Source organism: Marmota monax, unplaced genomic scaffold, assembly GCF_021218885.2.
Source record: "Marmota monax isolate L192 unplaced genomic scaffold, Marmota_monax_Labrador192_F-V1.1 WCK01_AAM20220418_F8-fsc00196, whole genome shotgun sequence".
NCBI lineage: Eukaryota > Metazoa > Chordata > Mammalia > Rodentia > Sciuridae > Marmota > Marmota monax.
This window is the reverse complement of record NW_026694390.1, coordinates 2,567,620-2,711,798: the sequence shown is the minus strand read 5'-3', so window position 1 is coordinate 2,711,798 and position 144,179 is coordinate 2,567,620. Positions and strand designations below refer to the sequence as shown.

Sequence of the window (144,179 nt, the reverse complement as noted above, 5' to 3'; positions counted from 1 at the left end):
GATTTCTAGAAGTGAAGTCTGAGTTTCTAGTTAAATCTGAAGGTATGGCTGCCCGTTCCAGCTGTCCTGGAGAAATGTGGGCAGAAATACTGTACACCAGCTAAACGGGGTGTCCCAAGAGGCCTAGGCCTTGCTGTTAGACTGGAAGGTCAACATTAACTTAATACATCCAAAAGGCAGGAGGTGCAGATGGTTGGGCACAAGGAGAGACCAGGATTCTGTACCACCCAGCACAGCCTTGTTCTACAGCCCTTGAGGATTAGTCTACTATTTGTGGTATCTTGGGACCTGATTTCACTAGCGTGGGCTTCTTATTTAGTCCAGATGTGCCTTAGACACTTGCTCTTGCCAGGTGCTGTCTATACTGGGTAATGGGACACAATCTACCTGCCCTTGGGAGACCTCAGGGAGATAGGAGAGGAGTTCAAGGAAGACAGGATAAGGGCTTACAGAATTCAGTCATGAAATACAAAATGTAGCTGGGGGGCCAGATGACAAGAGGGATCACCTTCCCCAGGCCAAAAAAAAAAAAAAAAAAAAAAAAACTCATAGAAGAGGAAGCCTTTGAACCTGGCCTTGAACAATAAGGAGCATTTGGGATGGAATACGGGTATGTGAAGTGCCAGAGAGTTTGTGTTCCTCAAATCCATACAGGAACAAAGCTGATCATTGGAGGTGGCTTTATGGTATGTGCCAATGAGTTTCTACAGGAAAAATTCCTGGAGATGGAGTGTGGGACAAAGGATGTGTGCATTTCTCACTGTAGTAGACATTGCGGTTGCCTCCACTGAGCACCTCTGGGTTCTTTAGCGAGAGATCTCTTAGCACTCTCCACCTTTTGCATCAGCATCTGCTTTCTGCTCAGAGGTGAGGATGGGATGCTCATCCCTTTCACAAGGGAGAAGTGCCAAGCATGGTGCCCAGCCTACAGGAAGTGCTTAGAAGATGCTTGCTGTCCTTATTCTCCCTTTCTGATACCCAGGACCAAGTAGGCTGCCCTCACCTGTGTCCTGCCACACCTCCAGAGCTAGAGCACTATCTCCTCCTCCAGCTGGATGCTCCTAAGGAGAAGGGTAATTTGCATCTGCTGATCCACAAAAACTGATTCGGTGCCAGGCTTAAAGGAGGGCTCAGGGAGAGTTTGTTGTGTGATTGCTAGATAGTAAGATGGTGTGGACTGTCTATCCCCCTCTTCCCATGAAGTGGGACCAAATTATCTCCAAATGCTAGTCCACCAAAACCCCACCCTGACAGGTGGTATGCCCCATTTGCTGCATGGAAAGATGGACATACTCATAATACAGAAAACAAGACTCAGAGAGGATAGGTGGCATGTCCTACTGTCTAAACACAGGAGAGATGAAGCTAGCACTAAACTCAGTTCTGCAACCTTGACTCCATCTTGGGTTGGGCAGAATCCATGGACATGTGTTTTTGATTAGCTAAATGTGGCTGGGGACAGGGGGTCCCTGAGGTGAACAGGCTGTGTGACCTCAGGGAGCCACAGAGGTGAGTCTCTTTTCCATCCTCTCAGGAGCTCATCCATGGAAAGTTCTCTCACAGTCCTGCGGGTAAGCCTGTACCACCCCACGCTGGGCACTGCCGCCTTCATCAATGTCCCACTGGAGTTGCAGCATGACACCAGCCCACTGCTGATTGGCCGGGGACATGACACCCACCTCCAACTGCAGGTGCCCCACCTTTCCCGCCGACACCTGTCCCTGGAGCCCTACCTGGAGCCCGGCAGCACTCTGCTGGCCTTCTGCCTCAAGAACCTGAGTCGCAAGAGCTGTGTGTGGGTCAACGGGTTGCTGCTGAGGTTCCTGGAGCAGGTCCCCCTGAGTGTCACCAACAGGATCTCCTTTTCCAATATCCAGATGACTATCCACATAGAGAGAGGCACCTCCCTTGAGGCCTTTGTTTGCTGCTTCCATATGAGCCCCTCACCCCTGATTTACAGACCCAAGGCCGAGGAGACAGATGAATGGGAAAGCATCCCCCAGGGGCAGCCCCTCCTGGGTTCAGAGGAGCGAACTCCAGTTCACCTGGGGTTCTCTACATCCCCTCCCAGACTTGGAACAGCCCACTGCAGTCAAGCCCTGGAGGAGGAACAGAAATATAGCTCTAGAGGGAGCTGCCAGACACTGCTCTCTGCTAGCCCTGCTGCTGAGAGCAAGGCTTGCTGAAACAGGGCTTGAAATATTTGAGCTACATCATGCAAAGTTGACATGGAAGGTTGACATTTGAGGCATGCTGACTGCCTCACTTATAATGAACCAATTCTGCAAACACTGAGCAGCCAGGGGGTGGAGAAGCGCCCTCAGTGGCTAGAAGTAATGGGAACTTCATATACTTTTAGAGGCCCTGAGGGGTTCTGGGGAGACTCTCTCAGCATTTCCCCACATTCCCCGCCTTGTCTGACTAGGAGTTACTTTATGTTGCTCATTTCGCACACTGCATAAGAGGAGGAGTTTGAGGTTGCAGCAAGAATGCACGGACACATGTAGCAATTACGTTTGTGGTAGCTTGGGGTTACCTTCAGCTTTCAAATACCCACAGGCACTCAGGGCTTAGGGAAGCCTGGGTTTAATAAACTGCAAGTATTTCATTAAGCTGGCATACCCAATAGGATTCTCTGATCCCCATATGGGCCACGTGATCGCCACGTTGTCATGCGGAGGTGGGGGTGGGAAACCTAGAAGAGGTGTAAGAGGAAATTGGAAAGGTAGAGGCTCACATTTCTGGAAAGATGCAGGCAGAGCTCAGTACTTCCAGGATGGGAGCCAGGAGCTGGGACTGCCTGGAAATCCATTGTCACCACTGTTACCATGGCCTTCCTCATCCTCACACTCTCCCATTCTCTGTTACTTCTGGATCAAAGCTTTGGCCAAACCAAGAGCAAAAAAAGGTCTTCAGAAAAAGGTGTTTTCCCAGAGCAAATGGGCTCTTTCAGGACTAATTCTGCAAGTGGGGATGTTGTGTTAGAATTCAGTTCAGAAGTTATTATACTCAGATGTATCATTTATCAGTGGGCAGAGGCAGTCTTTCCAAAAAAGGGATTGATAAGGATCTGGGCAGGCCAAGGATGGGAGAATGCCTCCGTGAACTGGGGGTGCAGCATGCTGGCAGCCACTTGCCACGCTATCCTGGGAGTGTGGACTAGAATCAGTGTCCATCCATGTAATACAGGGTGGGACCTACAAACTCAGATGGTCACCATGGTCCAGGGTATCCAAGATGCTGTACCCACTGTGACGTGTGTCTGTGGGGCTCTATAACCACCTCTGACTTTTGCCATTTCCCATCAAAGAAAGACCCTTTTGCACCCATGGCAGGCCATAGGAGGTTCAACTCTGCTCCCAGACCCTCAGCCTCTTCCCTCTGGGGAAGTTAGCACTGGTCAAGACCCAGCCATGCCTTTGCTTGGGAAGCTTTCCCTCCGCTTGGAAATTAGAGCCACAAGGCAGAGGAGAGCACGGTCTGCAGGGAGGGGACTGATCCATGCTGTGAACAACCCCTTGGGACTGTTCTTCTCTCGTTTATTCAACTTTCATCAAGCACTCCTCCCCTTTTGCCAGATGTGTACAAAGCCCCAGGAACTAGCATTGAACAAGGCTGACAGTCTCCGCTTCCACAGGCTCAGGAAGACTATAGGTTACTTACATGGGTTCAGGAGCTAGTGACTTCGTTATTTGATCACCACTGTTGATTGGTGCTCTAGTATTTTCTCTCTCCTCCAGCTGGACATATTATTAAGTGACTTCGTCTACTATGGACTCACTACTCTGCTGGGTGCGGTGTATATTGCTTTATCCAACCTCACAGCATTCCAGATAGGTGATGAATTGTATTAACCACATTTTACAAGTGAGGAGACTGAGGCTTGCAAAGGTTAATTATCTTGCCCAACCCTACACCATTTACGAAATGCATGATCTTGGGAAAGTGACTTAGACTGTTTTTGCCTATATTTTTCCCTCTTGAAAATAACATGCAAAGTGCTCTGTGCCATGCCTGGTACACAGTAGGCATTCATAAGGGTCAGCCACTGTCATGGGACCTGAGAGAAGGAACTCAATAGGTATAAAGTTGAGGGCTCACTGCAAACCTGCAGCTTAGGAAGATGTGAACCCTGGCAGGGTGGCTCCCAGAACCCAAAGGTTTATTGCTTTCTGTGATTCCCTGATGGAGGGTTTGGTTTTAGCTCTGGACCTTTGAGTAGTCAGGAGGGAATTTTGACCTGTTTTTGCACCAAAAGGCCCAATAGCCAGGGTTTACAGAACAAGAAACACCTTGTTGGGGCTGGCAAGAAATGGCCACGCATAGTTTGATCTGATGGAGCCCATTGTTTGGAACTGCTGATTCTAAAGGCAGCAATGATCCCTCACAGACTGAAATGAAGCCCAAATGATGCATTACGGAGCACCTCCCACCTAGGGAAACAGAGGTCACATCTAGAGATTAGACATGAGCATCAAAGACAGAAGACAGCAAGCTGGTGGGAGCACTGTGGGTCCCCAGGTGCAGCTTCCTGACCCCTTGGAGAACTTTGAGACAAGCTGCTGCCACCGAGAGCCCCTCTCCAGGGCCTCAGTGAAGGTTCTCTTCCCTCTAGAAAGGAGCAAACCTACCCTCCTGCAGTTCTCCAAGATAGGGCAGCCCACCTCCTCCATGGCAGACTCTGTGACTTGGGTCTTTGGAATGAAGAGTCTATGAGCCCCTTGGGGACCCAGGATGCACTGAACAACAGGCTGAAGAATCGCAGTCCAGACACAGGATGGGCGGGAACCAGGAAACATCTGGTTTGCTGTTTCAGACTCTACCAACTCACGAAATCTCCCCAGGAAACTCACATTTTGCTTTTTACTAAGTTTTCAGGACAGCAAAATTCTGCTCATCCTAGGCTCCACTTTTCTTGAATAGATCCATGACACCCAACCCCACTCTCCTCACAGCTGGAATTTCCAGACCAGCTTCAGGCCCTTGGGCTATACACTTGACACCATTTCCCTTGCGGCACAGGCAGCCTGAGCAGGGGATGAGTCCCTCCCAACCATCCCCTCTGTTTTCTCCCACATACAGGGTGGCTTGGTAGCCCAGGAGTATGCAGCTCATCAGCCCCCTACTCAGGGGCACACACACCCATGTGAACACCATGGTGTGTCTGAGCTGGAGCTCTGTGGTCAGACTACTCCTGGGTTAGAATTCATGCCGCCCACTTACTAGTTCTGTGATCTTTGACAAGTGCCCGAATCTCCCTGAGATGGAGTTTATTCTAGAAAATGAGGACAATAGCAGTACCTCCCCTCTTAGGGCCATCACAGAGGTCAAATGAAGTTCCACATGTAAAGCATCTAGTGCAGTCTGCGGCACACAGTAGGTGCTCAAGAGAGTCAGATATCATTGGCTAGTCCAGTGGGACGAACTGAACTCAAGTAGACACAGGGACTAGTTCACAGGTGCACACACAAGAGCATACATCTGCTAAAAAGAGCTACATCAATGACAGTCATATAGACCCCAGAGCATTACAATTCTCTCTGAGGCAATATTGGGAAATTTAGAAGTCATCCTGCATGTAATTTAAGGCACCTTAACCTTCACACTCCTCTGCTTTTCCAAGAATGGGAATCTTCCCAATCCATCTGCTGACTTGCAGAATCCATGCAGGGCAACGTGTCAATGGAAACACACTTGCCCCCACACAGCCACAGAGCAGGGCCCCAAAGCCCAAGGCAGTGCCATGAGGAAGTAATGGCAGGCACATCAGATGATCCAGTTTTGCTGCAGCCTAGGGAAAGGAAGCCTGTGGCTGATCAGGGCCGTCCTATGTGGGGCATCAGCACACTAAGGCTACATATTCCACATTTGTCTTTCTAGTAAGACCTCAAGCTCCTTACAGACAAAGACCACTGTTGTTGGAGCTGGAAAAAAGGCAGATGGACAGACAGATAGGGCATTGGTGGTCAAGGCAGCCATTCAGGGTGCTGAGGCCTGAGCCTGGCTTCTTAGGCCAGGTGCTGGCAGGTGAGGTCCACAGTGCAGGGAAACCAGTCACCAGCATGAGAGAGAAGATTGTGGAGCCTGGGCTGACAGTGGAGGCAGCTGGGACTCAGTGGGGCAGCCCAGAACCTCCAAATAGGGCAGAACAAGGAGGTGCCTCCTTCTCATTCCTGAGCCTCTGTAGCTACAACTCAAGAGGAACCTGAGGTTTGGGGGTTCTTTGTGGTGACTGCTGAGAAGGTTGATGGATTCGACAAGGCACCATGTCAAGGAAAGTGAGAGATAGCTCTCAGCCAGTACTGCCAGTCCCCAACAGAGGCACATAGGAGACAGACAGCCCCAGGAGATTCTAGGAGGGGCCCTGAGCAGTAGCAGTCAGGAACAGGCCTAACTGCATTGAGTCAAGCCTGTTGCCCACCAAACATCCACAGGATCTGTTCTGAGTCCTCTCCCTGACCCTTGTGCAGTGGGGGCCACCCCATGCAGACCCTCTTCCCCAAACTCAACAAGCAACACAGCCTTGTTATACTCTCATTTTCCATCTGCACACACCAGAACTGTTAAAGAGATTCCCTGAGACCCTAGGAGACCAGAATGTAACCCTGCTGGAGGCATCTGCATCTTCTTAAAAAAAAAAAGGTCGGAGAGGGCAATGCTTAAACTGAAAGAGCATGTTTCATAGAAGAAAGAGCGGCATTAAAGGTTTCCAAGCAGGTCACCGGAGGACAAGGTCTGGTGGTGGCTGATATCACCATAGTCCATGTGGTCATCTGTCCCCTCCCTCCAGCATGGCTTCCCTCTGTCAGCTCTACCTACGTCCCACTCACTGTCATCCCAGGACCGCAGCCCATCCAAGATTAGAAGGAAAGAGTAAAAGTCTAGCACCTCAAACTGTAGGAGGAGATGCCGTGTCTAATGAACTCGGTTTGTGTTGTGGGACTGTGATTCCTCTTACCTTTAACGTGAACTCACAGGAGGATTAAAGTGAAATAAAACCTACCATTTGAGTTACATTCTCAGCTGATTGGAAACATGCATTACCTCCGCGTGACCGGGCTGTGAGAAGGGAAGTTATTATCTTTCTTTAGAGTTTGTAAACTCTTTATGGCTGGAGCAGCTTTAATCCTGCTGGGGGAAAAAATGAAGCAGGAATAAATTGCTCCCATTTACCTTTGTTTTCCAATCACACGCTCCAGTGGGAACAAAAAATCCTAAGTGGACAGCCAGGTGATCCCCGACAGAAGAGTTTAATTATTTTCTTCTTTCAGGCACATGAGTTGAAAGGGGTTTAAAGTGACATTTGGCAAGGGGGCTTATGCCACAAAAATGTGCACTCTGGTGAGGATGCCAGCACCCCCAGGGTTGTTACTAGGTCCTCTCCCTTTTCTTTCCAGAGGAGAATGGCCTCTATACCCACAATGCCCACTTCTCAATGGGGTACTTGTCACAAAGCACCCTGCTCTGGACATTTGGGAACAACCAGGAAGAAGCCAGAGAAAGCACAGATCTGAATCAAAATCAAATCAATGTGGATATGAGGGACAGAACTGTGGGGCCTGGGACTCTGGAGAAGCAGCAGATTTTGCTCCTCCAAGGTTATTTCTCTGATCCTGTGTTGCTTAACAACACAGAGTTTATGTGTATCAGGTATGGGCAAAGCCATCAGGGAACCCCCTGGCTCTAGCTCTCTAACAGCTGGAAGAAGGTCTGGCTGAGATGTCTGCCTTGCTTTCCTTTAAGGACAGGGGTACTGTGGGAGACTGCAGAATAAAGCAGAGTCAGGGGCTGTTGGAGGAAGAGATCAGCCAGACAGGCAGACCTGGTGTTTCTAATTGCTATGAGGAGCCAGAACATCATGATGTCACTCTTCCCAAGAGCCTGCTGCAGATGTGCTGGGAACATGGGCCCTGTTAAGTTACCTTGTTTAGGAGATGTATCATAAGGATCTAGTCAGGAAAACAAAAACCAGTCTAAGTATGCGGGGTGTGGGGTGTGGGGGGGAATTATTTCAGGAAATTGGGTACACACGTGGCAGAATTCCTGAGAAGCCAAATAGGAGTTGTAATTGAGGGATTATTGTGAGTAGGAAGTTACTGTCACTACTGGCTACAACCCCTGGAGCTGGAGGGGCAACCACGAGAGGTGGTGTAAGCAGAACCAGAGTAAACGTTATCCAGGCAAAACTGGGATGGCCAGAACTGCCCTGGACAGCCGGTTCCCTTCCCCTGCTGCCATGCAAGCGGGGACCTCAGAGAGAGGCTTCCCATGGCAGACTAGAGCCACAGAGGAGAGGTAGCCGCCCACAACTGACTCAGGTGACTCCATCTGAGATTCTGGGTAAGAGGGAGAAACACCCTGGCTTCTCTCCTTTTCTGGTCACTTTTCTCCCTCCAATGCTTCCCATTGGCTGAAACTAGAAAAAAGGCCCTCCCACCAGGGCCTCCCATTGGCTGACGCTAGCTAGACCAGCTGGCACGCTGAGGCAGGCCGCCAGAGAGAGGAGGGAGGTAGAACCCTGATCGAGCAGAGGAGGGGAAAAAAAAAAGCGATGGGTTTAAAGACAGTCAAATGCCAGCGTGAGCCAGTTAATATGTCCATGTCACTGCCCCTCAGCCTTGCCTGGGGCCCCGGGATGGGCACCAGATAGGAAGAGACAGAGGGGCCACAGTGCTCAGGGGGGCCCCTTAAGGGGATGAGCAAAAATAGACTACCCCTCCATCACCATCCTCAACTTAAGTGACCCTCAGCCTCTGTAAGAAAGGAAAGAGGAAGGCAAAGAGACAGGTTCAGCATGGGGAAACACAGAGGAGTGCCAGGTGTGGCCTGGATTGGCCTTCACACATCCCCTTCCACCTTCTCCCAGAGAGGAGCCCTCTCAGTCCCAGATCTAAGCCAGTATTGGAACATTCAGATGGGATCTATCCATGCCCAAAGGTCCTTTCCTCAGCAGGAGCCCACACAGTGAGTACCCACTGTGTACTCTGTGCTGTGCCTGGCCGGTTTCAGACCCAAAATGCTGGAACCTCCCACTTAGGGGAAGGGTGCCCACACCACTCAGCAGAGCCCTGTCTGTACCTTGCCAGGCTCCTGGTACCCAGCAGGTCCTCAGCAAGGGTCTGTTGACTGATGACAGGAGACTGAAATGGGGGGAAGAGTTTGGGTGGGCTGAGAGCAAGCATCCAGGGACAGGGCTTTGAGAAGAACCATTACCATTACCCGGTGGAACTATTACTGCCTGCCGGAAGAGGTTAGACTCAGCCACTCCTTGCACTCCACAAATACTCTTGAGTCAAATTGGCAGGAAAATTAGTTTTATTCAAATCCAGCTTTGAAGGAAGATAACTGCTTTGCCCTGGTTTGATCAAACTGCATACAAGTTCATTTTTCCTTTTTTTTCTTTTTTCTTTTTCCTATTTCTTAAGTGAGTGGGTAGATGAACCTAGCCAGCCCAAGATCCAGGCAGGGTTCCTGGGTTAGGCGGCCAGTAACACAACCTCAATCAAAATAAAATAAATCGAAATAAAGCTGCTGGTGAAAAGGCTAAATGCACTTTGAACAACCAAGTGCTCTGGGTGGAAAGAGGAAGAGTAAGTGGTTCCACTTAGCAAATAGAATCATCGTGCATACAGGACCTTGAACCCAGGAGCCAGTGGCAAATTCCAGCAGAACCTGCGGAGCCCCACATCCTTGATTCCTCTGCTATCAACCAGCAGCTTTCCTGTTTCCAGATGGGTCCTGTCTCCTTGGTATAGCATGACCACCCAGCCTGTCACCGCTCAGAAACATGCACACAAGGTCCAGAGCTCCCAAACTTGGGGATCTGCCCGGGAGTATTGGAAGCAGGCAGACTGGAGGCTGGAGGCTTCCAGAACCAGCGCTGGGCCTCATTACTGAGGAACACATGGTCCCCTGTGGACACTCATTGGAGGCTAAGGGGGGAAGCGAGCAATCAGAGGGCTGTCTTTCAGTTTTACGTTCCTCTTCCCCTGGGTCTGTAGGGTCTGTGGTTGCTGTGCAGATTTCAAGTTGAAACATCACAAAGCTTTATGTGGTCTGACTTCTCCTTCCCTACTCCATCCCCCAAAAGACACACACACACACACACACACACACACCTGTGTGCCTGCCTCTGGGCTCTGTCAAGTCTAGGTAAAGTGTTGGCTAGAAAACCACAGGGTAATTATGAGCTGTGAGTTTTGCTCCGCAGTTAAAAAAAGAGAGAGAGAGAGAAAACACTTCTACTTGAGATTCTCAGCATGCTTTCCAAACCAGAGCAAATGTTTTGGCTCAGCTCGGGGGAAAACAGAAGCAGAAGCGAGACCCCAATAGAGGAATGGTGGAGGCCTTTCTGAGGAGGCTAGAATATTCCTATAAAGGAACATCATTACCTTCACCACCAGCTCCTGGGAAAGTTGAGACATTCAGGCCTGATGAATGAGTAAGTGGAAGGAAGGAAGGAAGGAAGGAAGGAAGGAAGGAAGGAAGGAAGGAAGGAAGGAAGGAAGGAACTGTGTTGAGAGGAAGACATCTGACATGGCCAAGGCTTGGAGAATGTCCCCAAAACTCTGAACACCTCATTTTCCCAGTCTCTACAATCAGTTGATACCAGTAAATGTCTGTGGAGCAGAAAATCTGATGGTAGCACTTGCCAATTCTTGTGGTATTATTTCTCCCACTGTGATCAATTTCAAGATAACGGTCTTGATGACATTGCTGAATAGTTGGGGAAAGATGCACAGAAGCCTACCATCCTGTGGCTTTTCCCCTTCCAGGCGCAGTAGACACAAATAACCTCCAGAGTACAGAGCAGTGAGTTTTGATGATTTACTCTGTATTGAACATAACTTATTAAGCTGCAATTTAATTTTAATAATTTAACTAGAAATGTAATTTCTTAATGAGTCATTATAACTTAATTATTGGATAATTAAATTACACTTTAACCATTTAACAATCGGCCCTGATAAGACAGTTTCAGCACACCACGGTATGGAAAAAATTCCAGTCCCTTGATCCAAGTGCTGGCTACATCAAGAAAATAACCAATGTGAAAATGCCTGGAAACAAAGATGGTATCTACCTGGAAGCCTCGGGGTGGGGGTCAGTGTGGGCATTCAAGACACTCATACACTATTTTGTTATTTAAAAGTGCCTTCCTTTGTATTTATCAAATTAGATATTCAAAATAACCTTCAGAGGAGCTTAAACCCTTCCATGTGGTAGATGAGGAAACTAGAGAGAGGAAGTGTGCCCAAACCCACTACCCACTCAGCTGATGAACAGTACAGGCAGCATCTGACTTGCTCAGTCCTGGCTCTGCCCCCTGCCCCTCCATCATGTGGTTGGTGAGGGGCAGCCATGGCCAGCTCTGCCTGAGCTTGGCTTGTAGAGCCTCACTGTCGAGGTCCACTTAACAGATATCAACAGATGTGATTCACAATTGGAACCGTTCTGCCCAGGCCCTGGAATCAACCCTCTGGCTTCAAATGTGGCCCAACAGTGAATATTAGGCAAGAGGCCACACTCACCTCTCTCCTGGAACCTTTCTCAGAGCCGTGACAGGTTGTGTGGCACTGAGTGGCTGCCTTTGCTCTCACAAGGGTGGAGAGAGACATAGCTCTCTGAGCCCTACCCCTTCTCTGCTTTTTTCATACAAGATGGTTGTATCTCTAATAAACAGATCAGTGGCAGGGCAGAGAGGCTTTCTAGTAAATTCTCTGCATTATATAGTCAAACCCTAAGGCTTCCTGGACTCCACGGGCAGGGCAGTGCCTGGGCCAGAGGGCCAGACGAGCCTTCCCCCCTCCCCAAACCTGGAGCTAGACCCCAGCGTTAGACCCCAGACAGGATCAGGACCCCTGCTTGAGGCTGGGATCTCAGACCCTCAACTACATGTGTTTAGAAACCAGTCTCTACAAAACCCACCAGTGCAGAGTGAACCCTTCTCCAAGCTCACACCTTCTCCCAGTTAGCTACTACCCTCAGATTTCTGGGTAGGAGACATCCCATCACCCAGGCACATCCCCTCCATCCTTCGTCATTTCAAATATTCTGGCATGTAGGTTCAGTATGCTTGGCTCTCTTAAACATCACGCTTTATGGCCTTTTGCAGTGTAATTTTGTTGCTGTCCTGCCATTCAATTTGAATTAAATATCAAACAGATGTGAGTCATTTTTTGCTCTTTTTTAAAGAAAAAGTTTAATATTAGGGAGCATGCCCTCCTATAAGATCAGGAAAGCCATTCGGAGAAATAAGCCCCTTCAAATTAAAAAAGAATCACATTGGTTAACATTAAGATGCTTTCAAGTGATACATTTCGAAGTGCTAAGGGAAGGTGTTTCCAGAAAGCCATAAAGCGGCCAGGAGAAAGGAGAGGAAGATATACGGCCCAAGGCTGATGGGGAAATTGGAGCCCCAAGAAGGGGCAACCCCACCTGGGAGGAAGTTCTGAGCTTGGAGATGAGGTTCACAGATGATGTTGGGGGAGGCCATCTTCCTTGACGGCCTGAGGGGGGCCTACTCTCTGCAGCCTGTGTGGTCAGGCCGGGAAGGGAAGCAGGAGGAGCGCCATGCTGCTCAGAGAGCCAGGCTGTGTACCACTTCCCACTCTCAGGAGCTTACACCAGCTTGGCCCATCTCCCTCAACCAGCTTTCCCTGGGTGACTTTGTCTGTCTGGACATGCTAAATGGCTTAGTCCTCTTGTTCCTACCATGGTCTCTTGGATGAGGGTGGGGGTAGCCTTGTGCTGGTCATGGGAGAATGCAGAGAAAGTTGTGGCTCCTCTTCACACCCAAGAACGTGCATGAACTTGCCCCAAACCTCAGGGGATTCTGGTCTCCTGGTTTAGACATCCCTTCTCCCTGCCACCCAAGGCGGCCAAGCAAAGAGCGTGTCCTTGCCAAGAGAGTGAGTGCACAGAGCCCAGGAGCCCAAGTTTACCAAGTACCCACATGTTCAGAGCCACGCAGGACTCTGTGTGAGCCAGAGTTGCTGGTCAATCTCCAAACTCCCCTCTCCTCTTGGCAACAGTCATACCTGGAGCTCAGCATTATTGGACCTGCCGCCATTCGTGGCTGCAAGCCAGGGCTTCTCCAGTGCCGGCTCAGCCTAAAGTGTTTCCATGTGGTCTTTTGACTCACTGCACCTAAAGGCAGCTCTCCAACTACAGTCGCTGACTACAAATGGCATTTCCATGTGGCAGGGCAGGGGTCCAGAAGGCCTCTGATTCCAGCTGGTTCTGGACATCCTGGACACTGAGACAATGCTCTGCACACTCATGGTTTGCCTCTGGGGAACAACATACAAATACCCAGAGACCCTGCTCCTTGGGGAGTGTCAGGTCCTGCTGATGAGAAACAGAACCAACACTTCCTAGAATTCCAGACAAAAGAGAAGTTTGAGTGGAGGGATTTAGAGCCAAGAGAAGCCTAGATGGTGGAGTCAAACAGCTACAGATGGAATCCCAGCTCCACCATTTACTAGTTTCAGGACCTTGGGCCAGAGATCAACCTCTCCCAGGCTCTGTTGCTTCTGGCTATAAAACAGAAGTGTCACCCAACTTACAGGATGTTGGGGAAGATGGAATGGAGTGCATGGGAAGCACTCAACACACTGCTGGACTGACACTGAGGCCCCAGTGTTTGGAAGTTATCTTTTTGTCACACTTCCCTCCATGGTAAAAGCTCCCAGTCTGATGGCACTTGCTAGGATGAGGGGAGGGAGGAGTGTTGGAAAGTGGATCAGAGCCAGGTTCTACTCCTCCCCCTAAGAATCATGGAACACCCACAAGAGGAGCTACAGTTGCAAAGGGAGGTGGATGTGCATTACTATCTTATAGCCCTGTCCTGGGGGAAGGAAGAAATGGGAGGGGAGAGGGAAGAAAGGGGCAGAAAGATCTGCAAGTGGTTTCAGAGGAGGAATTGAAAGTCATGAACCATTGCTGCCGTCCCAACCGTCCTTTTGCATCCTAGACAACTTGGTAACAATATACTCAGATTGTTTTGGAGAGCCTGGGGAGGGGTGCAGGAAGTGCAGCTAAGAAAGGGTGAGGCCTGGCTCCCACCCTCCAGGGACTCAGAACCACAGATTCTAGAAGGTTCTGTGCTCAGACTGGCAAATGCTGTTCTGGCCAGGCTAGGAAACCCTGGAGTTGGAGATAAAGCTGTGCTTTGGATGATGTTCAGGGAGAGGGACACCTGCTCTCTATGCCTCACTGCCCCCCCCACCAGCAGTGGGTGGGCAGCCAGCTGTTAGAGGTCTCAGTTTAGCTGCTCCACCTCTCAACCTGCACAATCCCACATGGTAGTCATTCATTTGTGCTCCACTGACAGCTAGAGGTCTTTTCTAAACAGGTTGCTTGATGCCCATGACAGTCATAAGAGCAATAAAAACACAGTTCTCTTCTCAAAGAACTGAAATGCTCAGCTGTTCTGAGCACATGGGTGCAACCCTTATCCCAGCCCCTCCTACTGGCCAAAGTCCAGCTACAGGGGCAAGAGAGGAGGTGATGCCCTGGGCTGGTAAAAGAAGCTGACTGTGGCATCTGCCAACCCCACATGTCCCCAACATTCCCAGCACACCAAACCTGTAACTTCATGTGGTGGCCACATTCATTCTGATGACTCTGCTTCCATGTCCCTGTGGGAAAAGGGCCTTTCTTCATCCCGGACTGATCTCACTGGGTCCTATTTTAGCAGGAACTTGATAGCTTAGGCATATTCATATATATCTCTGCTCTCATTTAATTTCAATTCTTATTATATACTGAACTATTGAGTGACTTAAAGATATTTAATATTTAAATACACAAAGATTACTTACATCCTCTTCAGCCCTTCTTGGGGAACATACTTTTTTTCACAGATGAAATCAGGACAGGCAGGCTTGTTTTCTCCAGTTATTTCCTGGACATTTTACCTGGATTCATCCCTATTGCGTTGATCTTACTGGTAATACACGATTACATCACAACACACCTTAGTCTCTAAGCAATTCCTGGGCGTCTTAATTGGCTATGATGGGGGGAGGGGTTGTGTTTAAAGTAGTACTCCAAGCTATTCATAAAATAATTTTTCCTCTGGAGAAATTCCCTGGGAATGTTTCCAGGCGCTGCATACCAGGTGAGAGCTATGTGTGGATTTTCTGAGTGCTAGTTGTAGATCGAGTGCCTGACATTTTACAGGTGTATCTCATTAACTCATGTGCCGGTCCTGCAGAGCTCTTTACTGCGGTGTCCATTTTATAGATGAGAAGACTGAGGAAGGTGGGGTGGAGTGGACATTGGCGTATCTCTGTGTGCCATTTCGCGGGATGCTCCTCCCCACAGGTGTGATCTGGGTTTCATAAGAGCTCCAGTGCCTTTCCCCAGTCCAGCAAAGGAGTCGTGGTGAAAATGCTCCTGTGACAGAAAGGAGATATTATGGATGAGAGGAATCTGCTTCTTCAGCCTCTGAAACAACCCCTGCAGATGACCATCTCAGACCAAGCCCAAGGCTACCCTTCTCAACCCCTCCAGGGACACTTTAAGTGAAACAGGGGTGCTGTTTGGATCTCTAAGCCCTTTGGAAGATGTGAAAATGGGGGCAGGTCAGCCACATGAAGTGCTGGCTACAACGTGTAAACACACCTCAGGGTGATGCTAATCTCCTAGGTCAGGCCCTGGTGCCACCAGCCGCCCACTGCAGGAACAGAGGCTGGGGTGGCCCTGGTGTGGTGCACCGTTTGATCTCTTATCAGTGGCAGGTGGTCACTGGGCTCCCAGGGCTAGGAAGGGAGCTATTTGTTGTCCCTCTGTCTACCTGGCAGTGGCCTGGGTGCCCTGTCCAGCCACCCCTGGATGCAAAGCAGCCATGGCAGCCAGGCTAGAGAGGGGCTCCGGGATCATGCAGGCATCCCTGGCCCCTGGTTGTGCCCCCGGCTGAGGTGCACAGGGCTAATCAGAAACACCTGTGTACATGGAATTTCCTGCCCCAGTTCAGCCTTCATTTCCTCTGCCAGTAAAAACCCAAGGCATGCAAAGGTGAAAGAAACCAGCCAGTCAATCACCCAGACGACGGCCACCAGGGCCGCAGAGACAGGACTTTCTAAATTAAATTTTAATTCCCACCCGATGGCCCGGCCGGCACGGCCATGATTCAAACCCTGCAACCGGTCACCATGGTCAGGCAGACCCCCACCCAGGTCCTTGCAGGAATTAACCTCACTCCCTGGCCAGTGGATGGTGGTGTCTGCCTTGGCCATCAGGTTGTAGAATGAGACCCAAAGAATGAAAGGGACCCCCTTTCTCTTCAGCTTCACTGTGCAGCTGCAAGGGCTGCCTGGCTGATTAGCTGCTCACTACTTCAGGCTGTTTGAATTATTAGGTGCTGGAGAGATCAGAGCCTGCCAGTGACTCGGGGACATTTAGCAAGACAACATCAAAGCCTGGGGACGGCCTGGGTCCAAACTGTAGGATAATGGTCAGAGCCTGAGGGTCTGGGCTCTGTCCTGGCCCAGCAGGTTTAGGTGAGGAGAGAATCATAAAAATGCCCCCTTTTCTCCCCCCCGCTCCCAGAACATTTTTCCAGAGATTCCTGAGGGCTAGGGGAAGTAGGGCTTGGAGCAAGGAGATATTTAGTGCCCATTTTATGATTGGGCAAACTGAAGCTTCATCTGAGAGAATGACCCGCCTGGCAATCTGGCTGGGAGCAAGTCACCAGACCAAGTTCCCTACTGGGGACTGTCGTGACCTCCATCCCCACCTCAGCCAAACAGGAGGGGCAGGGAGGTGACCTTGAGAGGCCAAGAACCAAAGCTTGGGCTCCCTTGGTCTTGGGCTCAAAGCCCAGCTGGTATCCTCTACAAGTTAATTTCTTCTAGTCTCAGGCGTGTGGTCCACAAAATGAAAAATAATGGTAGTCCCTCCATGCAAGGTTCTTCCAAGAAATGCATGTGCATGGGTGCTTTGTGGTGAGGAATGTGACAAGCTGGGGGACCAGATGAAGCAATCTTTAAGAGGAAGCTTCTACTTCTTGGCATGTCAGGTAGGGAAGATCCTCCCTTCAGGAGGATATGACCCCATTCTTGACACCCAAGGCCCCACTTCCCATTGAGCCTCATACCCAGTGTGCCTCATGGCAAGATGTTCAGGATCTTCCCCTCTCTATCCTGTGTGCACTCATGACAGCAAGTGAGCCAGGGTGGTTAGAGAAGCTCAAATCCTCCCTAGTCCTAAAATGCAATCAGGCAAGAGAATCTTCAGGGCAGTGATGGGGGCAGGAGGCTGCAGACCAGCTTCCTGGCAGGACTGTAGAATGCTCCCCAGGACGTGGAGCATGTCCCACACCTTTAAAATCCACTCTTTTTTTTCTTTAGTAGTGCCGCAGTCCGGCTGGCTGGGCAAAATAACCGGGGGGTGACGAACAACTGTGTGCATTGATACAGCAGGAGTGGAAGCCGTTTACTGCAGGACAGGAGCAGTATTTATACATTCCACACAGCTTATCTTATTAGCATAAACTAGATACATCAGTCAACCAATAAGGAATCTCCACACTTAATGGCTTGCTGGCTCCACCTCACAAACCACTCCCTCTGGCATTTTGCCAGGCACCATCCAGACTTGTTTACAGACTCTAACATTTCCCTGGCAAAATGCCAGGCGCCATCCTGACTTGTTTATAGACTCTAACATAGTAGTTTTTTATTTTAAAAATGATACGTGCCCACTGCACATAAGATCATAATGTGGATGACTTTCGCTAATAATGTCGAGCACAACAAGTCAGACACAAAAGAGTTTATATAAAGTTTTTAAAGCAACAGAATGTATGGTGTTTAAATCAGGAAATGGGTCCTGCTTCTTGGGAGTGGCAGTGACTGGAAGTTGACACTGGGGCTGAGTGTTCACCAGGGGCTCCGTTTCTCGATGTTGGGGCTGGCTACGAGGGTCCGTTCACCTAGTGAAAATCTACTGAGCTGTACACTCGTGATTTGTGCCCTTTCCTGTATGTATTCAATATTCATATTCAATGGTAAATTTCCTTAAATTAAGTTGTCAGATCCATAGCAACGTTAGGTGTACAAATAAACTACAAAGAAAATGTGTCTTTTTAAAGTAGGAAATTGGAAACACGTCGCTTATCCTACCATCCATATGAGGTTATTTCCTCCCCTCTTTTCCATTCATGATGTGTGTATTTGATAAATTTAATAATATTCTAGCATATAAATTATATATTCAACTTCTTCCCTAAAAGTTCTACTGTAAGCATTTTTGCATACCCCTTTAATGACTCCTGAAAAGCATCTTGATGACCCTATTATATGCTACTATATGGACATGTCATATTTTAACTAGGATGCTCAACCAGAATCAACTTTTCTCCTCCCTGGAGAGGGGGGCACTGCACAGTGTCTGGTGGGGAGAAGAGGAGGTTATTGACACCCATCAGGGACAGCCAGGCATGGGCTGCAACTTATTCACTTCCATTTCCCAAGGGCCTGGTCCAGATCTTGCAACTGGCCAATGTTCGGTAAAAATCAATGATCCTGCTTCTTGTCCTCTTTCTCTTCTGAAGAGGAGCAGTACTCACAGTTGAATTTCCTGGCTTTCTTTTCTGCACATTCCCCTGCATAGAATGTGTTAACTCAGTTTCTTAAAATGAGTCTGAGGGACTCAGGGGAAAAGTGTAAACTGATCTCAAAGAAGGCTTGAAGTGCCAGGCAGCAAGAGGACACAGCACAGACTTTCAAATATCAGCCCAGAAGATGTTTGTAATTGCTCAGGGCCATTCTGCTTTCTAGAAATCAGCCTATTCACTAGCAAGAAAAGACTTATTCCAAAAAAACTGCAAGAAACAATGTTGATTACTGGGCACAGGTCACTGAAAGTGAGACCATGTAGCCCTAATGGAGGAAGTACAAACCTGACCTGAGCACCAGAACTGTTGGAGTGAAGACAGCACGGTCACCTTCAAGGAGTGCTTAGAACCTAAAGCACCTCCTGCCTCTGGTATTTGCCAGACCTAGCAGAGGAGCCTAGCAGGGGAAATGCAGGCTGCCTTATAGGGGGTAGATGCTGCAGCAAGCTCCTCATCTCAGGGATACAGGCTTTATTGGAAAGTCCCTACTAGTCCTTTGATCCCAGACTCAGCAGGGATGAATGACTAGTGATCTGCCACTGGTAACCTCTCAACTACTCTGTCTAGACAAAGTTACGATTCTGGATATTTCATATAAGTGGAATCGTACAATATGTGGGCCTTTTGTGTCTGTCTTATTCCACTAAGTATAACCTTTTCAAGATTCATGTGTGTTGTAGTAGGCATCAGCACACTTCACTCCTTTTTTGTGGCTAAATGATATTCCATTGTGTGTTTACACCACAGTTTGTTACTCCATTTTTCTATCTATGGAATGTTGGGGTGTTTCCACTCTTTGGCCACATGAACCCCAGTGTAAAATTATTTGTTCAAGTGATTGCTTTTTTTTTTGTACTGGGGATTGAACCCAGAGACGTTTAACCACTGAGCCATATCCCTAGCCCTTTTTATTTTTTATTTTGAGACAGGTTCTAAGTTGCTATGGCCTTGCTAAGTTGCTGAGGCAGGCTTTGAATTTGCGATCTTCTACCTCAGCCTCCCCAACTGCTGGGATTACAGGCGTGCACTACCATGCCCAGCACTTTCACATTTTTAAACAGCAAAAATGAACTAAAATTACTGCATCTATGGTATCTCTCTGTCTATCTCCTTTAAGAAACACTACTATTTTTCACAGCAACTATACTTGCAATGCATGAGAATTCCAATTTCTCCGCATCCTCACTTATCCTTGTTATTTCCCCTTAAAAAAAAAAAAAGCATAGCCACCCTGGTAAGTATGCAGTGTTTCCTCATGATGTCTTTCTTCAGGTACTTCCCATACATACTAAAGTGGGAGGATTCTGCTGTGAATAAAGGAAACAGAGAGATATAGGATCTCAGGGTAAAGGAAGGGAATTCAATTTTTAATAACATATATCAATTGCACACCTTGATGGGATTCAGCCTGATGTTTCCATACATGCCTATGGCATGCATGCATCCAATCTGACCTCCTTTTTATCCACACTCCCTCCCCTCCCCCACACCCATGCCCTTCCCATTTCCTGTACCAATGTCTTAAAGTATTACCCATACCTTTTCTTTCCATTCAACTTTCAGGTCATCCTTCTCCACTTTCATGAGAAAGAACATGCCGTACTTGTCTTTCTGTGTCTAGCTTTAATATAACGTCCACCAGTGCCATTCATTCTGCTGCAAAGGGTTTTTTTTTCTTCTTTATGGCTAAATAATATCCCATTTTGTGTGTGTGTGTGTGTGTGTGCGCACTCGCGCGCCTGCCAAATTTTCTTTATCCATTCATCTGCTGACAGCACCTAGGCTGAGACCATATCTTAGCTACTGTGAATAGTGCTGCAATAATCATGGGAGTGCAGGTGTCTCTTTGGTTTACTGATTCAATTTATTATATATATATCCAGAAGTGGGATAGTTGGATCACATTGTAATTGTATTTTTAGTTTTTGTTCTCCATAATAGATGTACTAATTTATACTCTCACCAAGAGTGAATTAAGAGTTGCTTTTTCTCCACATCCTCACCAGTACTTGTTGTTGTTGTTTTTTGGATAACAGTTATCCTAACTGGGGTGAGATGACATCTCATTGTAGTTGTGATCTGCATTTATCTGAGGACTAATGATATTGAATATTTTTCATATATTTGTTGGCCATTTGTATTTCTTCTTTTGAGAAATAGCTACTCTGATTATTTGACATTTTTTAATTGCCTTACCCTGTTTTTTCCTTGTTAAGCATTTTGAGTTCCTTATGTATTCCAGATGTTAACTCTTTGTCAAGTGAATAGTTGACAAAAATGTTCTCCCATCCTGTAGTTTGTCTCTTCATTCTGTTATTCTGCTGTGCAAAAGTTTTTTGGTTTGATAGAGTCTTGTTCTTCTATTTCTGTCTTTGTTTCCTGTGCTTTTCAAGCACTATTCAAAAAACCATTCCCCAGACCAAGGTCTTAAAGTGTTACTCATATTTTTTCTTCTAGTAGTTTCAGAATTTCTGGTTTTACACCTAGGTCTCTGATCCCTCTTGAGTTGATTCTTGTTCAGGGTGAGAGAGGGGAGTCGGTTTGGAATTTCTGCGTGCAGATGTTCAATTTAAGGAAGGGAATTTTTGCCACCCTTCAAAGTCTAAATTTTCTTTCCTTTAAAAAAAGAAACCCATGGTTGCTAGAATTGAGTTCTGCAGCCCATTGAGAGCACTTTGCAGTCCTGAAGCAAATCTCAAGAGGGTTTGGAGATTGCCACACTTGGGCTTAGATATGAGGAGACTGCCAGGCAAGCCTGAGGGAGGTGGTGAGGGCCGCTGGTGCTGACCGAGCTGTGGAAGCCTGCAGCCAGGCCTTCCTCTCTGCTTATACTTTTGCCAGCGAAGGGGAATGAGTCTGAGCACCTCTCCAGGGCCTCAAAAGTTTATGAGTTGGCTTTGTAGGATAACCTTGCTTTTTTTGGATGAGTTATAATGAGAATGCACAGTGGGGAAAGTGCCAACTAGCTTTTTAATAAAAACTATGGGTCCAGGTGGCGAGAGTACTTCTCTGCCTTCTCACCAATAGGGTCTGCGGGCCAGGGCTCAAAGGGTGACATATCAGGCTTTGGGTCCATTTTGATAGACACTAAATCAGAAGACTTTTTTTGTATTCCAGAACTTTAGTTTCAGCTAATTCTGAATGAAAATCTCTCCAGAAGTAGGAGGATGCTCCTTGTGATCTTCCCTCGGCTGCTGCCCATCAGTTTTGGGGGTTCTAAGTGTCTGGGAAGGGTGTAGTGGGACCAAGAGCTGATCCTGAAGGCCCCATTGAAGCTGCCCACTCCCAAATGCCAAACACCGCCAGAGAAACCCTCTCTGCTCTAGGTATAATTGTTCTTATTCAGCCTACACTGGGACAATTAGCATAGCAGAGCTCTGTGGGTAAGAACACTCTCCATGGGACTTGTAAGAGCCATAGTCAAAGAGATCAAATAACCCCTGTGCTTTCAGTGCAACAGGCCTGCACTCCATCAGCAGGCTGTGCGTGCCCAGCCAGCCAGGACGTAACTTTGGTGCAGACAGCAGGGCAATGAGGCAAGCAATAAAAAGGCCTAATCTCTTAAGGCAACATGAATTGTTGGCGAGAACATAAGGGGAAAGCAACATTAGCCAAGGATCATTTTCTTCTTGTTATAGATGCCTGCTGACTGCTTGGAAAAACCAAAGTGGGAAAAAATCCTGCTAACACTGGTGGGCAGCAAGATGCAATTTATTAGGACTGGTTTCCCCAAATTTTAACAGCTAACCAGTCTTACTGTAATTATTAGTGAGCACTATTGACTGCGTGCTTCTTCTGCAATGAGTATTTTATATTTAATAACTTGCCTAATCCTCATGATCCGAAAAAATTAGCAGTATTATCACCCTATGTCATTCAGGTCCAGTGCAAAAAAAACAACAACAACAAAAAAAAAACAGAAGTCATTTGAGGTATTAGCAAAGGAAGATTTTTTTTTTTTTATAGGAAATTGAATGTTTACAAGGTTGTAGTAAGGGATGGAGGAGCATTTGCATAGGGTAACAATGAGCTCTGCAATGTACATATCACAAACCCTTATATTCAAGGACACATAGCTTGTATAGCTTAGAGACCTGAGATAGCAGGCAGCTGCTGTAGCTGCCACCATAGCTATGTCACAATTTCTCCCATCATCTTTCTTGATTCCCTCTAAACTCAGCACAACCAAAGCTCCCTGGCACAACCAAGCTCTCCAGCAAACTTCCAGGGAAAAGAAGGCCTTCCAAACCTCCCTCCAGAAAAATCAACAAATTTACTTTCAGCCAGAACTGTAGCTGCAAGGGAGTCTGGGAAGCTTCCCTGTGAAGGAGGGTAAGTTGAGAATAAGAATACCTCACATCTCACATTTCATTTGAGTCCAGAGACGTTAAGTCACTTGCTCAAGGTTGCAAAGTCAATAACGAAGCTATTACTTGAGCCCAGTTAACAGACTCTGAAGCCTGTTGCTTCCCTCTGCTTTCTATCACATTTAAGAGAAAAAGTACTCTACATATATTCCTTTTAGTTATAATTGTGTTTATTTATCATTAGATCTCAGATTCAACTGCAAAAAGATTACTCTGAATTTTAGAGATAATGACTCTGGCAATTGTGAGAAATGAATTGCTCCAGGATTAGGAAGGAGGTAAAGTGGAGCACGCTAAGAGAAGATAAATGGGACTGGTGTGGATTCAGTTGCAGAGCAAAGGTTCTTGTCTCCTTGCCACAAGCAGCCTGAAGCATGGAGCAACACGCCCAGCAAACACTAGCACTCAGGGCCAGACATCACGCCTGATCTGTTGGGTAGATAGTCCATTTCATCTCCATTTAAACTTATAAGACAGCCAGTTTTCTTCTTTAGATTTCATAGTCAAGGAGACTGAGTCTCAGAAAGATTAAATGATTTGCCCAAAGTCACACAGCCTGTCTGTTTTGGCAACTAAACCTTTCTCAGTTACAATCTGGAATTCTTAACGCCTGGCCATGTGTGTGCCTCCCTGGTCCCCTAAGGTCTGGCAGCATCTCACAGCACACAAAGAGCTAGATTCATCCAAAAAGGCTGATCACCAGCTACAGTATTCTGTGGAGCTGTCTCCAGCCGGCCTGGGGGCCACTTAGGGGCTGGGGTACCCCTCTACACAGCAATGTCTTCCAAGCCCATGATGCAGGACTCCTCACTGCACCCCTTCTATGGGGCCTGGGGAAAATTCTACAATCACATTGAGAATCTGTAGGGGTTTGCCAGTCCAATCTTCTCTTGCACAAATGGAAAAGCAGAGATTCCAGGAGAGGAAATAAATAGTTAATTGTGATGGTTGCAATAGAGGAGGCAGAATCCAGTCTTCTTTATCTCCTTGTCAACTTCAGAGCTAACATTTTAAAGAAGAGGCATTGGAGCCAGATGATGTGCTAGTAGTTTAAGGACCCTTGACACCAGCCCCTCTCTTCACAGAGAACTCCTCCACCCACCCCACCTGTGAGTAGCTCCGAGACAGGGCCAATGTGCTCTTTCTTGAGTTCCATGATATTGATTTGTCTGTAGTCTTTGTTCTCAGTGATTACTTTTTCACTTTTCTACATGTTATCTCAAGCTTCAATTTAAAAAAAAAACTTACTTAAAAATAATATTGGCTGATTAGAACTCCCTAGGAGCAGGAAAATATTCCAATTTTAATTAATAAATCTTCTTTTTAGTTTAAGGGGATGAAAAAAACTATAGCATCTAGTACTGCTGTTAACTCAGGGTTTAAGGAAACTGAGGAGATGAAAGATGATTTGAGGGCTCCTTGGCAAAAACCGAGACATTTCCTTTACTTTCCTTTCAGAAGGCAGAAACACACACACACACACACACACACACACACACACAAGACCTATGGCAGAGCCTCCGTAGCTGTATACAGACTGGTTATCTCTTCTTCCTGGATTACCAGCTAGACTACATTTCCCAGCCTCCCTTGGAGGTAAGTGCAGCCATATGAATGAATTCTGGACAATGGAATGCATAAATGGTGGAAGCAAATTCCAGCTTGATTTCTCTCATGTACAACCCCTGATCCCCTTTTCAAATCTGCTGGGAAGGTTCTCCGAGGCCTTAGTGGAAAGTGGGGGCTGTAAAATAAAAGGAGCCTGAGTTCCTTTGACATCATGTGGAGGAGAGCCATGTAGGAGAGTCACCTGACCAGGAAAACCTATGATGGGACATTGCACAAGCAAGAAATAAACTTTACTGTAGAAAGTATTTAAGTTCATAGCTTACTTGTTACAACAAGAACCTTTTTGAAAAAGGCAAATCCTATTCCCCAAATCACCCCCCGCCTTCTCAATTTAGAGGCAGCCCCAAAGCATGTTCAACAATCTGAGAAGTCATGGTGGCCTCTAGCCTATTACTTATTGACTCTTAAATCAGAAACTGCTCTAACAAGAACAATTCACCAGCTTCCCAGGGCATTAGGGCAGTGGATAAAGGGGAAAAGACTCATTTCTCATTATAATATGTGAGAGTCAGCAGCCTCCTGTCTTTTTAAAAATCATTCTGTCTCCTTCCTTGTCAACAAAAAGCTCAGGACAGCAGAATTCTGAACCCATTTAGTACAGAGGCTATCAGTTCTGTACCACCAGAGGGCAATAAGAGAATCATCACAAAAGGAAGAAATGGAGTGAACATTTGTGGAAAGGAACCGGAGACAGCCACCAGAATTGTGGAAAAAGACTGTGGTAATGGGAGTGGGTCAGTGAGGGAGCTCCTTTGACATCTGCCTCTCAGCTCCCGCTCCCTCACAGGCTAACTCTGCCTGTGTATTTTCTGCATATATGAAAACCCTGGCTGAAAGATCCAACTGCACAAGGCAAAGAAAAACTGTACCGGAACTACCTCCCACCAAGATGTCTAAATATGTAGCTCTGTTAGAAAACAACACCATGAAAAAAAAATAGAAACAAAAAGAGGGGGGGGGGGACAGAACCCACTTTATTCTCTGTTGGGCCTGGGGCCTGTAAGAACACAGTTTCTCCAGCATTATCTTGTGGTTTCCTACTAAAACCAAGGTTGTGTGTTCTGTTTCCTGGAATGGAGAGAAAGCTTTTTTTTTTTTCCCACACCAAGTCCCTAGCTGAAAATAACTAGAAAGGAAGGACAAAAATGTACCATTTAACCTTATGACAGCATCAAAGAGCAAGGAGTGGTAAAAGAAAGCTCTAGGAGAGAAGGGGAATCCAGAAATCTGAGTCCAGTAGCTGGCAGTCTTTTTGCCTTGAGATATTTATCAATTCAATTTTTTAACTGAAACATTGATCAAAAGCAGCAGCTGAGAGGTTGAGCAGAAGTTTTGACAATCTTTCACCTGGTTAATCTTCAAGATTTCCCAATCAGGAGAGGATTTAATAAGCAATGCAGGTTTTCCATTGAGATCCTTAGTATCTACAGCCCAAATATTAGAGAATTTTAATCCAGGTATCCTAGAAGACTTTTAAGGGAAAAGTTGGTGTCATGGGACCAGGAAATACAATTTCAGCGAAGCTGGAGTGAAGGAGAAAGGAGAGCAGAGCAGAGAGGGGAGGCTGCACACAAGGAATATATCAGTGCGCTTTTAACCAAGCACAGCTGATTGACCAGTTTCATGTGTCTCTACTAGCTACTGTGTCTCTGAACAGTCCTTCCAAGTTGTGTAAGTTGGGAATTCACCTGCCAGGAATTCCCATCTCTTGACCCCTGTGATTAAAGTTCATTCCAAAAAGTAAGCTCCCACATGTCTAAATTATCCCCAAATCCTTCCAGTAGTTCCAAGGCAGACACATCTCACACCCTTTACGTCACCCGGACATAGAAGTGGTAGAAGAAACCAGACACTTATGCGTCAGAATAACGCTGAGTTGAATGCCTTGAGCAGCATCCTTATGGATGAAGGGGACCAATAGCCCTAGAGAAGGTGAACTCACAGGATCAGAGAAAGAACACAAGAGATATCTCATACAATGAGTGGACCAGAAACAGACCAACACTAGCAAAGACAAGCTCCCAATATTGAATCATTTCAGCCTCTGATGAGATTATGAAGAGCTGTCCTGGGTAGAGAGAGAAGATGGGAGGGGAGGGAGGGGGGATGGTAGAGGATAGGAAAGGTAGCAGAATACAACAGTTACTAATAGGGCATTATGAAAAATGTGGATGTGTAACCGATGTGATTCTGCAATCTGTATTTGGGGTAAAATTGGGAGTTCATAACCAACTTGAATCTAATGTATGAAATATGATATGTCAAGAGCTTTATAATGTTTTGAACAACCAATAAAAAAAATTAAAAAAAAAAAAAAAAAAGAGCTGTCCTGGAAGGGCAAAGACTAAGATGAAGCCTGGTAAGGGACTTCCTTTAGGCACAAAATTGAAGGGGGTGCCCCCCCCCCAAAAAAAAACAGCAGTAATTAAGATAAATGATATAAAAGTGAAACATTTTTAAAAATTCAAATTAATGAAAATTACCCATGAGAGACATATCAAAATTTGGGGAAAATGGTGTTTTGATTGGAAACTAAAAGACTGCCCAGAGACGCGGTGCTTGACTCAGTAAAGTTGTTCCTCACAAAAAGAATGTGGTAACAGTTCTGTTGCTCTTACACCTGGGTAATGGGGTTAACCATGTAAGTATGGAATGGGTGAGAAATGGTAGAAGCCAGGTAATTCAATGTTGGAAGGAGAGTTACAGAGAAGCAAGGTTGAAGGCTGGAGTGAACCATGTGGTTTTAGATTAGTGTTAAGATATTAGTATGAATTCATGATTAGCTTACTCTAGATACAGATGGAGAGATTCAGAAATAATTATAGAGCTGAATATTTGGGGCATTATATACATATTTCTAGTTCCGTGTATTGAAAGAGACTATCAGCAATTATGGTCCAGTATTTTGGTCCAGTTTCAATGAAAACTCCCAGTGCCCAGATCTTGGTGTCTACTAAAAGTAATCAAGGATCCTGGGAGAACTGGCTGGTTCTGGAGCTGGGGCAGGGAAACACAAGATGAGCCTGCAGTTATGGATCAGTATTGGTTCCTCACTTGTCACAGCATGCCATACTGATGGGAACTGTTAACAACACAGGAAATTGGGTACAAGATATGTGGAACTCTCTTTGCAACTTCTCTGCAAATACAAAAATATTCTAACAATGTTTTTTTTATTTTAAAAACTGTAAGCAAGTAGGCCAATTCAAATGAATTTTCACCATTGAAAACAAAAGTAATTAATGTCCTCGAAAATTATGAACGTGTATTTAATACTATTTATAGTTAAATAATTTGCAAAATAATAAATATAAACACAATCATGTTGTATTACACATAATTAAAATATACAATAATAGCAGTAAGAAAGGGGGTAAAGGAATTAAGATTTTTTTAAAATCCTTGTATCATCTGAAAAATTGCAAAAATATTCACTTACATCAGATTTTTTCATGAATCAGAAATGTATATTCTGATCTCTAGGTTCATCACCAACAGAATGGTAATGGATTGTGGAACTGACAACATACAGAGAAGAAAAATCGAATAGTAAAAGTAACACAAAAGAGAGTAAGAAAGGAAATGGAGCATAAAAGAGACAAGGAAGATAGGAAAAAAACAATAAATCATAATGCTTAAACCTAAATATCAATTATAACATTAAATCTAAATGGCAAAAAAAAGGAACTTGGGTGTAGCTCAGTGGCCATTTGCCAAGCATGCTAGAGACCCTGGATTTAATCCCCCAGTATCAATCAATCAATAAATAAATAAATAACAAATGCACCAATTAAAATCTAAGTTAGACTAGATTTAGAAATAACAATAGCAACAACCAAATACAACCTTAAATACATTCTTTAATTATAAAGATACATAGTAAATAATGGGATGGGAAAACATTCAATTCAAACATTAATTAAAGCAAAGCTGGCATTTCTAAGGGGACTTCAAAGTATTACTAAAGATAAAGACCAATAATATATGTTAAAAGATCAATAAACCACAAACACATAAAAATTCCAAATTCATATGCACTTTATAACAGAAGCTCTAAGCATTAAAAGCAAAATTTGACAGAACTATAAAGGAAAGAGATGAGTCCACATCTATCATAGGAAGTTCTAATACCCTTCTCTCATTAACTGAAACACAAGCAGGGGAAAAAAACAATAAGGGTTTAGAAGATTTGAAGAATACGATAAAAAAAGTTGATCTAATTAACATACATGGAGTTCCACCTCCCAAAAGTGACAGAATGGGTATACATTCTTTTCAAGTGTACATGAACATTTGCCAAAATTGAACATATGTTGATGCATAAAGGGAATTTTAACAAATTTCAAAGAACTGAAATCATAAGGAAGATAATCTCAACCCACAATGGGATTAAACCAGAAATTCAAAAACAGTAAGATTACTGGAAAAATCTCAAATATTTGGAAATTAAGCAATATACTTTTAAGTAAATTATGGGTCAAATAAGAGATCATAATAGAAAGGAAAACTAACTAAATAATATAAAAAAATATACTAAGTCCTGTGGGATGCAGTAAACCTGAACTTGGAGGGAAATGGATACCCTGGAGCTTTTACAGGGAGGAAAAGGAAAGAGCTTATAGAAGTTAGAATTATAGCATGAAATTCAACTCAGAGAGTTCCACTTCCAGGTAGAAGAAGTTGTTTGTGGCAAAGCAATGCTCTTGCTAAAATAACTTAGAAACATCAGACAACTTACCAAAAGCGTCTATTCAAAAGTATCAAAGATCTGCAGAGGCATCAGAAGTTACAGGGAGTAAGATTCCATTGAGAGGGCAACCTTTCAGGGACAAGCTGAATATCTGCATCCATTCTCAGGGTAGTCATAAATACTGGACATAGGCCACAGTTTAAAAGTCTGGGCTAGGCCCTTGCAGACATGGCTTCCAGGAGCAGAGAACCCTGTGGACTGTTAGCAAATCACATGAAGTGACATAATTGTAGATTTGAGGGGCCTCAAACACATGGATGGTTTGATTCCTAAGACCTGAGATGAACTCTCAAACTGTCGAGTTAAGCAAGCTACTTAATCCAAACCCTTGGAAAAGCTGAGCATAACTTTCTACAGTCCTAACATGTTCACAGACAGAAACCTGCTTGAGAAGTGAGAAATGAGGAGTTAGAAGTTAAACCCCCCTGGGAGTGACAGGAATTGACACTGACAATCTCTCACCCCTTTCCTGGGAAGACTAGCAATCTGCACATACCTAGAAGCCAGAAGCCAGACTTGGCCTTGGCAGAAGGCTGCTGCTATGGGACTGAGAAAGCAGCCTACGGGTATTTGGGAGAACCTCAAATACATCTTTGTTCTCCCTTTCACAACTATTGCAAAACTCTGAAAGTACACAGGGTGAGAGGCTAAAAATTTAAGCAAAACACCTCTCAAAAAAGCAAACACAAAAGTTCCAATAGTCACTGGGTAATGAAAAGAAAAAAAGACATACTAATGTCTTAATTGACAATTCTGAAGGGCCACAACCTAGGAATAGGGGTAACCCAGAGGTAAAGTGTACTGAACTTAATGTGTGCTGTCACTATACCTGAGTGGTACAGGGGGTGAACTATAGCAAGTGCTATCAGTGCCCTGCTCAGACTCCTTTGGGCTACATCATTATAGTGCACAGTGACCTGACATTCAGCAGTTGGATGACTTTGCTTACCCTGCCCATGTATACAATAGGCCAGAAGGGACAAAGAATTCTGGTCTCCTGGAAATGGTGCTCAATCAATGATTGATGTGAGTTAGTGAATAAATACTTTGCTCCTTCATTCCTCAGTTGAGCCAATTCATAGAATATTTTCTACAATGGTTCCCAGACAGAGTACTCACAATGGTAACTTGTTTGACAGGGTACACTTTATGACAGTCTTTGCTTCTCTCTCTCAGTTCCCCACTCCATTACGGATGTCTTCTGAGATCACATTATAAGTAAATGAAATGCTCTAAAATCCTATTTCAGGGTACACTTCTGGAGGGACCCCCAGTAAAAAAACAGAAGATAGGATCAGTAAACTGTAAGACAGGTTAATAGAAAGTATCCAAGCTGAATCACAGAAAGATAAAGAGTGGTGGGGGGTGGGGGCGGGTGCAACAAGGATCAAGTACAAGAACACAGAAGAGTTCAAAGAGGGCGATGCACATGTACAGAGGGGAGAGGCAGACAGAGGGGGAAGAATTTTGAAAGAAATAATGACTAAGAATTTTACAAGCATTGCAAAAGCATCAAACCACAGACTCAAGAAACTCAGGCAAGATAAATACAAAATGACAAAAGCAAAAACAACAAAAGCCATCTAGGCACATTCTCATAAAACCATAGAAAGCAAAAGTCAAAGAGAAATCATCAAAGATGTAGAAAATAGACACATTCCCCTCCACCAGTAAGAATGAGAGAGGAATTATCAATAGAAATAAAAACCAATGGAATTTCATCTTTGATATGCTAAAAGAAAGTAATTGCCAACCAAGAATACTATTCTGCATGAAAATATTCTTCAAAAATAAATATGAAGGGTCTTGGTTTCTAGTCAAACTAACCCCCTTGCATATAACAATCTCTTAAGCCCAAACTTTAAAATAAAATTATCTGAAGGCACTGGAAAATGAATAAACCAAGCAGAAACTAGAGGGGAGTCTACCCTTGAAAGATGAGCTATAGTGAGGTTACTCAACCTATAGATGGGTGCACATAGCAAAAAGCCATAGCTCTACTGCCTTGCGTTGTTAGAGAACTGGGGTAGCCAATTGTATTAGTCCATTTATCCATTGCTATATCAAAATACCTAAGACTGGATAATGCATAAAGAAAAGAGGGCTATTAAGCTCACAGTTTTGGAGGTTCAAAGACATTGGCTCCATTTGGATAAGGACCTCAGTGCCAATAGTGTCACAAAGGCAGGGGTGCTTGCAGAGGGAAAGGTATTACAAATAGCAGACAATCTTTAAATAACTATTATAGACAAATTTAATAATGTGAAGAAGATGATTGACATATGAATGGAGAATCTCACTGGAGAAAAAATATAAAAAAGGCCAAATAAATATTTTAGGTCAATAACTTACACAAAAAAATCATTGGATAATGTGTAGATAGCAGAAATGATGATCAGCAAAATTCAAGATACAGTAACAGAATTTGTCCAATCTAAAAGAGAGAAATAAAATGAAGAAAATGAACAAAAGTTCAGAGACATGATTGTAGAATATCAAGTGCTCTTGTGGTTTAATGTACATATGAGATGAAACTGGAGTCCCCTCAAAAGACATTTTTTTTTTTTGCTTTTTTAAAAAAATTTCTTTTTAAATTTTATTTTATTTATTTATTTTTAATTTTTTTATTGGTTGTTCAAAACATTATAAAGCTCTTGACATATCATATTTCATACATTAGATTCAAGTTGGTTATGAACTCCCAATTTTACCCCAAATACAGACTGCAGAATCACGTCGGTTACACATCCACATTTTTACATAATGCCCTATTAGTAACTGTTGTATTCTGCTACCTTTCCTATCCTCTACCATCCCCCCTCCCTCCCCTCCCATCTTCTCTCTCTACTCCATCCACTGTAATTCATATCTCTCCTTGTTTATTTTCCCATTCCCCTCACAACCTCTTATATGTAATTTTGTATAACAATGAGGGTCAAAAGACATTTTTAATTGCTTAAATTAAAAAGGGGAAAATAACTAGGCAAGGAGGTGCATGTCTGTAATGCCAGCTACTTTGGAGGCAGAGGCATTAAGGCCAGCCTGGGAACTTAGAAAGTCCTTGTATCAAAGTAAAAGAATAAAAAAGTTCCAGGGTTTAGCTTAGTTGTAGAGCACTTGCCTAGCATGTGTCTGGCCCTGGGTGCAATACTCAGTACCACACACAGAAAAAAGGAAAGAAGGAAGGAATGGAGGGAGGGAGGGAGAACTTATAGTAAATGATCCAAGTTTCTACCTTAGACTTGGAAGAAAGACAACACTCAAAATAGAAAGAAGGAGGTAATAATATTTAGAATAAGAGATTAGAACAAGTAGAGAAAATTAACAAATCCAAAAGTTGAATCTTTGAAAAGTTTTATAACATGGATAAAAATTTTTAATGAGATAGGTGAAGAAATAAAGGGATGAGAAAGCAGAATGACCAATACCAAGAAGAAGAGAGGAAATATTACTACAGTTCCTACAGACATTCAAAGGGAAATAAAGGGAATGCTATGATTAACTTTATGCAAATAAATTTGATAACTTAGATGAAATGAACACATTTAAAAGGAAAAAAAAAATACCTTGTATCCAAACTTCTGTAGAGAGATAGGAAGTGCCTGGTGGTTCCCCAGGCTGGAGGGAGAGGGGAGTCTGAAGCTACTGTTTAACAGGCATAGATTTTCCATCTGGAGATGAGTAGTGGGGGTGGCAGCACAACAGTGTGTATGCACTTGTTGCCCCTAAAATGTACACTAAAACTCTTAAAATGATAATGTTTTCTACAGATGAAAAAATGGTTAAAAAAATTGACACAGACCAAGTTAAAAAATCTTATTACTCTGTATCTGTCAAAAAGATTGAATAGGTTATCAAAGCCCTATACACACACACAAACTTACCTCTAGATTGAGATGATTTCATTGGTGAATTCTATCAAAATTTAAGGAGAATGAAATGCAAATCCTATGTAAACTCTTTCAGAAAGTGGAGAAAGAAGGAGCACTTCCTCACTCATCTCTGAAGCCAAAATAATCTTTGATAACAAGACCAGACCAAAATATTATTAAAAAATAAAATACAACTATAAACCAATGTCTCTCATAACAATTGATGTTTCAAAAAACCCTTTGCAGAGGCATTTGCCAGAAAATAGATGGAACTGGAGAATATCATGCTAAGTGAAATAAGCCAGACTCAGAAAGTCAGGGGACAAATGTTTTCTCTCATATGCAAAAGCTGGAGCAAAGTAAGGGAAAATAGAGATGGAGTTGGATGTCATAATGATAGAGGGAAGATCAGTGGAGCAGAAGGAGATTGTGGGGTAGAGGGGGGGATTGGAAAGGGGAGGAAATGTTGAATGAATTTGACAAAATTACACTATGTGTGTATATAAATATACCACAGTGAAGTATACCTTTATGTGTACTTCTAAAGGACCAGTAGACTAGAGGAAAGAGGGAAGAGGGAGGGAAAGAGGAGGCACTAAGGACTGAAATGGAGCAAATTAAATTCCATGCATGGGTCAAAATGAACCCAACTACCTTGTGTAACTATAATGCACTAATAAAAGCATTTACAAAGTCCTTAGCATAATATTGATAAATCAAGCCTGGTAATATACATATAAAGGATAATACACCATAACAAAGTAGGACTACTAGGAATATAAGGGTGATTTCACATTCAACAGCACCTAATGAATTCCACCAGACTAACAGAATAAATGAGTAAAATCATTTGGTGATATCAATAAATACAGAAAAAGCTTTTGACTAACTGAACCCTGCTGTTATATAAAAATTCTCAGAAAATGTGGAATACAAAGAGCTTTAAGAAAAAGCCTAATCTAGCATCACATTAGATTTTTCCCTCTATAATCAGGTAAGCAAAAGAAAGTATATTCCCAGTAGAAAGAAAGAAAACTGTCCCTATTCTCAGATGACACTATTTTTTTACTTTAAAGAATTAAGAAATGTTGGGCTGGGATTGTGGCTCAGTCATAGAGTACTCGCCTAGCATGTGTGAGGCCCTGGGTTCAATCCTCAGCACCACATAAAAATAAATAAATAAATAAAAGATATTGTGTCCAACTACAACTAAAAAATAAATATTTAAAAAATAATTAAGAAATGTTAACTACAAAACTACTAAATGTGTTTAACAAGGTTTGGTATTAAAAAATTAGTACCTGGGCTGTAGTTGTAGTTCAAGGATACAGTGCTTGCCTAGCATGTGTGAGGCACTGGGTTCAGTGTTCAGCACTGCACATAAATAAATAAAATAAAGGTCCATTGACAACAAAAAAATATTTTAAAAAGTTAACATCCAAAATTCAATTGTATTTTATGTAGTAGCGAAAAATGTTGCAAAATTAAAACTGATTATATTAAAATAATATAAAAGAAACCTAAAATATACACAAATATATTTAATAAAAGATGTGCAAAACCTTTTCTGAAAACCATGAAACACTTCATTGAGATATAAAGACCTAGATAATATGTTATGATGTGTTAAAGGATTGATCAATTCAATCTTATTGATTTTTCTCAAATAGATCTTCAGTGCAATCCCAATAGCAGGCTGTTTTAAAAATAGAAATAATAGCTTATCCTAAAATGTACATGAAATGCAAAGAACCTAGAATAGCCAAAACAGTCTTGGAAAAAAAATTTTAAAGCTTAAGGGCTTGTATTACTTGACTTTAAGACTTAGTAAAAAGTTATAACTGAAATGGAGAAAATTAAATTCCATGGGCACAAAGTTTAATGTTGGTAAAAAGAGAGACAAATAGAGCAATGGAACTGAACAGAAAGCCCTGGGATAGAATTACATTTACATGGTTGGTTCATTTTCCATAAAAGTACCAAATCAAGCCAAAGGGGAAAGAGAAGTCTTTTTCATCAAATCGTGCTAGAACAACAGTATATCCATATAGGAGGACATGAAGACTGACTCTCCTGCCTCACTTTGCACACAAGATTTGATTTGTGATGGATCATAGATACAAATGTAAAAGTTATAAGTGTAAACATATTGAAAAAACATAGAAAAATATTATTATGACCTGGCACTAGGCAAAGATTTCTTAAACAAGAAGGATATAACAAGAAATCAAATTATTGATAAAATAAAATTTATCAAAATTAAAAATTTATGGTCATCAAAAGACACTTAAAGAAGCAGGCAAACCACAGACTGGAAGAAATATTTACAAGATACAAAACTAAGAAAGAACTAGTACACAGAATGCATAAAAAAATCCTACAACTACATAATAATTTGTCAGTTTTTTGTTTTATTTCAATTTAAACAGTAGAAATAGATTGTTACTCCACAGATTTATTGAAGTACAAATTACAGTCAATAAGTTCCCTCTCATATCTCTTGATTGATGATAGAGACAGAGACAGAGACAGAGAGATATCTAAAGAATACACCCAACTCCAAAAGACAAACCTTAAATATACCTAAAATGAACAAATAAAAAAATAAAACGTGCATTTTGGGAAACAAGAACCCAAAAACTTTTAACACAAAGGACTGACAAAGCCTAAAAGAGAGCTGAAGTAAAAATACTAATATTGGACCAAGTAGATTTTGAGAGACATTGTCAAAAATAAAAAAGGAAAATTTTATAACTATATACATCAATTCACCAGGATAATGTTACAGTCTTAATATTTATATGGTTAATAATGTATATATACACATATATATCCAACATTTATAAAGCCAAAATTTACATAACTAAAAGAGAACTAGACAAATTTATAGTCATAGTGGATTATAAATAGTCAACATTCTTTTTTTTCCCTCAAAATATATTCATTTTATTTTATTTTTTTTAAAGAGAGAGAGAGAATTTTTAATATTTATTTTTTAGTTTTCGGTGGACACAACATCTTTGTTTGTATGTGGTGCTGAGAATCAAACCCGGGCCGCACGCATGCCAGGTGAGTGCGCTACCGTTTGAGCCACATCCCCAGCCCTATTTTTTGTATTTTTGACATTTATTTATTCATTCATTTATTTGAGACTGGGGAATGGATCCAGAGGCCCTTTACTACTGAGCTACATTCCCAGTCTTTTTTATTTTTATTTTTTTCTATCAGGTATTCTTAATACCTGATAGAATAATTAGATTAAGAAATCAGTAAGGCACTGAAAATCTGAAAAATACAATTGATAAACTCATCCTAATTGACATATATAATATACTGTGCCCAAGGATGATAGAATTCATATGATTTTTCAAATGCCTAACAAATTTTAAGCAAAATAGTCCATAAGTTGAATCATAAAGAATTTTAACAAATTTAAAGTGTTTGCAATCATTTACACTATATTTTCTGAGTACAACAGAATTAGCTAGAAGTAAACAACAAAACTCCCAAGTACCTAACAATCAAACACATACTTCAAAAATTATGAGTTACAAATGAAACTACAACTGAAATGACAAAACATTATGAACTGAACAATAAGAAAAATGTCATGTGCCAAAATTTATACAACTAAGCCAGAGGAAAATTTATAGTTCTAAATGCTTATTAGAAAACAGGAAAAGTTTCAAATTGGTCATCGAAAAGCTTCCATTTTAATGAATTCTAAAAAGAACAGTAAGTTAAATCTGGTGAAAGTTGAAAAAAGGAAAGAACAAAGACAAGAACTGATCAAATAGATAACAAAATAAAAAAGGGAAAATTATAAAAGCCCAAAATAGGGTCCATGAAAAACTGATATACCCTAGAAATACCAACTGAGAAAAGAAAAACCCCAAAATATCAATATCGTGAATGAGAAAGGATGTGTCACATGAATGCTGTGTCAAAGGACAAAGATATTTTGAACAACTTTGTATTGACAAATTTAACAATTTAGAAAAAGTGGATGAATTATTAAAAAACATATGATTTATCCAACACTGACAGAAGACCAGAGATAATCAAGTCTGTCAAAGAATTTACTGTATCACTAAGAATCTTCCTGCAAAGAAAAAGCAAAACCAACTGTCATCACAAGAAATACATTTAAAAAACATGGGGAAAAAAATTAGCCATCTAATCTCTGACAGTGCACAGAACAGAGGAAAGACTTTCCAACTCTTCTTATGAGGTCAACATATAATCTTCATTGAATATCACACAGAAACATTACAAGAACAACACAGACCAGTCTTTTTCATGAATACACAAACAAAATACAATAAATTAAATCTACCAGATCATAATAAGGTGGAGTTTATTGCTTTTGGGTAATTCAGTTTGTTTACAGTAGTAGGGATTGTATCCAGAGACACTTTACCACGGAGCTACATCCCCAGCCCTTTTTATTTTTTATTTTGAGACAGGGTCTTGCTAAATTGCTTAGGGCCTCATACAATTGCTGAGGCTGGCTTTGAACTTGTGATCCTTCTGCCTCAGCCTCCCAAGTTGCTGGAATTACAGCCACAGCATCTGGGACCTGGCTTTACAATAGTGGTTTAACATTAATAAATTAATCAATGAAATTTGCTACATTAAAGAAAATATGTGACCATCTCAATTCAATACATGCAGAAAAAACAATAACAGATAGTCTTCTGACTTTACTTTAATTATATATGTCATTTATTTATTTTTGTGGTGCTGGGGATCCAACACAGGGCTGTGTTTATGCTAGGCAAATGCTCTGCCATTGAGCCACACCCCAGCCCACATCAGCTACTCTTGATTAAAAGGAAAAAAAAAAAAAAACCTTCACATTAAGAATAGAATAGACATTCTTTAATAAGGAGTATTTGTAAAACACAGTGAACATCATAGTTAATAGTGAAATATTGAAAGTTTTCTTAAATGAGATTAAGAACAAGATAAAGATGTCCACTATCATCATTTAACACTGTATGGAAGATTTTAGCCAGAACAAGTAAGTCAATTAAAATTAAATATTTCTAAGCAAAATTAAAATGCATGTAGAGAAATGGGAAAGGGGAAAGCTATAAAATGTCACAAGACATCCATGGGCGCTATGTGTGAGCTATGCATGTCTCGTAACCATATGAGGGGATATCTCTGGCATCGCATGCTGGTTGGGCTGCGCAATGCAAGTGTGCCTCTCCTCTCTCTCTCTGTCTGTGATCCCACGCAGCACCTGAGATAGATTTGACTTGCTAAGGTGTCAATCGATCTGCTACCACAAGACATCACTAAGCAAGACTCCACCTTTGAAACCTTATCCCCTTCCTTATTTGGTGAAGAACATTCTATTGAAACTCCTTTATTGGTCTCCCTATAAAAATAAAGAGATTCTGGATGCACGCTCTCTTGCCTTCCAGCGTGGAAGCTAACCCTTGAGGTCACAGAGCCATTGTATCCTCTGATATGAAAATTACTTCTGTGTCCTGTGCTTCCTCACCATTTTCTTAGTTTAATGTTGCAGCCTCTTTTGAACCGAGTTCATCTCAAGGCATGGGTTGCAGGCAAAAATAGAAATTTCATAGATCATAAAACACAGTGTCCTAAAGATGTCCATCTATTTGGGAGATGAATAGATCTAATTCTAGCCAAGAGTAGCCAAGGCAATCATGAAGAAGACAATCAAAATGGAAAAACTGTCACTACCAAATATCAGGACCTATTATAAAGAACATTATTAAGAACATGTATTACTGGCAAAAGAATAGAAAAATAAAACTATGGAATACAGTGATACTATGGAAAGAATTGTGTTCCTCCAAAATTCATATGTTGAAACTCTAAACTTCAGTGTGGTAGAATTTGAAGATGGAGCCTTTAGGAGGTAATAAGGTTTAGATGAGGTTATGAAGGGATGGCCCTCACCAGAGATCAGTGCCCTTATAAGAAGTGATGGCACAGAGCTTGTCCTCTCTCTCCATGTGAGGCTACAGTGGGAAAGTGGCTGTCTATAAACTAGAAAGAGTCCTGCCCAGAGATCTGATTGGCTAATACCTTGACCTTGAGCTTCTGAGGGTCCAGGAGTGTGAAAAAAAAAAAATCCCTCTTATAGTATTTTGTTATGACAGGCCAAGCAAACCAGGACAAGTAGAGTCTAGAAACAAACCCACAGATATTCAGGCACTTGACTGGGGCTAAGGTAACAGTGCAATAGGAAAAGAATAGTTTTTTAATTAACTGGTGCCAGAACAGTTAAGAAAAATTATTTCTTATCTTTATGTTGTATCATATTTTTGTATTTCAGATGTGTAACAAATTTAAATGTGAAAAATAAATTTCTTTTATTACTTTGTTCAAAATTGGTTTCCTTTTTTAATTGAGGTCTAACTTACATACAAAACTGCACAAATCTTAGAAGATTGATGACATTTTCTACATATCCAGAAGGGTCCTTCATGATCCCTTCCAGTTACCCCAAAGTAACCAATGTTCTGACTGTCAAACCAGGTAAATTTGTCTGTTTTTTCATTGCAGTCTAGAGACTCTCTGGCCCCTTGACCCTGAAAGACCATGAGAGATTCACTTCAGCTCTTTGAAGGTACTGAACTTAATTTGTTATTCTCCCACTTCATTCAGCTGCAAAATCTGGCAAACATCTTAAAACTTTTTGAGACTGGATGGTTTTTTGAGACAGAATGTCCTCCTTTAACAGTCCTGAGTATTTTGTTTTTCCTTTTAAAAACACTCTGCCTAACACACAATCTCAGAATTTAGCAAGCATTCCATGGGAAATCCAGACATGGAAGTCTCCAATCTATCCATGAGTCCTGTGCAGCCACCAGAACCCTTGCTGGATTCTTATTCCCCAGTAGAGTCCCTCTGCATGTGTTAGGTTCAAAGTTCAATCTGAGTACAAATCAACAAAAGCCTCTAGGAAAGAAAACTGCTAGTAATCATCAGCTCACACTCTCTACAACTGAAGTTTATATAGTACTTGTTGCTTAGAGAACTCTTTGATGTTGTTAGGTTGAGTATTGGGTTGCATCCCAGCAGCTTGGGAGGCTGAGGCAGGAGGATTTAAAATTCAAAGCCAGCCTCAGCAACTTAGCAAGACCCTAAGCAACTCAGTGAGACCCTATCTCTAAAATAAATACAAGAAAATGGCTTGTATGTGGGATACAAGGGGATGTGGCTCAGTGGTTAAGCACCCCTGGGTTTAATCCCCGGTACCAAAAAAAAAAAAAAAAAAAAAGAGTAAAAAGAGTATTGGGTTGCTATAACCTTCTTACCCTACCCAAAGATTGATGACTGATCAAGCTTTTAGGAGAAAGCAAAGAAACTTAGGATAGGCAAAATTTTTAAAAATAGGACAAAGAACATGCTAATCATACAGGAATTAAATGAATAAATTGGATACATAAAATTAGGAATTTCTAGGGCTGGGGATGTGGCTCAAGCAGTAGCGCACTCGCCTGATGCGTGTGGCCCGGGTTCGATCCTCAGCACCACATACAAACAAAGATATTGTGTCCGCCGAAAACTAAAAAATAAATATTAAAATTCTCTCTCTCTCGCTCTCTCTCTCTCTCTTTCTAAAAAAAAATTTAAAAAATAAAATAAAATTAGGAATTTCCATTTACCAACAGACACAATCAACCGATAAAAGAAATAAAAATAAATTTTAATAAATTAAGTAAATGGGTGACAAACAGTATTAATCAGTTTTCTGTTACTATAACAAATACCTGCCACAATCAACATACAAAGACAGAAGGTTTATTTTGGCTCACTGTTTTGTAGACATCAGTCCATGGTGATTTGGCCCCATTGCTTTTGGGCCTGTGGTAAGGCAGTGCATCATGGTGGGAAGCACAAAGCAGAGCAAAGCCATTTACTTCATGGATGGGATGAGAAAGAGTAAGATTACCCCCTTCAAAGGCATACCCCCCAATACCCAGGAGACCTCCTACTAGGCCCCACCTCTCAAAATCTCTACCACCTCCCAATAACACCACCTGGGAACTAAGTCTTCAACTCGAGCGCCCCTGAGGGACAGTCCAGATTCAAACTAGAGCACACACCTTGCTCATATACTGAAACACTCAACATTGTCCATTCCCCCCAAACTGATTTATTGTTTAAAGCAAAAATCCCAGCAAAGATTTTTGCACATTTTTGCACAAGTTTATTCTGACATTTATATGGAAAGTCATAGGACTGAAAATAGCTAACACAATCTTTACAAGAACCAAGCAAGAGAAACTACTCTGCTGATATTAAGGCTTAATACGTAGCTCCAGCAATTAAGGCGCTGATATTGGCAGAAAGATAGACACATGAATCAATAAAACAGGGTATAAAATGCAGAAATAGATTCACATCAATATGCCTGATTTCTGACAAAGGTGCCAAACCAATACAATGGAAGAAGGAGAGCCTTTTCAACAAATGGCACTCAGGCCACTGGATATACATTGGGAAAGAGAGAAAAGAAAAAGAGGAAGAAAAATTTTGAGCTAAACCTCACATTTCATAAAAAATTTACTTAAAATGGATCACAGACTTATAGGTATAACATTAAAATTAAAACCTTGTTTAAAAGTTTTTAATCTTTAGGATATAAGACTAGGAAAAGAGCTCTTACTGTACTCAAAAGCACAATCCATAAAAGGAAAAATTGATAAATCACACTTCTTCCATATGAACGAAATAAAAAGAGAAACTACATACTCAGATAAAATATTGGCAGACCACAAATCTGACAAAAAAAAGAACCAACCTGGTATTTAGAATATGGAAAAAGTCCTCAGAATTCACCAATAAAAACCAATTTGATTAGAAAATAGACAAAACACATGAACAGATATTTCACTGGATGGCAATATGCACATGACAGCTATTTAACATTATTGGCCATTAGGACAATGGTAATTAAAACCACAGTGACATATTGCTACACCTGTCAAAATGACTAAAATGAAAAATAGGGACAACACTAAGTAGTGATGAGGATGCAGAGAAACGATTGCTATTGCATTGCTGGTTGGAACATAAAAAAGTATGGCCACTTCAGAAAACAGTTTGGTAGTTTCTTATAAAACGAAATATGTTGCTACCATACCACCCAGCACTTGCAGTCTTGGTCACTAATCCCAGAGAAATAAAAACATGTGCACACAAAAACTTGGAGGAGAATGTTCATAGCAGCTTCATAATACACAAAAACTAGAATAATCTCAGATGTCCTTTACCAGGTGAATAGTTGTACAACCCATAGTCCATACATACCTTGAAGTACTACTCCACAATTAAAAGGAACAAACTATCGATGTTGACATTGATTGGATGAGTCTTTATGTAATTATGCCAAGTGAAAAAAGCCAGTCCCAAGAGGTTACATTCTGTATGTTTCTGTTTATGTGACACTTTAAATGTCAAAATTTTAGAAACAGAGGATAGATTAGGGATTTCCAGGGATTAGGGATGTGTTGAAAGGTGGGAGGAAAGTGGCTGTAGTTGCAAAGGGACATGAGACGTTCTTGCATTGATGGACCTCTTAGGTACCTCGACTATAGTGGTAGAAACAGGAACCCACACAGGTGATATCATTGGTATAAATTAACATACAAATGAACAGAATTAAATAGGGAAATCAGAATAACTGTTTTATACTGATATTGTACTATATTAATGGTCACTATATAACATCAATGATACAATATTGACACATAAATATATAGGAATATATATATATATGGGAATCTAACCCAGGGGTGCTCTTATACTGAGCTACATCCCCAGGCCTTTTTATATATATTTTTTTATTTTAGAGACAGGGTCTCCCCAAGTTACTGAGGGTCTCATTAAATTGCTGAGGCTGGCCTCAAACTTGTGATCCTCCAGTCTCAGTCTCCTGACTAGCTGGGATTACAGATATGTGCGATCACAGCTGGCTTGACATTGATTATTATGTTATTATGCCATAGTTTTACAAAATGTTACCATTATAGGGAAATGGAGAAAGTTACAAGGGATATTTCTTCACTCATTCTTATAATTGCATGTAATCTATGATCATCTAAATAAAAATTTCAAATAAAAAAATCAGACACATACACACATAAAGAAACAGAAGAGACAAAGGCCAGTCAAAGGGTGGGAGAAGATACCAGCAATATCTACAAAGAAACTGTATCTAGAATACAGTACTTTTTCAAAACAATAAGCAGAAGAAAAACCACCCAACCAAAAATACAGCAACAGTCTTGAAAAGGAATTCATAAAAGAGAATGTTCAAATGGCCAAAAAATATGTGAAAAGGTACTCAACCTCAATTTTATTGCTTCAAGAAGATAGAAATTAAAGCCACAATATGACAGTCTATATGCACCCCACCACAATGGCTAAAATGGAAAAGAGACAATATCAAATTTTGTGGATGATGCAAACTATGCTGCCAGTGGGAGCAGGAAATGGCAAGACTACTTTGCAACATTGGCAGAAACTCCTAAAGCTAAACATGTACGTGTTCTATGTATGCTGTGTGCTGTCCAGTTAGGTTCTACAGCACACTGTGCAACCTCAGAGGTATATAACAATAAACTTTTTTTTTCCTGCAAATATATGGGTCATCTGGCCTTTCTTCTGGTCTCGGCTGGGTATACATGCCCTCTTCCTGCCTTAGTCAACTAAGACTCAGCCAAGCAATGTTACTTATCTTGTTTGGATGCTCAGATTTCTAGGGCCTCTGCTGAGATTGCACCTCATGGAATCCCATCCTCCAACAGGCCAGCCTAGGTTTTGTGTCAGGCTAGTGAGGCATGTTTTTATGGTAATAATAAAGAAATTGGAGCAAGAGAGAGAGAACAGAAATGCAAATTCTCTTGAGGCCTGTACTCAGAACTGGCACGCCACACCTTCTATCATATTCCAGCAGCCAAAGCAGATCACAACTCCCAGATCCCAGCCCAGATTTCAGGAGTTGGGAACAGACTCTCCCTCTTGATGAAATGAACTGCTAAATTATGTTGCAAGGGCATTGGATAAAGTGTTGAAGAACTAAAGCCATTTTTGTGATCAACCAATAATATACTGTGACCCAGAAATTTCATTCCAACCAACATGTATATCCATACATTCTCAAAAGACATGTGCAAGAATGTCCATAGCAGTGATCTTTATAACAACCTCAAACTGGAAACTATCCAATGCCCACTAACAGAAAAAAAAACTGGGTTAATAAATTATGATTATATAGATATTTACATATATCAAAAGAATACAGTGGAATTAAGTTTTGAATAAACTAGCATCATATCGTATGTCATACCATGAATGAATCTCAGATATCAGGTAAGCCAAAGAGGCCAGACATAAAGGAGCATATATTGTATGGTTCCATTTAAGAAAAGTTCAAAACAGTTGAAATGAATCTATGGTGTTGGAAATCAGAATAATGTGTACTCTTAGGGACTAGAAACTGAAACGGGGCACAGAAGGGGAGCTTAAGGGATGCTGATAATGTTCTGTCTCTTGATCTAAGTGCAGTTTACACAGGTATATTCAACTTATGAACAATTCACATAGCTACTCAATTATGTCTTGTGCACTATTGGGCAAATGTGTGATACTTCAATAAAAAGTTGAAAGTTAGATTCCTCCCAGAAGAAGAAAGTGAATCATAAAGAAATGAACAGAAATTTGTGAATTAAGAAACAATAATGAAAGATGATCAACAAAGTTGGTTCTTGTTGGTAACACAAACAGTCAAGAAAAAAAATAGAAAATACATAAACTAAAATATCAGAAGTAAGCTAGATGTGGTGCATACCTGCAATCCCAGCAACTCTGGAGGCTGAATCAGTGGAGTCACAAGTTCATGTCCAGCCTCAGCAACTTAATGAAACTCTGTTTCAAAATAAAAAATAAAAAAGGCTAGGGATGTAGCTCAGTGGTAGAGTACCCCTGAGTTCAATCCCCAGAACTGGAAAAAAAATCAGGAATATAAGAATGAGGCATATTAAAACAAATTCTATGGACATTGAAGATGAAAATCATGTAGTATTAGTAATTAAATGTCAACAGCTTTGAAAAATCAGTTGAAATAATGAATTCCTAGGAAAACACTAAGCAAACTTTACACATGAGAAGAAACATGAATAGCATTTTCCTAAGAAATAGAATCTGTAATTAAAAATATTCCCACCAAGCAAAACTCTAGATGGTTCTTCTAGCAATTCCTATCAAGTTTACAAGAAATTAATAACAATCCAACACAAATTCTTTTGGGAAATTTAAAATGGGGGGGGCGAGTAAGAGTAATCCAAATTAAAATCACAGCAAGTTATTTCAATCAACAAACTGATTCTAAAGTTAATAAAGAGTAGCAAAAGTCCCAGAATGGCCAATACAATATGGAAGGAGAAAGAAGAACCAGGTTGAAGTGCTGGTACAATCCAGCTTCAAATCTTATTAGAAAGCTTTGTAATACAGTTGGTATTAGTGAAAGAATAGACAAGCAGATGAATGGAAGAGAACAGAGATGTCAGAAACAGGTCCACATAAATATAGTCAAATGCTCTTAGACAAAGGGACTAAAGCAATGAATGGAGAAAAGAAGGTATTCAGCAAATGGAGCTGGAACAACTGGATGTTCAACCCCAAATAATAATACTCTAGACACAGACCTTGTACCCCTTGTACCCTTCATAACAATTAAACCAAAATGAGACACAGACCTAAACGTAAAACAAACTAGAAAACTCCTAAAAGATAACAAGTAGAAAATCTAGATGACCTTGGGTTTAGTGATGACTTTTTAGAAACAGTACTAGAGATACTATCCGTGGGAGAAATAATTTATAAGCCAAACTTCATTATTATGCTAAGTGAAATAAGCCAGACCCAGACAGTCAAGGGTTGCATGCTTTCTCTGATATGCGGAAGCTAGTCTAAAATAAGGAAGAAAAAAAAGAAAAAGAACTCAAAGGAGGGGAGTTTCCATCAAGACAGAAGAAAGATCAGAGTAGAGGAAGGGGATTGATAGGGAGGGATGAGGAAAAGGATAAGTGAAGTGAATCTGACCTGAATTTCCTATGTACAATGAACTTCACCATTATATATATCCACAAGACATTACTAAAAAATGCTGTGGGTAAATAGCAGAAAGGTCAGAAGAGTAAAGGGAAGGGAACAGGGGGAGGGAGCAAGAGAGGGAAGGGGAAGTACTGGGGACTGAATTAGAGCACATTATATTTCATGCTATTATGTCAAAATGAATCCTAATGTTATGTATAAATAAAAAGAACCAATAAAAAACAAAAATAAAATCACTTTATATTTTCCTAAGAAAAAACAATTTTTTAATTAAAAATTTCTTTTCTGCAAAAGACATTATCAAGAGAATAAAATAAGCCATAGACCTGGAGAAAATATTTGCAAAAGAGGTTTCTAATAAAGGATTACAATCCAAAATAAACAAAAATTCTACAACTCAGCAATAAGAAACAAACAACTGGACTTAAAACACACACACAAATATATATATATGTGTGTGTGTGTGTGTGATATATGTTTTTTAAATATTTATTTTTTAGTTGTAGGTGGACACAATACCTTTATTTTATTTTATGCGGTGCTGATGATCGAACCCAGTGCCTCATGCATGCTAAGTGAGTGCTCTACCACTGAGCCACAACCCTAATCCTCATATATGTTTTATACTCTCTCTCTCTCTCTCTCTCTCTCTCTCTCACACACACACACACACACACACACACAAACACAAACACAAAGACCTTGACAGACACCCTACTAAATAAGATATTCAGGTCACAAATAAGCATATGAAAAGATGTTTCATTGTCATTTATGCAAACGCAAACTAAAACCAAAAGACACTACTACAAACCTATTAAAATAACCAAAATCCAAAACACTGACATTTGCCAGTGTCAAGAATGTGCACCAACAGGAAGTCTCATTCATTGCTAGTAAGAATGCAAAACAGTACAGCTGCTTTAGAAGACAATTTGACAGTTTATTACAAATTAGACTTACCCTTACCATATAATCCAGCAATTCTGCTCCTTGGTATTTCCCCCAAAGAATTGAAAACTTACACCCACACAAAAACTTGCAAACAGATGTTTGCTTGTTTGTTTATTTATTTGCAGTACTGGGGATTGAACCCAAGGACACTCTACCACTGAGCTACTTCCCCAGCCCTTTTCATATTTTATTTTTTAATTAAAAATTTTTGTAGTTATATACGGTCAGAGTGCCTTTATTTTATTTGTTTTTATATGATGCTAAGGATCCAACCCAGTGCCTCACACATGCTAGGCAAGCGCTCTGCCACTGAACTACAGTCCCAGCCCTTTGCATATTTTGAGATAGGATCACACTAAATTGCCCAGGCTGGTCTTGAAACTGCAGTCTCTTGCCCCAGCTTCCTTAATTGCTGTGATTACAGGAGCCCTGATTTCTTTTAGTGGGTGATAGTATTTAAAACCAAGATCAGGAGCTAGTTATATTTATTGCTACAAGTGTATTTCTCTTTTCTGGCCCTTTCAGCAAACAGAGTTAAAAAACTCTACATGTGTATACAATCATGTGTGTACATTTATATGTGTGTATATGTATGCTTGCATGTATATATAAACACATATCCACATACACACGTAGATGTTTACATATATACCTATTGTAGAAATCATGAGTCTACACCATTACCTTTAAAATTCATCTCTAGATGGTACTTGCTGGCCTTCCTCCATTCTATATTTTCAGGTCCCTTCTTCCACAGTGATAAACCTGGTTCCCAATAACGGCAATGCCCTTACTCATTTGCTGAAATCTGTAATACATCTAAAATTATTCAAAATTGATTAATCCATACTGCTACAAAAAACCCAAATCAATAAAAATCATTTAAGATTTGTTGGTAATTCTTCTCTGACCTTCATTCCTGTTACAGGTTGAAAGTACCAAATACTGGATTGATAAATTGCTTGGATTTTTCTTCTCTCCTCTTCAATGGGATTATGATATTTATTTGAAAGACAATTAGGTTCATTGGTTTTTAGTTCACTTTTCAATTTGGGAACTTTCTCCCCACCCTGTTATAGATGCAGTTTTAGTTATGAATATGGGAAACGAGAATGTACCTCCCAATGTGAAAAGTATGCAAAAACTATACTCAGGGGTATGTCACTTTCTCTTGTGTTTTTCTGATTCTCATTCCTTTCCGGGAACTATCATTTTCAATGTTTTATGGTTTGTTCCTCTTGTATTTTAGGCAGGTGTGTGTATGTTTTCTTACCTTTCTTTTTTACACAAAACGTGACATACCATATAAGCTCATTTGTTCTTTGTTCTTCTCACTTATCAATATCTCTGATGTGGGATTCACTCACATCAGTTTTTAGCAAACTCTATCATCCCCACAACACGTAGTATTCATTTTGTCTATGCATCATAGTTTATCCAACCAATTTCCTATTTTGTGTATTTAAGTAGTTGCCAATATTTTGAAAATATTGAAAAAAATTCAATATTTTACAATTATGAATAATGAGACATTGAATAATCTCATGCATATGTATTTTCAGGATAAATTCTAGAAGCTTATTTACTTGATTTAGGGTAAAGGCAAAGATAGTTTTATTAAATGTTGTCAAGTTTCTCTCCACAGAGTTGAAGAAGTTCATATTCTTACTAATAATGTATGAAAGACAGAGAGTGCCTGTTTCTTACACATTTGACAATAGGTGTAGTTTCAAGCTTTTGAACTTTCACCATTCTGGTAACTGAGAAATGGTTTCTAGGTGTGGTTTTATTTGCATTTCTCCTATGAGTGAAGTTCAACAGCTTTTCATATTTTAAGTTCCATATTATGTCTCTTCCTGTTAATTGTTCTTGTGTTTTGTGAATCTTTCAATAACATTTTAAAATCTTTTCCTCTCAGTTTTCAAAAACCTTTTTTTCACCAAATGTTACAGACTTCTTTGAACTGAATTCTGTCTCCCCAAAATTAATTGTTGAAACTCTAACTCCCAATGTGATTATATTTGGAAATGGGGCCTTTATGAGGAAATTAGGTTTAAATGAAATAATGAGGGTGGGGCCCTAATAGGTAGGATTAGTGTCCTTGCAAGAATAGACAGCAGAGGGCACTCTTGCTCCCCTCACTTGCACACCAGTGGAGGACAAAGCAGCAATTTACAAACCCAGAAGAGAGTCCAGGCCAGGAACTGAATTCTGTGGGACCTGATCTTGGGCTGTCCAGCTTCCAAAACTGTGAGAAAATTAATTTCTATTGTTTCTATGCACAGGTTATGATATTTTGTTATGGTAGCCAAGGCAGAATAAGACAGGGACATAATTTTTATCTGAGGTATATTTTGCCCATATTTTTTCCAATTTATCATTTTGACTTTTGAGTTTCCTTTTCCATGTAAAAATTTTGTTTTTGTTTTTAATGTAGTCAAGGGAGGAGTATTATAATAATCTTTTCAGATAATTGGAAATATCGTTTTGATTCCATACCAAAGCCTGACAAATGCCCAGTTCTTAAAGGTTAGCAGTTATGTAGAATCTAAAAACAGGTCACTTTGAGTGATCTTTTATCTTTGAGTGATCTTTTATCAAATCTTGCACTTTGAGTGATCTTTTATCTTTGCGTGATTTTGTGAAAACACATTCATCATATGGAAGTTATGTAGAACTTCCAAATGTTGACAGACTTAAATAACGCCAAAAATCATCTTAGTTAATATCATCACCTGTCTCATCAGAAATGTTTTTAGGTATTGGGAACTGGTTAAGTTCATGGTGGAAGACACAAGCTTTAACATTTTAAAATGTTGTTTCATTAAGAGCACTATTAATTCTTAAGTGAAGCTAAGTGTATGTATATGGAGGGGAGGGGTGGAAAAATCTTGACTGCTAATACACAGTTTGGGGACACTTCCTTGATTCTGCTAAGGTGCCAGCAGTTTACCTACTAGTGCTTTTGTATCATCAGTACAAACACCAACACAGTGAAAAAGGCAAATACTGCTTTCATATTATTATGAAAGTAGTTTCATAATAATAAGAAAGTGCTCTGTGGACCAGTGAGTAGCACTGCTCTATGGGTAGCCAGAGTCCTTTAACCTGAGCTCTAACCTCAGGGGGAAAAACATTTCAGTCTACCGAGGTCTTTACACATGAATAGAGGTGACAGAGCCCCTCCCCTCCTTCCCACCTGCACCCTGCAGGCCCCTTTGTTAATTCTCCTCAAGGGTAAGTAGTCACTTGCACTTCTTTTAAAGCAGGGCATTAAACTGCTTAACAAACATAGGAGTGGGTGGAGACTGCAGAAAATCAGTGACAATGTCATGTTGCCGCCAGTTGCAGATCAAAGAAAAAGAAACCATCTCTGAAGTCATCTGGGAAGGAATAGAGGGATTTGCTGCCCGAGAAGCCAAACATATCTGTTCTGTGGAATGGAGCAGTTTGTTAAGGGGACAGAGCCTGGTGAGAGAGAAATTCTAGAGGTTTGCCCGCAGCTTTTCTCCAGTGATCCTGCATTCTCCCTACACACAGGCACGCACACAAGCTTGCACCCACATGTGTTCTCCTCTTGGTTTGATAAGCACTCATCGAAAGTTTAGCAACTCACTGGGACTCCCGCCTTCCACACATAAGGTCAAGAGAAACCAAGGAAATGGGTGACATCTCCATGGTTTAACTCTCAAATCATGGAAGGTCTGAATACTCAGGGTTGGGCAGGAGTTGGTGGGGAAACCAGGAAAGTTTAGCCCTGCCCATGCGCCCAAATCATCCTGACATCATGGAGGGCCATTTGGTCACCAGTGTCAGAGCCTTTTAATGGCCATCTCTGATCCAGTAATCCTCCTAAAAACTTATCCTTAAGAGCCAGCCAGATGTGCACAGAATGTGTCCCTGAGGATGTTCATCAAGTCTTTATAATAGATTCAGAAACAGTCTGGGAGGAGGAGAGGAGGTAGGCAGAAGGAAGAGGCAATAAGAAGTTGTTTAAATAAATGGTGATCCAGCTCTGGGGATGTTGTTTGCAAACCAGGAGTGGTTTCCAAAACATGCTCTGTAGACCCCCAGAGGTCACTGAAACCCCTTCCTGGGGTTTGTGAAGTCAAATTATTCTCGTAAGACCACCAAGACATTATTTGACTTTTCACCATTGGTCTTTATTTGCATGAATGATGCAAGAGCAACAGAGTAAAATGCTGGTGACTTGGCACAAGTCAGCATTATCATCAGACTGTATTAATAAATAGTACTTTATTTTCAAGCACTCAGGGGAAAAAACAGTTTCAAAATGTTCTTGATGAAGCAATAAAAAGTATTAATTTAAAAAAATCTCTGACGCTTCAGGACCCATTTTAAAATATTTTATGTGACCAAGTGGGAAACACTTCTGCAATCCAACTAGGACAGGTGCCCTGAGGAAAAGCACTGGTATCACTGAGTTGTGAGCTGCCTTTCACAGAACACATTTTCTTTTCTTACTCTTCTTTTTTCTATCCAAGGCATTGAATCCAGGGGCACTTTACCACTGAGCTACATCCCCAGTCCTTTTTATTTAAATGTGAGACAAAGTCTAGCTAAATTGATGAGGCTGGCCTCAAACTTTTGATCCTCCTGCCTCAACCTCCAGAGTTGTTGGGATTACAGGTATAACAGAACACCATTACTACCTGATACAAAGACTGACAGTAGGGCAAAACACTGCTTTTGTGAGCCCATAAGTACTTTTGCCTTCATGGACTCCATCCTCTATAAGAAGATGGAATATTATATTTTATGACTGTATTGGTTTAAAGACAAATATATTAATTATATATAAAATATTTTCTTCAGTTAAAAAGAAGTAACCTTCATTTTCTTCTAATTTTAAAAGAAATCAAGGCTTTTCCACGGTCTCATAAAATCCTGTGGACCTCTGCATTATTCCTAAGGGAAAAGTTGGGCCTGGTTGACAAACTATGGTTGTTCAGACTTGAGGTGTGTCTGAACTTCAGGGCTTCATTCTCCACAAGGCACATTTTTAATATGTGATATTAATATTAATGTATTTGTATTTATGCTAATGCAGGTTTTTTTTTTTAAATAAAGGAGCCTGTGGAGGCAAAATTGCTTGCAGCCCACAAAAGTCTTCATGAAGTCCTGGGTACCTGTAAACATTTTCTTGAAAATGAATGAGTCTCTCACTTGAAGGAAAATCTCTGTGACCTTGTTGCCAATAACAAATTTAAGCTTTTAAGCAAAAATTGTAATTTTGGGAAGCTTGTGTCTGCCACTGAATTTGAAAACTTCCCAAGACTTAAAAACCTTCAGATGAGAGCAGCAACGATATTAATGAATGTGGCTTTCCAATCTTGTACAATGAACTGTGTTCATGTTTGGAAGGCTCACAAAACTCAATAAACCTATATTTTCCAAATGACCTATGCATGACATTTCTAAATCATGCATAGTTAAATGGTCCATTCACGACATAAGAAAGATCAATGGATTTGAATGTAACCGAGTTTAAGAAATTCACTGATTGGTTTCACTCTCTAAATTGTGATTAACCTTTAAGAAACTATTCTTGAATTTTGGTGTAGTACCTTGCAGAACTGAGGGTGACTGCCTAAGGAGTCTTGGCTCTGTCCTTTCCCTGGCACCACTTTCTTGGGGGAATCCTCACATATCCTTGATGCTTATTTTCAAGCATCATCATTTCTCCAGCTTCATCTGTTCTTTTCTCTTCCCTCCTTCCACTCCAACCTCACACCCTCTGTGCCTTAATGATTTTGGACAAGCTCCTGCCTCGGGTCTTTGCGCTTGCTGTTCTAGTGCTCGGAACACTTCTTACCGAGATAACCACATGGCTTGCACCATGAAGGGATTGCGATTCTTTCAGGGTTTTTGCTGGAATGTTATCTTCTCAGGAAAGCTGTCTCTTAAACTTAAAATCTGGCTCCTATTCCACACTCCCTATCACCCTCCCCTGCCTTGTTTTTCTCCACAGTATTGACGCCATATGACACGTCATCTCCTTTTCTATTGCCTTTCTTCTTCCGCTAGACTGCAACTTCAGGAGGGCAGGAATTTTTGCCTGTTCAGTCCACTCTTTCATTTCCAGCATCCAAACTCGTGCATGGCACAAAGTATGCCCTGAGTATTTAATTGAATGCATGAATGGTACATATCGCACACTGGTTTGCAAACTAGTGAAGCTTCAGAATGAGAGCAAGAGTTTACAACCGCTGCTATTCCAGTGAAGCCTGAGGGCTGGGTCGAGCCTTCAATTACCTCCATAATCCCCAGAGACAGCACATTAAACTTCACAGCAACTCTTAAGATTGCTATTCTTATTTATATTTAGTTCGAAGCCGGGTAGAGAGGTGGCTTCCCTCTCCATATTTTGGAGGGAGATAAATCTAAGGAAGGCCCCTATTGAAGCACCAGGCATGGGACACTAACGCATTGAGGGGCAAAATCTAATTTAGGTATAGGGGGAAGCTCCCTGCGCGATCCCTCCTCTTTCTGCTAGTCTACAGTTTTTTTTTTAAAAAAAAATGCGTGTGATAAAGATTCACTGTTGATATTAATGAATCCCAACTTGGAACCAATAGCCAAAGTTGGCTGAGTTGAAGTAGCTAACTCCTTCCACCCGAGTAAGTGAGCTTGACTTTGAAGAACCCCAGAGGAGCCGGGAGGCAGGTGCAGTAGTTATTTTGGGGTAGACAGACTAGGGTTTGAGGATGGCTTATATCTTAAGGCAGTGGAGGTGTGAGATCCGGGAAATTTGAATTGACTGGGGAAGAAAAAGTGATCGCTGATAACAACTGCGCCCCTCCGCCCCCGTCCCGGGTTGATGGGAAGGTTACTAGGTTGAGGCGGCGAAAGACTCGGGATGGGGGCCAGGCACATAGTAGGCGCTTACACCAGATGCAGAGTTTGAAATATGCTCCGGAGAAGCATATCAGGCTCTGGGGGCCTGACCCTTTCCAAGTCCTTACAAGGGCTTAGCTCCTCGAGCTCACGGTCCGAACCTTGCGTCCCTCGTGTGGACAGGACGCCTGGGGGCAGAGTCAGCCGCCGGGACCTGGGTGCAGCAGGGGACAGACCCGCTGACGTCCAGGGAGCCGAGCGCTGGACTGGGGTCAAGGCCGGGGCGCCGGGTGGCGCGGGGAGGGGTGGCCGGACGCGCGGGGACGGGATGGGATGTGACGAGCGGCGCGCTGTGCATTGTGGGAATCCCGGGGCCGCGGCGACTGGTTCCAGTTCACTCAGCAGCGGAGCCGGGCGGAGGGGGCGAGCGCGGGGCGCGCGGGCGGGAAGCGAGGAGGCGAGCGGGCGGGCCAGCGAGGAGTGCGGAGAGAAAAGGCGCGAGCGGCCGAGAGGGCTCAGGCCGGACACCCAGCTGCTGCCGCCGCCGCCGCCGAGCCGCCCCGTAAGTGCCGCGCGGGCCCCTCGCCACGCGCTGGGTCCCCGCCGCTCGGGTCGGGAAGCCGCGCACCTTCCAGCCGAGGTGCCTAGGAGCGGCCCGGCCTGGCGCGCAGCGGGGCGGCGCTCGGCTGGGCTTGGCTGCTGGGTTCCGTGCGGCCCACGCCAGGCCTCGCGCCGCCAGTCGCCCGCCCAGGCCCTGCCCGGGCCGCGCGGGAGTCCAGTCCCTTTGGTTTTGTTAAGAAAGGAAACCCGGAAACCAACTTCTCTTCGAAAGGCGTCCTCTCTCTGTTCCTGGGCGCTTTTGTGGGAAGGAAGACAGTTGATGCCCCTCCCCTGGCGACCCTGTCTGGGCTCTGCGCGGGCTGGGCCCGAGGACGCAGGAGGCCTGGTGGCGCTGGCTGGCTGGTCAGCCTGGGCCCGGGCGTCCGGGAGCTGTTGTGTGAGGAGTTGTACTTGGTCTGGCGCCCGCCGGCCCGGGAGTTGCCCGCCCAGGCACAATCAGTCGGGACCGAGCCCCAGGGGGCCTGGTGTAGCGGGCTGGCTCTGTATCTTTCTGCTTGAGGCTGCAGCGGGGGTTGGGGGATACTCGCGGGAATGAAGCCAAGCCTGGGGCGGGGGCAGGGGGCTGTCCAGGGATGCGTTGGAGAGGGGCCACGGGAACCCCCGCTGCTCGGAATGGACCTTTTGTTTGCTTTGTGGTCGGGAGGTTTTTTGTTTTTGTTTTAAAGGTAATTCGGGGAAGGCTGTAGACTGCCCCAGTGGAGAAGACCAGCAGGGAAGAGACTCTCTGGGGTGGGGTGGAGAGTGAGTGCGCAAGATGCTGCTGGCTTGCTGCTGGCTGTATCACCTGACAACAGGTGTGAGAGATGGTGCGCCCCACCCCCGCTCCTACAGGGACCACGGATCACTCAAATTGCTGGTCAGGAGATGACTTGAAATGCTCTTTTAGACAAGATGTTAGGGAAGATGCCGAATTTGAAAACGAACGACTTATGTACAAACAGCTGAGACAGACCTTGAATTCAACAATTACAGTTACCACGGAGTCCTTGTAAGATTTTAATGATCCAATAAACAGCACAGAAGACTAGACAATTAGAAGTGCCCTCTTGCTGACTTCCCTCTTTCCTAACACCTTTGTGGTTTGAGGTTTTTTCCGTTGTGGGGAAGTGTTTTGTTCTGGGGCTCCTGGCTCCAGGGAGTAGGAGTTTTAAGCAATTTTAGGTTTGAGTGGAAGACTCAAGTGGTAAATTAGGTAGAACCCACCTGTCACCTACTGTAGACCACCTTTAGGGTCCTGGTCTGCTGCCAGATTCATTATCACTTGAAATAGAAGTCTCATGCTCCCAACTGGAATTTATAAGCCTTGTATACAGTTGACCAAAGTTGGGCAGCAGCATCTCAGTTTTGTACAAGACACTCCGATAGGGATGACCATGTTTTAAACCTTTTTTTTCCCTTAAAAATAGCAAGAAAATTCTTAAGACTTAAAATTATTGACCCTTTTAATTTTACAAGGGGAAATTAGAGCCCTCTTGGTCTCTGTCCCTTCGTGTCACTTTGTTGTTCTTGTTAGTGCTCATCCCTAAATGAGGCATAAGGGGGATGTAAGTGGAAATCATTTGAGGCAGGGCTTAATTTAGGATGAGGCAAGGATAGCTCACATTTTCTTGAATTTTGAGAATTGTCTAGGACACTTCATATGTGACATTCTAATACACAACTTGGTCACTGACTTGAGTTTTAACAAATGGACCAGGCATAGGGAGTGGTATAGCTCAGTATGCCATTTCTTCTGGTCCTGGAGACAGTATGACTTCCATCCCCATCAGTAGGCTTTGGAGTACATGTGTTTGGGGACCTGCCTCTAATATTTTCAGAGCTAATCATGCGCCAACTCACAGATTTATTAAAATAAATAAAAGCACAAAGTGAAAACCCCTCAATGAAAAACCCAGCAAGAGTCTATATGGTGTTCATGAGAATTGCAACAACTCCAAGGGTTTGAAACAGGCTTTTCAGAGCCCCATTCCTAGAACATGGACTGGGAAGGGGTAGGAGGACACAGGGCCCATACCTGACTTAGAGTCCTCCTCCCATTCTATAGGTTAGAAGGATGCTGGGTCCTGCTTTGGTCCCAAAGAGTTCTATGACTTGTTTGAATGGGTCAGGACTGCCTGACAGGTATCTCGCAGTCTTTCAACAAACCTTTTTCCTGAGAATCAGTATTGATTCAGGGAATGGGGGCACAGACATAAACAAGAAATGCCCAGGCAGGCCCTACCCTTGAGAACTGACCTTAGGAAAAGACAGGCAAGTGGTTCTTAGGAGGTCAGTGTGAGAGGCCAGTGTAGCCCTCCAGAGGAACAGTTACCTAGCTAGGAACGAGCCTTTATCTGGCATGGAAAAGTCAAGTAGGAATTGACTGGGTAAAGAAGGGTAGATAGGGTCAGGTGGTTGAGGCTTGGGGAACCACATGAACAGATCTTAGAAGAAAATAAGAGAAGGGTGTAGGTAACTGCCAGAGGCTTAGTACAACTGAAGCCTCGAGTCAGGTGAGCGTAGTCATACAGCATCCTGATCTGAATAAGACTTTATTCCAAGTATCAGTAAGGAGCCACTGAAGGGTTCTGAGCAGGAGAGGGATGTGATCAGGTGTTCTTTCATTCTTGCTGGGAATACTTCCTCTGTTCAGCAAATGCTGAGTGGCTTGCAGATGCTAAGTTTGACCAAGGTCCCACCCTCTGAAGCTCACATTTTAACTTTTTTCTTGATGGCCTTCCCCTGGAATGGTTGTCATCTTAGAGTTTGGCACAACCTTCAAAAGGGGAAGAGGCAAGTTGCATTGTGAAGCAGGCAGAGTATGACTTGCCATTGAGTAGTGCCAGTCTCTTTGGTGCAGCTCAGAAAGTCACCATAGAGTAGGCTTGCAGAGATGAAATTTTAGTCCCCAACTGCTTCCTGCAAATTGCTTCCTGCTTGTGGTGAATGACACTTATGTTTGGGTTTTGCTTTTTCCCACCACTGAAACTTGACACACATGCTAGAACAAAATGCATGATTTAGGATTTATTTTTCTATCTCAGTGTTCTGTCTCTTCTGTTTGCAATTCCTCCCATTCACTGAGAGTAGACTGTAGGTTCTTTAATCGTCTGGCTCATTTTATGAGTTAGTGTTTAATGAATGAAGAGAGATGTTTTTTCCTGATTGGCTGGTATTACAAGAAAGATCTCTGTTGCAAGCCAATCAGAGTGCAGCTTGTGAACCCAAGGCTGTGAGTGATGGTTGTATAGTATGTACACATAGCAGCAGTGCCACTGTTAATCATTTGATGTAGTGGGAGTAAACAAAATAGAATACTGTAAACAGGATTGGTGTCCTCCCCTTCAGAATCAAGTGTCAGAGGTGTTCTTTCATGATTGGAGTTGATGGGAAATTGACAAGTGCATGTGGATACTGGAGCATTTATCCAGCTGCAGGGAATGGATGGGATAGTTCCCCCTTGAAAACAGTGATTTCAGTATGAATGGCTCAGAATCTCCATACTGGGGGCTAGAGCTAGGACTCTCTGCTGCAGCTACCCAGGAGTTGCAATCAATATTTCACTAAAGATCAATATACATGTGTTCATTGCTTAAATAATAAGAAACTTCACAATTAAGCATTCCAGTAGTTTCCTGAGTGCCCTGATTATTTAAGGGCTTTCTCTGCTGCACTTTCAGCAGGAGTCAGTGTCTTACAGGTGTGAGGAAGGTAAGCATTTTCCTCTAGTTTTTGTGACTGAGCCTGTCTAGTGGCAAGAGGAGTGGTTGCTGAAGCCTTAGAATTGTCAGAATTGTAAGCCTCTGTCTGACTTATGTCCCAGCTGTCAAGGCATTGGAGTGTTCCCTTCTTGGAAATCCCTTAGGTGGTTCCACAAACTCCCTGACTTTTAAGAGTGGGCTCCCACAGTGATTTGACCAAGTGTGTGGTCCCAGAGAAGGTTCCCAACTGCTGTCCCACTGGCCACAACTCTGAGTCCTTGGCCTTTGGAAATGCTGCCCTCTTTGTCAAAGGAACCTCATCTACTCTGTGCTGACTAATCAACTATTGTCCCGCCTGCATTGGAATGCTTACCAGGTAGCAGGCAGGGTGGCAGGTGCTGGACGATAGTTGTGAGCAGACTGCATTGGTTCATGTCACCAAGACTTCAATGATGATACAGTATACCTGTGCTAAGGATGGGGCCACTGGCTTGACGATTTATATATAAATTGGATGCAGAGTAGCAATCAGGTTGGAAGGAAGGACTAGAAAGTACCTTTACAGAATACTTTACATAAAATGGAGAAGAAAGAATATACTAAAGATGAGGGGTAAGCAGAGAGAGATTATAAGGCATTTTAAGCTGGGCTTGGGAGCATCAGCAGATATGTCCACTGGGAAAACTGGGAGTATTTAACCTAGGGAGCTCTGGTTGCTAAGCTACTCCAGAGCAAGCTGAATAGACTGAAGGATAGAGGTGAGAGTGAAGGTGATTTGTATGGAGTAAATAGTAGGAGCATATAGTAGGACTTACATGTCACCTTTATGCTTCTCTCATGCCCCTCCCAGTAGTAGAGGGCTTCTTGTTCTAAAGTCCATCCTGTCCATGGAATCCTTAATTTGCCCTGTTCTATGAGGGCAGACCACATTTTTCCCAGGCACATCTCAAGTTGTTGAGGAGCTAGTGACCAGACTAGCTTCTTATTCAAGTCTGGCTCATCTCTCCGTATAGCCCCTTTAACAGTTTATTTTCAGGTAAGCATTGAGTTTATACAAACAAGGTTTATTTATTGTGATTAATTCATAGTTGGAGAAATTTCAATGTATAGTAGTTTGGTTTTTGTTAGTATGACAAAATGTCTGAGGCAGGCCAATTTATAAAGAAACGAAGTTATTTTGGCTTATGTTTTTGGAGGTGTAAAGTTAAGGGCCCACATTTAGTGATGGCCTTCTTGCTGGCAGAGTCCTGGGGTAATGTAGAGCATCACATAGCATGAGACAGGGAGTGCACCTATGTATGTGTGTCTCTTCTAATCTCTTTCCTTCTAATAAAGCCAACAGGATTCAACCATGGGGATTCTATCCTAATGATCTTACTTAATACTAGTCATTTCCCCAAGGCTCCACCTCAAAACACTATAGTTGGATTAGGTTATCATCCTGTCACTCCTCAGAAGTGTGTGGGGGGGTTAAATATCAACACATGAAGCCTTGGGGGGGACTCAAACCATGTCTAAACCATAGCACTGAGATCCCTTCAGGATCAGTCTCAAGATCTTCATGTCTGAGGCTGATAACAGCAAAAGGTCAGTCAAGCTAATGTACAGCAATGACTGGCCGCAGGCTATCCCTGTCTTGAAAACATTCATGGCCCTCAACAGGTTGACTGAGTAAAGTGACATTTTTGTCAGTTTGACTAAATAGTATAATTGTATTGTGAGCATTTCGGTGCTCTGCCGAGAGGCTGAGTGCTTAGCAAGCCACTTTGTCTATCATGTGTCTGTTCTTCAGATCAGACTGTTGCAGACATGGGTCAAATAGGGATCGGCAAGCTTTGACTGATCACTTAGACCCTAGCTTCAGAGTCAGATTTCAAACTGGTTTATCATGTGACACAGAGATGAACCATCATCCCTGACCCTTTTTTTTTTTTCCTGAGCAAATAGTTAGAATCTATTTCCCAATCTCTCTTGGAATTAGATATAGCCACTGGGTGTGGTGGCACATACCTATAATTCCAGCAACTTGGAGGCTAAGACAGGAGGATCCCAAGTTAAAGGCCAGTTTCAGCAACTTAGGGAGACCCTATCTCAAAAATAAAAAGGGCTTGGGATGTAGCTCAGTGGTAGTGCACCCCTAGGTTCAATCTCTGCCATGTAACCAAGTTCTAGTTGATGAATGATTGTCAGTAGTGGTATGCTCCACTTTCAAACGTGGTCCTTAAAAACCTCCGTGTATTATCCTCCATGGTATTTTCCTTGGATTAGGCATTGAGATGTCAGAGTCAGAAGATGGAAGGGGTTTGGACTCACAAATCATTATGTGCAGGAGATGATGCACTAAGCAATCAAGGAAATCATTTTTTGAATTGTACTAGTTAGCATTCTGTTGCTATAATGAAAAATGTGAGCTAGTAACTTTACAAAGAAAAGAAGTTTAGCTTGGAGTTATAACTAAATAAACTTCTTTGTAAAGGTCATAGTCCTAGCATCATCATGGCAGATGGCATCACAGTGGTGGGAACATATGCAAGAGGGGGAAATCATGGTGATTAAGAAGCCAGAGAGTGATTCAGGGAAGGTGCCAGCAGTAACCTCCCACCAGGCCCCACCTCTTAAAGGTCCTACCACCTTATAACGTCATCACACAAGAGACCCAGCTTTTCATCACATTAATCTTTAGGAACAAACCACATCCCAAGTGTACCAGGATTTTTCATGAGTAAGTAATAAATTGTAGGGACTTATTTGTTAAAGCAACCCTGCAATACATTCACCAGTACAAATGTCCAACACCTGTTCTTTGAGAGCGGCCTTTTTTCTTCTGATACACACTGTGTTGTTTTGTTAACTACTGAGTACCTGCTCAGTGAGGTAGTATTAGACCCCTTTCAAGCATGTTCTGACTAATTCTCCCACTAAGGCTTTGAGGTCTTCACTATCATCATCTCTACTGGATAGATGAAAAAAATTGATATAGAGGGGTTAAATCCCATTTTCAAGGCCCCATGGCCATTAAGTGGCAGAGCCATGACTAGAATTGGGTCAGTCTGGCTTTCACCTTCTAGTTATCAATCATGCTCAAGAGTCATTTCCCTCATAGCTATTCTGTCTTCACATTGGTATTGGGCCAGAGCAATCCCTACCTCCAGAGACCTCTGAAGAGCAGAATGGATCTGGCCCACTCATAGGTTGATCTGGAGACTGCACAGCTGTGGGGTGATTTTTCCAGAGGGTGTTTCACAAACCACTGCATGCTGCTGCATGTCATGAGGCTGCAGAGCTTAGTCACAATTCTTTCATAGCTTGGAGAACTATAGTTAGAAGTGCAGAAAGAACACGGGAAAGGGGAAGAACAGAATCTCTGTAAGAACCTCGTGGGCCCAGATAAGTTTTGAGGTTGCTAATTGGACAGAGGCCTGACTCAAGATGAGATGTGAAGGTGTTCTGCTAGCAGCGTGGCACTGGAAAAACCATGATGACCTAAGAGAGTTCAGTAGAGTTGGGGAGGCAGGCACACATGTCAGGATATATGCTATGGGAACATAAATCAGGCAGTGACCATATCTAAGAAACCCCCATGGCAGATAGGAAATATGAGCAGTTTGACAAGAGGACAAAGGGTGTTCCAGGCAGGAGAAGCATGTTCAGAGACATCCTTTATGTAGCATGACAGTCTCAGGAAATCAAGGGTAGCATGGGGTGGCTAAACATGTGCAGGAGTGCCAGGAAGCAATGCTGTAGCAGTAGTTGAAGGGTGTTATTTATGGCAGGCTTGGAACTTAGGGTGATAGGGAGCCATCAGAGTGGGCAGAGGTGCCTCTGTTGTCTGTGGTGAAAGTCTGGTGATAGGAGAATAATGAGTGGTAAGGAAGCTGAAGGAGGGCAGGGAGGGGAATGAGAAGTGAGGAGGCTGAGGTTCTGCACATGGCTTGGACAGAGCTTGGCATTGCACTTGGTGGTGGCCATTGGCACTTGGGTGCAATGGGGCACGCAGGAAAGGATGACTTATGCTTGAGTGGCATGGTATATGATAATGCCACTGATGAGGCCAAAAGACACAGAGGAATTCAAGGGGTCTAGGGGACTGATAAACGGACCCTTGATATAGGCAGTCACAATGCAATTCTGGTGCCCAGCAACCAAGTGTGCACTGGCCTGGAGACTAGGAATCACTAGCATGTTGGCATAGAGCCCCTTGGCTACAGTTAGAGGAGGGAAACACAAAGAGCATCACTCTTAAAAAGTAAGTGTGAGCAGTACCTGCCAGATGTGGGGCTAATGGCTTCTCTCTGGAGAACACTGTCAACTTCCTGCAGAGGCAGCCCTAGACACACCCTACAGGTCTGCTAGAGCATAGATGAGTCTGCTCCAGTCGGAAAGGGACTAAGCTGCCAGTAATCAACCCTGACCACAGGCCTCCTCTACTGAAGGAGTGGAGGCCTCCAGATTAGCTTTTAGTCCAAAGATGTTGGGTTTTTGGTCTGTGAAGCACTTTTGTAGTAAAGCCAGATAGTGCCAGGAAACCAGTGACAACTCTTCCTAAAACACAGGAACATGCATACTATTCCTGCTTAAGAGGGAGCACAGGACCTGTTTGCAAGAGATATCTTAAAACAGTGCATTACCACAAGAAATGGGATCAGTTAATTGTTTCAGAAAAACTTTGATCCTCTGGGTCTCTGTCTAGTATTATGAGTCCTTAAGATTTGTGGTGCCCTGACAAGGCACAGTACAAATCTCTCTCATCATAGGGGCCTAAGTCACCTAACCCCTGCAGAGGGGCCTGATGACACAGCAGCCCAGAGGGTCCAGGAGTTCTTCTGTCAGCCAGATGACTTGAGATGCTCTCAGGGTCATAGAGATGTTAGGTGTGAACCTGGTGGTCCCCAGTGTAAGGAGGAGTGTGAGAGTAACAAGGACTCCTAGTCCTGTGATCTAGACTGTTGGAACTGGAGGGGTTCACACACCATAGAGCCTGACCTGTTTCTCAGTACTGGAGAGACCTGTCCATTTGGTTCAGTGGGTTGAACATGATATTCCATAGGACAGGCATCAAGGAGATTCCAGAACAAGCTGAGATTCCTCACATCCCCTTTCCCAGCACCCTGAATTGGCCCTTTTGAACTACTTATGATACATATCATATAAATGACTAGGGTTACTTATTGTCTCTTTCCCCACCAGCTCAGGAGGGCAGGGATCACTTCTGCCTGGCATAGAAGTGCACACGAGTGAACAGAAGGCTTTGAGTTAGCACATGCTACCCGAGAGATATAGTCAAGGAAGCCCTCCACCAGCTTGCAGCCTGATGGGAGATAGGGACATGCACACCGTTGCTGTGGCCTGAAGCCCGTAGAACCTTGAGGGTGGAGTAGCCAAACCCTAGCACTCACCCAAGAACTCAGAAGTGATAGATGGAGGGCCAAGAGCAAAGACAAAGGATAAAGGCAATCATGGTAAAACAGTTTCTGCAAATGCAGGGGAGATGAAGAAGAAGGCGGGCATCTGGGAGAATTCCCCTGTGGCTCACTGTGTCCAAGGTTGGAATACAAGTAGTGCAAGGTGAAGCTTGACAGATGTGTCAGGCCTGCATGGTGGACAGAGGTCTTGATTTTATCTTGGGACTTGTGGCATCCCTGGCACACTTTGGAACTGGGACCAGGACATATTCTTATGTGTGTGCCGATTGCGTTGGCCATGGAGTAGAAGGTAGATTGGAATGAGTGGGGTAGCTCTTTGAAGGAGTTGTCTGCTACCACTTGATTAACATAGTGATAAGCTGGATGCAGTCATGTTGGAGGGTTGAAGAGGGCATCTTGTAGACTGTGGAGGTGGGGCATTGGGTTGAGATAGCCCCCTTTCCTCAGTGTACCCAAAGTACTCCAAGGGCCTTTTATCCCAACCTGGCTGTATACAATACTAAATTCTATACACTGCTCTTGCCTGTCTTGGATCAGGATAGTTATATAAAGATACTGCTTTCATCACAAAACCCAGATTTCTGGCTTTCTATCTTCATTCTAGTTGCAAGTAACACTCTTCTTTTTACTACAAATTTATTAGCCCCATCTCAAGTGTTATGACGATGCAACTTTTAAACAAGTATGTAGAACATAAACAAGAAATCCCATTTTCTTTTACATCATGAGGCATAAAGCAAGGCACTTAAGAGAAGTCACTGTTAGGATAACTGTTAAATGGAGATGACCAATAAAATTGATGTGCTAAGCTGAGCCTTTCTCTTCTTGGAGATCAAACTGCTCCAGCAGAGTGTGTAAATTGGGCTTAGAGAGTTTAGCAGCTGCAGGTGGTGTATGGCCAGGCCTGTGCCTGTCAGATGACCCGAGTGTACCTGGAAGAAAGGGGCTGTGATGTGATCCTGATTGGGTGTGCTCTTGCCTTCACAGTGTGCTTGCTGATCCGCTTCCAGGGCCACTGCCATGTCGAGCCGTGGTGGGAAGAAGAAGTCCACCAAGACCTCCAGGTCCGCCAAGGCAGGCGTCATCTTTCCTGTGGGGCGGATGCTGCGGTACATCAAGAAAGGCCACCCCAAGTACAGGATTGGAGTGGGGGCACCCGTGTACATGGCTGCTGTCTTGGAATACCTGACAGGTGAGTGTGCCAGGTCAACCATGGACACCTGGGCTCAGATAAGGCAGTTCTTATAAGTCTGCCAAGGACTGATAGGACTTTTTTCTGTTTCTTTTATTTTGAAGCTTTCCAAACCTACAGAAAAGTTACAAAAATAGTATGACAACCATTATCATCTAGATTTTTCAGTTGTTAATAATTTTTCCCATTTGCTTTATGTCTCCTCAAGTATGTGTGTGTGCACGCATATGCTCACAGATGCCTCTGTTACTTATTTTTGGCTGTTACATAGTCCAATTTGAAAATACTTGGTTGCCACAATAACACCCTTTATGGTTTTGTTTGTTTCCCTTTCCTGATCCAGCATCCATTTCAGGATTATCCATTGCATCTGGCATTCAGGTTTGGCCAGCCTATACTAATCTTGACCAATTCTCCAGGTTTTTCCGTTCTTAAAATGGAAGATTTAAAATCTTGACATTTTTGGAGAGTCCAGGCCAGTTGTTTTGCAGAATGTCCTTCCATCTGGGCTGGTCTCATGATTAGAGCAGGTGTCACTCTCGAAGGAGATGAGTCCTTTCCTGTGTATCACACCTGATATGGGTTTGTGCTGTCAGTGGTGATGTTCAGCTTGCTCATCCAGCTAAGTTGCACTTCTGCACATCTCATATCACAGTTGTCACCTAGTGGCTTTAGCATTCCTTGATGATCTTCCCTGAATCTGTTATTATTGCGACTTTTACATTTCTTTCATTTCCGTACTTCATTAGGGTAGCCTTCTTCTGTAAGTAAGAGTTTTCCTATGCCCTTCTCTTCTTTTTATTTTTTGTGCTACCAGTGTTAGATCATCATTTAATTTAGTGGGTTATACCCCATTCATGTTACTATTCCTTTTAATGCTCTAATTATCTCAAATTTGATCAACCTGATTCTTATGTCCCTTTGCTGTATCTCCACTGGTTTCTGTACATTTCCTTGCTGTCCAACACAATAAGACGTTCAGTCTCACCCTGGATTTCCTTGCCCCAGTTCTGAAATCAGCCATCTCTCCAAGGGATCCTTGGTCTTTTTTCAGATATAATCTTATTTGTGTTTTCATAAAAATTAAGGGGTGCTACCCTAGTTTTAGGAAGGTGAAAATCAGGCCTCTAAAGCATGAAAGGACTTGCCTACAATACAACATTTAAGAAGTTGAGAAAGGCCCCAGATCCTGCTGCCCTTCTGTAATGTTTTTACCACTTATTTCTCTATACATGAGCAGGTAGGTTGCATCGTGCCAAGAAGCAGCAGGCTTGATACTTTGCACAGTCTTCTGAAAGAGGAGATTCAGCAAGACAGTTGGCTCTTCCAAAGTGGCACAGCCAGGCAGCAAATGATCTGGATGGCTTTCTGCTTTCCCAGTTTCAATATGGCAAGGCCAAGGGTTTCCCTGAAGCAAACTCAGTCATGAGGAAGGTAAAGTTCTTGTGTTCACCTAGGCACGAAAAGTAATGGTTGTGCTCTGTTTACAAGGTGTTTGCACATATTCTGGGATTTTTGCCTTTCTACTTGGCAGAGACTTATAAGTGGGGAACCTGATAGCGTGAGCTAGGCATGATTTTTTCATTACATGGATGAGGAAACAGAGGCCGAGAATTTAGGTGACACACCCAGGAAAGTTTTGTATAGCATTGACAATCAGCCAGAGTCCCGAGGAGGGGTCATTCTAGTTCTTGCATAGCAGTTTATATGCTATATGACAAAGGTTGAGTCACTTAACCTCTCTGGGCCCTATTTTCCTTACAACTCAGATGGAGACAACTGTCCCTACCCCCACCACTTCCAGGCTGCTGTGAGAGCCAAAGGAGCTTTATTTGAGCACAATGGAAAAGCTTCTGTGCTATACAAACCCAGACCCTGGCTTTTGGCTTCTGAATGTCATAATGACCTTGCCTCTTGGATGTTCTCAGACACTATCTTCAGGTTAAGTACAATATCATCATTTCTTCCTCTAGCATTCTCTGTTTTCTTGGCAGAGTGTGATGGGGAAGTACTATCATTCCATCATATCTTAGACTACTTGTGCTCCTCAGAATATCTGTATGGTTCCCTTGGCTGTGCCTAGCTGGTTCTGAATCTGACCCTGCTGCTCATGAAGTCAAGGTCAGAGGATCTTTACTCCTGGGAGGCTGGAGACCTTGTCTTTTGTCCTGCTTTTGTCCCTGGCCCAGCTATCATGGTGTGTGATAGTGATCATAAAGGATAGTGGGAATAGTCAGGGCAGCCCATCACTGTGGCTGGGAAAGTAACTCAAAGCTGTTCCTTACTCTATCATCAGCCTCATCAACTCATGCATATTAAAGAGTGATACACATATTTTACATTGTATAAAGTCCTAGCAGGGCTATAGTTGGCTGAATCTGAGCCATTTCTTCTGCCTGCACACAACATTGATTCACTGGCATGACCACTGCCCAGTGCCTGCTCCCCACATGGAGTCTGGCCCTAGTGACTTCAGAAGAATGTTCTGAGTGTTTAGTGCTGTGCTGTTACTCCTGTGGCCATTGTGTTCTCTGTGCTGATGGTATAAGAGCTGACCTCTGGGGCTGTGTCTGGTGCACACACATCCAGAACAGTGCTGTACACCATGCTAACTGCTCTTGGATGGTGACAACCCTCAGCCCATTGGATTGGGATGTGGGAACAAAGGGGCACTTGGGAGTTCTTGGCATCTGCCTACTCTGAACTTTGGTTTGGTTGCCTGAGTGAGAAGGAGAGGTAGACCTAGGTCTCTTTCTACACTGCTCTTTGCTTTTGTTGCACTGAAGACCTTTTATCACTCATGTCCACACTTAATGAGCACCTGCTGTCTGCCAGGCTCTGTGCAAAGTCCTGCATGACAGCACAGGAATGATCAGGGCAGAATGGGCTCTGCTTCTTCCAGTCTAGTCTGGGAGAAACCAGCCAATTCAGACAATTACATTGTCACAAGCGCTATGAGGGAGGGGGTGAACAGGCCAAAGGAGGGCCCAGTGATCCAGGGACCTGGAGAGGAGCTAGCCAGGGAAAGCTTCTCTGAGGGGGAGATATCAGCTGAGTCCTGGGGAGGGATGGTCCAACCAGCCCTACAAGGGCTTGAAGAGGAGCTCTGCCATTCATTTGACACACTTCCTTTGTGTGGAAGTGTGTCAACCCCTTCCCAGAGTGTGAGGAAGCTACAGAAAGGGAGAGGCTGGAGGACTATCCCCTCAGCAGCTTGGGGTCTAGTCAAGGATGTGGCCCAAACTTCATGATCTAACACAAGGCAAACAGCTGGGGGAAGTCCCACCATTCAGCAGGTTCTCACCAAAGGCTATGATATGTTTGACATAGACAAGCACCTGACCCATCCCTACCCGCAGCGAACTTCCTGTCCAGAATCAGATCCAAGTAAGAAAAAGGCTGTAATGAGACAGAACCACTTATGCTTTGAGGAAAAGGGACTGAGTGGGGTTTGCAAATCCTGGAGGACTCTTGTTACCAGTGATGCCCTGCTTGTTGTCATCTGAAGACCCTATGAAAGTATTGTTTTCTCGTCCATATGGCCAAGCCTCTTACAGGTGGTGCAAATAATTGCAGGCATGGTGATGGGGGTGGGCCACACGGATGCCCATTTGAAGTAGCTTGGCTGGCCTCCTGCCTTCATAAGTCTCCAGTGAGAGACCAGGAGGGGTCTGGGTGCTCAGGGGTTGCTAGTAGGACTGCTGAGTTGCAGGGCCCACCTTCTGAAGCACTGAGCTGACATTTCCTTGGTGACCAGCTTGGGATACTTGGGACTCTGCCAAATTCTAGAGCTGGGAAGTTAAGAAGGTAGATCTTAGTGTCAGACTTGCCAGTTCTTATTTGTGGCCTTGGGCAAGCCACTTACAGCTGTGTGCTTTGGTTTGATCATCAGTAAAATGAGGATCCCTATCATTGCCTCTGAGAGTTGTTATGAGGCTGAAGAAGGAGCTGCATGTGTGGTTCTTTTTATTGCCCGTACCTGCGTGTGCTCACATGTTGACCATTAGCATTCTGGTTAAAGTGCAGGAGAGGAGGGGATCCCCAGTAATCCTGTCTGACTACTAGGGTGCCCCCTTTAAGGGATGGTGACAGGAACTGTCACTGCCCATCAGGGCCTGTTGTCCTTCCAGCTGCTTCAAACTTACCAGGCCTTCCCAGACACTGATAGATATCTTGGCAGCTTCAGGCCTGCTCCCTGAGTTATTTCAAGTAGCCACAGGACCTTCCTTCTAAAGCCTGTTATTACCCAACACCTCAGGATGCCCTATTTTGCCAGACTCTTCTGTCTGATGCAACAGGCTCCTTCTGTCCAGAGTTCCTGGCTCATTCGTGGAAACCACTAAGGATTTTCCAGGTTATCCAGGAGCTAAGCATGGTCCTGTTACACAACAGCTGAGGCCAAACCAGCCAAGGAATAGGTGACTTGGTGGCACCCCTGCAGGCCAGAGCCATGGGAACCCTGTTATAAGGACCTCTGTGAAGAGCACATTCTTCATGGAAATATTCTTCCTTATCCTTCTCAAGGATGGAGGGATATGAAGCCTTGCAACTTGAAGCTGGTTTCTGTTTCTTCTCTTGGTTGCAGAGTCCATTAATCTGCCATACTTAAAGGAAGGAAGCATTTGGAACAAACTTGAGTCTAACAACCAGACAACTCCTTCCCCAGATCTCTGTGCATCTAGCTTCAAGCTCTGCCTGACCCTTCCCAGAGCTCTTCCTGAAGATTGTGATACTGTCTCTTGGGCTCCTCAGTGTCCTGGGACTGACTGTCCTTGCTCTGTTTTGCCCCTTGACCTAGATGACCATAGAATCACCACCTTTTGGGTGCTATGAGACCTGGCAATGCATCTGAAACATTTAACCAGCATTCATAGTGAACACTCAATAAGGACAGATAAAAACAAGTGTGATTATGCAGGAAACTGGGGTAGTCAGGGACAGCCTCTGCCCAGCCACCATCTTTGCACGCATTCTACCACTGATCTACAGCCTTTTAAATTTTATTTTGAGATAGTATCATACTAAATTGCCCAGGCTCGTCTTGAACTTGAAATTCTGCCTCAATCTCCCAAGTAGCTGGGGATTATAGGTGTGTGCCATTCGCCACAACTCTGTGGAACTTTTAGATTAATGGTGTTTTAAGGGAACCTGACTCTACTTAAGTCCAAGAACGAAACTAGACAGTGCTGGGTGTAGGAAACATGTCAAAAAAAAAAAAAAAAAAAAACATGTGATATGACTTTTCCCCTCCCCCTGAATTTTCATTGATGATGGGGTGTTTAATGACATATAAGTGGCACTTTACCAAAAAACATGGTCCTATGACTGAAATCAGGGCATGACCTAGACCCATTCTCCCTCTTTGGAGATGGATAAATGAAAAACTTTGTTGAGTTCCTTCATAAAGGAACTTGTTTTAATTTGGGACCACTGAGTAAAACAACCTTCTATACTGTAAGACTTTTCAGAGTCTCTTACATCCAGGTGTCATTGTGAATCTCCAGGAAAGGAAATGTGAGATGTAGTTGTTCCCAAGTTTTTACCACTAAAGTCTTTCAAGGAATAACAATAAAAATATTTTGCATAACAGAGCATAGACTGCTTGCTGGCTAAGCCCATGAGATGGCACTATTAAGAGTAAAGAATCAAAATAGAAAGTCATCTTAAAGAAGGAGCTTAGGTCTGGTTTGTTGTGCCATTGAGGAACCAGGCTGGACTAATAGCTAGCACGATCTAGGCCTTCCGTCTCTATACTGAGCCCAGCACATAGCTAGTGCTGGAACATGTAAGTGAGGAAGTCACTTTGGGAAGCCATACACTTATTATTCTGAGCTGAATCACTCATATGCTAGCTTGGGGACCTGTTCTAGACTCTGAGATTCAAGACAAGAGTCCCTACTCTCAGGGAGCTTGCCCTGGAAAGAAAAACCTTTCAACCAGACCCCAAGAAAATGGGCCTGGTTCCTTTATAATGACATTCTTTTTCTTGTTTGCCCAGAAACCCTACTACATAGACTGATCACACATCTTATTCTACCAACTTACCTCATAGTGATTTAAGCTTGTTTGTAAAAATCAAATCCACCTGCAGAGGACTTCTGACATTTAGCAGGATGGAAAGCACTACTTCTAGCTCCCAAGACTAGTATCACTGGAATATGCATAGACCCTCCCTAGGTGACCACTGCTTAGATCAGAGCTAAGCTCTGGTCTGTTTAAAATCTAGTATATTTTTGTTTCTTGTAGCTAGAATATATGTTCTTTTCTGTCTTGCTTGGATTTAGTCTATAAAATGATGATGACATCTAAATTTACATATTCCTAATCCTCCATGTTTTAAACCTTGGTCTTTTCTCTTGTATCTCTTCTCAATGACCAGAATCTCTACACTCCTCTGACAAGTACCCAGCATCCTCTAATAGTGGATGCTACAAATGTGAAGCTACCTTAGATTCATGGCTAACTATTGTGAAGTTTCAGGGCCAGCTCCTGACCTGGAGAAGAAGCAGGGTCGCTGGGGTGATGTTATGGCCACTTTATAGACTGAATGAGGTTTAGTCCTCAGGCCTGGTTGCATCCTGCAATAGAATCCCAAGGAAAAGGGGTAGTTATTAGAAATACACCTGGCCATCTGGTTTTAGCTAACAAAATGATCATCCTCATTCCATGTTGCAACTTGTTTGATTTCTGATCTCTAACTCAGATCAGATTTGCCTGTCTTGGGTATTAGTCCTGGGAACCACACCTCTTTCCCACTCCCATCTCCCAGAAGTGAAGCAGAGAGAACCCTTTCCTGTCAGCTGCACATCCTGTTACACAGGTACTCATTTCAGCCAGGTCATCACACTTGGTACTTCTGATGTGGGAAAGAATGAATCTTATAAGCTTAGAAGATTGGGGTAGGCAGGGCCTGTAGTTGACTGAAAATCAGTCTCAAGCCTCTTTGCTGCTTTGTATCTGGGATACCCAAGTGTGTCCTGGACTTACCCAAGTAAACATAGAGCAGGAGGAAGAGGACAGTCAGGTTCAGATCTTAGTGCTCTATGGCCTCACATCCCTTGCATATTTGCATGACTGTACCTACCTTAGACTGACACTTCAGGTAAAGACCCAGCTAGTGCTTGATGGAACCTTCTGGGGTGTTGATGCTGCTCTAGGGCTCATGCTACTGTGTTAATTGTGTTCTACAGAGCCTTTTATGAGCCTCATTTTCTTTAATTAAAAATATACACATACACAGAAAATGAAGAAGAACTTTAAGGAGCCAGGAGGTTGCAACTAGAATAAAGCTGGAGACCCTGAAATTCAAACTTCAGGGTGCTGGATACCTTGTGTGTGCAGACTGCATTTGAATGCATGGTCCCTTTTTTGGTTATGTGAGTAATTTGTGTTTGAAATTTAAGAAGCTAAAACTCACTCAATCCTACTACCAAGAGATAGAAGCTGGCACTGCATGCCTTTTATGTGTGTATGTATAAAAGAGATAGATGTTAGTCTAATTATTTGTTTTTATTAACATATATTATTGATGATTTTATTTGATAACCAATCGTCTCATCACAGAGACTCATATATAATCTTATAAAGCCACTTATGAAATGATTAAGGAGGGCTTCTACATCAACCCTCCTTCAGTCTCCTGAGGGAAAGATGTCTCCAGGGTAGACATTCAGCGAGAACTTGAAGAAGACTCAGTTCCTCACTATGTGCCTTTGGTGCTTGTCACCATGTGTGCACATCATTATGTGCCTTAAGATGTGGTATCCTGTGGCCTGCACATTAACAGACCCAAGTGGGTCAGGCCTAGAGCCTGGGAGTCACCAAGCCAGGGATGTCCCCCAGTTCTTCACTGCCTTACCCAAGATGTGGATGTACAGTGTGGCTTGAGGATGTGCTGCTTCCAGGGCACATGAATCTGCTGTAGAGCTCAAAAACTGAGTTTTCATGTAGTACTTCATTTGGTCCTTCTAAAAAGTCCATAAAATTGTCCAGGAGAGTACAAATGTGACCTGGGCCTACTCCATGAAATAATGGTCTCATTTTTCTCTTCTCTCCTAGGTCTAGGTGTTGGACTACAACACTTGGATTGGAGAGAGGAAAGGCCTCAGTGCTTCTTTTTGCAGATATTTCTTCCAGTCTGTGGCTTGTCTTCTCATTCCCTTTATAGTGTTTTCACAGGGTAGAAAATTTTAATTTCAATGAAGTCCAGCCTGAAAAGTATTTCTTTCAGGAATGAGCCTTTGGTAATGATCATCACCAAACCCAACCAAGGTCATCTAAATTTTTCTCCTATATCATTTTCCAGGAGATTTACAGTCTCACACACTATATTTAGGTCTATAATTCATTTGTTAATTAATTTTCACAAGGATGTAAGGCGAAATTTATATAGATTATTTTTTTCCTTTTTTTTTTTTTTTTTTAACATGTGGATGTTCAGATGTCTAGCACCATTCTTGAAAAAAATCTCATTGCTTTTTTCTTTTTTTTTTTTTTGGTACTGGGGATTAAATCTAGGGGCACTCAAAAACTGAGCCACATCCCCAGCCCATTTTTATTGTTTTATTTTGAGATAGGGTCTTGCTAAGTTGCTCAGGGCCTTGCTAAGTTGCTGAGGCTGAGTTTGAACTTGTGATCCTCTTGCCTTAGCCTCCTGAGCTATTGGGATTACAGATGTTGCCAATGTATCCTGCCCCTCATTCAAATTAACTAGAAATCTTTAATGGTCAAGGAGTCTCACTGTTCTCTCATGATATCCCTTTGAAGGGCAATATGCAGTTTTCATTTGTGCCATCAGGATCAACAGAGAGGTAGACAAGTTCCACGTTAAGTGTACTGTATTTGCTTGAGCCAACAGACAAGCTCACAACACCACTAAATCTGGTTCTGGTTTTAGACAATGAAAAGGTTCGACCAAAACTAAATGTGAGTTTTTTCATCTGGGATCACTGTACTTTTGATTGAGGTGTATCTCTTAGAATTTCATTTAGTAAGCATCTTTGTGGTAAATATTCTCAAGTTGTTTTTGAACATGTGTTTATCTCATCTATGAAATTTTCAGCCATTATTTATTTAACAAAATCTATTCTAATTTCTTTTTGGAACACAAATTAAGCATATATTAGTTTTTTTTATCTTCCATATCTATTAATCTCGTCCATATTGTTTATTCATGTCTTTCTGGATTACTTTCTGGATAATTATTTCTGATCTGTCTTCTAGAACTATCTTCCAGTTTGCTAATTTTCTCTTCAACTATGTCTAATTTACTGTTTAATTTGGTCACTAAATTTTAATTTTCAGTTATTATACTTTAATTTCTATAATTTTATTGGATCTCTTCTGGATTTGCTTGTCTTTATATAATCTTTTCACTTTGAGTTATCTTTTTTTAAAATAAAATTTTAAAATAAATTTCACATAGTTATTTTACATGCTGTTAAGAATAGAAGTCTTTATGAGTCTATTTCTGCTGTACTTTGAGTCATTCTTAGGAAATCCTGACCCTCCTCAAGGTTATAAAAGAATGTCTTTATGCTTTTGCCTAGTATTTTTAAAGGTTTCATTTGTCATATTTTTCCTTTGAGCCTTTTGGAAGTTATTCTTAAATATGGTGTGAGATACAGATCAAGTTATTTTTGTCCCATATGCTTACCTAGTTATCCCAGCACAATTAATTGAATATCCCATCTTTTCCCTGGTGATCTGAGATGCTACCTTTATCAGACACAGAATTACTAGATATAATTAGCGCTATTTCAGGACATCTTTTTCTGCCTTGTTGATCTTTCTGTCTTATTATAAAATACTTTGTTTCTCATATATACTAGGTCTTTCATGTTTTTTCTCATACATACTAGGTCTTTTGTTGATTTTATTTTCTTTAATAAGTAATAATACCCATGGCAAAATTCACATGATAATAAAGGGTCTGCAATAGACTTGCATCTCCCTCCTAGCTCCTTCATGTGCCCATTTCTCTTCCCAGGATTTTCTTGTATATGGTATACATCTTTTGAAGAATATTCTTTTTTTCTTTTTTATTTCAAAATAAATCTTGAAAATGAAATGCCAAAAAATAGGAGGGTAATGGGTGCGTGTAGTATGCAGAGGTTGATGACTTATTTACATTTGGACCAATGTAAGTGTTGGGAGGATCTGAGAGTCTTTGATCTCACCCTAACCCCCCTCAACCTGCTCAGTTCCCCAGTCAAACTCAAGTCTCCACTTGGGTTTGGGAGACTGCACCTGCCTGCTTTCTGGGCCTGTCCAGGGCTTTCCTCTGGATGGTAGCCTTTTAGTTCATGCCACCTGTAGTGGATCGTGCTATTCTAATACATGAAAGCAGGCCAGTGCCTTGGAGAACACCCCTGCACCTCCATCCCTCATCACTGCCTGACCATTGCAATGTTCAGCTCAGTCTTCAGCAGTCTATCTGGAGTGACCTACTTAGGAAAGACCTACCACTCCCTGAGCAAGGGCAGGGTGCCAAGCTGGGTGCCAGGGGTTGAAAGGAACATTGTTGACTTCCATGGATGTGTATTGAGTGCCTGTATGTGCCAGTCGTGTCAGAGGCCATGTCAGTGACTTGAGGGTGGAGACTGCTCCCTGCACCTCACCCTTGCCTTTGCTCAGCTCCCAGCACGAGGCCTGGCATTTCACAGCTGCAGGAAAAATAGTTATTTTATTGAAGGATGAGAAAACCAGTTAGCAGGAGGAGGAAATAATTAATAATGTAAGATGCAGGAAGCTGATGAGAGCTAAACTACTCCCTTGGATGTTTAAATGAAGAATAAGTAGGATTAACAGGCGAGCACAGTAGACCACATCTATCTAAGGAGGTTCATGGGGCAGCGTAGCTATTGTTGGCAAATAGGAGGGTTTTAGAAGCATTGCAGGGACTGCTCTGTCTCTCTGTACCCTAAAGTCACCACATATGTCTCAGTTCTACTTTGAAAAGCATAAGTGGCCAGAAGCTGAAAAGCAGCCCACCTGGTTAAAGATTGCAGTGTTCTGGCAAGGGTGCTACCCATACCCCAGGGTGCCTCTGTACGTGGCTTCAAAAAGAACTACTTACTGAGAGAAGGAAATGGGTCAGAATTCTGCATCTATCTTCTCTCCCAATGTCTCCCTGCTAAAATATCAGCAACTGATGGAACACATTTACAGTTCTCTTGTTTTCTTTCCCTGACTAGAGGGCTATATGTCTAGTCAACCCAGAATAAAATAGCATAAAAGAAAAAGCCACTCCTCAGAGCTATAAATAAGTTGTAACAAGAAGGTAAACCCAAAGGGTATTAATCACAGTCTGCCTCCTTCTGTCTGTCTCTTCCTGTCACCCCTTCCAGTTCTGTTTGCCAGAAGATGACATAAATCCTCCTTGGATTTATCTGGCTGCCCGGTTCAGCCTACTGTTCTGACCCCTGCCCCACTCCTTTCTTTCTTCTTGTCCCACCCCAGCCCCTTTTCAGGCAAGTGTATCTTTTATTTTGTGGCTGGCAAGCATGGGTTCCCTGGTATCCAGAGCTGCTTCCTTTATAGGTGGTGCCTCACACTGAGGTGTCCTCTGTGTTAGCATTGTGTTGTGACCAAAATACCCAACAAAATTAACAAAAAGTTAATTTTAACTCATGGTTTTAGAGATTCAGTCCATGGTTAGCTCTGGGCTGGAGGTGAGACCATCATGGTGGAAGGGCATGATGAGGGAAAGCTGCTCAGCTCATGACAGAGGCACTAGGGACAAAATATAATTCCTAGAGCCATGCCCCCAGTGACCTGCTTCCTCCTGCCATGCCCCACCTGTCTAGTTACTACCCATTAATCCATTTGATGGATTAATCCATTGATTAAGTTACAGCTCTCGTAATCTGATCATTTCACCTCTGAACATTGCTATATTGTCTCACACATGAGCTTTTGGGGGATACCTCATATCCAAACCACAACATCCTCTCATGGGTGTTCATGATACCATTCCCATTTATCTACAGAGGATCTCTCCAGGTCTTTAAAAATGTTGGTTCTCTTCATTTCAGGCCTACAGAGGTGGGGAAACGGTTTGGAAAGCCAGGGCTCTGGAAATGGCTAATTATTGACTTTTCTTGCTATCAATATCCTGACTAATGCTCCTTATAGGAATTGATAGCTGAGGCAGTCTTTGGTTAACATTTATCTATTGCCTCTTTCAATCTTGATATTGACTGCTAAGAGTCAATATCTGCTGCTCATTCAGAAAACGAAGGCATTTACCTGGAGCGCATCATTTTTCTCGTCCCCTTACCCCATCCTTCAGCAGTATCTATTCCAGAGGCAGAGACGGTGGCTTGTAATTGTTTTGGGGGTGAAGAGAAAGTGCTTTTGAGTTCTAGGTGATGACAGCAGTTTAAGTTCTAACATCTGCCATATGCCGAGCACATAACCATGTGCCAGACACTGCTTTATGTTGAGCAGCTCACTGAATCCTCAAACCACCATTTTGCTTACGAGGAAACAGGCTCAAAGAGTTTAAGGAACTTCTCTAAACTCACTCACCACAGTGCCCCATCTCCAGAAGAACAGTTTCTACAGGCTGTCTGTGTGTTAACTGCCAAGGGACTAAGGACCACTTAGTCCACTATGCAGTTCATCTTAAAGCAGCCAGTGGATACCTCATGAGGACTAGTGTGTGCCTAGTCCCCCAGGCATGGCTCCTGTCCTCTATGAAGCTGCAGCCTAAGGGAATAGACTTGGAGGCAGTCATAGGCAGCTTCCAGAGCATATGATATGTGCCTTCAAAGGCTGGAAACATTCCTGTGGCCTGATGTGGTCAGGGAGGACAGGGTCTTGTGAGATGGGGCAGGGATAAGGAAAATGAGAACATACAGGAGGAAATGGGTATGAGCAAGGGTGGGGGTTCCTTGGAGTTTTGTGTGCTGGGCTACAAAGAAGGGACAGTGTGAAAAGTGACAGAGGTGCTGGCAGTAAGTAACAGCTACAGAACAAGTAAGGTACCAAGGGAAAGCACTAGCCTGACCAGGGCAACACAAGGAGCCCCAGTAGGCCTCAGAGAGGACTTTGCCCAAGCAGGTATGCAGAGGTTGTACTGCTCTGGTGCTGGGAGGGACTGGAGGGCAAGAAGCTTTTTGGTCAGTGTCCCTTCACTAGAGAAGGGGATATGTGGAGTCCTGGTGACAGAGCTTAGGCACGTGCTTAAACAGTGCTGGCCCTTAGCCTCTGGAATCTACAGGTAGGTGGGACAGAGACTGATCTTGTAAAGATGTACCCCAGAACTGTAATTGCTCTTGGAGTTCTTATTTCTAGGACACACTCATTGCTCTAGAAACCACTATGAAAAGCAACCTGAAAAAATTTCCTGCACTCAGAACCCTTTTTGTGAGAAGCCAGATAAGCAGTCTGGACCTGAATGTCCAAGGCCTGTGACATTCTAGTAGCAAAGGCCAGTTGGGGCAGCACAGAGTAGAGCTGCCTGCTACTTCTCATTTACTCTGTTTTTCAGTTTTAATTTGGAAATGAAAATGCAGATGATAAATCCTAATAGTTCAAAAAAGCATAGAGCACAGTTCTCCCTCTGGCCTAGTCCCTGCTCCCAGTCCTTGTTGCCATGATGCCTAGGTGAGAGCATAGACCCCTACCTCAAATGACAGTCTATGGAATGTACCCACCCGGTCCACTCCTTGTTTTCCCCTCTTAAAAGTCCATCTGGGAAATAGTACCATGACAAGGTTCTTAAATGAATTTCCTCTTTACATTATACTCTTCAAATCATTTCATTTCAGCAGCCATCTCTGATTGTTCACCCCATCCTAAGATGAATTAAGAACAAATGGCTGTGGTTTTTCATATTAAAACATACACATTAACCATTTCCTTGTATGTTAATTTAGAGTCCTTGAAAGCAAGTGTTTGGTGGTGCGGAAGGCCCTACCCAGGTGCCAGCCAGGCCAGGGGTTAGAACAGGTTTGGGGACCTTTCTCAGGCAGCTCCCTCCAACCCCTTCCCGCCTCAGGCCTGAACTTCTGCTGCCTCAGCAGAAAGCTCTGGTCCTTTTTCTCCTATTGTGGTAAGACAAAAGACCCAGACCCTATCCCAAGGCAGAGACTGCCTGTGGGGCCGCTCTGGGTGCTGTGTTCCATCAAGGCAGGTCTGGCAGCACTGAGGTTAATCAAGTTCAAGTGCATTTTCCAAACATATGTAAACTGTTAAGTGTAACAGCAAAGAATAAACTATCGGGGGAGGAAACACCAGGTTTTTTGTTGCTTTTCTTCTCTTTTGCCTCTTACACACATCCCTCCATCCAGTTATTTAGGTAGAGGAAATAGGGCTAAGGGGGAAGTATTGTTTTCTTTCCCTAGTAATCAAGTCTGCTGCACTTTTTATTTTGTAATAGTGTAGTTGTAGCCTCAGTAAAAATAGCTTGTATTTATCAAGTTTTCAATTCAATGGTAACTCATTAAACCTCACAAGCCTGAGAGGTAACCTCAAGCCCTGCTTTATAGAATGGGAAACAAAGCCTTGTCTCACAGCAAAGTGCAGGAGCTGGGTCATCAACCCAGTGCTGACAGCTAACCGCAGCTCTAAGCAGTGTGCATGCTTGCTGCCTCCACTGCAGACGGGCAAGCCTTCAAGAGAGGAGGAAGCGTTCCTGATGGGGAGCTCTTCAGGCATTGGGCTGGGTTGATGGGTTAGAGCAAGGTAATATTTGCCAGCAATCACAATATGCCCATCTTGTTAATGTGTATGATATAAAATGACTTTTTTCTTTATTGTTAAACATGGAAGACAGCATCCTCTAGAACTTACTTTAGAAATTCCCAAGTTAAGCTGTGTTTCTGGCTTATTGGAAAACCGTGGGAAGGTGGGAGACTGGACCAGATGCTGCCTCTGAGATCCTTGACTCTTAGACTTGACAGCAAGGAATAAGCTTGTCAGACTCTGAACCATCTCTGGTGAAGTAGAAGAGTGGTTCATGAACAAAATACTTTGTATTTGATAAAGGAAATATTTTCTTTCATCACTGCCATAAGCTTTACTTTCTCTGTAGAATGCTTAGTTCTTTTGAGGCCCCTGGGATAGGCAGATTGGGGAACTTCACTGTGGCCTAGAGTTTGGTTGATAGTTCTGCAGTGTCAGTCCCTGTCACCCTGTGGAAAGGTGGGGGTGATTCTGGGATGCAGCTGCAAACACTTGGGGTCAACTAGGGAATTAAGGAGGCTGTGGTGTGGTCAGGATGCAGGAAGCTCTTAACAGACGCCCTCCCATTGGGGTTGATTGGGTTAAGGTCTTCAGAAATGGTGTAAAATAGCTCTGAACCCAGTGAACTGCTGATGGAAGGATGGGAGATTTGAAAGAAATACAATAAACAGATTCCTTATCGTGTTTCTGGCTTTGTAGCAAATATCTCTTTTCACCTTGGGATTACATGAACATTGGCTTTCTTTGATTTCTGGTTGTTCTTTTCAATCTTTTCTTTGTTAGATGAGATGCTTCAAACAGGTCTGTAAAATGTTTGGAATTTGGCGCAGCTTCTTTTCATCACCTGTTAGCTGTTAGGAGTCTAATGCTATAAACCATGACTTCATCTCCCTAAAGGAAGATAGGAGAAATGCTTCCATACAACAGATATGGTTTAGTTAAAGCCTGGGGGTGCAGGGGTGGAGTGTGGGAGAGAAAGACCCTAAGCTTTAAGTCTTGGGGTGAGCTTGGAAAGTAAACCTGTCAAAAGTATTCATGTTAGGCAGCTGGTATATAGTTGAAAGGGCTGCCAAATCCTGCCATTATCCAGGACAATGGGAATCTTGTCAAGTTGCCTTAAACCGATCATGTTCAATGAAGCTGGGGAGCTTTGGGCCTGGGGGTGCCTCTACAGTGCTTGCTGCTCTCAGGAGAGACAACGTTGCCCTGCTGGTCCCCACCACCACAGATGGTGAGCCAGCTGCTTACTCATTGTTAGACACCAGGTCTGGCCAGGAGTGGGAGCCAGTACACCCTGGGGTGTCCTGCAAATCAGATACTACAACAAACAAAAAACACCTTAAAAGAATAACTAATGAGTTGGCCAGTATTGCTCATCATTCCACTTGTCCCTTTTGTGGCATTTATAATTGGGAACCTTCCCACACTCAGAATCCTCTCCAGATCTGACCCAAGAATACTGGGCCCCAGAGCAGTCCACTTCTGATCACTGGCAACAAAATTAAACTGTTGCTGGCCTCACAGACTTGGCTCCAGGGGGTGGAAAGCCTGGTAAAGGCTTCTGCTTCTCCTTCTAATTGCTCTTTTCCAGTTCCCTGGATGTTTCTGACAGATTCCATTTGTTTTGGTTACAGCCTCCAGGGCTGTGGCTCCTGAAAAATCCCACCTAGGGAGGGTCCAAGGGTTGAGTTCCGGAAACTATGGAGAAAAGGATTTTTACTTGTGGATCTGGTATTTTCCTGCTTCTCTTTCTCAGAATCATTTTTCTCTTAGATTAGCCAGAGACAAAAAATTTAGAGACTCACAAAACCTTCCAAAATGTGAAATGAACTAAATGCACAAACCCCTACTATGTAGGAAGGTGAGGGTTCCATTGAGGTTGGGGCAAAGAGAGCAGGTTCTGGTCTAGCCTAGAGGATGGCCTGCTTGCTAGTGGGGCTGTGGGCCCATCCCAGGAGAATGGGGTACAGTGGCAGGAATCACCATGCAGCTCTGGGACCTTCATGACTTAGCTTTCCATGTCACATACAAAGCAGAGAATCACTAACTGGAAGGAAGACTTCATCAGGATCTCTCCTTTGGTGGCATGTGCCCTGCCCCAATTTCTTGGCATTATATCACCCTTTCTACCCCTCCATCCCATGAACATGTGCATACCCTGGATAGCAGATGGAAGTTATTTCATCTTGTTGAGTTGCTGGCACTTTGTACCTCTCCTTCTCCTCTATAGCAGGCAGCCCTCTCTTAGCCAGGAAAGACCTTTATGATTGCCATTTCTAAAACTGGGCTGAGGATGAAAGGGTGGGTATTACTGATACTCAGCAAGGGGTGAGTTTGTGCTGCGGGTTCCCACTTTTGTTAGCAATCAGGATGTGTCTTCCATCTTTCTTGGCTGTTGTAAAAATGCCCAGGCCCTTTGCCTGCTGTAGTGCAGGGATGGGTGGAGCGTGGAACACGTTTCTCGTAAAAGGTGTGTCTTCATCTTGTATGTCCCTTGATGCTGGTGTTACTGTGGTTACTATCCATCTGGAAAAAATGCAAGAGTAAACAGAAGATTAAGTGCCTGCTCAGCTAGCTGGGTTGTGACTCTGTGCCCCTCTCAGTTACTCTTGCTGGACAGAGCTCCTGTCTCTGCTTGCAGAGCTGAGGGCTCACTCTTTGGCAGTAGGGGGCTGGGGGCTGAACAACCATCTAGGGGTTTTGCAGGAAGGAAGAAGTCCTGGACTTCCACACTCCTTGTAAAGGAGGTGGTGGAATGTGACCCTTGCCCTGCACTTTCCAAGGAGCTGAGATGCTCCCTGTCCCTCACTCCATATGCCCCTTCATTGCTCATTGCGACTCCCAGATGGATTTAGTTTGGTATTCGTACTCCAAACTAAAGTAGCAACGTGTGAGTACAGTTCTGGACATTTCCTCAGTGGAGAATCTGAGAATATTGAACTTGTAGCCACAAAGTAAGATCCTAGGATAAAAGGCCTGTGGAGGCTGGGGAGTATGTCCTCTGGCTCCTGGGGAGTTCATCTGTGACTCCTTGGTCCTGGGGTTCCTTCTGGGTCACTCCATTGCTTGCTTTCTTTGTTTCACACACTGCCTACCCCACCCAAGTCCAGGGATCCCACACATACTCAGGCTCTTCCCCAGCCCCACACCATTTAGGCCTTTTGATCCATCATTTTCCTTGCACAAGAGAGTGAGGGCAGCTCTGCAGAAAATGAAAAGACCACATCCCTCCCCTCCCCAACCACCAACGACCACTTGAGTCCCATCTTGCAGAGGGTCTTCCGCTAACATGCTGGGCAGGAAGTGGAAAAGGCTACTTCCACTTTCTTGAGAAGCTGCTTTCAAATGATTTTCTTGCCACAGAGTTGGTCTTAGTAAAACAGGTCACTTTGGTGGACATATTCACTCTTTCTCTCTTTTTAATGAGGGGCAGGTAAGACTTTTTTTTACACATAATGGTCAGCAAATTAAACTCGTGCATATTCTGGCTCTGGAATCTGATGGCCTTGTGTTTCCCTGTGGCCTCAAAAAGTGGAGGTATGCTGGGGGAGGGGAGGATGCTGTAGATTCCAGGAAGCCAACAAAGTGGTTACAGCTCCATGGTGTCAGATGCCCCTCCAAGGCCTTGCTGCATTGGATTCCAGCACAGGGATCACTGTGGCTGGCTGTCCTTCCTGCTCTCTTACTCCTGGAGGCTGTGCTCTTATGGTGTTCAGACATCAGCTTTGGCTTCCTTTTGGGCTTTTTGCCCTTAATGGAGATGGACCTGTCTGCTGGGCATCAGGACCCATTACCATGATCGATTGTCAGAAAGCTTCATTTAAACTGGCAAACTCAACTATACTAAGGCTGTAGGGGAACAGCCCTGTGAGACTGACAGGTAAAGGTGGCTCCCCACCCCACCAATTATAGTATTTAAGTACTGGCCAGCTTCCCTGCCTGGCACTCATGACTCTTGCAACATGACTGAAGCCCAGGGAAGGGACCCTGTGGTACTTCTGTAGCAAGGTATATGCAGCTCTGCAAGTGATCTCCCTGTTGACCTGGGAACATTGAAAACACAGGGGCCTTGGTACCTCTGTGTCCCTCTCTTTAAGCACAAGGCTGTGTGTCTCAGTGTGGTATGTTTTTAAACAAATGAATTCCTGGATTTATCAGGGAAATGTGCTGTTCCAAGTGTGACTGTTTTTTCCCCCCAGCCTGTAGGAAAGTGTTCATGAGTAGCCAGGTAGCTTTTCGGCTTTACACACAAGTAGCAGTGTTTCATGTGGGGTTCAGCTACCGTTAGTACCTCTTAAAAATGTATATACCATGTAATACTGTAAATTTCAAACACATGATTTTTGTGCACCTAGCATTTTGTCCCTAATTATATCATAATGATTCCAAGTACTGACTTTGCTGGAGAGATCCAGTGTTTACAACACAACTAGAACATTAGAAATTCTTACCTACAGGCAACAGGTCAGGCTTGAGGTGGGCCCAGAGAGTACTCTGGCAGGACATCAGAGACAAGGCCTTAGCAGGGGCAGAATCACAGAAGTAGGCACTGTAAGATACATTCTGGAACATTTGGCCTTTGGTTTTTTGGGGATTGGCTCACTTTGCTTAGCATGATATTCTCCAACTCCATCCATTTACCTGCAAATGCCATAATTTTATTCTCTTTTAATGCGGAGTCATATTCCATTGTGTATATATACACATAGTTTCTTTATCCATTCATCTATTGAAGGGCATCTATGTTGTTTTCACAGTTTAGCTATTGTGAATTGAGCTGCTATAAACACATGGATGTGGCTACATTACTATAGTATGCTAATTTTAAGTCCTTTGGGTACAGACCAAGGAGTGGAATAGCTGGGTCAAGTGGTGGTTCCATTTCAAGTTTTCTAAGGAATCTCCATACTGCTTTCTAGAGAGGTTGTACCAATTTGCAGTCCAACCAGCAATTTGTGAGTGTGCCTTTCCCCCCCGCACCCTCGCCAACATTTATTATTGTCTGTATTCTTAATAACTGCCATTCTTACTGGTATGAGGTGAAATCTTACAACAATTTCAATTTGCAATTCTCTAATTACTAGAAATGGTGAACATTTTTTTTATACATTTGTGGATCAAATGTATATCTTCTGAGAAGTATCTGTTCAGCTCCTTAGCCCATTTATTGATTAGGTTTCTCACCTCAGGGCAACTATTTGCCCCTGTTTCCATGCTGTGGGTGGGGATTAGGACACACACAGACCTCTGATGCTCTAATATGATCACATACTTTTTTCTGCTCCTCAGCGGAGATCTTGGAACTGGCTGGCAATGCAGCAAGAGACAACAAGAAGGGACGGGTCACACCCCGGCACATCCTGCTGGCTGTGGCCAACGACGAAGAGCTAAATCAGGTATGAGGCTCCCTCTTCCACCCCAGACACTAAGCATATAGCCCAGGAGAGAGCAGTCCATCAGAGAGGCTGTAGTGGTTGGCTGACTAGCAAAGCTGCGGATGGCATTTTAGACTGTGAGCAACTTGCCTACTGCCTCTGGTAGTTTTTCCTCAAGGCCGTACTGGAAGTGTGGGTAAAATAAGGTGTTTGGCTCTCCCTGGAGAAAGAATATGATCTGAAGTCCATTTGATTAAGAGACTCTGAGGACTTGATCCCTGTATAGTAGGCCTGAGTTCTGTCAGCGTCCTCATAGGGGCCATGGAGGCAAGAGCTGTACCAGCCAAAAGCAAGAGGACACATGGGCAGGGCTGACTTCTTGAAGGTCAGAATCATGGCGGTCTGGCTCACCATCTGCTACTTTGGTTTTCCTGCAAGCTGCTAAAAGGAGTCACCATAGCCAGTGGAGGGGTGTTACCGAACATCCACCCTGAGTTGCTAGCAAAGAAGCGAGGATCCAAAGGAAAGTTGGAAGCCATCATCACCCCACCCCCAGCCAAAAAGGCCAAGTCTCCATCCCAGAAGAAGCCTGTGTCTAAGAAGGCAGGAGGCAAGAAAGGGGCCCGGAAATCCAAGGTATGTGATCTGACAGGTCATGTAGGATGGAGTAGGATGATGCACAGGTAAATGGGGCCCTAAGGAGGTCAACCCCTCAGGGGCTACTAAGGGAGGAACATGTAGGAGCTGTTTAGACAGGCCTAGCCAGCTCAGGTAGCCAGTCAGGAGGGTCTCCTAGAGCCTGGACACAGTTGCCCTGTGGGTAAGCCAGATGGGATGGGATTTCAGGGAGGAGTCGGGGGGCAGTGACAACCCTAGGCTGGAAGTGCTCTATGCCTAGTGAAATGCACATGCACATGGAAAGGGGCTTCCCTGTGCTAGGAGATGGCCTGCTGTCAGTCCTGCTCTGAGACCAGACTGCCCTTGTGCCCTGATGCTCATTTGCAAGACTTTCATTCTTTTGCCATAGCTATATGTCTGTCTTTGGGCATGCTCTGGCAGGGGTGGTCCAGAAGTTTTCCTTTCAGGATGGGTGCTTCTGTCAAGGAGGAAAAAAGATTAGCCAGACACTTTCTGCCTGACCTAACTTGGGTGTGAGGTACTCATCTTTTTGTGTTGAGGGAAACCCTGTCACTAGTGTGACCAGTGCCATTTTGGATGGGCAAGGACCCTACATCCTAAACAGGACCCTCACATCATGGGGTCAGTGCTCTGCTCTCCTGTCTGAATGTCAGCTAGAACGTGCATTCTTAAATGTTGTCACAACCTCTGGGGCCAACAAACAAGGGATGATACAACTCGGAGCTGACCTCCCTTGAGGTGCCTCTGAGGAATTTTCCTTCTGGCCTTCAGATGGACCAGAAGGAAGTTACCTCTGGCAGAAGGAGGCCCCTCTATCTTGTCAGACCCCAGTAAGAAGTCCTGGAAGGGCCTTGTGGTATCCAAAGATATGGCATTGGGCAGTTGTTCCTCCACAAGCCCAGACCCTCTCCCCAGGGTGGAATAGTGAGGATACCTTCCAAAGATGGGCTTCAGTGGTCATCTGGTAAGCCTGCCAGCTCCTAGCCTACAGCTTGTCCTCTTCTTGGAGCCCAGCTTTCATCCCAAAGGGGAACACCTCTAATCTTCTCCTATCTGTTTACACTATTTTGAGGCTTCCATTATTTGAGGTGGAATAGGCTGTATTCCTTGTATGCCCTCCAGGTGCAAAAAACACTCCTGAAAATGAAATCTACCTCTTGGCAAATCACCATTCACGCCAGGCCCAGAGTCTCTCCCTGTTCTTGCAGAGAGAAACTTAATATTGAAAACAGCCCATGCATTCCACCTGGTTCACAAGTCCTGGAGGAGGCTGGGGCGGCCAGGCAGGGACTTCACAGAATGTTCTATTTCATTCCTGCTAACTATAAAATTAGCAGATCGAACTGTTCCTTTCCCCCTTACAACATTTGTAGTCGAGAGGGTGGCAGGGCAGGGAAGGTGGGGCATAGTGCTGTGCAACCCTTCTTAAATGTTCAGAAAGACATAGAGGTGTCAAATCTATCATCTCTTGAAAGCAGGACCCAGGTGCCTGGATGCCCACAGCACAGGGCCCTGGCACTGGGTCTTAGAGTAGAACGGGAAAAGCCATGTCTTGGGCCTGGTCCTTACTGTAGCTGTGTCTTGAGCCAGTGCTCTTCTTTGAATGTAACACGCTGCTGTGAGAGTTGAGCATGTCTATGGGACACCAGCATCTGCCAGCAAACTAGGGCTGAACCTTGTTCCCTTGTGACTCTAGCCTTCTAGTAGATTTGGCCCCGTGACTTTCTGAACTTTCCAATTTATCAGGAATTCTTTCTTTCTTTTTGGATTTGAAATATAAGGGTGTGTGTGTGTGTGTGTGTGTGTGTGTCCTTAGCTGCTAGTAGCTATATTTGGAGTCAGCGTTTCTAATAACCATATGCCAATAATCACTCAAACACTCAACTTTTCCCTTGATTACAAAAGCAGGAAGTCTGTGATGGTGGTCTGTTTTTCTTCCACACAATAAAACACATTGTCTGCTTACTGTACCAGTATTTGGCTAACATTAAACCCTGGGGGAAGCTGAAATTGGAACCGTGAACAGCTAATTTTCAAAACATTTGTTTAATGTAAATTGTGGTATCAGCTCCCAGAAACAGCAGAGAACCCTGCATTTCCAGGTTTAAGTGGATCATTCTGAAAATAACCTTTCCAGAGAAACACAGAGAAAGCCTTAGTAACATGCTAAAGCACTTGTAGTGAAAGGAGTCGGTATTTTTCAAGTGTCAACACTCAAATTCCAAATCATAATTTTCCCCCCAATTCTATGTAATTTGAAGGTTTTGAAAATCTTCAGTTGTGGCAGCTGAGTAGCTATAGTGGAACAGAGAAGGGAACAAACTCCATGGGAACTGTGAGTCCAAAACCCTGGCTGTGCCCCAGGGTCCCCCTCCTTGGGTGGCCTCAGGCAAGTCTGTTCCCCTCTTTATGCCTCAGTTACATCTACCCTATAAAATGATAGGCTCTATTCTGTCCTTACAGTTCAGTGGCTCTATGCATATTACCCAGTGTGTTTTTTCATAGGTAATATATATGCGTGTTTGGATAGTACATGAGTTTGCAGTAAAAAAAATTGCACTGCCATCATAGTCTCTGAAGTGAGCTTTTATTTATTCGTTCAGGAAGGATAAATAAATATATGCATGTGAAAGAATATAGATTTGCAAATCCCTTCACATCCTACCTGTTCTTAATGGTTAAGAATTGACACGATGGAGTCAGCCACCTGGCTTTATATTTGAGTTCTGCTGAGTGATCTTGGCAAGTTACTAAACTTCCCTGTCATTCAATTTCCTCATCTAGAGCTATAACACAGGGTGATTGTGAGGCTTAACCCATTAAGTCCCAAGTTTTTAATTCTGTGAATATTTCAAATATGTATTAAAATAGGTTGGACATCATCAGCTGAAGCTTATTATAGAATTTATTATTGATAATAATAGTAATAAAGTCATTGATAATAGAAATGAATATTTCACCTGTTAATTTTCTTTAAAGAATAGAATTCTAAAAACAAATTTATCATAAATTTACCACAAATGGTAATGCTCAATTTAAGTTTTTATAGGTGTCCCATATATGGGACATGATGGATTAAGAGAGAATTCACAACCAGGCATGGTGGCACATGCCTGTAAATCCCAGTGACTTGGGAGGCTAAAGCAGTAGGATCACAAGTTCAAGGCTAGCCTTAGCAAATTAGCAAGGCCCTAAGCAACTTAGTGAGACTCTTGTCTCAAAATAAAACATAAAAAGGGATAGGGATATGGCTAAGTGGTACTGAATTCAATGTCTAGTACAAAAAAATGAATTAAAAAAGAGAATTCACATAAAATACCAACAGCTGTGTCTAGCACACTGGTGGCTGCTGCCACCCTTACCTTGGCAGTTCCTCCACATCTCTGCACATAGAGCGTTTAATAGGATACCCGTAGTTACTTCCATAATATGTGAAACCCATGTAACCAGTCCTCCAAGAATGGACTTTGAGATGGTTTTTAGTATTCATTCTGATAGTGCCACAGTGACCATCACCAGAGGTGGGGCTCTGTGTTCACGTGCAAGTATATCTATGAGATGAAGCTCTCAAAGTGAACTTGTTAACACAACGTGTGAGTATTTTTTTTTAACCTTGATGGCTGTTATGCACTGCAGAGCATTTTAACTCCATTAAGAATTTTAAAAGCTTTCTTATTCTTTGACATTTGATATCAAGTTGCTCAAAGGAGAAAGAATTCTCGTTTGATTAGTATATTTTGCATCTATGCATGCTAGTTACTACCTCAATAGAGGAAGGGCAGCAGTGAACACAATGTTCTTGCCCTCCCCAGTGCTCAGTGAGGGGAGCAGGTGCAGTATAGAAGGTAGGAGAGAGTAAGTGCTGTGACAGAGGGACACGATGGCATAGGCAGTGTTATATTACAGAAGTGGTCGGGGGAGGCTAATCTTCTAAAGTAACACTTGAGCTGAGACCTGAAAGTAAAGTATTGGATTATTCAGGTGCCTCAGAGTAGAGGGCTCCTGTGCACCCGGCATCCCATGAAGTGGGAGGGAACCTTGAAGGGAAAAGACAGGATTTCTCTGCCAAGCAGACAGGCTGCAGAAGGAATGGTTTGTTTGTTCTCTGTACCACTTTACTGCTTGCTATCTTGGCCACTTGTTTAATCAGCAGTTCTCCAACCTGATTATTCTATGAATAGGTAAGCTATAATTTTGAGCACAATTGAAAAGAATTTTTACAGATAACCAAATACTCAAATACACTCATACGTTCTTCCTTACACACACACACACACACACAGTACACTAATTAGTGTAACAATTTCGTGAAATTAGAAGAATTTAAAACAAACATGATGGAATGATGTTAAACACGCTTTTATAAACAGCACTAAATATATAGTTACTACTCTAAGATTAGATTAATAAAGAGGTATATAAAATAATTATTAAGGATACCTAAAATAATTCAGAAACAATCATCTAAAAGTACAAACTATAATAGGAAAACAGGGGTTAACTCAGAATTGAGAAAATGTTTCTGAGTCTCTTAGTAAGAATCTCTCAGATTCAGTGTCCTTGAATTAGAAGACTCAGTACTCTTAAGATGTCAGTTCTCCCCCAAATTATCTATGGATTCAACACAATCCCATTGAAAATCCAAGCATGATTTTTTTTTTTTGAGAAATTAAGAAGTTGATTCTAAAATTTATATGGGAATACAAAAGACCTAGAATAACCAAATCAACTTATAAAAGGAAAACAAAGTTGGAGATTTAATAATACCTGAATTCAGGATTTATTAAAAACTATAGTGATCAAAATAATGTGGTATTAGCATGATAGTATTAACATATCTGATGAAGAATCTCAGACTTAGGGAAGGTGGACAATTTCACAAGGTCATACAACTACCAGAGTCTGGATTCAAACGTAGAACTTGAGTTTGACCCATGCCCGTGGGCCACTTCCTTAGCAGAAGACCCTGTTCTGGTAATGGGGACTAGAAAGCCTTCCACAACAGGGCAAGTGGGGGCAACAATTTTAATAATTGCTGAAAACCACCAGGATCATGGCATTACCCTTAGAACCTGGCTTGTATCCAGGTAGGGGAAGCTTAAATGCCTCAGTTTCCACTGAGCCAGCTCCAACTTCCATGGCCTAAATTCCTATCTATTATGGCTTTCTCACCTCTTAAAATTCCCATATCCTGTGGGGTATGATAGCGTACCCCTGTGATCCCAGGCTAAGGCAGAGGATTGCAAGTTCGAGGCTAGCCTTAGCAACTTAACAAGACCTTGTCTTAAAAAAAAAAAAAAAAAAAAAGGCTGGGGATGTGGCTCTGTGGTTAAATGTCCCTGAGTTCAATCCCTGGTACCAAAAAAACAAAAAAAAAAAGATCCCTGTAACCTTGGGTAGAAGCACTAATCCTTATACTATCTGTTTATCCTCCAGTGGGAACATCTTTGTTCTATTCCTGTATATTTACTGAGCACCTTCTGAATGCATAGTGTTGTGCTGGGTAGAAGAGAGCAGTGGTTTTCAAGCCTTATCTACCTTCTAAAAGAATTTGAAATATCTTTTTCTAAAATTTTATTTTTGTAGTTGTAGATGGACAGAATGCCTTTATCTTATTTGTTTATTTTTATGTGGTGCTAAGGATCGAACCCAGTGCCTCACACATGCTAGGCAAGCACTCTGCCACTGAGCCCCAGCCCCAGCCCAAGAATTTGAAATATCTTTGTATCATACAAATTTATAATTTGACAGCTTTACTTTTCATAATGAATTTAAGTAGCTGTAAAGGATATGATTTTTGGTTTTTTTAAAATATTAATGTTTAAAAATTGTTTCATCTCTTTTTTAAATATCCAGTGGAGCTGGGCAGGATAGCACAAGCTTGTAATTCTAGCAACATGGGAGGCTGAGGCAGGGGGATCACAAGTTGAGGTCAGCCTCAGCAATTTAGTGAGACACTGTCTCAGAAAAAGGAGGAGGCTTGCTGGGCATGTAGCTTACCACTGGGTTCAATCCCAGTACTTAAAAAAAATTTAAAAATAAAAAAATGTGTATATATGCATGTGTGTACACACACACACACACACACACAGTGGAATCCAGATATTCTGATTTGAAACACCATCTGTTTTAAAAGTATGCAAAGAAGCTCTTTTATAATAGTTAGAAATTTTACATTATTTCTTTTTAAACTTATTTCCCTTTCACTTAACCCTCAAAATTTCATTTTAATTTAACATGCTTTGTACTTAAAATATTCTGTTGATTTCTGCAACAAAATGATTTTTCAATTTATTTTGAAAAATATTTTGGCCTTTTATAAAAGCACTAAATGGTACAAATTCTACAAGATTAGAAAGCTGATGCCTTTATTAATAATGCACATTTGATCAAACCAACAGTGCATTACTAATGTTAATAACTATTAGGGAAAAAATAAAATTTTATTGGAAAAGCATTATGGGATGGGTGGATATAGATTTTTCTCCCCAGTTTAGTTTAAGTATCCAAAGATGAATGTTACCTTTTGTTAGAATGAGACAAAGTATGGACATCCTATTTTTGTATATTTATAGATGTAAGTGCATGGAAAATCTTGTTCACTAAGATAAGTCAATGGGAACAGAGTTTTGTGATAGTACAGAGGACCAAGTGATGTTGCTGTTTCTGATATATGCCAACAGCCACATAGTAATCTCTTATCCATTGGTTTTAATAAACATTTTATATTAGAATAGCTTTAGATTTACAAAAGGGCTATAAAGATAGTACAGAGTCCTTGCATGTCCCTCACTGTTAACAGCAGTTTCCCTATTGTAAATATTTTACACTCCCGTGGTATACGTGGTCTTGACAAAGCAGCTGACTTTGGCACAATGCTATTAAATAAGCTGCATCAGTCTGTTTTTCCATGGTCTCTCAGCTGTTAACTCGATTAGGTATTTCTTCTGTTTTGTTGAAAATGTGGAATTAAAAACACCTGACTTTGAAAGGGTTTGTTAGCCAGCTAGTTCCCATATTTCTGGATAAAATATTTTTTCTTCTTTATATCAAAGCCTTGGAACTTCAAATTGAGTTCATTTAATTTATGGAATATAAGTCAATAACCTAATTGCCAAAGTAGTCCTTATTGTTAAAGGCACCAGCAAAATTAGGTGTTATTTTTCAATGTAAGTGAAACTTAATATGCACATTAATGAATTTGAATCCTAAACATGCAAATGGCTAGGCCACAGTGCCTCCCTTAGATTATTGCCCAGGCTCATCCTATTTCTTAGCCTTGCTTTTCTTCCTTTGTTTCCACTGGGCCATACCTTGGGAGTAAAGTACCTTTTGATAGTGATTAGGGGAAGGTTAAAGGGAAAGTGTCTAAACAAAACTTGCCATTATTCCCACTATCCTTATGCTATAATATATATGAATGCTAAAATTCCCAAATGAACCAAATATCCATTTCTATCACAGGTTCATTCTTAACAGAAATATGAAAAAGCATGTGTCTTGACCTCCAGAATAGTGTGTTCTGTTGGTGGTTACTCTGGGAAGTGGGAAGAGGGTGGTTATGAAGGAACCCAGTGTGTCACCTCAGCCCCAGGTGTAGAACCTTCATAGGGCAGATTATGTGTAAGAGAAAACACCTTAGGAAGATGATCCTCTGGAGATTGGTTTATTTAAAATTATGGACAGCATACGCCCCTTGGAAGGCCCTCCAGAACTCCAGTGCACACATACTTCACTCTGAATGGTGCTGGGGAAGAGGCCCAGAGCCTGCCAAGGCCCATGGCACTGGGGGCAGGATACCAACAGCCCTGTGTGCATCCTTCTTTACAGCTGGGCTTTATGAAGGAAAGTAGAAGAGTCCTACCTTCTTGGGTGGGAAGGTTCAAGCCTGTGGTCCTTGGGATGCTTGTTAAGGACTTTTGAGGACTAGAGACCTAAAATAGTTTATTTTCTTCTTAAACTTGAATGGTGCAGATATCTAGAAAGGAAAGAAACTTGAGGAGATGTTGACTTGGTCTTAATTTTTGACAATGGTTCTCTTTCTAAACTATCACAATAGAGTGAAGTTTTGCCTTTAAGTTGCTTCTTAATGGAACTCTGGGCCCTCAAAATAAGTGTGCAGTCCTCCTGTGGGAAATGCTGAGAGTTGATTGTGGTTTAGTTTCCTGTCTTCTCCAAAATGTTATGGGCAAGGCCTCTGAGCTGCATTCCCATTAAAAAAAGCCCAGACTTAGGCTGGGATTGTAGCTCAATGGCAGAGCACTTACCCAGCATGGAAGAGAGGGGGAAAAAAGAACCTGAAGAAAAATTCAGACTTGTTGGTCCTGCTCCTTTGGCTCTCATTCTGACTCTTTGTTTGTGCAAGAAGAAGCAGGGAGAAGTCAGCAAGGCAGCCAGTGCTGACAGCACGACAGAGGGCACGCCGGCCGACGGCTTCACCGTCCTCTCTACTAAGAGCCTCTTCCTTGGCCAGAAGGTAGGTAGCTGCACTTCAGCCTGCTCCAGGGCCCCGGGGCAAGGCTGGGGGGTCCCCAGGGCTGCTCCAGGACCCATGGGTGGACAGAGCTGCAGGGGACTTTGGGAGTGGCCCAGGGAGGGCTGAGGACTGAGAGAGGACCACAAAGCTGGGGTGGGGGACTCTGGCGGGTAGGGATGGGGAGACTGTGGTAAAGATGGTGGGAGTCTGCCAGTTGGTATCAGACCCTTGGGCTTAGCCTGGGGAATGAGCTGCTTTTGTGGGATAACCTGGTCACCAGACAGCATGGGTGGTGCAAAGGGAAGGATCTGGCAGGCAGCCTCCTCATTCTCATGGATGCTGAAGGTAGATCTGATCCTGGGAGGGGACTTTTTTCAGAGGTACTAATTGGGCACTTGGGGCTTCTTCACTGAACCACCAGACGATTCTTCAAGCCAAATGTTTGTCTGTTTTAACCGTGGGCAATATATTTTCAGCTGCCCCAGTGATGCAACTTTGCAAGGACGCCATGGTTTTGTAAAAGATAATTCACTTTTATTGAAAATAAAAATGATGCAAAGGCTTTTAAGACCTGAAAACGAGAGTACATTAATATTTCTCTATTAGCACCAAAAAAAAAAAAAAAAAAAGAGGGTGGGGAGAAAGAGAATTAAGCTTTGCTTAATTTTTTTTTCATTCTTCATTCAAAAATTAAAGGACTGAATTTGACCTTCCATGTAAATTTGTTTGGTTCTAAGGTGGTAACAACATGGTTCAGAAGCTGCATCATTTTTAGATCCTCACTGTCGATTTTCTTTAGCATCCCAGTGACACGGTTCTCTTGCTCACATCATTGCAAGTTCTCCCCCCAGCCCTTCCCTCTTCCTGTCACTAATTGCACTCAGTCTCTCATGATGCAATTCCTGTGGTGGACTCTGTGTTCCAGAATCTAACCATTGCTGTTTACATTTTATAACCATTATCTGTATTTCATATGCATTTTTCAAAAGAAAAAAAAAGCAGTTTTAGTTGTCATCTTAAGGTCTGAGGCTTTAAAAGTTTTTGTTTAAAATACATGTACTTTTCATTTAAAAATTTTCAACTCAGCAGTGCAGGCAACCACCTGGGTTTACTTTCACACCCTTTAACATGTCCTTTGGGGAATGTATTGAAAGTTAATGTGACCTGTCATCCAAATTGCTTCATTTGAAAATAACATGTGAAAACCTCCTGCTATTCAGAATTAGCTCCTGTGTGTTCTAGATCCCAAACATAGATGATTAGCCAGGGCTCCCAAACCTACTAAGCAGGTACCACATTATTGCCCCACTCTGTCCTTGGACTCCAGGTCCCTGGCCTCTTTCTTCCGTGTTCTTGCTTCCTCCTGCTGGCCAACCTCAGATCAGAGCTCAGACCCCCCCTTGCTGGATGAGCTCACATAGTTCCAGAATAGTAGCACAGAACAATACAAATGCCCACGTACAAACAGAGATGCCCTTCTTGTTGTGTTGCTCTTCAGAAATGAATGGGATCAGATCTGTGTCTGCTGCCTGGAGCCCTGCCTGGTAAAGGCTGTAGACACCTTGATGGCTCCCATCACAGAGTTGGGCACAAGTCTGCTCCTGGCAGCTCTCCTCCCTTTTGGGTACTTTTCCTAACAGGCCACAGGGCAAGCACCACAGCAATAAAAAAGTGCAGATCTGGCTGATACTGACTCTTAGGGCTAGGAAGAAGGACCAAAAAACCATAGAAAAGTCTCAATACTCTATAATTTAGACATATTGCCTAATGAGGAGAATGAAAGCACTGGGCTGGATAGTGAAACTAAAGGGCCTGTTAGATATCTTGGCTTTTGGTGAGGTTTGGTTGAGCTGGAGCCCGCTGTAAAATGGTCACCAGTAAGAGAAGGGGCTGATGCTGACAGCCTTCCTTTGCATCTCACATGCTTTGTTCTCTTAGCTACCATGAAACTATCCTTCCTGTTAAATGTGCTTACAACATAATGAGCTAAAATTCATGCACCCAGGAAGAGGTGCTCTGAATATCCAGCAGGGCAGGCACCTGTTAGCAGGGCAAGCTGCATCTTCCCAAGTGTTGCTTCTCAGAATAAAGTAGCTTATCAAGTCAGCCTGGGCACCAGTGTTAGAAACTAAGATGCCATTGTCCTTTCTGGAACCTTATACTCCTGCAGCATGAAATGGAGTTAGCATTTATATTTTAGAACATTATCTCTTTTTTTTTGGCAGGGGTGGGTACTAGGAATTGAACCCCTATGCCCATGCTAGGCATATATCCCCAGCCCTCAGAGCATTATTCTTAAGCAGTACTCTCAGGCCCTTTATTGGCTATTACTGTCAGGTGAAAATCATTGCATGTGGTATAAAAGGGGCAAGAGTCATAAAACTGACTCATATAAAATTTTACACAAAGCACATTGCGAATGTTGTTATTACAGACATGAGTTTTGATTTGGATTTTATAAATGTTTCAAAAGGGTACTGTAGAATGATGACTGTATGGTACCCTGTGTTCTATGAATCTTATTTTTCCATCTGTGACAGTGAAATCAGTGCTTGAATATTGCAAGCAAACTGAGGTGGAGAAAGGTGATATTGTGCTTGCTCCAGCCCTGTAAGGCAGAGTTGCTAAGCTACTCACAGGAGGAAATGGCCCAGGGCTTAGAAGCAGGGACCTAATTGTTGTTGTTAATGATGTATTTCACATACTGAAGACTCCGGAGTGATTGCCCTCATTAAGCTATGATTTTACCCAATGTTCACACACGTTGTTGAATTGTTTTAAAAAAGAAAACAGTGCTATGAATCTGAATCCACTAAGTGTTTTTGCTTCGTGGTTCAACTGAGATTTGCAGCCTTTTTTCAGAGGTTTTAAAACCTGATGGTTTTATTGCTGAAAAACACTTCCAATGTGTCTATCTATAAATCTGTGTCGGTGGTAGTAAATGATTTAGGTTTCTTGGTAGAGTCAGTATTATTTGAAGCAGTTGGGAAGGCAGTCTAAGGAGGGAGTGAGTCTCCCTCCTCTCAAATGATCAGGATCATGGATTCAGCACTGGAAGCCATTAAAGGCCAGTGACATGGGGGCCCAGGGACTTCCTCCCCCTTATCATGCCCACTTCTTCTGGTGTTGAAAAGCTGTATGGAAAGAGGGAGCTCTGAGGCAGCAGTGAGTGAGAAGGAGCCCTTCACCCTTTTCCACCACTCTGGCAGATGACCAACTTGTGAGGCTGACTAGGGAACCATAGAGTGGCTCAGGGACAGGCCTCCTAGAACCTGCTCAAGTTTTATGGTTCCTCACTCATTCCCCATCTCCGCCCCCCCCCACCACCACCATGTGGACCCCAGGGAAAGCACAGTTCTCTTGAGAAATCTAGAAGTAATTCCATAGAAGATACCTACTTCCCATTCCCTTTAGTGGAAGTGGACATTGGGGACAGAAAAAGAATTGTATTTTGGGGGGGGCTAGCACGGACACATGAGAGCAGCCAGGCTTCCTTCCTTGACCATTATGAGGGACACCAAAATTTGACAGTTGTAGCTAGATCCAGCACGTTATTCAGCTTATCATTAACAATCACTTTTATTTCCTAAAATTGAATTTGTGACCAGATTATATTTTTAAAAAAAGATTTTACTATTTCCTGTAACCAAATAGGTCAGGTCAATGAAGGCTGCGTGTCCTTCTATAGCTGCAGCCCACCTGCTTCTTTCCTGTCATTAGTGATAGACTGCCTCCTGGCCTGCCCTATGTAGTAGGTGCCAGCCTCCCATCTAGGTGAACCAGGTTGGCTGGGAGCCACCAAAAGCCCCATTTCATCTCAGAATTATATCTAAGGATGTTTCATGTTCAGTGCTAATAAGACTATAGCCACCGTAGGAAAAACTTGGGTACAGCAGGCATCACAGACTGGCTACAGCAGAGCCACTGAGGTTAGGATGATCAGACCTCCACCATGGGAGGGATCTTAAAGCTAGATGGGCTCAGTTCCTTTCTCCCAACTCTATAGCCAAGGGGATGCCCTTCTGTTCTGTAGTTGACAATACCCTGTGGTTGTTCTCTCCAGTGGCCAACAATCTTCACAGCTGTTTTAAATTCCCCATGCTGTGGTTTAAAACTTAAGTTTCTCATTTTTTCCAATGATAGGACAAAGTAACCACCTTATTAAAATTCTGAAATTGTTCATGATCCTCCTCCTTCTTGGCAAATGAAACTGTTCTTGGGAATTCCCACAGTTGCCCAGAAGTTTGATTTGTGATCCACAAGTACCCATCCTCTGCATGTACTTCATATGTCTACATGCTTTGACTGACAGGAGGCCTCCCATGGCTGGGGTGTCTTGGCCCTACTACACGTATTTATGTGTAACCAGCTGGACTGTGGAGTCTTTTCCAGACTTGTGCATACATGGTCCATTTGCCCCCAGGCTTGGGGTTTTCCTCCTGTCTAGGGAAACTACTGTCTTTTTTTATGATCATCTCACTATTGGCCTCTTTCCACTGTCCAGCCTGCCCAACCCAAGCTGATTACCCATTTGTCTTTCCAAAGTGTCTGAACCAATTTGTCTTCTTCCCTTCCCATCCCGAGCACACAATTTCAAGTCCAGAGGATTTTTAAAAATTTCATATTCACATATATTTTACACCAGTAGAACTATTTTGTGGCTCAGCCCCATAACCTGAAAACTTCTGCTGAGCCCTGACACAAAGTAGAGCACAGTTAGACAATCTCAACTCTAGCCTCATCCTCAGATGTGGGTGAGAGAGCAAAACAGCACTTGGTTGGCTGGGAGTTCCCAGTGCTGAGCAGTAGTGGACCTGAGCTACCGTGGTCCATGCTTCTAGGAGCAGGCTGCTCTGGTCAGAAGAGAACGTGAGTCCAGAGAAAGCTGGGAGTTCTCCAAGGAACTGAGTTAGGCTTACAGCTGTTCCCTCACTTCAGCAAAGTCAGTCTGCACAGTTTCCCCAGAAACTCCTTTACTCTGGACAGAGACTGATTTTCCCTAGGACAATCAGAGGAAGGCTCCTGAGGTCCCTTGCTGGCTAGATGAATCAGAGACCATAAAAGTAGCTGCTTTTCCAATGAGGCATAGCTGAATATAAATCCAGAAGCATCTATACAAACTGAAAATGATCATGTGAATTTTAAGGATGTGTGGTTGTTTTTTAACAAAAAGAAATCTTTCAGGTATATACTTAAAAATCTAACCATCCATGCCATGCCAAGTGTTTCTTTCCTTTTTTCTCCTTTGCTTCCCTCACTCACCATCCTGTATCTCCACACAGTGTAAGATGTTTTAATTTTTAATATTTTTGGTAGGGCAGGGATTAGTTTGAGTCTTTATAAACTACATTTGCTAGGGCTTAAATTCAATACTAAATAACATAGTAAAGCCTACCACCTTATTCTAAATCCTGAGGGCTCACTTGCCTTACCCTGATGCTCCAACCCAACCCTGCCACTCATACCCCTTCTCCTTGAGGGCAATGGTCAGGCCTGGCCCTATGCTAATTATCTCTTTTCTGTGCCTCTGTCTGGCACCATAGCCTTGAGCTGCTGAGATCCCCCTTAGGCCTCCTCCAGATTCAGGGATATAAGTGTCCCCTAAATCAGCCTGTGGTACTGAGCACAGGAGCAACAGCCCAGAAAGTCCAATGGAGAAAATTAGTCTCTCTTCTGAGTTTTTAACTTAAAATGAGGGCCACCACCCTGTGACGGGGACTACATGGGGTCCTTTCTTAACTGTGTAACCAAATTTATTTGTACAGCTGCTTTCTCCTAAAGAATAACTTTTAGTAATCAGTTCCCTTTTTTGAGAATCTGGCTCCTTCTAAGAATCAAACATGTGGTTTTATATTTCTCATGCTTATAGAGTGTCAAGTTTTTTTTTTTGTTTGTTTTCTTTTTAACAAAATGCTTGACCCTGGAAATTCAGCAGCTCAGAGCTCAGTTACCAAGAGCCTCTTTGCCCAGAGTCTGTACAGCCTCTTATCCGAGTGAGCACCAGGACCAGAGCTCCTGCTCCACTGGGCCCCACAGGCCACAATCCCTCTCCCAGCCTGGTTCATGGTAGGTTTGAGCACCAGCTCCTCTGTGGGCTGCTTAGGTGTTGCACTTTTTTGTAGTTGTTAGGACTTTACATCATTGAAGAAACTTTATTAAAGGACAGAGGGCAAGCACATGCAAACTTACTACAGATACTTGCATCTGAAGAAAAGGAAGGGAGGAGTAGGGCCAGGACAGCCAAATCCACAACTCACTCCTCTCTTATTCAGTGGCTCAGGGTTGCCTTGGCAACAGAACAGCAGTGTAGAAGACAGTCAGGGGGTCTTCAGAAAGAGCCAGATGGCTGGTCAGCCTCAAGGAAACTGCTCATAAGCCATCAACTAGGGACTCTGACCTGACCAACAGGTGAAAACTATTAGGACATTGTGCTGCTGGAGCATTGCTGTTTTCTTCCTGGGTTCCACCAGAACTTCAGCATTACATGACTAATAAAATTAAGTCATTAAACAACAGACCTCTTGTTCCTTGCCACCCCTGAGCAGGGGAGGGGAACCCACCAGCCAGCAGTCACGGTGATGGGACATCCTTAAAGACCCATAGCCACTTGGAAGACAATGGCAAAGCTACTAGGGGCGTACCCAAGCCAGTTACTACTCCCTTTCACACTGCCCTAGTGCCCAGGGGTGAGGACAGTCACAGGTGCCACCTGGCACTAAGCACTCTGATTCTGGGTCCTGACAGCTGCTGTACTTTGGTCCCCAGGTCACAAGTTCCTCTAAAGAGAGCCAATCCCCCCAATACCTTGTGCTTCCCTTCTGACCTAGGCGTCATCCCACAGCTGTGAGCACTCTGCCTAGCTTGCTTCCTTTCAGCACCCCAAGCGACATTGGAGTCTTCTGATTGAAATGGATCATGTTAGCCAGCGCCTCCCTATTTCCCTCCATGCCCAGTGCACTGTGAGTGTCCACTGCTATCACCTGTGTCCAGGGCTCACTTCTCTGCAACTTGCAGGCTCTCCTGTTATTTCCCACCTCATGCTTTTCTTTTCAGCTGAACCTTATTCACAGTGAAATCAGTAATTTAGCCGGCTTTGAGGTGGAGGCCATAATCAATCCTACCAATGCTGACATTGACCTTAAAGATGACCTAGGTAATTGGGGATGGGGTTCGGCACCACCAGCTGTCAGATGAAAAGTTATGGAACCCAGAATTTAGACTTTCATCCACCCAGACTCCAGAATGGTCAAGGCAAATTTTCAAATCCTTGATTGACCTTCGAGTACAGACCTTAAATATTACTTCAAGCTGTTCCAAATGGAAATGGTCTGATGTATTTCCTTGAGTGTGATTGGCCACTTTCCCCTCAATTGCAATGTTTATCATCTAAATTCTCTTCCATAATGATCAAACTGACTGCTGGTTACTTGGGGGGGATTTTTAAACACGTGGTGTTTTTTTTTTGTTTGTTTGTTTTCTTTTTTCCTTTTCTTTTTTAAACTGAACAGTCTCAGGTAACTACAAAATGATAGTTTCTCCATTTAAGCCTTGATGAGGAATGACACTCAAAGCTTGAAAAGGAAGACACGCTACATTAGTGTGCCACTGAGCTGTCTTTCATTTACAAGCAGATTGGCTTGTCCCAAATTTACCACCTACTGACACTTCTCCCACTTTTTCTATAGTGAAAATACTGAATGGCTAAATGCCCCTTAATGAATTATTTGGCCAAGACAATTATTTGAAATAGAAGGGCAGCATCTCTTTGAATGTGTTCCTGTGAAGGAAACTGCCTCAGGGCCATGGTATCTCCTGCTCAGGAGGGCAGAGAGTTTAGGGCAAGCACAGAGGTACTCCTCAGATGTCCTGTGTCTGTTTCATCTTTTCATATAAGGAATTGTCAACTTAGGGCACTAAAGCCGCTTGTCCCCTTAGGGGTAGAGAGCCTCGCCAAGCTATGCAGATACCCACAGAGACATTGTCATTCTAACACTGACTACAGTGTATTTTGTGTTCCTTTAGCTCCCAGCTGTGGCCACTTTTGAAAGATGGCAGATGCCTTGTTAGGAGAATTGCTTATTACCAGCCTGGGCCCACTCCACACAAACCAAACTGAAGTCATGGGCTTCAGTGGGCTGAAGATGTGGGGACTGAGACTTAAAATGTCCTTCTTGAACTGTTTTTCCAACTGCCTCACACAATACTTTAAAAAAGCCACAAGCTAAAAAATAAAAAATGCAAAGATAATATTCAAGGTACATTTCATATTTAAATATATAAAAATAAGATTTACTAGAATAAGAGACAGGCCTGTAAAAGTATTTCTACCCATTGAGGGAATGAAGGCAATCCTGAACACACATCTATACTGTTTTCAGGTTTTTGAGAGCTTCCCCTTGAAGGCAGACAAAATGGTGAATGCCACAAGAATGAACATCAAAGCCTGCAAGTTGACTACTGCAGACTAAATGGAGAAACTTGTTGTTTTGGTTGGCCTGATGGTCCACATTTTTTTTTAAAGCAGATGCCATGTTTTAGTAGCCTTCTCAGTGGGGTGCCAGTGTTACAGGCTTTTGCGAAGTGAAATGGGGCATTTGTTGTTTTAATTTCTTTTAACCTTTGGAAATGATCTCGTGTGTTTCTCTTTTTTTGGACTTGTCATTCAAATGTTTAATTTAAACATGTCACATTTGATATTCCTCCTCCTCCTCCTGTCCTTACCCCCATCCACATGTGCGCACACTGCGTGGACTGATTGCCCCCTGGGCTCATATGTTGGAATCGACCAGGTAGGACAGCCCTGCCATTGGGGCATTAGTAAATGTGCCTGTGCGTGGGTCTCGGTCCAACACAGTTGATCTACATTTGTTTACCTGTTATAGTTGCAAGTTGTACAGGCTGACATTGCCTCGATCGACAGTGATGCTGTCGTTCACCCGACAAACACTGACTTCTACATCGGTGGTGAAGTAGGTAATGCCTAGCCGGGTGCTGCCGAGTGTGTGTGTGCATGGTCAGTCGGCCGCCGCAGACAGCTTGATCCTTTGACAGCTATGCAGGGCTGCATTCATTTCACACTTCCAGCTGTCCTGACCTTCCCAAGGCCTCCCGTCCCTGGGTTGTGAACCAGAGAAATACAGCTAGCTGTCAGCCAGGGTGCATCATGCAGCTCACCAGTGGGCACTTCTGGTTTGTAAACTGGCTCAGCAGCATCATTTCTTCCCTTACTTCCTGAGGCACAGCTTTGTTGGAGACTGGGTTCATAGAGATCTTAGGGAGGATTTGGTGAGATGGGCCGAATGCTTCTAAGACCACTTCTGTGCCCTGTAAAGAGTGGACAAGGGGTATGAAAACCACCTCACTTATGATGAGAAGTCCCTAGACAGCTATTCTAGATCCAGAAGGCACCTTCCTCTCCTCTGGCAGCTGGCAACCCAATGTAGGTTTCCTCCCCTGCATGCTCACTAGCTAAGTGTGGCCAAGGCAGAGAGCACTGAGGAGGCACATCCTGTGGCAGTGGATTCACAGTGTGGGCATCAAGGCCCTTCTCCAATAATGCTGAAGGGCTTATGTAATGAGGCATCCGATGGTAATCCTCAAATTAATTTCTAGCTAAAAGTAACTTGAATCTTAGCCTTAACATCTTCTGGTTATTATGGGGCCCAGGAAAGCCACTTAACTCCTGGATACCTCAGTTTCCATAACTGGTAATAATAAGAATTACATGAACTGTAGGCAGAGTGCCTTGTCTGGTGTCTGTCTTGTGACTGGTGCTTGCTGTATGGTCTCCCTCTGATTGCAGATGTGATTTATATATACATTTGCTGGGCCTGAGAACAGCATTCTCAGTATTCAAATACAGCTTCCAAAGAGAACAGTGACATTCCTGACAAGTGCCAAGTACAGTCATTATGACAGATGAGGAACTTAGGACTTTGCTGAATCCTGGACACTAGATATACAATAGCACAGAACCCTGTGGCTGCCCAGTTCTGTTCAGTGTCACTAGCAGAGGAGCCATTCAGTCTTACCCGGACCACAGGATTTAGGCTCTTTGCTGTCCTGAGCATTTTGGACTTCAGACATGGATGGACAAACTGGATGAGAAAGTCGGGATTTGCCACCTGTGCCAAGGCCAAAGTGAAGTCAAGACTGTAGGCAATTAAAATAAACTCTGCTTTCATAAGATTTTAGAGGAGTTTAATAGCTCTTAAGACAGGGAGCTTAAGAGAAAGATGCTTCTTTTCTTAATCAAATTAAAACTTGATCAGAGGGAAGTACTTATATGGAGAAAAATAAATAAATGAACAGCAAAGGGCTAGTCCTTTTTTTAGCTGGGGGGAACAAAGGCCAGTGTTCATCCTGCCATCCAGAGCATTTGATAATGGAAATTATGAAGCTCCCTGGGCAAGAGGATCTCACCCAGGCCCAAGGAGAGGAGAAAATTGGTCAACCTGCTGTGGCCCACGGAAGGCTATGTTAAGCAGGATTATCCAGGCCTGGGGGAGAGCTGGAGGCTTTGAGACAGGGTGGCACCCAGCTAGGACACAGGCCCCTAAAAAGCCCAGTCCTTTCTGAGCTGTCAGTGGGGCTGGACTCGGATTAACAATGTTGCTAATGCTTTATTTACCTCTGTCATGCTTGCCCAGGCACCAGTATCGTAGGGTCAGGAAGTAACCTGGGCCCAAGGTCAAGCCCCATATCCCTCACTGACACTGTCCTAGCTAGGACAAACCTCAGAAGGAATAAAGCCTGCCAGGGCTGGAACCCAGTCTTCCAAAGCCCACCTCTGTGCTTGCTGTGCCTGGCAACCCAGTCCAAACTAGAACTGACCCCAGATGTCTCGTATAATCCCAAAACAACCATCAACCAGATTCATACATGGCCTCAATTGGTTCCAGCTCCCACCTTGATGTGTGAGAGGGGAAAAGAGGAAGCTAGGGAAGCAACCACTCCACTTTTCATTTTCGGTGTGAATTCCTGAGTCCCAAGACTGCTGGAAGAAGGAATTCGAGTGCAGGAATGCTTAGCCCCAGTGATTAACTTTTACCCATCAAAAGTTCTTTCTAACAGTGAAATAGACCACAGGCTTAGCCTGACATTTGCCCAAGCCTAAATTTTCGCTTAGGCTGTTTTGAACACTGATACTTATGCCTGCTTTCTAAGCATGAAATAATGTTCTTGTTCTCATGGGAGTAACACATGTTTATGCTTGGGGGCAAATAAGCCAATTGCTTTATGATTAACCCTGAAGTTAAGCCTAAAAAGCAAGAGTCTTACATTAAGAGTGTTGACAATATGGTTGAAAATGGGCCTGTTTCTTGTTAAAAAGTACACGTGTGTCTACATGAACATGTGCATACATATGTGTGTGTAGGAGTCAAGTCCTGACTGGGTTGATTGCCTGCAATCTAGGGTTCAGTTTTTTTTAAGTTTGGGAAATGCATTAAGTGTATTTTAACTTGCAATTTCACTTCTAATTAAAGCAATATTTAATTATAAGTAAAAATTTTAAAGTAAACACTCTTCCTAAGATAAAACACCTTTAATTAAAAATCAGCCCATTTTCTTAGGAAATATTTTGTACTTCAGAAAGTCTTTATGAATACAGTGCTGATCTTGTTTTATTTTCCAAATTTCCCAGTTTTTACAAAATGGTAGATATGATAGAGAATGAGAACCTTAAATAATCCAGCCTGTGGCATATTTGTCACCCCATCTCCCCTAGCTTGAGAATGGGCTAAAGGGGAAAACTAGTCTTGGGATCCAGCTGATTTGCACTCCTGTATTGGGGTCTCACAAGTAACCTGGGCCCAAGGTCAAGTCCCACATCCCTCACTGACCCTGTCCCATCTAGGACAAACCTCAGAAGGAATAAAGCCTGCCCAGGCTAGAACCCAGTCTTCCAAAGTATCTGCTTCCTGATGGGTGGAGTTTGGGCCAGGAGGCCCAGAACCTGCTCCCTCAGGCACATGGCTCATTCAGCTGCCACCCCTGACATTTAACTTTATTACAGACATGCAGCAGCAGGTGACAGTCTCTGGATGTGACACTGTGACACCTGCCATGTAAAGCTTCTGCTGCTTTTCAGGACAAAGGGATAAGAGCAGTCTGAGTTAATGATAAGTGACACAGGATCCAAAGTTTATTCCTTTGGAAACCTAGCCCTCAGATCGCCAAGAGTCTCCCACAGGCAGGGGGCTGCTAGTCATGCTCATTCTCGAACCCCTGACTTCCTGCAGCAGGGCGGCAACAGGTTCAGTTCCCGCCATCATCCCTGGTTCTGTCTTATTTGTGACAGTGCCCAAGCTGTTTGCTTTTCTTTCCAGACACTTCCTGGGGTTGATTCACCTCTGCAGAACAAGCCTGTGAATGAGGCAGGTTTTGCTAAGATAAATAGACATAATCCATCATTACCCAGTGAATCCAAAGAGAGCTGGGGCTGGTGCATTCTGATATACTTTGACCCTCCTTACCAGAATCACACCAGATACACCTTGAATTTTCCAAGACATATGGTGAATCTTAAGGGGAGTATATTATCCTCATGTGAGGAAAAGTACTTTAAAATGTGCAAAACTAAGGAAACAGAGCTTAAGGAAGAATCAGACCCCATTCTGGCCAAACTTTAAAGGGTGATATTGTCACTAATTTTGCTGCTTTTTAGCCCACGTGAGATGTTAACCCAAAGTTCTTACAGGTGTTGGTGACCTGGTTTGAGAACTTGACTTTCATAGATGTAAATTATCACTTAGCAAGCACCCCCATTCTTAAAAGCACCATATTTTGTTGTTTCAAATTTGATCTTGAGCAGTTAGCCTTCTTTTCAAACTTTTATACAACCCAGTTCATCTTTAAGCTCTGTTTCTGATGTTACCCTCCTTTCCCTAAAATGATTCTGAATCGTTAGTGTAATTAAGAAAATACTGTCTGAGGCCTTTTTTTTTTTTATTCACATATTACACCAAAGCTGCAAAATAGAAACTAAGCATGCAATGTTAGTCCAAAGGGGGCCAAATATGAACACTTTTTTCTGGGCCTCCTGCCAAGAGGAGAGGTGGCTGCTCGATAGGGGCATGGTCTCCTGCTTCACAGACCTCCTTATTTGGGGCTTCTCCCCAGAGACATAGAAGAAAACCTAGGGCAGGCAGCCGCCTTGGAAGTCAGTGCCAACTGGGCTCTGTGCCTATGTAAAGCATGCAGAACAGGCATCTTCACACCTCTGGCAGCATCACTGAGGCAGATCCAAATAAGGGGCAGGAGAGATGTGAGTAGAGGCCGCAGTGCCAGGGTGGTAATTGGCCCATGATAAATCCCTTCTAAATTTCACTTTCCTGACTGAGCCAACGCGTAGTTCCTATTTTGCAGCCTTATGGAAATTTAGCTGGTCAGATCATTTAAAGTACGTAATCACCTGACATGCTAAGTGTCTATGTGTGCTGCAGGCACAGGATGGCACTCTGATCCTACCCTGTCCTTGTCTAGGAAACACGCTGGAGAAGAAGGGTGGCAAGGAGTTTGTGGAAGCTGTTCTGGAACTTCGGAAAAAGAACGGGCCCTTGGAAGTAGCTGGAGGTGAGGTGGGGAAGCTGTTGTGCTCATTTGGTGTGTCACATGCTATGTTGGGGAGATGACTTAGAGTTCAGAGGTGAGTGGCAGTGCAAATATATCTCCCGGGGCGAGGGCCCTATAAGGATTACCACTTAGAGATTTATCACATGCAAATTGTCAGGGGAGCTTAAGGTTTGTGAAACTCACCTTTGCAATTAAAAAAAAAGTTAATAGCTCTTATAAGCTTGGCATCAAATTTTAAGGAATTACAGAAACTGAGTTTGGCAAATCTACAAACTGGGAATTCTAGACAGTGATAATGAACCATCTGCAACAATTGCTGGTGGCAGATGCAAATTAATAATTTTCACCCAACCACCTGTGTTTTTAGTGGGAAACATAGAAATACATATTTCTAATTTGCCATTCCTGATGGGAGAGGGAATAAAATTACTTTGAGCCTGACATGGGCAGAAACATTGCTTAAATCTAGAGGCAGAGTATTTCCCACAGCTGCATGCCTGAATTTTAGAATTTTAGGTGATCAGTCGGGCATGCAGGACAGTGGCCTCCTGAGTCCGTGCACTTTGGACTCCAATTTTCTTTTATTAAGGACCCATTCTATCAGTAAATCCTGCTTGTATATTTAAAGTGAATCTTAACTCAATATGGACATCAGTAATTACTACATGATGTCCACACAGGCTCTCTGTCAGCTGGCCAACGAGGCCTTGGCCCTCTCTCCCCAGTGACTGCACATGACCCCTATCCTGGGCTAGTCTCGAGGCCTGATCTGAGTGAAGGAGCAGCATTCCCTTTGCTGACCTGAGTCTCACCTTTGCTCTGCCATTTCTGATCTGCATATAAGGGGCATGACAGGCAGAGCAGTAACTTAAGTTACTGTTGCACCAAAGTTCCATGTTGCACAAGGAAGTGCACACACAGCATTAGCTACCCAGCCACAAGCTGCTGGTCTTTCCCCTTCCCAGGCCCTGCCAGTATCAGCCCATAGACTTTCCCCCCCAGTGCTCCTGTTTGAGCCCCACTTGTGGCCCTCCACATTTGCCCCCACACACAGAGAGCCACAGCTGAGGCAAACACATTAGATTTAGCATGGTTCAAGATAATTTTACTTAATAATAATACATTTTGTTCTTATATATAAGAGCTGTTTTAGAAAACATTATAAAAATTATAAAGAAGAAAACAAAATGTACTCCTGCTCCACTGCCTGGAGATAATCTGTTAGCATATTTCTTTCCAGCCGTCCATGCATAATTTAGCAGTGACTTCAAATATGGACAAACCAGTGAGTTAAGCCTCCTAATCATAAGTTTCTGTAGGGTCAGCAAGCTGAACCAAGACTCACACCCAGACCCCACTTTTGTTAGTTTAGAGCTATTTCTACAGCACAGTGCAATGCTATCCACAGATCACTTCTCCTGTGTCTCCTAGTGCTACAATCTTAACCCATACCCCTTGGACAATGCTGACAGGTATTCCTCAAAGTGGGTTTTGGACATACCAAACATATATACATATCAAACCAAGATGTTTGGGTATTTACTGTAGCAGTGGGTTGGAGACATTAGCACACAGAACCTGTCAGACATGCTGGCCCTGGAGCCACCTTCTTTATGGAGCATGTTATGGATGGGAGAAAGGAACAGGCTCATCGCTGCTCCTGTATATGGCAGATCTAACAAGGGAAAGGTGGATCTCTGAGGAGATGAGTACTTGGAGATGGGCTCCTCCTCCAGGCACAGGAAAAGTTGCATCTTAGCGCCCTTATCATGGTCTGCCACAAGTAGGCAGGATCAGTCATGCATGAAGGATGGCCACAGAGAGGGGATCATGTTGCTTAACACTCTCTCCTAGCAGGCTTATCTTGAATGGTGTCTGGAAGACGTAGAGATAAATCATAGTCATTGCAAAATTCTGACACATTGGGTCGCATTAGATGGATAGAGCCCAGACATCCGGCATGCTTCTGAGGCAGTGCTCACTACAGTCTGGGCTAAAACTTTGGTGGGCACACATCCAGTGCCAGCTTTCTAGGGGTGGGTTTTGCTTGACCACCCCCAAATGAGGAGACCAAGGGATAAGCAGTTTCCAGCTTGTGCTGATGCTAGAATTGCCACCCCACAGACAGCTGCCTTCCTCTGTGGACACAGGCCAGCAGAGGCCCGGGGAATGCATGCTTTAAGCGAGAGAGCAGGCTTGTGTTTGGCATCTTGTGATGTGCTCTCTGTCTTGTCCCCTCCAGCTGCTGTCAGTGCAGGCCATGGCCTGCCTGCGAAGTTTGTGATCCACTGTAATAGTCCAGTCTGGGGTGCAGACAAGTGTGAAGAACTTCTGGAAAAAACCGTGAAAAACTGCTTGGCCCTGGCCGATGATAAGAAGCTGAAATCTATTGCATTTCCATCTATTGGCAGCGGCAGGTATGGGCACTCTTGTCATCATGTCAGTCGTGGCTGTATTTCTCTGTGACCCCTAATTGTGACACTGTCATTGTGGACAAGGCCTCCTGAGGCTGCTTCAGACCTTGCTTTGGTCAAGGAGACCAGAGCATGAGAAAGGGAAGAATGCCAATGTTAATCAATAGCAAGGGCAACTGAGCAGTCACAGAGAGACAGACCCCAGGACACTATGAAACTTGAATTATGATAGCAAATGTCATCACAGAGGTGATTAAGGTGGACAGGATGGGAGGTGTGGACATAGGAGTACTAAGATTGTGATCTTCTTATAATAAGCAGGTTAAAAGCAATAATTCTGCCCCCAAGCTACCACAGCCTTGGGCAAAGCCCTTTATCTCTGTTCTTTTATTCCCAAAGCCCCTTCCTCTCCTGTCCTGCTGCTCTAGGTGATCCGATGACCTGCTCTGCTCCACCTCCCAGCCTTCAAGTTATCCCCAGGTAGACTCGCCAAGGCCTATAGGAGCAGCATGATTGCCCCCGAGACAACCCAGAGGGCCACCACTGGAGGAGTTTAGTCTTTAGCAGCTAAGGATGCAGATAGGCCTCAGCTGCACCCCCACAGCCTCCCTGGCCACACACTCCCAGACCAACAAGTAGCCTCTCGGTTTTCTGACAGGGCAGTGCTGCACTGTGACTTGGGGGCCAGGCCTGGAATTGGCCACTCACCAGCTGATTCACAGCATATAAATGAACCCCCACTCTGAAAACAGGTGTAATTAGTAATCACCCCCTTCCCCAACCCCACTCCATGTAACGTCTCAGGGTGTTCGGAAAGCTGAAGGAGTTTTTAGAGGGAGAGTGCTTTAAGAAACCTGCTGTGACACAGGGTCCGTGGTCAGGAGAATGCCGCCTCTGAGATTGGGGCGGCATCTCCTCAGGCCTCTTGGCTGAAGGAGGCTGGAGACAACAGCTCCATGGTGTGTGGATAGGGCGCCAGGAGGGTTCCTGAGCAGAAGACAAGCAAACGCACCTGCGCCCATGCATGCACGCATGCACACTCCACACTCAACTACACCTCCAGAAATGCACGGTGGAGAGCTGCCGACTCCACTCGCTTTCCTACTGTTTGGACGGCCATCTTTATTTTCAGTGACTATACTTCATTCTAGTCCCTTTTTTTACCAAAAGCATACATGAAATATCTTTTAAAAAGTCAATACCATTTAAATACACATTGAAATCAAAGGCTAGCAGAGTTAAAATATCTAAAAGCCCTTTTGATTGGCTCTAAGAGCACCTGGAAAAGACAAGCATCCTTCATAATTTAGTCAGCAAGCACTCAGCAGCTCAACTTTCCCTTGAGTGATGGAGCTGCATTATAGGTGCTAAGGCCAGTCCCAAAGTGGATTCAAAACCATTTTTCTCTTAAATGTTTCTGGGTCAGAGCTTGAGTAACCATACTCCTTGCTTCTCCCACCTTCTCATTCCCCCATTTCTTACACAAGGCCTTTTTTTTTTTTTTTTTTTTTTGACTGGCGGGGTAGGGGTTGCCAGCATGGTACTGTGTAACCTTTGGTAAATGAATCAACCTCTCTGTTTCTGGCCTGCCTTAACCTCAAGTCAGGCCATAGGGATTACCTTTCCTCACAGATGGTTCTGTGGCTCAGTTAATTAGTGCTTCGGATGCACTTTGATCTACCCTGATGAAAGGTGCTTCCGAAGAGCAAGGCAATAGGAACCTTTATTGGCGGTAATAATTTCACGCTCTTTCATATGGCTATTGGGAAATTTTTAATTGAAGCATAAAAGTAATTCCCATAAAAGAGCATCTGTTATTACAAACTTATTTACATTTTTCATGGAGTAAAAAGTTTTTAAAAATAATCAATCTAAAGCTTTTAAGAGGGCGGAATGCCAAAGGCAGCACACGTGTGGGGGCTCCCTGAGCCACATCTGTCAGGCAGACCTTGCTGCAGCCTGGGAGACAGCTGCCCTCCTTTTCATGAGGAAAGAATGGGATTACACCAGGGCCAGCAGTAAATCAGGGGGGTTCCAAGGGAAATAAGACGGCTCGTCTGTGGCATCCAGTGTCTCTGGAACAAAAGTCATGTTGGAACTAAAACAATAGAAATACAAACATGGTCAAGAGCCAGGGTCACTTTCTCTCGTGGAGGCCATCAGCCTCCAGCTCCTCAGCCTCAATGGAGGCAAATGTGCAACCCTGGCCTAAGCCATTTTAATCACAATACCAGTGGACAGCCCTGCATCTCAGCTCTTTGACCTTAGGAGGTAACCCTTGCTGAGCGCACGTAGGGAAGGGCCAGTTTGGGGGCTCTGATTAAACTTTCCTTAGATTTATAGCTTAAAAGGAAAGCTCCCTTTGTGTTTTTCAACCTACAATTTATGAGGATTCACAGAGCCCCTGGCACTGTGGTAAAGCCTTTAGCTATACTGTCACACAGCAACCCCAAGAGGCGACATGTCACTATGTCCATTTAAAGGCAAAGTACCTGAAGCTTAGCTAAATAACTCCCCTGAGGTCACCAGCTTGAGGACCATGCAGAGCCAGGTTCTGCGGGAGGCCGCTGGCTCCAAGGCCTACGCCCTAGGCAACCCTGGTGCCCTGCCTGCAGGCTCTGCCTGATTCCACCTCCACATGACCTGGCCTTCAGCCTCCTTGCCCCTCATCTTTGACTTTAACGAGAAAGGGCAGAAACCAATGCCAAGCCTCTGAGCTGGCAGAAATTCCCCATCAGCTGATTTGTGAGCCCAGGTGAGAAATGGTAGAGGCCATCCTTGGGCTGCCTGAATACAGAGGACCCATCAGCCCTTCTGGACACCACTGCTGTCAGTTGATGATTCACCTGGTCTTCACCTCAGGGTGGGGGAAATTCATACAGTCAGGCCATCACTGAGTTCAGAGCTGGGAGGACAGTAAAGACCAGAAGCAGCAGCGCAGGACAGAACCTGTTCTAGCAGCAGTGATCCACACGTGGGGTGACAGCGAGGCTTCCAAGACCTCCGCCCTTCCCATCTCCCAGATAGCCAAGATGATCAGACTGGGTTGGTCCAGCAGGAAGACAGTCTGCCTCTGCCCTACCCAGCATCAATGGCCAACTCCCATCTGTCCCTCCAGGACATCTGCTTGGAGCCTTCATCCCTGGATGGAGCTGCTCTTTGTGAATCCCAGGTGTCCCTAACTGATCTGCTCCTCACATTTTTTCCCTGGAGGTGAGATCTCAACAGGGTGCCAGCGATGCTCCACACTGGGAGAGAGCTTAACAGAGTAAGAGGAGCAGCCCTTGTGAACCCAGCATCCCTGCATGTCCAAGTAGGACAGGGGTCCTGTGTGTGCCCCAACCACTGCTGAGCAAGCTGAGCCAGGACTACACCAGACCCTGACAGCCTGGGCTCCCCTGGCACCAGCCTAGGGAAACAGAGGCTAGGACTCTGAGCAAAGGCTGTTCCAGAAACAACTGGAATGATGCCAGGGGACACTCAGACATGGCTTTAGGAGCTGGGGGAGGGGTAGTCAAGGCCCAGCCCTGCGTGCTGGAAGTGCATGCCATGAGCACAGGGCAGGGCTATAGAGAGGGGCATACATACAGGTGGGACTGGTGGTGGCCCCAGCATGCTCTTCCCCATGGTGTATAACCAGTTGAGGAAACTGATGCTTAGAGAAGATCACTCCCAGCCTGAGGGCAGCTGGGTCAAACCCAGTCTGACTCTGGAGCAGAAGCCCTTTACGTTCACCTGCTCTGTGGCATCCCATCTCTTCTGAAGGGCAAACAGTCCACAGGGCAGGTGACTGTCACAGAGGTAGTCAGCCTGAGCCGAGGAGGTAGACCTGGCCAAGCAGGAATGGCCCTATTTAGAAGGATATGTGACCTGCAAGGGAACCCAGCTAGCCAAGGAGCCAAAGATGAGAAAAGCCAGGAGGCACGTTGCTCCCAGAAGGGGCTCAGTGGGGTGGCACTGCACCAGGAAGCCTGTGATGTACTGTGCTGTGACAGGCCACCAACCAGGCCCACAGCCCTCCAAGAAGACAGGGCATTGCAGGTTGAAGGGCTTCTCTCTGGGGGCCTGAGGTCAACGTTGTTAGCACAGGGTGATTACAACGGCAAAAAAATACCCTGTCACAAGGCCTGGGGTGGAGGGCAGTTCACTGGGTGAGCCTTAGAGAAGATCCCCAGAGACCACTAGCTTCTAAATGAGGACTGCACCTCCCTGGTAAGTGAACATACCAGCTTCTTCCATACTCCATGTTCTCCATTTCATGGGACAGAGACCAGGCCCCAGCACACATGGGCACTCAGATCCATGTTGGCACCAGGAACTCCTGAGCTCTTCGCTGCTTTGCTTCTCTGGCCTGGGAGGGTGGGGCTGTCAGGGCATCTGTGCATCTGAGCCATGCCCCGGCTGCCCCTGTTTTGAGGGTGCAGGGCTGGGTATATAAAGCACTGAGAGCATCTGACAACTTCCAATTTGTTATAAATGCTTCTAATTGTAGAAATAGGAAACAGTTGGGGTTCCTGCCTGAAAACTTCAGGAAGGCCATCTTCTTTGCCATTCCTTTCTGGCAGCCTGCATGGTCCAGAGCAGCCACAGTCTCATGGAGGGGCTCCTGCTTTAGGTTATGGTTTTGTCAGCAAGAGTTTTCCTACAAACAAAACCTGATTCATGTTCACCCAAAATTAACCTTTAAGGACAAGGCCTGGCACATCCTGACAGAACAGCCTGCTCTCCATTAGCAGAAAGGTACTGTGAGGGCCCTGCAGGTCCAAACCTCTATTCCATACCTTTTTCCCCAGTTGTGCATCCTTAACCTTTGGGCCTACTTTGTAAGCTCAGATTAAAAATCCATGCTGGCCATGTGTAGAACAGGGGTTCTCAAAGTGTGGTCCCCAGATGTGCAAGATCAGAAACTCAGCAAGCTGTTCCAGCAGACTCTTCATGATTCTGGTGCCGGCTATAGTTTGAGAACTTTGATGTAGAAGAATAGGAAAGAACATCCCTCACTAAAAGTCACAAACCCATTTTCAGGGGTCTAACACAGAGGATTGCAGAGCCATAGAGGCTCTGTGTGAGAAATTGCTAGGCCAACATGAGTGACTGGAATACTTTTTGTGCTCCATGGAGAACTGTGGGCCTCCCCGTCACAGGGGCCCAGGGCCACATTTTCTGTGTGTGCCTATATCAACCACATCTTACCCAGCTTGGGAGAGCTAAGACTATAGCTGCAGTGGCCCAGGCAGACCAGTTGCTGGGAGGCCTTAGGGCTGCAGCCTTGTCCCAGGGCCACACAAGCCAGGCTGAGCAGACAGAAGGAGACGGGCCATAACTCTTGGGCTATACCACAGACTGCCACTCCAGATAGTTATACATGCCTTCCCTCAGCCCAGTTCACCTGTGGAGGTATGAGGGGAGATAGGCAGGAAGGCACTGTCGTTGGAGAGTGCAGAGCTTGCAGAGTACATGCAGAGAACAGCTCCTCACAGTGCTATCAGTCTCCACACATCCAAGCTCAGCCCACTTCAAAAGCCCATATCCTTCCCTTGGCTCCAGTATAGTCTGCAGCAGGACACAGGAGCCCAGCCACAGCTGGAAGCAGCCTGCACAGCTGGGAAGATGTTCCTCGAATGAAAGGTCACATTCACCTCCCCCAGCAATTCCCAGACAGTCTAGCCTTTGTGTCTTGTTCCAAATAACCTAGCCCGTGTGCTCCTTGCTGCCTGTGAAAATGGTCATGGCAGCTGTGCCTGGCTGAGCTTTCAGATCTGAGAGTGGGCATGGGTGACAGACAAGTGACCTGCCCACTCTCATCAAGGCCCTTTTCCCTCACTTCCCTAGCATATGTAAACCCTGGGTTCAATCCCTGGTACCCCCCAAATAAAAGAAAACCCTCTCCCTAACATGTCCCTGCCACCATTCAAGCTGTGGATGAAGCCATGTTTTATCAAAAGCAAGTCACAGAACAGTTTTGTGAGCATGTAAGGCTCTGAGCACTGACAGTAAGATGTTTGTGGCTCTCCAAGGGATCACTAGATGGTTCAAAACTCACTGGTATGCAGCAAGTGAGGCTAAAAGTGCTGTAACAAATTCCTGTCTCGTGTTTGAAAATTTGCCTACCTGCTAGCAGGCACCCTACCTGAAGGAGGTGACCAGTAGAGACAGGCTGGCCCATCATTTCAGATGCTTGTGTGTCCATGGGCTCAGTTGTCAATCTTCCAGTGAGCAAAGAAATCCCCCTAAAGCTGGCCCCAGACTCTCGCCCTCAGTATCCTTAACCATAAAACATAGTCAGCAGAGGATTTGAATCCAGGGCCTGCCTCCAAGTCCTGGTTATTTCCACCAGACCAGGCCAGCTATCTGGTAACTGTCACCTTCCTCGGGGTGCCCTGGATCATGTGTACACAGTGTTAACTAGGAACAGCCTTAGACACACACAGAACAGTGAGTATCAATCTTCCCCATCCTGAGTTCATCTTAAATTCTGAGCCCCTGCCTCCCCACGTGACATTTACTTTAAATGGAAATGCATGGAGACTCTGGGATGAGAAGCTCATTCAGCCTAGAGCTCTTCTGTGCTCTTAGCTCCTAATGCCTGGCCTCTGGGGTGACACTGGCCGATGTGTTTTGGAGGCTAGATTCTGGGACAGTGGCTCTTGCAGCCTTGAATCTAAAGGCTGGTGTAAAGAGATCATCCTGCATGTGTGGATGAGGTCAGCACCTTCCCAGAGAACCTCCAGCCTTCTTCAGGGATGGCACCCACTTTAGCTGTGTGGCTTAGGGACAGCACTAGAGGCAGGGACGGTGGGAAAAAGAAGCAGGGTTTGTGCCACCCCTGGAAAGCTTAATGCACATCACAAAACACTGTCCTGCCACTTGCTGGTTGTCTTTCAGAAGACCTGGGTGCCTGCTTCTTGGGAGGCACACAGTGCTCTGCCTGCCACCTGCCCCCAGTCTTTAGGGTACTGGGGTTTCTCATACCCATGTACAAGCAGCCACAGGGCTCAGTGAGCACTGACACAACATGGGGCAAGATGCTCAGATGGTCTTGAGGACCTTCTGCAGGAGAAGACCCACAGGAGGACCACTGTGGCTACCTGGTTGCTGATTGCCTGCTTTCTATCCTGTAGGAACGGGTTCCCGAAGCAGACGGCAGCCCAGCTGATTCTGAAGGCCATCTCCAATTACTTCGTGTCCACCATGTCCTCCTCCATCAAAACGGTGTACTTCGTGCTTTTTGACAGTGAGAGTATAGGCATCTACGTGCAGGAAATGGCCAAGCTGGACGCCAACTAGGCTGAAGAACTCCAGGACCAGCCCACAGCGTGTCCCCTGCCTCCAATTTGAAAGAAAATAAAGAAAAAAATTCCCCTTCACGCTTACTGGGAGGCAGGAACCCTTTTTTTTCAGTTTTGCTCATCTAGGGAAAATAAGGTTTTGGTTTCCAGTTTAATTGTTTTTGACCTTCTAAAATGTTTTACGTTAGCACTGATAGTTGGCATTACTGTTGTTAAGCACTGTGTTGCAGACCGTGTCTGACTTAGAGTAACCTAGGAGATTTTATAGTTTTATTTTAATGAAATTCTGATTGACGCAGAGCAGTGGGGAGAACAGTCCCTTTTACATGTCGCAGAAGCCAGGAAGCCCCATTTGTAACCGTGTGTCGTGGTGCTCTATTGTACACCCAGTGGCGTTCTTTTTACTATATTGTTCTTTTTTTTCCTCAGAAGAAAAAAATCATGAATTTGCAACAGACCTAATTTTTGTTTACTTTTTGTCTTAATGATGGATTTGAAAATGAAAGATTTAAAAGGCAGAACAGAATCTTTGTCCTTAATTATATTTGCAATTTGGAATTTGTGTGAATTGATTTAGTAAAATGTTAAACTGTTGTTGCGACTGGCATGTTTCAAGTTATTATACCTGTGAGCTGTAAGGGTGGTGGGCAGGGACCATCTGCTGGCCCCTGGTAATTTGCAGAGGATTCATGTAAAGTCTCTTCTTGGGAATGTACCTATAGCCACGTTAGGGGCGAATGGCAGGCTAGAGCTCAGGGTACCATTTGCCACTTATAATGACACGGTAAGGCAGGTCCTGTTATTTGATATATTTTATAGCTGAGAACACTGAGGCCTACCTAGTAACTTGCCTGTGACCACACTGTTAATAAGTGACAAGCAGATTCAAGCACAGATGCCAACCTGTGAGATAGGGCCCCTAATGGCACACTCTAATCAGTGCCAGGAGTCCATTTGGCCTTGGTGCTGTTTCTGACTCAGAGACAGAAACATCTCCATCCACCATCAAATGATCTAGATGGAGATGAGGTTTACATAGCTTCTCAGTGAATTGGATTTCCTTAACTTTAGAGAAACATCATAGGAGTAAATGCTGTATTTTTTCAAAGATCTTCCACTAGATGTCGCTCAAAGGTTTAGGAAGTACCTAGAGAAAAGGGCCTCAGGTTTCTGCTCTGATTGCACAAAAGAATAAATTGCATTTGTCAGGCTTTGCATGAATTATTTACCATAATCACCTAAATGTTTCTAAACTTTGAATAATCCAAAGTACATTGTGCCCCTGAGATGTGGGCACATAGAAGAAATTCTTTTTAATGAAACTCAGGGAAAGAAAGCCAACAAACCACCTGGGATTCCCATCATCTTTAAACCACCCAGTTAACTTTTAAAACTGGGACTAAAAACTGTTCTCTGATGTCAGCCTCATGTTTAAAGCAAGAAAAAGAAAGGGATCACTACTTTTAAAAAAAATTGATGAAACTACAGGAATCTAATTTTATTTATTTTTTGGTTCTGGGGCTCTAACCCAGGGGTGCTTTACCACTGAGCTATATCCCCACCCCCGCTCCCTTTTTAATTTTGAGACAGGCTCTCACTAAGTTGCTGAAGGTCAACACTAAATTGCTGAGGCTGTCCTTGAACTTGCAGACTTTCTATCTCAGCCTCCCAGGTGGCTGGGATTAGAGGCATGCACCACTGCATCTAGCTAGGAATTTCTTGAAATGCACATATGCCTCTATTCACAAGACAAGTTTGCAATTAGTATAATTTGCCAAATGAAATTATTTGAGGGGAGAAACCCTGCGGGATCTTGAGCCTGGTGTTGTTCCCCAGCCCAGCTCTACCCTTGGCTATGAGCATCAGCTGCAAGGCAGACTTTCGGAGAGTGCTGTGGGCTGAGCACCCACCTCTATCCTGCAGCCCTGAGCCCAGGGTGGCCTCAGGCAGACCACATCCACTCCCACTTGCTTCTGAGCTTGTCAAAACTCAGCAGCTGGGTTTTGTCCTGAATAATCCAGATTTTTCCTTTAAATGTCATTTGAAAACCAACAAGGCTCCAACTGGGACTCGGCTGACAATGGTAACTAGTGTAGGTGTCCTCTCCATACAGTATTCATTACTTCTCATAACAACCCTATGAGGAAGGCACAGCAGATAGGTAAAGCATATATTCCCTAGGTCACACAGTGGTAAATGGTAGAGCTGAAATTTGAACCCAGCTCTGATTATACAACCAGACCTCTCGCCACCCTCCCTGGAGCTAGATTCTCCTTTGGTATCTGCCCCAATATTTTGTTCTCCCTTAGGCAGGGCTTCTTGCCTACTCATTGATAAAGCCTATGTGGCCAGCCTTGGGGGCATAAACAACCTGTAGAAGGAAAGATGAATAGGGATGTGTATTTCAAGCAATCCAGAGGTCTTGTGGATGATGCGTGCTTACTGTGAATGAGGCCTCAGACTGGGGCCTCTTCCAAAGGCAGGTCAGACAGTGCCTCTGTCCAGCAACAGGCTCAGATCAGGGAGTTCTGTTTGCTGGTTCGGAGAGTTCTGCAGTGGTTCTTGGAGCAGACAGACTAGGGCTTTACTTTGTATAAAAAGTTGGAATCTCCTAGACCAAAAGAGAAAGTAGTGAGTGGCAAGCCGGCACATAGCTACTCCTTCATGTCCCCTCTGCCGAGAACCCCAGGTCTGCGTCCCTTTCCCACCATGTCAGCCAATTCAGTCTGGTTCCGCTCTGCAGCCCTGGCCCCAGCCCCAGCCCCATCATGTGCAGCTGTCCACGATGGCTTTGTTTGATAGAATCCCTCCCTCCTATTTGGGGTCAGGTGGCTGCTGTATTTGGTCACAGCTACAGCAAAGCCCTGTCAGACAAACTGGCATATGTTAAAGCAAAATTTTTTAAAAGACGAAAGAAAAAAAAAAAAGCAAGCAATGGGCAATCATTTCCACAGTCCTGCTCTTCCTAAGCCCCAGGATTCAAGTCTGTCTACAGTCAGTCTTCCTTGGGTGGTGGAGGCCCTCACGAGGCCAGGCCAGCCTGGGTGCAGGGGAGTGTCTCATTTCCTAATTTGTCAGTCAGGCCGCATCGTCGGTGGCCCTGAGTGGTCCCGGGGGATGGCCTGGCCCATTTATTCATTAGCAACGGTGATGTTTAATTTTTGCTGCCGGCGCCAACAGCCAATGTTATCTTGGGAGCTGGCCTTGGTGCCGCCTAAGAGTGATCGGCCTCAAGACACTGGGGTGGGGAGGGGTCCTGGGGCCCACTCCCCACTGAGAAGAAAGGGAAACGTTCAATGGCAAGGGGTGAGGCCACCTTTTCTTTGGCTTTTCTTCTATTTATAACCTGGCCTGTTGTGTTTGCTTGTGGGCCCCCCCCCCCCCGATATCAAAATAATATCACATGACCCTGGTGACAGGCGAGGCAATCACACTGCTCATTAATCCAGCCCCTCACCACCCTCCATGCTCCTGGCAAAGGTGTGTAAATAGACTGGCCTTTCCCTGACCCCTGGAAACCAATCCAGTCTGGGCTGCTTTGTCAAGCTTGGGGGAACCAGAAACAGCGACACCACCATCTCTGTAAGAGGCACTTTTCTGTTCCTTCCTCTCTTTTCACCCCACATGCACGGGCGCATGCACACACACACCCACACACACTCACACACGCATATACATAAGGAGACTCCAGAGGCCTCTGTGCTGGCAGAGAGCAGAATTGAAGGACATGCAAACAGCCTTTTAACTTGAACAGAAAACAGCCGGGATTCTGTCTCCCACAAAACATAACTGAAATGTTTCTTTGAGAGGTCTCCTAAGTTGGGCCTATTTTGCTCTGTGAAATGACTAGAACTTTCTGTAGATCTGCCCACAGTCCCCCTCGGAGTACTTAGAGCAGGGCACCCAGGACTCCCTCCAGAGTCTGGGGGATCCAGCACACAGCAGTCACGCACGCCAACAGCTGGCACACACACTCTGGTGTCAGCAGGGGATGTGCCCCATGCACTCCCAGCAGATTCCCTGCCCAGAAGCCCTCTGATGGCCCTGTTGAGCAGGGAATCTGGGAAAAATGCCCCAATGACACAGGTTAATGGTCAGCACCTTGGCTTCAGGTTTATGACTACTCTTTGAGGAAGGTGAAAAGCTTAGAGACCCAGAATGATACCCTGCACATCCCGTGTCCAAAGCTCAGAAACCACAGTGATGATCGCAGTACAGAAGAAAGCATCCCGAGAACACAGGGAAACGAGGTCAAAGGCACCTTACTGGGGGAATCCCTTCTGACTTTGAGTCCTTAGGCAGGTGACTTGGATTCTTGATGTCACACTGTTCCCACATCCCCACATACAACCTCCCCATCCGTGACCCTGACCTGTGGGGACTGAGCCCTGTTCCCTCTAACACAGGCTGATAGCATGTCCCCTGCCAACCACCACAGTTCACTCAGGTCAGGCCCCAGACCCGGCCCTCTTTGCACATCTGCCTATGCAGTCCCTGCCCGAGCTGCCTGGGAAACCTGATATTTCTGTACCTTGAAACGACAAGGCTTCCTAAGCTTAAGAGAATAAATTAGAGTTGAGTTCAAGTAGGCTCAGCTGCAGCGGATGGGCAAATTGATTTGCTTCCCATCTGGGAGATTAAATTCCACTGCCCCAAAATGGCAGCAGGGTAATGAGCTGTCAGTCAAACAGGGCAAGCCAGGGCTGGCGCATAATTGAAATCTAGCAGCTCCTCGTTAGGTCCCACGGAGGTCCTGGCTTCGGAGTCCCACCTTGAGAAGGCTACAGCACACCAAGAGAGCATATCTGGCCCAGTGGAGCTTCCTCTAAAGGGAAATGCCACCTCAGGCAGGCATGTGGCTAATTGTAAGACTTTCGCTGAGTTCAAAGTGCTTGTGATGTCTTTGTCCACAGTCACTGACAGCTCTCCAGGATTTAATTATGGGTGAATCCAAACAACTGGGAGGATGTTGACAACTTCCATTAGGATTATGCTTAAAGGACATTGCTTCCTAGAGGGCCCTTCTCTGAACTCTCCTGTGCATTCTTATGTATGTACCCAGTCACCCCAGGGCTCCTCAAAACCACCACCACACCCGACTCAGGCCTCTTGCCTACAGAACCATGCTGCTGGGCGCATTCTCTTCCTAGATAGTGGGGCCAGTGGCTCCAAGTTATAGATAAGGAAACCGAGGCCCTGCAAGCCATGGGGCTGCTGCCTTCTAACTCCTCCAGAGGCCCTCCCCAGTCCCACCCACACTCCCCTGGCACTCCTTCCACCTCTCCTCCCTCGGGAGAGGCCACTCTGGTCCTGCAATCAGCCCTTGATCCTCACCAGCATGTGCTTCTGTCTGCCTCTTTGTAGCCCTTTCTCCCCTGCAGGTCTCAGCTCAGCCCTCCCTCCCACTTCCTCCAGGAAGCTTTCCGGTCTGGTCCAGGTGCCCTCTCTTGGCACACCCTGCACTCCCACCATCCACACTACCTGCCTTGCTGTCTAGCGTTTGCGTGCCAGTCTCCCCAGCAGATGCCGAGTGGCATCTGTGCATACATTCCCCAAAGCCCCTGATCACCTCTTAGGGTCTGGAAAAGAGATGCTCCCCTCCATGAAGGTGGGGACCAGGGCCTGTCGCACCCTTGGTGCCACCCCAGAAGGCCTGGGGCAGGAATGGGGGCTCTTTTTTGATGGCTGCATGAATCATTGCCAGAAAGGACTCAAAGGCCAGTCAGCTGACATTGGACTTGACTCAGAGAAGGCAGAGAGCAGGTTAGGGGACTGTGGTCTTCCTTCTTGTCCTCCCCCAAGGACATTTATGGCACTCCAACGCTGTAGAAATCAGCCTGGGGGTGGAGACAACCAGGAGTAACCCATCATGGTAGACCTCTTCTTTGTTGTGGGCACAGGGTGGCTTCAGAGTCTGATATTGGCACTAGGCCCTGACTTGGTCCCCTTCTGCCATACTGCCAGCAGCGCCCTGGATCTCATGGCATCTGATGCTTCTGCTTTGCCTTGCTCTGGAGTTGCAAGGGGAGTGGATGTGGGGCTTTTCTGGTTAGATGCTAAATCCATGCTGTGAATAAACAGGGGAAATAATGGAAAATGTCTGCAGAAGGGACTTGCAAGTTATGGTACCAGAAAGCCCTTGCCCATGTGCCAGTGACTCGAGAGTACATATTTTAAAGGCCACAGGGATGTGTTCTTGTGGGCCATCAACAGCCTCTTCTGGTGACACCACACACACATTTGTGTCAGGAAGCTGCTTCTCACAGCCAGCCCTGCAACAGGAGGACTAGGTCCTGACACCAGCTCCATCCAAGACCTGACTCCTGGGATTGTGAGGCTCCTCCACTAGAAAAGAGCGTCCTGTGGTCACCATCATAGGTGATCCATAGGGCAGCCCTGGTGGATCTCCACATCCCTCTGCAGGAGGTGTCTCCCACTCTCCGCTGCCCAAATCATTATGACACCCAGTAAAGTCACAATGGCAGGAGGGCCATCGAGAGCCCACCATAAGACTCAGAGGAATCTGCCACCTCCATGCTTGGGTGGGAAAACAACAGCACAAGAGACGTTGCCATTGCACAGAAGTCACACTGTGAGGACTGAGGGGCCTGCATGTGGTATTTCAGCAAATCCTCCTAACTACCTTATAAAGAGAACCTTAGATCCCTGCTTTTTAAGTAAGAGTTTTGATCAGGGAGGTGAAGTGACTTGCCCAGGCCACACAGCAAGAACATGGCCAAACCACATTCAAAGCAAGATAATGACTGGCTCTGAAATCAGTTCTTGTTCATTCTGATACGCTGCCTCCCACTGGCCTCAATAACTGTGGGTTCCCATTTTACAGATCAGGAAAAGTGAGAAGATTGAACCAGCACCTGTCCCTCCTCAGTCACCGAGCCAGGGAGTGGTCTGCCTGCCAGGGGACCCTGTGCTCCCTCCTGGACAGAGCTCAGACTGACCGGGGAACTGGTCCTGAGCGCTCCTCCTCCTCACACTGGGGGCCCGGCCGGGGGCCTTCCAGTAATGCGCGGGCTCTTGTTAAGACCCCGTCGCGCCGTCCTCGGGCCCGGCCTTGTTTTTGCTCCCATGCGGAGGCCCTCGCAGGAAGGCCAGGCGCACGTGCGCAGCCCCATAAATCCAGCCGGCGTCGCTCATTACAACGTTCCGCTTCAGGACTCGCCGGCCCCAGCCCGCGCGGGCCTCGCCAGCCGCCGGGCCTCCCTGCAGCCGGGCTGGGCGCTCGAGCCGCCCGCCGCTCAGACATGAGCTCATCCAGCGCGCGGCGTGTGAGGAAGTGGCCGGGCGGCGCTCTCGGCAGCGAGGGGACAATGTGCCTATTAAGGGCTGTCAAGCCCCCGCCCCACGGGGCAGGACCACCCCACTCTGGGCCCTGCCCAGCCTCCCAGGGCCGCACTTCTTGAAGCCAGCTCCTGGGGATGTGCCACGGGCGTGGCCAGCGCGCTCAGCAAGTGGCCACAGGAAGTGGTCGCAAGGCAGGGAGGGGGGAGGGTGGGAGAAGTAGGCCCAGGGACAGAAAGCCTGCGGTCTCCTGGGGGACTGGCCCGCTCCCTGTGGGGATCTCTGGTTAAAGCCTCCGTTCCCAGGGCTGTAAAATGCAAAGCTACCTGCTGCCCTGGCCACCCCCAGTCACAGCACTGCATCAGATGACAGGGGTGTCATTACTGGGGAGCCCTATAGAGGTGAGCACATGGAGAGGCTCTCCAGGTAAGGAAAGCACTGCTCTGCGGCCCATGACCCTGAGCCTCTGGCTGTCCTTCAGTAGGAAGCCTGGCTAGGCCTTTATTTGTGGTCTGAGAAACAGGGAGGAGCTTGGAGAGGTGGGCTACCACTGTGTGATGGTGTGGTGAGTCACTTGACCTCCTCAGGGCACCTTGTCCTCTTCTGCAGAGTTGACAGCACAGTGACACCCATATATGCCTAATAAATGGGAATGACTTCTATGGCTTCTATTCCCATGCAGGTTGGAAGCCATCTACCTGCCATGGCTGAAATCCAAATGCTGTTTATGGCCTGTGTTGACAGCACCCAGCTCAACTTCCTCGCCCCATGGTTATCAGTGCCATCGGCCTCTAGGACCCACCTTTACTCTGTGCAGCCAAGGGTGCTAGAGGCAGCTGAAGCCCCTCTCCACATGGTGCTGTGGCTCAGAGAGGAACCAGGCAATGTCCAGATTGCAAGGAACATTCTACACATTTCAATTCAATAGACGCTAGCTTATTTAGGTGACTAAGTTTAAACTAATTAAAATTAAATGAAGTATTCCATTCTTCCTTCACACTAGTCATATTCCTAGTACAAGGTGGCCACATGTGGCTAGTGGCTGCCATGGTGGACAGTGCTGATGACAGAGCTCCAGGATGGAAGAAAGTTGTATTATGCAGTTCTGTCCTAGAACACCACAGAGGCTTTCAGAGTGACCACCTGAGCGTCTATGCCATTTGCCTGAGTCAGTACAATTCCATGAGCAAATGGTTCCATGCTATTAATAGTGATAATGACTGATAATTATGACAATGAAATAGTAATACCCACGTACCAAACATCTCTATGTTCCAGGCATGGAGCTGGGTGCCTGACATTGATTATGATTTAACTCCCCACATATTGTGACATGGCTCCATCTTCTAGACTTAGAGAGGCAAGGACAGGTAGCATGGAATAGCTCTGACAGCAAAGCTGGCCTGCTCTGAGGGCAGAACCATCTAACCTCCTGTGCTGACTAGATCTGCATGCAAAGGGATGACTGTCTTTTCCAAAAGGTGTCTCTGTTCCCCTGCCTGCCTGCCATTCAGCTTGAGCATTCTTTCTCTCAAAACAGCTCAGATTTATTGGAACCTGGTTGAGGGTCCCCAAGCCCTTGATGTGTCTTTCCTTAGAGTGGCCTGGGAGAGTTCACTCCAGGCCAGTGGGGCTGCTGTGTTCCCACGAAGCACTCCCAGATCTGAGAGGGACCTCCTCACTGCCTTGCTCCACCCCACCCCAGGGGCCATGGGGTAGGGGAGATGGGCTAAGGTCCCAGCTGTGCTGCAAACCCCCTCAGGGCTGTGGCGTCCTGCAAGGAAGGGTCAGATCAGCAGAGCTAGAAGGGACAGATGTCAGGTGGACACCCAATTTATGACAGAAGCAACCTGTATTTTCCTGCTGAAAGCCACAGCCAGAGCATATACCAAGGCACAGAGAAAAGGGCAGGGTGACTGTGGCCAGACTCTCAGAATGAACCCCAGCACCTCTATTAATTTAGCAATTCGCTGTTTGTTGGGCAAATAAGTGTTAAGCACTAGACTCAACACCAGGTCACTTGGTAGCCCTGCCATAGCCTGCTACAGACCAGGTCCACTGGACAGGACACACCATCCCACCAGCCCCAAACCCCTCTCTCATTGCATCCCTGTGGAGTCCTCATGAGGTTGGCTGGCAGAGCAGGGAGCGCCCTGCAAGCTGACAGATGAGGGAATGGAGGTGTAAGTAGTACAGGCATATTCCTAAAGATCCCATGGCCCCCACTCCACTTGCTCAGGTAGGTCCCTCATCACCTGGCTGCTCCATGTCCTTGAAGGGAATGTTTTTCAGGGTCAAGGAATCTTAATGCTTCTCAGCCTTTGGCTAAGATCAAGTGCAGGGACAAGGCATCTGGTGGGCTCTATGGCTCCAAAGACCAAACAGGACACCAGAGATCCAACTTGAGACGGCCTCATCCCTGTCTCAGGCCTCTTACCCTCTCCCTCACCCCTGCAAGCTGCCCCAGAACCCACGTCACCAGGCAGGATTACTGTTGCACTCACTTGTCAATGAGGATGTTTCCTGTCCCGCAGAAACCTGTTTGTTCAGAAATGCAGAAAGACAGACCTTCAGCAGGTCTTCCTGGGCCAGGGAAGCCTCTCCCCCCACATCCCAGAAGACCACCAGGGACTCACCAGAAACAGCTTGCCAGCCTCAGGGCCGACCCACAGCTGGACTCTTCTGCCCACTGGTGTGAGCCTGCTGCAGTGGAGACGGCCAGGCCACGGTGCCAGGGCTCCAAGCTGAAGCAAGATGTTGAATCGACGCACAGCTCCGTGCTGAAGGTGGAGAGGAGCACTGTGCCCTCCCCAAGGCCTGATCCTACATTTGTCTCGCTCAAGCCCTAGGACTCCGGTTTAAGAGCCTTTTTATAGACTCCTATAAAGGAGAAAGTGAACTTTTAACGTGTTTGCACTCCACTAAGTCAATACGCATAAAAGGGACAACAGCTGAGCTTCCTCTGCCCATGTGCAGTCCAGCAGGAACTAGAGGACAGTCGGTGCCATCTGGTCCTAGAGAGCATCCCACGGCTGTTCCTCCCCACCCATGGGCCTAGAGCATCATCCCCCATTTTGCAGGCTCTCTGTCCACCAGGACCCTAGGCGGGCACTAATGAAGCCGGAAGCCCCCACCCACCCCAGCTGGGCTCAGGGTAGTTCCTGCCCTCACTCAGCCGAGACGGCCCCCCAGATGCATGACTTTCATGGGAAGATGGAGAGGAGGGGAAACGCGGAAGCTGTAAAGTTTTACTAGAAATTCTCCACCATCCTCCTTTGGCCCCAACACTCATGCTGCCCTTCGATTTAAAGAGAGCTTCCTTTTTGCTTTGAACTTACCCCTTAAATCTAAGCAACCCTTTGCCCGCCTCCAGGATCTGGACTCCAACTCAGGGATGTCTGCCTGGCTGCCCAGAAGGAGCAGAAGGGCAGCTCAGGGAATTTCACAGGGTCATTCTCCTGCCCAATCTTGCCCTGGAATCATCCCCAAGAATGCTACCCGCCTGCCTGCCCCCATTAAGGTCAAGGGAATCAGGGTTTTATGCCTGAGACCCAACACATTCCTTGGGGCTGGGTTTGCAGACACTGATGCCTAGCTCTCTGCTCATTCAGTTATACTGAGCAAGGCACAGGTAAGGGACAGCCATTGGGATTACAGGCATGTGTCACCATACCTGGCACTGTTTTATACTTGTTTTTTGTTTGTTTGTTTGTTTGTTTTTGGTTTTGTTTTTCAGGCCTTCGGGCCCTGTGGTGGGCATCATCTCAGGTGGTTAAAAACACAGACCTTTTTCTGGTTCTTGGTTTGGGTCCCAGCTCTGCCACTTACTAACTGATCTTAGGCGAGTCACTTAGGTTCTCTGAGTCTATAACTTACCTACAAAATAAGAACAATAGTCACCCCACACTCAGACACATACAACTATGGTGAACTTGTGAAGATTACATACACACCATTTGTGCCCATCATTTAATAAGTCCTCAATAAATGGTAGCTTGGCGCTCTAACAACTCTGTAAGGAATTGCTATGGCTTGGGTCTTGAGAGTCCCCCGAGGGCCCATGTGTTAAGGGCTTGGTCCCCAGCTTGGTGCAGTTTAGAGATGGTGGAAACTTTAAAAGTTAGGGTCTGGTGAATCATTGTGGGGTGTGCCCTTAAAGGGGATTGTGGGACTCTATAGTCTCTTCTCTCTCTTGCTTCCTGGCCACAAAGTAAGTGGTTTTGTTCCACCATGATGCGCAGCCTTGCCACAGGCCCAAGAACAGTGAGCCCAACCATCTGTGGACTGAAACTTGCAAAATTCTGAGCCAAAATAACCTTTTTCTCTTTATAAATTGGTTAACTCAAATATTTGTTACAGTAACAGAAAGCTGACTAACACAGGAAGATACCATTATCTCCTTTTTGAGAATGAGGGAATTGGAGGTGAATTGGCTTACCCAAGGTGACATGGGGAGAAAGAGACAAACTCCAAAGCCCACAGCTTTAAGGGCTATGGTGCAAAACACTCCAGGCTTAAAGGCAAACCAGGTTTCTACATAAGTGATAAAAGTTTAAGGAGAAAAGGTATGTTTTAGTTAGAGGAGAAAAAGGTTGCTTGGCTCACAATTTCAGAGGTCTCAGTCCATAGATGGCCAACTCCATAGCTCTGGACCCCAGTGAGGCAGAACATCATGGCAGAGGGTGTGGAGGAGAAAAGCTACTCAGGATATTGCCATCAGGTAGCAGGGAAAGTGTTCTGCTCACCAGGGACTAAATATATACCCCAAATGCATGACCTATTCCCTCCAGCCACACCATGCCTGTCTAAGTTCCTGCCCAGTTAATCTCTATCGGTGAATTAATGCACAGATTAGGCTCTCAAAACCCGATCACTTCACCTCTGAACTTTCTTGCATTGTCTCATACATGAGCTTTTGGGGGACACTTCACATCCAGACCATAACAAGGAATGGCTTTAATTTTGACATCACGGTTTCGAATCATTTCTTATATTGAGTTGGTGACACTGGGGAGGCAGGGATGGTATTGTTTTTAGTGCTTAGGAGGGTCTTCCCAGTGATTGGACCATTTTTACAGCTGCTGCAGATTAAACCCTCCCTCCATGGCTGGTTAGCCACAGGAGGGTCCCGAGAGGCCAGGGCTCCTGCAGTCCTATGACTGGCTGAGGTGGGGAGGCCTCACAGACAGGAGCCAAGGCCACCCAGCATCTCCCTCATAAAGCTGCCATCTCTCTGCCCCATTCTGGCCTAGAATTCTCTGGAAAATTGATATCTCTTTGAAAATTCTAAGGATCATCTGCTAACCATCTTTGTGAAATTCTTACATTGTAGGACAATTGGGGGAGGGGGAATCACTTGTGAAATGGTTTCTTCTTGTTTTAAGTGGATCAAGAATTCCTCAGAATGAAAGTTATATAAAATTAAGCCAGGATGGTATGCCAGCCGGGAATCTACCAGCTGCGCCAGTCGAGAGGATGAACCTCGAAGGTCATCTGGAGGCAGCAGGTAGGAAAATGAGGCATAAGGGGCAGAGGGACCCACTCAGCAGCCAGTCACCAGACTTTTGTCACTGCTAGGGAGGCAGGTGTGATTGTCTCAATCTGTCTGCTTTACTGTGTTGCCTAACCCTCCTCTAGAACGCCTTGAAATGTCCAAATCCCACAGCAATTGTCTACTAAACTCCCCTTTGGACAAAGAGTTGGTTTGTTTTTCTAAGTTGTTAAAAGGTCTGGGAATGTGAGCATCAATCTGGTTCTGGGAGCAAAGGCTGGCCTGCATGGAGAAGATCTGTCCCCACCATCCCACCCCTTGTGTGTCCCCAGAGTCTGACAGTTCCTGACAAGGCCAGATATTGGTTAAGAAATTTAGTGGGGTAGAGTAAAATCATTGTCACAATTGGGATTGCTAAGAAATGAAGTCTCACTGTCCTATGTCAGTGAGACAAAGGTTGCCCCTCACCCTGATCTGACATCCCTCTGTTCGCCCCTATTCTGCTATCAGGTGCATCTCTGAAAGGAAAACATAGGAGGGTGGAGGACAGACGTGGCCACAGAGCTGTCACTGTGTTTGAGAACAGTGGCCTGGCGCCCTTCCCAGGGTGATGATCAGAATGGAGGGAGGCAAAGCTCTGTTCAGTAGCTCAGGTCTAACTTCAGGTCTGAGTGTGTATATTAGTTTCCTGTTGCTGCTGTGACAGATTATTGGCTTAAAATAACACACAGTGTCTCACGGTTCTGGAGGTTTGAAGCCCAAAATGGGTCTCACTCTAAAAATCAAAGTGTCTCCTGAACTGTGTTCCTTATGTTGCTTTTGTCTTTTTCAGCTTCTAGAAGTTGTAAGCATTCCTTGGCTCATGGCCCTTCCTCCATCTGCAAAGCCAGCTACACAGCATCTCCCTCTTCCTTCTCCTCCTTCCTTCTTATCCTTCCTTCTCCTCTCCTTTTCTCTTTCTCCTCTGCTCCTCTCCTCTGCTCCTGGCCTTCTCTGAGTAGTAGTCCTGCCTCCCACTTTATAAGAACATTGGGCCTAGCTGGCTAATCCAAAATAATCCCTTCATTTCAAAATCCTTAATTAATCACATCTGCAAAATCTCTTTTGCCATGTAAGGGAGCATATGCATAAGTTCCAGAGTTTTAGGATATGGACATCTTTGGGCACTATTCTGCCTATTATAGTGACCTCAAAGACCCTGGGGGCACACGTGCTCCTTACACTACCAGAAAGAGAAATAACCAATTATTGAGCTCCATGTGCTCTGTTCACCAAGGGAAGGAAGTCCAGTAGATGACTGGACTTTCCCCACAAGGCACCCATTCCCCCATTGACACTCACCCTCTGATGCAACCCAGGATGAATGAGATTTTGGGGGCACCTGCTGGCCCAGGAAGCACAGAGCCCCTCTCCTGTGCCTGGGCAGACTCAGGACCAGGGCGGCCCCTCCTCATTGAAGGAATCAAGACCCAGGCCTTCCTCAGCACCCCAATCAAACTTGTCATAGCACCCACCTTTTGAAGACAACCATGGACTCCTGTCTTGTTCTCAATACTACAGACTCATGCTGGAGTGGAAGACAGGTGATGAAGAGCCACAGGTGACACAGGGAACAGACTCTGGGCTCTCACCTGCAGCAGGGAGGGCAAGCTCCTACATGGATGTTGGACACTGCAGCTCCCCATGGGAGACACAAGGGCACGTGACAGCCAGCTGGTTAACAACAGGTCTCTGGAGCCCATGAGTCTGGGTGTGACTCCTACTTCTGTTACTGTTGAGCACCCAGATTTTCTCTGAGTTTCAGTCTCACCAGGTGGGAAGAAGGTTTGTTCATGATCCCCACCTAAAGGGCTGCATGTGGCTCAGTGGGCAGAGGAGATGGTAAAGCCGAGCAGTGGACATGCTGTCAGCCCTCCATGAGGTGCGTGGTGGCCCTTCTTGGCTCTTTGGAATCATGGTACTTAGCCCAGGGCCTGCTCCAAGATGCCTGCTCATCTTATGTTACCTGTTTTATTTGAATTGTTTTTGTTTTCACTTTGAGGTCTCTTGTCTCAGAAGAGCATTTCCCTGAGAGGCTCTCCTTCTAGGGTGGGGTGTGCAGGGAATGGGCAGGCACCTGAAAGTGTCCCTCATGGAGACAAGTGGGGCCTCCCTCTACCCCTCATTTCCAGGTCCCTGCAGCTGCTCTGCTGCCTGCAATGAAGGGACAGGGAAAACCCGCTTGGACAGGCTGCCTAGGGACTGTAAGGAGCAGGTATTCCCTGTCACCATCTGTCCCCTATAACTTCTTCCCCAGATAGTCTCCCTGCTATTCTCCAACTGCCCTTTGTGTTCCCAGTCAAGGGTGACCATTCCTGGCAGCAAGTCGATCAGCCAATCAAGGAGGCAAAAGCTGCCTGGGATGGGCCAGTGTGGCCCTTCCAAGCCCCCTTGTGGAGACACACCCTTTCCCTCCCCAAGTGTGCACCAGGAGCACCCACACTTCTGCCTGACTGAGCCTGTGGGCCTAGCCCAATTGCAGGTACATTGCAGCCCAGAAGATGAAGACCCGTCCATTGCCAAATGTCAGGCTTGCACATTGCTTCTAATTCTTCCTGGGACCCTAGAATGCCTACCCCCTCTCCACATGCCCATTCCCAGTAACACAGACTCCACCTCAGCCTTTATTTAGGAAAGACCTTGCAAACCCCAGTCAAGTTCAGGTGCTGGTACAAAACCCCAGCCACTGGCCTCCCAGGAGCACCTGGACATGGGATGCCCAACCTCAGCTGAGTAGGGAGCAAGGTTCTTAAGGAAGCCATTGGAGGAGCCCTTCCCTCCTCCCCTTTCAGGTCTCTGCTCCCAGAGCTGAAGGGTATCACCTGGGCAATGTGGTAATGCATGTTCTGCGCTGAGTCTGAATTATCGGGATCTTTTCCTAGGCTTCCCTCTCTACTTCAGACCAGAACCAACAGAGCCAGCCTCATGGGGTCCAGGGGCCAGCAACAATAAGCAGAATTTATTTACTGCCTACCATGTGCCGGGCGCCATGCTAAAAGGCCTCCAACAACTCCGAGGTAGCAACAATTATTATCCTCATCCTCCCAGGTAGGAAGGCTGAGGCTTTGAGAAATCAAGGAACTTGCTCAAGGTCACATAGGCAAGAGACAGAGCCAGGGTTGAAACCCAAGTCTGTCTGACTCTGACTCTCTTCATCACTAGGCTCCCCTCCTGCCCTGGCATTTCTCCTCCTGAGTCAGAATTCCACCTGAGGCCCCAGGTCCAAAGCTGCTGTGCTCAGAGAGTGATTCTAAAGCTAAGCCAGCTCATCACCTGCCACACAGCAGCAGAGCCCCCTGGGACTGTCCCACTGCCCTGGCAGAGCACCCTGCCCCTCTAGTGGAAATCTGAGGGCCAGGGCAGCATAAGGAGCCTTCTATTCCCTGAGGACATGTCAGTTGTCATGCCATGGTCTAAGCAGTGTCCTTTCTCCCTCTGCCACTAACATCTGCTAGTGCCTGCCTCGCCAGTGACGGGCACGTCATCATTAACAAAGGTGACCCATAGAGGAACAGACTCCATGGGGGCAGGGTTAGTGCCAGGGGAGAGATGAAATGCAACTTTTTCAATGAAAGAGGGGTAGGAAAATGTCACTGGTAAGCTGCTGTGATTCTTAAGAATGAATCCCAATTCAAAACCAAACCCCCAACTAAACCTGAAGAACTGGGGGTTGCTGGGCCTTGTTGGCAAGAGTTTTGGGAGCAACTCAACAAGACGGCAGTTAGAACTTCTGCAGAGGTTCTGAGAACAGCCTCACAGTTGAGCCCTACCACACACACCTGTCTTGCAAAGGGCTCCAACCACTTGTAGCTGCAGATTCCAACCCTAAACACAGTAAAGCCCTAACCCTGCACGCGGCCCTCTGCCCACATGTACAAACCCTGGCACCCCCACCATAAAGACTTAATGTATCATTTGAAGGTCTATAACCATCATGAAAAGGAAAGAGGGCAAAATTCCTTCAAAATCTGCCCTGCATGGATGCCACCACCAGCCTGCACACACCCATGCTCAGAAATGAAGCAGTCAGAGCTGTGTGTTCATGGGTCACTGGTCCATGCTGCCTCCCACTCAGCCTCCCCAGCCACTCACATCCATCAATAGGGATGGACTTCAGAGCCAGGCAGCCGGGGCTTCTCAACTCAGGTGCACCTTTGGCTACGTTATTTGCCACTCCTGAGACTCAGGTTTCTCCTTTGTAAACACATGTCAAAAGTTTTGTGAGGATTAAATAAGATTATGTGAAATATATATATATATATATATATATATATATATATATATATATATATGCCCTTATGTATACACAAAGAGTCGAGGGGACACCAGCACAGCGTCTTGCACTCTGTAGGTTCTCAAATGTGTGTTCTCAAATGTAGATTCTCTCCTTGTGTCTGCACATCCTGCCCTCTCTTTTTTTTTTTTAAAAATATTTATTTATTTATTTTTCGGTGGACACAACATCTTTGTTTGTATGTGGTGCTGAGGATCGAACCCGGGCTGCACGCATGCCAGGCGAGCGCGCTACCACTTGAGCCACATCCCCAGCCCCACATCCTGCCCTCTCTGCGACAAGCTTCTCTTCTTCCTCCAAATGGCCCTGAGCTCACTTTGGGGCTGGGACCCTGAGGCTTGCTGAGACCCCTGCTGAGTGCCAGGGATGAATGGGATTTGGCAACTAGGGAGAGGAGATGTGCTCCTGGTAGCACCGGAGGCCATCCTCCCACCGGCATCCAGAAACATTGTATAAGACACGATCACCCAACCTGTGAAGTTAAGGGTCAGCTAAAATGAGAAACAAAACCAGAACAGGTGTGGGAAACCACAGGGCCAAAAGCTCTAGCTGAGGCTGAGCCACGAGACCACCATGGCCTGCCAAGCCCACCAAGGCCAACTCCACGTGCCAAAAGCCACACCCACAATTCTTTGGAGACAGCACTTTTCTCCTCTTCTGACTTAATGATAGGCATGTTGAGTTCATTAAGCTTCCATGGGAGTCATTTTGTCCTGTTAAAATGATCTACTAGTTATGACCTTCATCTAATCAGAGGTTTTGAGGTTTTGGGAGATGATGGCATGATGGCCTCATTTGTTGTTTGATTTTTGTTTTGAAACAGTGTCTCAATGGCTGTGCATTAATCTGTTTTTTTTTTTTTTTTTTTTTTTTTGGCGGGGGCGGGGGAAGCAAACCCATCTGGTGGGTGGAAGTTTAAGTCCAAATGTGTGTGACAAAAACCACTGTGGTCCTCAGGAAGGAGTCCTGATTTCAAACCAAACCAAACCTGAGAAGCCAAGGAGCCACACCCTTAATGTGGCCAGGAAACATTCCATCTGGCAGCTCTGAAAGTCCAAGGACCTCAGAACTCTGAATTCTGTTGCAAATGGGCCAGTTCTTTCCTGAGCTCCTGTCTTCCTTGCGGGTCCTTATGGAGTATGGTTCATGACAACTGGCTCACACAACGAAGCCCTGGACCTCTGCTTTCCACCTGCAGGCAGGAGGCAGAGAAAGTTACTCAATCACTAAAAGGAGGGAATATCTCCGGATATTTTCTTAGGAAGAAGGAAAGGAAGAAGGCGGAAAAGAAGGAACTCACAGAGAGGGAAACCAAGAGCCACGGAGAACAATGGATCTTGGAGCTGCTCCCAAAGAGCAGAGCTGGGACCTAATCAAGGAAGAGTCCCTGACCCTAGGGTAGGCGGTTCTCACAGTGTTTACCAGAAGGAAGACCCTGCTATGTAACTGTGCTTTGTGCCTCCCATTTCAAATAGGAAAGGTAGTATGGCTAATTTGTCTCAGTACTGGATTGTACATTATGGTTTGGGGAGGTTAGGGTGGGGGCAGTCTTGTTTCTTTATAGTAAGATAGTATATTTTGCTTATATTCATTTCCCTCCCTCAAGGTAGATTGTGTTTACGTTCAGGAAAAAAACTCACCTTTCCCAACCCCCTCTGTGGTCAGGTAGACTTCCTACTCCATTGATTTTGGGCTTTGCCATGTGACTTCTTTTGGCCAATGGAATGTGAGTTACCATGAAATGTGCAGAGGCTAATGTACCTAATGATTGTCTCGGCCTCCAGTGCAAGACAGTTCATCCCTGGCTCCTGCAGTCTCAGACCTGAGCCACATGACCCGCCCCCAATCTGTGAGCAAAAAGTAATTGTTTTTGTCATGAGTACCTCTTTCAAACATTTAATGGAAGATAGACTGAGAAAATTGATTTGGTACATATCTCATGAGTTTTTCTGGACATAACAGAATGGGGGAGATATTTTTTTAAAAATATTTTTATTTTATTTTTATGTGGTGCTGAGAATTGAACCCAGTGCCTCACACATGCTAGGCGAGTGTGCTACCACTTGAGCCACACCCCCAGCCCCAAGGGGAGAGATTTTTAAAGAGATAATGGGAGAAGTTTTTCCAGGAAGGGTGGAAGATATTAACCCTCAGATTTAGAAACCCCAACAAATCCCAGATAGGATAAATAAAAAGTTCACACCTGGACGTGTTGCAGGGAAACTGTCCAACTATGAAGACAAAAAGAAGATCTTAAAAGTTTCCAGGGAGATTGGGGTCTGTGTGAGCTCCCCGCCTAGGGGTTGCGTATGGGGACAGCTATGACCTTTCTTGAGTACAGTTGCCAGGCAAGTGGCTTTGTGGATATTATGCTGCCTGGAGGACATCTTGGAGGTCTTCTATTCTGGCCCCCTAAATGATGGTGAAGACCCAGAGTTCCAAAGGGAGAGGGGAAACATCTGCGGGAATTGTCTTATGCCCTGGCAGACATGAGGCTTGAGGCCAGATCATCCACCTCCCAATTCTGTCATCTGTGGCTTTTACCACAGATGACAGAATTATCCTGGGGCCTGCTGCAGTTGGATACACAGAAAACAGGTGCTGCTCAAGGAAAGAGGAAGGTAAGGAGAGTCCCCAAAGGTCCTGACACCTGGGTCCCACAAGCAGCCACCTCTTTGGCTCCTGATGGCTGTACTTTGGAAGAAACCACCTTCTACCTGACACAAGCTGTCTTCTGGGCCTCTCCTGGCACCGCACACTGTGCTACCATTCCCAAGAGAATGCCCAGCCCAAACCCAGACCAGGCCCTGCCAAGAAAGGGCACGACTGACTATCAAAACTCCCCTCCAGCCACTCGACCTCTTGGAATGACCTTTTCAAAGTGGGCATAGCATGATCCCTCTTTTCTTCCCTGACTAGCCAAGGTTGTTCTGAGGAGAGTGGCCAACGTAAATAGCACATGAAAATGAATCCAGAAAACAAATTTCCCGTTCCTGGATGATGAACATCTATTTGCGGGTGGCAGACCAAACTTCCTGGAACAGTCTCCCAGAGCCCAGGGCCGTTTGTCCTATCTCAGTGCCCCTGAGCCCAGAGGTATCACTGGCAATGTGGTCTCCGTAGACAACCGTTGTCTCAGGGCTCTGTCCCCCCCCACACACCTTCCTCCCAGGTCCTGGGAGGCAAGGACAGGCACAGCGGCAGGTCTTACAATGACCCAGCCAACATGCAAATGAAGAGTCTCTTGGAGTGTGTGGACTGGCAAGTGAAGAAATAGCATTTGTCTCTGCGCTGAGCAGCTGGGCCTGGAAGTACTGCTGCGGCCATTACTCAGCTCATTAACAGCCATGGGTTTGCTTATTTTCATTTAAAGAATCATCTGTCTGGCATTTCCCTGGGTGGTACCCCTGGAATCCCCTCACAAGTGACTGCCTACAACTTGTCCTGCAGATGGCCTTGGCCAACCCATTAGCACTTGGCAACTTCTGGGCTCCCCTGTGGGCTGGAGGGTGCACAATCTTACACAACCTATTGACTACAGTGCAGAAGAAACCACTCTAGGAAAAGAAACTGGATGTTCGTGGTCGCCACCTGTAGCGTGGGATCCAGGCTTCTCTGTGCAGAATGTTTTCAAAGCCAAGAAACAGGCCACAAGGTCTCAACAGCCAAGAGTTGTCATGACTTCCATGCACAGAAAGCTCATTCCACCTCCTCAGAGCCAGGGATGCTGCCCTGACAAGCTTCTTCTGTGGCGTCCGAGTCGTTCCACACAGGAGCAGTGGAGTGGACGATGAGACAGGACTGCCCGACGGCATGACATTGGCAACAGCAAAAAAGGACAGCTACAAACTAGAGAAAGATGCACAACCAAACAAGAACGCAGACAGAAACTTTAAAAATGTACCCTGCAATCATTAAGTATAGGGACAAGCTAGTGAATATTTGAGTAGGTTTTGAATTATAGCAGAGAATAGAGCCGTAGCATGCCTAATATATTATATATATTAATATATATCTTACATGTCATATGTGTTGTAGTATGTACATACAACACACATATATGTAAAATATGTATACTTTTAAATGTGAAAAAATTTTAATTGATTTTGCCTAAATTATTATTATACTGGTATTGATCAGTTGGAATTCTACCATGAGAAGAAATGTTTTCTTCTTCTACACCTATTTATTTGTACCAATGTGGGCTCAGGAGAGCTGTAAAATGGATTTTTTTTTTTTTTTGAGGCTGAGTTTTACTAAGTTGCTTAGGGCCTTGCTAAGTTTCTGAGGCTGGCTTTGAATTGGTGATCCTCCTGCCTCAGCCTCTCCAGCCACTGGGATTACAGGTGTGTGCCACTGCACCCAGTTGATGATTTTGAATCCATTACATTCATTCTATATTTTGATATTCAACTGTCCCACGTTGGGCCAGTGGGAGCCGTTTCCCTGTCCTATTGACATCTCCCCAGCCTTCTTTACGCCCTTCCTTACTTTCTGGCGTAATGAGATGCTCCTGGCTCATCTTGTACTTTTCTTGCCCCGACCCAGGAATCAGTCATTTCTCCAAGGAATAGGCTAACTTTTGTCTGCTTTGCTCTGTTGAAGACGCTAGAAAGATGCATAATTAATTGTAAAACCCAGAGTGTGTGTTCTTAGAAATGTAAGCAGTTGTCTTATTTGACACATTTTCCATGTCACTCTTAACTGTCAGAAACTGAAATGTAACTAACGGAGTTTTCCGAATCATCTCTTGTCAGTGATTATCCACCCAGAGACACACGATTCTGTACAAGATTTTATATTTCTTAACATTCAGTTTCATGCAGGCTTCAAGTCAGCCCAGTGGATAGACAGAATAAGAATTATCCCATTTGGTAGAGAAAGAAAACTGAGTCCCAGCACTGTCAAGGGGTCCATTCGGCTCTACAGAGAGGGCGTGATGGAGCAGCTGCCATCTCTTCTTTTCCAATGACCATCTCTGCTTCCCACCCATGGTCCCCACTTTGGTTTTCCTGACATTGTTCACTCACTGACGGCTGAAAAGATTAGGGTTCATCAAATCCAGAGATGCTAATAACACCATCAACATCCATGAGCACATGCTGATTTCATTATTATTCTGCTCATCTTGCTGGGAGCAGCCATGCATGGCTCGGTGGAGATTCAAGACTCTCCATTAGAGAGGGGAAGCCAGACTCAGGCTAAACTGGCATTTGCTCTGAGCCCAGTGGCATTTTTAATGCATTTGAAAATCTAGACATGAGTGGAGGCACCCAAGGCCTAGTACACAGGTTAAGTCACCCCACCGAGCCTGCAACAGAGGCCCTGACAGTGGATTTGCAAGCCCTGCCAACAACTCCCACACTCAGCCTTGCCAGGAAAACCCTTCTGGAAGCTTGCCCTCCTCACCCAGCTCTATCAGGCCCACAGAACACAGTGGCCTCACAACCTAAGTCCTGTCACTCTTCCTGTTTCCCAGATGAGAAAGCAGAGAGACTCAGAGAGGTTGACTGACTTGCCTAAGCCACACAGCTAGCAGTGTTTGGATCATCCGGGCCTCTAACTCAGATAACTGAGAGTCAAAACTATGTACCTTGCCATAGCTATTCCTCCTCCCTGCTAGTTTCTACTGTGTCCTCTGTGAGTTGAATGGCACAACGCACAGGCTAGACACCTGTTTCCTATAGGAGAAAGTGTGCAGAACCACACACTCTCTCTGCCCTCCCTGGTTCACATACAAGGTCAAGTTCTGATTCTAGGCCCTCCAGACACAGCTGACTTGAAGGTAGAAGCCATTTCTACAGAAAAGCAATAGCTTAGGGATTTGCCCAACTTGCAGTAGCAGTAGAAGTAGCAGTTGTTACTGTTTTGGGTTCTGTTAACAGGATTTGGTTTTGCTACTCTGGGGAATGCTAATTCATTAAAGGAGCAATATTTTATGGGGCCAAACCTCTAACTTGGTCAGAGAGCATAGTGGAAAAATGTAGAGAAGGAGAAATGTGAAATTATATCAGATCCTGTTTCAAACTCAAGATAGATGAGTCAACAAAATGAAGAGCTGTGTCTATCTCTGTGTTCCTAGAGCTCTCAGACATGTGCACATATGTACATGGCCAAGGTTTCATCCAGTCAGTCCCCCTCCCCCCCAGTCCACGTCTACTCAAAGTCCCTCTCTGGACTGTCACAAAAGCCTGGGGAAGGCAGGCCCTGCATACAGGCCCCTCCCACCCTCACGGTCTCCCTGACACAGCAGTATCTGAGGGGAAAGTCATACCTACATGTCTCCAGGACACCAGCGAGGGCCAGTGCTCCAGCTCTTCTCCCAGGAACACTGGATGCAGGGACAGCTCCTGCAGCTCCAACTCTTTGAGACCCCTGCAGACACCTGGTCTCCAGGGTGGCTCCCCTACTCCTCAGGTTTAGGGGAGTTAGGGAGGTTGAGAGGATAGCAGACAAGACTCAGCAACCCCGTTTTAGAAGGAGGGTTGTTCTCATTCATTCATTCCTGGCCAACTCTGTGGCAGACAGCATTCTAGGAACTGGTCACTAGCTTTGGCACAGCACTTCACAGTTTCCAAAACCATTTCAATCATGTTCTCTCCAGCAACTCTCCCCACACCCCTCCGCCAGACAGGGTGGACACCATGCCTGTCTTACAGAGAATGCTGATGACCAGGAGCAACTTGCCCAGGTCATAGAGCAAGGGAGTAGCCAAGCCAGGCTAGAACCCAGAACGGAGGCACCTAGGCAGGCCACTCAGCCCATCTTCTTGGCTTTCTGGGTCCTCTTATGACAGGTAAGCTATGCCAAAGAGCAGTGTATCAGGAACATTTCTCACACACACACACACACACACACACACATGCACAGAGGCCAGAGATGGGAGCTGGCAAATGTCCCCTCAGCACTAGGACAACTCTCCCCACCATGTTCCCAGGGTAGCCCCAATGACAGGCCTCCATTCAAGTCTCATTTTCACCCCTTTACATCTGTGGGGCTGCACCTTCCTATCCTCATCTGTAAAATGGGCGCAGCAAGTTTGGCTGCCTCATGAGAGCCTTCCAGGGACATAACAGGATAACACGTGCCCCTCTTCCCTGCACCCTGCACAGAATTCACATTCTGCAGATACTTGAACTCTGTAGTCACTTGAACTCTGATGGTTCCTTGGTCCCCAACCTGGGCAGGCTATGGGGGCTCAGAACCTGGGGGCTCAGGACCCTCTCCCAGATGGACCATGGCCCCCAGATTGACAGGCTGGTTTCTTCCCTGCCCTGGCCCCCCAGGAAGAGAGAAGGAAGATGGAAGGGAGGGAATGGAGGGGGTAGGAGGCGTCCGAGGGCTAGGCATTCCCATTTGTCGCCTTTGTCTGCACCCCTGTAACTGAGAGGCCTGTCTAGACTGAGCGGCTACTAGAAGTAATCCCAGGAAAATCTCCCTGAAACCCGATCTCTCCCCTTATCGAGGGGCAGGCAGATTAGCCTGATTGATTGAACAGTGGACGCAGCAGCCTCACCAGATCTCCATGTGTCTCCTGTGCAGAGAAGGCCCTGGGCAGGCAGTCACAGCGCCCACCTAGTGGAAGAACCTGTGCTTTGGGGTCAGCGCCTATTGGCCTCCCAGGCTGCCTCAGAAAGAGGGCTGAAAGGACCCACTTCCACCAGGGCATTAATAATACCGTGACAACTACTGTCACCACATAGAGCGGCTTTCCATGGCCCAGGGTCCCTGCTCAGGCTCCCGTGGACCACACTGTGCGTGCCTATCATGGACATCATCACTGTCCCTATTATACACGGACAGGCACTGGGCCTCAGCAACATGCTCAAGGTCACACAAGGTAGTGGAGTCTGGAGCCAGCTCTGGTCTGTTGGACCCTGAGGCCTGCGAGCTCACCCCTGCTCCCTTCTTGCCCTTGGCATTCATACCCTGTGCTCAGCCAGTCACAGGCCCTGCTCCACGATCCAGATGACTTTACAATGTCCACCAGCAAGGCCACCTTCAGTACACCCGAGACGGGGAAGGGCTCCAGGAGCCACCCACATCTGCCCACCAGTGTGACTAAAGGGTATCATTCTCCGTTTTTATCTTAACCACCAAATGTAGGGACTCCCATGCAGACAAGGCAAGGCTGCCCCTCACTGCCTCCATCAAGAGCCCTCCTGACAGAGGGTGAGCCCAAAGAGGGTAAAGTCACTGGTGGGGATAGAAGGGCCATCTGTCAGTCCCCATAAGGGCTAGGCATGGGGAGACACAGCAATGCATTCCATATTCCACGGGCTCTGGGAAGACCAGGGGAAGGGTGATGAGCTCGCCCATGCCACGTGGCTGCAGTCAGGAAGAAGATGCCGATAGATAGCATCAGGGCAGGACAGTCGGGTTCTGCCGGGTCCTTAGAGTGCATTGGTGAGATGATCCAACAACGGTCATGTCCACGGAGCCCCTTCATCACTGCCCACGCCACAGGGCTGGGGGAGTGTCTCTACCCTAGATACCACCAGCTGCGTGGCACTCTGATGCCACCTGAAAGCAGGTTGCTGCCATAGGGCCTCAAGCCACAGATGAGGAAACTGAGGCTCTGGAAGAGCCCATCAAGGAAATGAGAAAGATATCCACTTAGGACTCAGCCAAAGGGTTCCCATGGAAGCAGTGTCAGCTCATTAACTAGAGTGGGTAACCATGATCCCCTGTAATACTGCTTTGAGATTTTTTTGCAACCTGAATACCCAACTGGGGTCCTAATTCATTTCAGCAAGTGGCACCCAATCCACTTGTGTCTCTCTGATGTCAAATTGGATAATCTCTGGCCTGCTGGTTTCCTGATGGCCAGGTAACACCTGTGCTGCCCAGCAGCCCTCCCCTGCTCTTACGGGGCCCCAGGTGGGTCTGAAGTCCCTCCGTAGTCTCCCCATATGTCAACCCAGCATCTCCTGTGTCATTCCAGGACCAACCAGACCCTCAGTCCAGGACCTGGCTCCTGCCACCTTCTGGGCTGTGGCTCTTTGGGTTCTTTCCTGCCACCTGCCCCAGCCCACCAGCCTACCCAGCTTAGAAGAGGCCTGCCCACTTGGCTAGAGGGCAAGGCCTTCAAATTAGACCACTGGCCAATTTCTCCCCATGACTTTATTATCAGGCAGGGAACAGCCATTAAGCCAGGCCCTCCCTTAGGGATGAGGATGATGCCAATTGGGGGAGGGGGTCTAGCATAGTCCCCAACACTGCAGGGCATGATACTGTCAGAGAATGGCCATGAGATACCTTGGGCACCATGGATGAAGGGTCAAAAAGGTTGGTGTTACCATGAAAGTCAGTAGACACCCAGCTCCCGTGTGGGCAGTGAGGGTGGAGAGACACACAGCCATGCTGTCCGAGACCCAGCCACTAGGCTGGGCATGCTGGGGCCGGAAGGCATTGGCAGGCAGGTTGTGATTTGATTCTCTTTCTCCCCCAAATCAGAGGACTGACTCCGAGGAGAGTTCTCTGAGTTCTGCTTTGAGAGACAGGCAGGAGAGCTGGGGC

General features: G+C 44.8%; 3 protein-coding genes across 6 annotated transcripts in view; all 3 read left to right on the top strand.

The window, feature by feature from the left end:
• Positions 1–4,538, top strand: part of Tifab (TIFA inhibitor) — a 4,888-nt gene extending 350 nt beyond the window's left edge. Inside the window, exon 2 of the mRNA XM_046468114.2 lies at positions 1,535–4,538. Within this exon, the coding sequence (XP_046324070.1) occupies positions 1,545–2,186 (642 nt within the window). The 5' untranslated portion in view covers positions 1,535–1,544 and the 3' untranslated portion in view covers positions 2,187–4,538. The remainder of the gene's footprint in view (positions 1–1,534) is intronic.
• On the top strand, positions 4,396–4,903 carry Dcanp1 (dendritic cell associated nuclear protein 1). The gene is given in 4 exon segments (XM_046468048.2): positions 4,396–4,423; positions 4,426–4,509; positions 4,555–4,821; positions 4,824–4,903. Coding segments are annotated over 4 exon segments (447 nt in total). The 5' UTR covers positions 4,396–4,407.
• A 49,671-nt stretch (positions 4,904–54,574) lies between these two features.
• Positions 54,575–118,131, top strand: LOC124109393 (core histone macro-H2A.1). 4 transcript variants are annotated; one of them, XM_046467974.2, is made up of 9 exons: positions 54,575–54,724; positions 64,874–65,078; positions 85,059–85,165; positions 85,583–85,780; positions 94,149–94,259; positions 103,142–103,232; positions 107,745–107,834; positions 110,077–110,251; positions 117,370–118,131. In XM_046467974.2, the coding sequence occupies exons 2-9, from the start codon at positions 64,907–64,909 to the stop codon at positions 117,533–117,535; spliced, it is 1,110 nt and encodes a 369-aa protein (XP_046323930.1). In that variant the 5' UTR covers positions 54,575–54,724; positions 64,874–64,906; the 3' UTR covers positions 117,536–118,131. The 4 variants fall into 4 exon arrangements, with proteins under 4 accessions (XP_046323930.1, XP_046323928.1, XP_046323929.1 ...); XM_046467972.2 differs by lacking the exon at positions 103,142–103,232 and adding an exon at positions 101,313–101,412; XM_046467973.2 differs by lacking the exon at positions 103,142–103,232 and adding an exon at positions 101,313–101,412 and having other exon boundaries at positions 54,576–54,724; positions 94,152–94,259.
• Positions 118,132–144,179: the final 26,048 nt, after the last annotated feature.

Excerpts from the sequence above, each read along its gene's own strand:
- LOC124109393 (XM_046467972.2), top strand. The coding sequence starts at position 64,907 with ATGTCGAGCCGTGGTGGGAAGAAGAAGTCCACCAAGACCTCCAGGTCC. Across the intron at positions 101,413-107,744 it reads TGACCTTAAAGATGACCTAG|GAAACACGCTGGAGAAGAAG; the intron begins GTAATTGGGGAT and ends GTCCTTGTCTAG. Across the intron at positions 107,835-110,076 it reads GCCCTTGGAAGTAGCTGGAG|CTGCTGTCAGTGCAGGCCAT; the intron begins GTGAGGTGGGGA and ends TGTCCCCTCCAG.